We start from the raw sequence: 144179 nt of genomic DNA, 5'->3' as shown, positions 1-144179 counted from the left end.
TGAATCATACAGAAGATAGCTCCATACCAAGTTAGCAGTAAAATGTTCATAAGAGTCCACCAACCAGGAAAAGTGAGGAAACTAAATGTGAGGGAAATGTGAGACTGCATCCTAGGCATCTGTTACACAGAAATGAAACTGAAGAAACTGAGAGAAGGGTATCAGAATAAAGCAAGAATGCCAGGATTCTCCCATCAAAGAAATAGGAGTGCCAGTAGAATCATACAGTTGGAAGAGACCACAAGGGCCATCCAGTCCAACCCCCTGGCATGCAAGAACTGTCAATCAAAGCATCCCTGACGGATGGCCATCCAGCCTCTGTTTAAAGACCGCTAATGAAGGAGACTCCACCACTCTCCAAGGAAGTGTGTTCCATTTTCGAACATCCCTTACTGTCAGGAAGTTCCTCCTAATGTTAAGGTGGAATCTCTTTTCCTGTATCCTTGCATCCATTGTTCCTGGTCCTGTTCTCTGGAGCAGCCGAAAACAATCTTGCTCCCTCCTCAATATGACATCCCTTCAAATATTTAAACAGGGCTATCATATCACCTCTTAACTTTCTCTTCTCCTATCAAGTATCAAAGTCTCACAATGAAGATAAAAACATAAAAGGAAGAAAAGAAGAAGAAATGTGTATTACAGTGGTCGCTTTCCTTATGTGGGGGATCCATTCCGGGGACACACACACACACACAGCATAAGGGAAATTCCGTGTACACTCGAGCCCCATTATAGCCAATGGGGTTCATGCCCACGGTGGTGCACACACCATTACTCTTTGTGGCGCGCAGTGCCACTTCTTCCGGCACGCATATGACACAGGTGCACTGTACTGCATGGTTTGGTGCTGCTTTGAGATTAACTGGCTTGGTTTCAAAACTCTAGGCTTTATGATTTATTGTTAGCACTGTGTTTTTGGTAGTTTGCTTTATTATTTGATGGTTATGGTATGCTGTGGTTAACTTCTTGATTTGTTACACTGGAAACTGCCTTGAGAAGGATTCACCCAGAAATGAAACAAAAATCAAAAAGACCTGCTCAGGAACACTTCTGACAGTGCTACAGATGTACAGGGGTAGGTGCGTGGGCACGGGTGTCTTCCATGGAAATTTGCCCTTTATTTCATCTTATAGCAAATCCCCTGAAAAGTTTCTGAGGGCCTGTTACAGACTGCCAAAATAAAGCTGTTTCGGATCTCTTTGGAGGTATGCTGCTTAAATGATGCATGCATCCTAAGAATCCAGAAGCTGCACCAAAGCTGCACTCCAGTGCTTAGGAATGGAGTGTGGCTTTAGCGCGACCTCTGGACTCGTGGGACCCATGCATCATTTAAATAGCATACCTCCAAAGTGACCCGAAGCAGCTTTATTTTGGCAGTCTGTAACAGGCCTGAGGCTTCTCAGAGTCCCTGTGATATAGTTTTAAAAACACCACCACACCAGGGACGTAGCCAAGGGGGGGGGGGTTCTTGGGGTCCGGACCCCCCCCTTCCATTAGAAAAATGAATGGTGTGTGCTACTGTGCCGCTGCACTCAAGCCCCATTATAATGGTGGCACTTAGTCTGGACCCCCCCTTCCCAAAATCCTAGCTACGTCCCTGACCACACAGAGATGTCTAAATCCTATTATTAGAGTACACTCTTTAAATCAGTGGGATTTACCTGTATGTTGACTTACCATCCAATATCAAATGGATCTACTCTAGGGAGTAACCAACAGGATACCAGCCATAGAATGCTACACAATGATAAAACCACATGACCCACTGATTAAAGGCAGCTACATCATTGACAGTTTCAATAGGGTTATTCTGTTTTACGACCACGTAAGAAATGTATAGCACACACTGAAGACCACACAGAGAAAAGAAGTTATAAAGCCAACATAGCCTCCTGCTTAAGTATGAACAATGAATGCCCTTACAGAATGGTTTTCTATTAGTAAAATCTAGCAGTTCGCCCAAGAATTAGTGAGCTACCAGCCTGTGGACAAAGGGAATTCTGGGAAGGATTTCAGGATTTAAAATTCCCTAGTAATACAGACTGTGCTGTTATTGTGTGCCTAAAGTCATTTTCTAGGGCTTTCTTGGCAGATTTCTTTAAAGAGCATTCACCATGGCCATCTTCTCAGGCTGAGAGTGTGACTTGCCTAGTGGATTTTCATGCTTGAGTAGGAACTCAAACCCTGATCTCCAGAGTGGCAGTGCAAAACTCAAAGCACTATAGCACACTGTCTCTCTCTGACTAGTGGACATATATCAAAGCAAGTATCTCCATAAAAGGCTTTTACACACTTTAAAAAGAAAAGAAAAATACTTCTTTGTCCCCAGGACAGAACGCTCTGTTTCTACTTACATCTTGGAAAAGACTTCCAAATGAAGTGGACAGGACCATAATGATGGAAGAGGAGAAGACTTTGTCTAACAACAGCATGCTGGTAGGAAATGGGATTGGATAGCAAAACGGTACAAAGGACCTTTTTTTTACAGACATGCTCTTAAGAGGACAGCTTCCAGCGCTGCTGGACAAGCAGAGAGGAAGGGCAACAGGCACTTGTCTACTTGCTATCCTCCTAACTCCTCTTCTGTTTTTCCTTTGGGAAATATGGCACTTATAATCTGTACCTGCTATGCCACGGAGAAGAACTAGTACAGTAAGTGAAGGCAGAATCCTTTCCCTGCAAACTCTTCTTTTGGATGACAAAGAGGCAAAAGAAGGAGCTCACAAACTGAGGCCTGTTACAGACTGCCAAAATAAAGCTGCTTCGGGTCTCTTTGGAGGTATGCTATTTAAATGATGCATGCATCCTAAGAATCCGGAAGCTGCACCAAAAGCTGCACTCCGGTGCTTAGGAGTGGAGTGTGGCTTTGGTGCGACCTCTGGACTCTTAGGACCCATGCATCATTTAAATAGCATACCTCCAAAGAGACCCGATGCAGCTTTATTTTGGCAGTCTGTAACAGGCCTGAGAGAACAACCAGCAGAAAGAGTAGCAAAGAGCAGCTGATGTTTTCACTCTCATCTCCTGGGCCAGATGTGCTTGCCAAGAAAGAAGCCACAGCCGCTGTTCTTTACAACCACTTGAACTATTTGTTCGTCTGGTGGGCAACACCAAGGAGCAGTACCTGTGGCTGCTTACTCACCCTCTCCTTCAGACACATGGAAGGTAGAATTAGGTCCAATTCCTTTCATTTCACACCAGCCAGAAAGGAAACAAGAACTTCATCCACACTGCAGAAATAATTGAGCTTGACACCACTTTAACTGCCATGGCCCAATACTATGCGATTCTGGGAACTGTAGTTTGTTGTTGTGCCAGAGTTCTCTAACAGAGGCAGCTAGGTGTGTCACAAAACTACAATTCCCAGAATTCCATAGCAGTGAGCCATGGCAGTTAAGCTGGTGTCATACTCAATTATTTCTGCAGTGCGGATACAGTAAAAAACGAGGCAAGTGAGTAGAAGCACTTCCTTTTCCTTATACACTTGCTTTGGCTCTACAGATGACCAAGCAACAAAGACCACCACCACCACCACCACCAGCGCCTCCATTCTCCCTTCTTCTGGGAGGTGCGGCAGTAGCATCAGGACCAAGAAGTGTATGAACTACCTGTGTTGATCAGGTGTTTTATATATCTGCATGAAGTTCTTCTTGTCCCATTGTGTTTCTCCAGAAATCCCATTCTTAGCTGCAATCTTTTATTCCCTCTGCAAGATGTATGGAGTTTTTCTCCCTTAGGCATTTCTGATACAGGCCAGGATCCATGTCACATTTCTATGCCCACAGTCTAGGTCCCTGCTGATATATTTTTGGGCTGTCCCATCTTCACCAGAAAGGTATCCCAAAGACCTGCATTACATTTCCAGTTACCAGATGTTCCAGGTGTGAAATCCCAAAGCTGAACCCTCTGGCCTTTACCAGAGCCAGTGGAGGGGCCCTGGAAAGGAAGAAGGAAGAGAAGAAGGAAGGGAAGGAAGGAGGAAGAGAAGAAGGGGAGGAAGAGAAAGGAAAGGAAGAAGGTAGAGAAGAAGGAAAGGAAAGGAAGAAGGTAGAGAAGAAGGAAAGGAAAGGAAGAAGAAAGAGAAGAAGGAAAGGAAGGGAAAGGAAAGGAAGAGAAGAAGGGAAGGAAGGGAAAGGAAAGGAAGAAGGAAGGAAGGAAGGAAGGAAGGAAGAGAAGAAGGGAAAGGGAAAGGGAAGGAAGAGAAGAAGGGAAGCGAAAGGAAAGGAAGGAAGAGAAGAAGGAAGAGAAGAAGGGAAGGAAGGGAAAGGAAAGGAAGAAAGAAGAGAAGAATGGAAGGAAAGGGAAGGAAAGGAGGAAGGAAGAGAAGAATGGAAGGAAGGGGAAAGAAAGGAGGAAGGAAGGAAGAGAAGAAGGGCAGGAAGGGAAAGGAAAGGAAGAAAGAAAAGAATGGAAGGAAGGGAAAGGAAAGGAAGAAAGAAAGAAAAGAATGGAAGGAAGGGGAAGGAAAGGAGGAAGGGAAGGAAGGAGGAAAGGAAGAGAAGAAGGAAGAGAAGGAAAGGAAAGGAAGAAGGAAGAGAAGAAGGGAAGGGAAAGGAAAAGAAGAAGGAAGAGAAGAATGGAAGGAAGGGGGCTCCGTGTGAGCAGAAGGTAGAGATCCCACTGCCCCCCCCCTCTCTCTGAGGCAGCAGCGGCCCTTCTTGGCCAGCGGCCTCCTCTCGCTGCCTCTGTCCTTGAGGAGGAAGGCGGGTGCCTGGCGCCGGGGTCCGCCGGGCCCTTCCAAGACAGAGGCCTTTGGCTGCTGCCCTGGGCCGGGAAGGAGGGGCGTTTGGGGAAGGGACTTTGCCGGAGGAGGAGGCCGGGCGGTTCCCGGGGAGCGCCCGAAAGAGCTGAGGCGCCGCTCACCTCGAACATGAGCGAGAGGAGGACGCAGAGCACCAGGCAGAAGCCGATGTCGGCGTGGTTGTGGATGAGGAACTCCTGGCTGAAGAGCGGGTGGCTCTTGGTCCGCCGCCGGAACGCCATGGCCGCCAGGGACACACAGCCGCCCCGCCCCGCCCAGCGCCGCCAACTTCTCCGCGGCCCGGGCCGAGTCCGCCAGCAGCAGCGCCTCGATCACGGCCCCTCTGCGCAGGCGCGGCCCCGCCCAGCCCCGCTTAACCCTGACTGCGCCTGCGCGGGAGGAGGCCGAGGCCCGGCCGCAGGGCCAGTGGGGCGCCGCGTGGCACTCCGGCTGCAGCCCCAAGCCCCGCCCAGAAGCTGTGGCGCCGCGCCTGCGCAGTGGGCAGGGTCCAGCCCCTCCCTCCTCCTCCTTCTCCAGAGCCCCTCCTTGTCCCTCAGGCCTTATGTGTTTCCCTTTAGATACATGGAGGGTGTCCCCCAAGTGACTTAAAGAGCCTTAATATGAGTGTATGGTTACATTCACAGTTGAGGGTCCAACTAAGAGTTGGCTTCAGTGACATTAATAACTGATCCTTCTGATTTGACATTACTTTTTCCAAAGTATGGCACTCAAAGCATTCTCACACCTGAGATTTCCTGTGGTTCCACACACTGAAGCGCAACAATTGTGTATCTGGCGCTGCCACCATATGAAAAACATAAATGCCATGCGCACAGCCTCAGGAACTCATAGAATTCTTTTGCGCAAGATTGCCTTGTATCACACACAAGTCACATCTCCCATGTCTACTTAGGGGACAAACCACGAAAATGGATGCGCAGGATCTCTGGCGGGATACAGGCCGCCCAAAAAGGGCGGTCTGCTGCCGCCTCCATTTTCGCCGGCGGGAAGCCACAGCTGCCATATGGTGAGGCTTCCCAGTGATGGAAAAAGAACCTGCAAGTGGCGCATTTGTGACATCGCCAGCACAACGGGACGTGCAGACGCTACACATCCATCGTGTCAAATGGTGGCACCCGTGTGTACAGGGCTCCGCCATTTTGACGCCCCCATCACATGCTAGGGGTGAGGCCGGTATAGACGCTGCCTCCTCAGCCAACCCCTAGCACATGACGGGGGCGGTGCAAAGGCCCATCTAAATCGGGCCTCTGTTACCCAAAATAGTGGGGAGACACAGGGTCCCCACCAACAGAGACATCATTCCCTTCATATTTCAGGGAATCATTAGCTCAGTAGGAGGCCTGCAAGAGGCTGGTTAACTTAAGGGAATCTTTCCAGCTCTGTATACCAATATTGTTGGGGATTCGAGTTTCCTAAGGCAAAATCTGCATTTGATAACAGACTTGACATCCCAAATATGCTCTAAAAAAATCAAGTTTTTGTCATGAAAACTAAAGCAGGATTGCTCTCTGAAACTGACACAGTTGCCTCTTGATGTTGTGGTTTGCACACTGTAAAAGGAGGCTTCTAAATCTGCCACATTATAGGCATCAGGGATTTGTAAGGTCCTTATCCTGTCAGGACCAAGTTTTGTTTGCAAAATAACAGCCCCTTTTCCCTGAGCAAAAACCTCTTGACCATTGGCAAGATAAACAGGAAAAGCTACATTTGTATCAAAATCCACAAACCATTCTTTGTTTTTAAAGTAATGCACAGTTGCTGCATGTTTATATTTACCTCCAGCAATTTGAATACTTGTTCATAAATCAAACCAATATCAACGTGATCGAAAGACTGACTTTCTTAAAATTGACTTTCTTCACATGTGGTTTTTTTCCCTGCTCTGCTCTTGTGTCTATTTGTTCTGGGAGAAGAAGAGGCTTTGATATGCAGATCCTCATTAACAAGTTGGTCTAATTCTCTGTCTGTGGCTTTTGCATCATAGTTGCCTTCCATCAAATTCTGCCTATTTTGAAATTCAATAACTTGAGCAATACCATCTTGCAAAGGAACATCTCCTTTAATTTGCAGAGCATTAATTATTGGAGAGTCATGTTTTGGAAGGCTAGCCAAAAATAGTCCAGGTTTTGCATGTTCTGGGAAAGATTCCCCAGGTGATGTTACTCCAGACAAAGCTGTCATAAAGCCATTGATATGGTGATTCAAAAATTGAGGATTGATATGGTGATTCAAAAATTGAGCAGCAGAAAACAAGCTTGCTCCCTCCTCAATATGAAATTATGGTGCCCAGAACTGGACACAGTATTCCAGGTGGGGTCTGACCAGAGCAGAATAGAGTGGCACTATTACTTCCCTTGATCTAGACACGATACTACTACTGATACAGCCTATAATCGCATTGGTCTTGTTAGCTGCCGCATCACACTGTTCACTCATGTTCAACTTGTAGTCTACTTGAACTCCCAGATCCCTTTCACGTGTAGTTTCATTCAGCCAGGTGTCGCCCATCCTATATCTGTTCATTTCTTTTTTCTGCCCTAAATGCAGTACCTTACATTTCTCCGTGTTGAAATTCATTTTGTTAGCTTTGGCCCAGATTTCTAATCTATTAAGGTCATTTTGAATTTTGATCCTGTCCTCTGGGGTATTAGCTACTCCTCCTAGTTTGGTGTCATCTGCAAATTTAATAAGTGTCCCTCCAATTCTGTCCTTCAAGTCATTGATGAAGATGTTGAATAACACTGGCCCCAAGACAGAGCCCTACTGGACACCCCACTGGTCACTTCTTTCCAGGATGAAGAGGAGCCATTGTTGAGCACCCATTGGGTTCAGCCAGTCAACCAATTACAAATTCATGTAACAGTTGCCTTGTCTAGCCCACATTTCACTAGCTTGTTTACAAGAATCTTTTATGTAATTAAATAACATTTCTGATTTTTCCCAATTAATCTGTAACCCTGTCATGTCATAAAATACATTTAAATTTTATTTTTACCAATTTATCAATTAAATCTTTGATAGTTAACAATGTGTCACCAGCAAATAGGGTAATTTTATGTTTTGTTTTCAATCCTAATCCTTCTAAACTATTATCTTTTCTTATAACGTTCGCTAATATCTCTATCACCATTGCAAATAATATTGGTGATAATGGGCATCCTTGTCTAGTACCTCTTGTCACCTTTATTTCATTTGTCACCCCATAATTTACCATCACTGTTGCTGAATTGTTAGAATATAGTTGACCTATTAATCCCCTTTATCCTCCATCCCAGGTGATGAAGCAAGTGAGACGGACACTAGAGTGACACTGGCAGAAGACTCAAAGCGAATCTGACAAAACATGGGCTAGGGCCAATTTGAAGGCCTACTCCGTGGCAGACGGAGAAATTATTTTTTGCTGCCAGTTGTGCATCCACAGGGAGCTGTAGAGGACAGCTGTTCCAAGTAGTCAGGGGTCTCTTGAACACACACTCTCAAGTAGAAAATGAAGACCACCCAGCAGTGTGCTGCAAAGAATTTGCATGGCATTTTGCAGATAGTGATTCAGCATTCAGGAGTGTAATTGATACAATGCAAGTCAATGTAACCTTGGCTCTTGTCTATCCAGTATTGATGGATACTTTTCGGTTTGTGTAGCCTGATGATGTAGACAGAATTCTTGGAGAAGTGAAAGCCACCACTTTCACAGCCCTGCACCTTGTCATTTTAAGGGATGTCTCACCGACAGCCATACCTTACAAACAATCTTTTATATTCCCATTCTTTTTTCCTCTTTGTCTTTCCAATCTTCTCTCCCTTTCTCTCTTCAAGGTTGCCAAAGCCCACACTCTATTACATTCAATCTGTGATTGTGTCCTGGTTGTTCAAATGCTTGACTCAATAGTGAATATTGCTGTTTTAACTTGTTTCATGTGATGTTTTTAATTTGTTGTTTTAATTTTTAGATTGTACGCCATAGGCAGGCTTTTATATTCTTGATTTTACTTGGTTTTGGACAGCGCCGTGTAGATTTACGGCACTTTATAAAGTTAATAATAATAATAATAATTCAGTTTTCTCTACCACCAACAGCAGGAATAGTCTATGTCCCTTCCACAGAAGCCATTTATATTATTTATCCCAGCTACACACATGTTCAGAGTTAGTTCCTAATCTTTTCCCAAACACACTTCTGTCTCCAGTCAAATTCTTATAGCACACTGAACTAGCCTCTTTCTTCCCCTTCCTCCATCTACGACTTCCATTAAACCTCCATTAAATCTGATTCTTGTAGCACACCAAGCAAACTTTTCCACCCATGCCTCTGTTTCTGCCTCATTTCTCTGATTCATCTTCAAATTAGGCTCTCACCATGTTCAAAACCATCTCCAGTGTCTTTAATGAACTGGATGGGGGCAAACAAATTGAAACTTAATCCAGAGACAGAGGTGTTCCTGGTCAGTCAGAAGGCAAGGAATAGGGATTCAGTCTGTGTTCGAAATGGTCATACTCCCCCTGAAGATGCAGGTTCACATTTTGAGGTACTCCTGGACTCTGCTTTTAACCTGGAAATGCTTTTGCACATTTAAAGCTTGTGTACCAACTGTGCCCATTCCTTGATATGCTGGATATGGCCACGATGCTGCATGTCTTCGGTCCAAAGCACACTGCAGAAATAATCCAGTTTGAGACCACTTTAACTGTCCTGATTCAATGCTAGAGAATCCTCAGAATTGTAGTTTATTGTGGTGCTGTAACAGGGAGACACTTACTGCCCTAGGAAATACACAGGTTGTGAGCTTGATGGGTGGAATAAGAGGTAACTGGGGAAGACAAGACAAGACAACAGTTACATATAGGCTCAAAAGGCATGGTGAAGAGGGATGGGGCAGGGGACTAGCTCTTTAAAAGGGAAGATGCTGCACAGAGGGGGAGAGAGGAAGAAAAGAGACAGGAAGTCTTCTGGAATGCTGGTTGGGGAATGTGGAAGAGGAGAAGCTGTTGGACTTAACACAGCCTCTGGATTTATCCTTTTCTGGGACAAACATTCAGCCACCACTCAGCATGAAGGAACATTGAAAATTACTGTGAGTCATACAACTGTTTAGAAAAAGGTAACCAGGCAAGAAGATATAAGGCATGGTCTTGGTTTAGACACTAGCACCATCTAACGGTCTCTTTGTTTTACAGCAGCCCAAAGGTGAAGGTTTAGTTGTATTTTTGAAGAAAAGTGAGATCACTGGACTTGTGTTTCATTTAGAGGTCAGACAGGCTGTGTTCTTCAAAACTTCAACGGACTGTTCTGGGAAGAGGTTTATTTCCAGTTGTTTCCATTAATAAATCAAGTTTGCATCAATACTGAAGTTCTGTGCAGTTCTGTAAGCCATGCAAGTTGGAGCTTTCAATGTCCCTCTCCCTATGGAAGAGGGCCAAGCTGCTACAGGCACCAGAGCTCTCTGACAGAGAAGGCTAAATGTCTCATAAAACTACAGTTCCCAGAATCCCCTAGCACTGAGCCAGGGCAGTTAAACTGGTCTCAAATTTGGATTATTTCTACAGTGTGTTTTGGACCTTAGCATGCACTTACCTGTCAAAAAGGCTCTTGGGTCTAGAATGCAATTGACTGGTTTGGGAAAATCAAGCCAAAGCCATTAAACAGGCTCTTGAGGCATGACAGCATCTATTAAGAGGGAGCTACTTATCCATATGAGTTATGAACTGACCACTGGATATTAGAAGCATTGTAAATTCCCAGAAGGTTGAGCCCAAAAGATATTGATGCGCAGAATTGTTCTGATTACCCCAGCATGAGAGCCAGCAAGAGGAGGCAGACAGGGCTGCTGTGGTAATTCTCAGTCAGGCCAAACAGAATGGACCACCACCAAAGATGAAGGAATCCATCCAGCAAAGTTTAAAAGAAGTCATAGGGCAGGGTGGATCAGATCATGAAGAAATACTGGATTTTAAAAATGGTGTGTGGCATAAAGGAGACAAAATCTATGCACCAGAGGGACCAAGACTTTACGTTTTTTTTTTGTTTTAATTTAATTTTTATTTTTATAACAAATCCTAAAACAATTGATTCTGCATAAAATAAAGGATTATTATATTCCATCTTCATATTACATTTTGCAATTCATAATCCTTATATGATTTCTACTTAAATTACTTCCTAAAATTGTTCCAATAATTAATCTTATAAATTTACAATTATTTGTTTTATTTTCCATCCAACAAAAAGAGTCTATATCATATACAAATAATGCATTCTACCATATCTGAGGTCAGCAATTTCTTCCATAATAGTCCCTTGGTGCCCACCAGCTATTAAAATAATTATCTTGTCTCTGCTTTCTAATACTTATTTCCACTTCAAAGTACAAAATTTGTACTTCCTCCTTTGGATTGTTCAATGTCTTTATTATTCAAAAAGAGTTGTTAATTTGTCATCTCAAGTACCTTCATTAACCAGTCATCTAATTTCAGTAGTTCATTGTTCATTTTGAGCTAAAATTAATCTTGCAGCAGTTATCCTATACATCAATACTCGCCAATGCTTTCTTTCAATTTGTATTGGGATTTTGTTTAACATATTCAGCAAATAAATTTCTGGGTTCAGTTAAAATTTTACTTGTAACAAATTTTCAATACTCATATATGAGAAGAGCACCAAGGAGATTGAGATGCAATGAAAAAAGCTGCAAAAGATGCAGGATCTCATCATCATTCTGAAGAGCAAAATGGCCCTTCACGCATGGGAAAATGAGGAGCAAAATCTGCATGTCCATGATAAGAAGGAGTTGGTGCTGAAACAGCTACAGAAGCTCAAGTGCCAGATGAACCGGGCCAGAGCCAAAGCTTGCAGCAATTTGGCAAAGCTGACCCAGGAAAGCATTAGGACTCTCAAAATGCTAGAACCCATGGTAGAGAAGGCAGAGCTGATTTTATGCCTGGCTGAAATGGGTCGCAGGTTGGAGTCTGAGGAGGAGAAGGTGCTGCCATTTTATGCAAGCTCTCTTAGCTGGAATGAACAGAGGGCTGCAGATAAGATTGCCTGGAGAAACTTGTTGAGCCACTAGCTGAGATGATGCTGGACTATGTAGGGCTGGAGCACTTCCGGCAAAGATACAACAAGGTGAGGTTGGAACAGCTATCGCTAGAGTGAACCAAAGAAGCGCTGCTTCAGGACAACCTTAAGATGAGACAGCTGCTCAAGCAGCACTTGGATGGCATCTCAGTTAATGATGAAGTTCTAAGCCAGATCAATCCACTGATAATTGTTAACCAGCCAACTATTATGCCATATCCAAACCACTCTGCACCTGTTGGAGAAGAGCAGGTCAGGCAACCTATTTATAATGTTGTAGAGGCAGCACATGAAGTCAAGTGTATCCTCTGAGCCAGGACATAGTAATTCAAGTTTCTCTCTACCCCTTATGACCATAGGGCATAAAAAGGACTAAGCCCTTCCAATTAGAGGTCTATACTAGGGCCTCTGTGTTAGAAGGCCGTTCCCACAGCAAGCTGCCATTAAAGAATTAAACAGAAAAAATCATCTGAACAACATCCACCCTAACACCCAATTCACTATGGAAAAAAGAAAATGAAGGAACAATGCCATTCTTGGATGTCCTAGTTATCCACAAACTAAACCAACATTTGGGTCACACAGTATACAGAAAACCTACACATACAGACAGATACCTCCACAAGAACTCAAACCATCACCCACAATAGCACAATAAAACACTGGTAGACTGAGCAAAACACATTGGTGAACCCCATTTCTTGGAAGATGAACTGAAGCACCTAGACTGGGCTCTACAGGCAAATGGTTATTCCAGCTCAGACATCAGAAGGGCTGCCAGACCCAGAAAAACCCAGAGGAGTAAACCACCCAAAGGGAAGGTATTTCTACTATACATCAAAGGAGTCACAGACAGAATAGGCAAAGTGGTGAAGAAGAACAACCTCCAAATGGTTTACAAACAGACCAAGAAAATCCAGCAAATGCTACACTCAGCGAAAGACAAGAGAGACCCTCTCAAAGCCTCAGGAGTTTACCGCATACCATGCAGCTGTGGACAAGTCTACATAGGGACCACCAAATACAGTGTCCAAACACAAATCAAGGAACATTTAGGAGGAGGTTCAGCATTGCAATCCACTCTCACTGAAATACAGATTCTTCCCACCTCTTTTCATGGACCAGAAAGTACCCCAGCAAAGTGAATAGGCTTCATAGTTCCCCCCACGCCCTTTCTTTCTCTTCCCATATGCACCCAACACATCCCAAAGAGAAATAATATTTTCCCCCTTATAATCAAGGTACCCTCTATTTCTGTTTTACATCCTTCACTTGGAACCCCACTACCACCCAACAGGAAAGGAAACTCTCACAGAAAGTTGTGGGAGAGGGGAGAAGGAAATAATCCACTCACTACCTTAGTGGCTACAGTGAGATAAAGTCCTTATTAGGTGCTGAGACCTGTCCTCATGCCTGGGAGAAAGTATCTGTGAGAGATGCCATTTTAGGATGCCAGCTGACAGTCACTACGGCAACCAGGAATGGATGGTCACAAGGAGAAGTTACTGGCACCCCACCCACTCTTCAAAGGAGACAGACAGCTTTTTAGTGCCTGAGAGAGAAGCTTCGTTGCGAGCAATGAGCAGAAGGGTGTCTCTGCCCTCCTTGCTAGCAGTGTGCTAACACCCCACCCCTACACACACACAACTTGCAGCCAAGCTCAGCAGGTGGAACCTCCTTACTGGCTGTCCTGATTGTGAGGGAGAAAGGTTTCTCTCTGTACCTGAGCCTCCCCCCCCCCCATATATAGAAACAAACACACCTGTACCTTCAAGCCAGGCTCAGGGGGCAGAGAGAGCCCTCCTCGTGGGCTGCCCTGACTACGAGAGAGGAAGGTGTCTCTCTGTCCCTGAGCTGCATCCTCATACTCTTACCCCAGAACCAGTCCTCTGATTGCCCCTCATGTTTAATATTAAATTAATATTAACAGGGAAGCCGTTGTGACCTGCTCACATGTGGAAAAACAGGTTAGGGCTAGCCATGGTCTAGAAGGCACTCATTGTGATGGGATTCCCTGGGGCCCCAGCATAATCCCTTTTGTTTACATAGGGCAGTGAGAGGATCATGACCAAAGGTGGTGATTGTTTGTGGTTACCTAGGAGAGGGAAGCACTGGCAAATCCCTTTGTGTAGCACGTTCACACCAATCATCTGACTATCTGCTTCTAGTCCAAACTATCTCCCCCTCGGAAAACCATTTAGCAAAGCTTTTAATCCTTTCAAGCCTTGGTTTCTGTCCCCAAGACACAATTCTGGATATAGATATAGGTGGTAAAACAGCCATTTTTCGGTCTAGTTTGCAAGCAGGCAATGACAAGCTAGGCTCTCTTTGCTTTAATGTTATTACTTAATGTAAGCCGCTAATTAACCTCATCCCATGTAGGAAGAAAATAACTTGACATCTCTTTATAATTTTGCGTTGTTGGATAATGTGTTTTTTAAATGGCTTCCATTACCCTTTACTTTGGAAGGCGCCCACAGAATTTTTGTTCATGAGTAACCATATATAATGAAGTAAAGGAGTTGTTGTTCCAGTCTCATTGAAGGAGTGTGTGTGTCACTTATGGGCTTTCTTTAAGCTATGTAATGAACTCACTTCTGTTGGATAGGGTACTACAAATTCCAGAGTTCCACAGCACTGAATCATGGTAGTTAAAACAGTGCCAGACTGCATTATTTCTGCAGTGCAGATGTAGCCCGTTACTCCAGTGCTCAAATGTTAATGCACTTCTAACACAGCAGAGGTTGGAAAAAAGTGAATAAAAAAATTATGCAAGAAAAGCTTTTGAGAGATCATGAGATTTTTTTCCACAAAAAAACTGAAGCCTCTGTAGCTCTTTTTTTCCAGAGAGAGCAACACAATCCCCATTTCAATAATATACACAGTCAGAAACACACAGCTCTCTCAAAATATACAAACAAAGAATCTTCATATTTCATATTTCAATTTCATAAAGATGGTTTATTTCATCATAAAGCCAATGAGAAAGAACTACGCTTCCCTGTCTCTTGCCAGGGTACTTTTACTTTTCTTTTGGTGTTAAAGGGTGGGGGGAGTTTCCTGTTTAAGAAAAGCTGAAGTAGAGAAGGCACAGCAAATTTAAATTTAGCCTCATCAGCTAAAACAGACCTTAATTGAGCACATGAGATGAACTGTCTTATTTTAAAGGACATGTTAGCTGCCTTCTCTTCTGCCGTACTGCCATCACCATTTCCAGCCAGCACTGTGGGACTGAAGAAAAGTGAGTGCCTCACAAGGTCACCACTTCAACTGACTTAGGACCTTATCACACGAGGCACTTACCATGCGGATATTGTTGCCCAAATGCTCCAGAAGCACAGAGGTGGGATCACCGGTCACGCTTCTGAAGCATCACTGAAGCGTGTCCTGCTCTTCTCCTGTCGACTAATTGTTAGCGGAGAAGCCATTTCTGTAGTAACGAGATCTTCCGTTATTACAAAAATGGCTTCGTTGTGAATGATTGTCGATGGGAGAACAGCAAAATGCCTCAATGTCACTTCAAAAGGATGATCCCACCTCCACACTTCTGGAGCGTTTGGGTAATGACATGCGCACGGTAAGTGCCTTGTGTGATAAGGACCTAAGGCTTTGATCTTTGTAGTGATGATTTCCTCAACCTCAAAAGAAGGAGGCACACAGGGGTTTCCTGAGAGTGTTCTAGCTTACAATTTTGAATAATGTAGAATAATGAAGCTATCATTTGTACAAGTCCTTTGTGGTTTAAATGAGAACCAGCAAAATGAGTGTTGAGAATGACTGGAGAGAGACTTGAGGAAAAGGCTTGCTAGAATGTCATAAATGATGATGTCATAGGGATACTGTGGTGAAAGTTCTGTTCTGTATCCATCTGTGGCCAGGCTGACACTGGTGATAGACGCTGGAGGCAACACGTGGGGGAAGAAATATTGCCAACCAGGCAGCATCAGTGTTCACAAAGACTCCAGTTTCTTACAGATTCATCACACAGGCTTAAAGGAAAGGGGGAAAGGTAATGAAACACACGATCCAACAACTAAAACACAAAATGTTGTAATTAATGTTTACCCTGTACTTCTTGGAGACTTTCGGGTATTTTTAAAGCTGCAAGTTTTATATCAATGTATCTGGGAGAGGATCCCATTGAGTTCAATGTATTTACTCCTGAGATGGTATGGATAAGATTGTACTATAAATTGGCTAAATATGGGACACAAGGACAAACCATCAGAATAATTTTGTCAGTGAAATCAGTTGCTTTTTGAGAAATATGATGCAGATCATCACTACACAAGTCTTCCCATGGGGGAACTTAGTAGCTTACTTCACAGAACCAGAGCTAGAAAGAACCACAAGAGGAATGTAGTCCAGCCCCCTGCCATGCAGGAATACACAACTAAAGCACACTTACTTGGTAGATGCCCTTCCAAACTCTGTTTAAAGACCCAAGAAATGGAGAGTCTACCATCCTCTAAGACAATCTATTCTACTGTTGAACAACTCTTACAGGAAAAAAAAGTTCTTCCTAATGTTTAGATAGAATCTCTTTTCTTATAATTTGGATCCATTGGTTTGTTTTCTAGTCTCTGCAGCAGCAGAAAACAAGCTTGTGTCATCTTCTACATAACATCCCTTTAGAAAAATTGCTATCATGTCCCCTGTCAGTCTTCTTTTCTCCCAACTAAGCATGCCCAGCTCCCTAAATTATTCCTCATTAGGCTTGATTTCCAGATCTGCAATCATCTTTGTTGCCCTTCTCTGGATATTCCAGTTTGTTGATATCCTTCTTGAACTGTGGTACCCAGAAATTGACACAAGATTCTAGGTGAGGTCTGACCAAAGCAGAATAGAGTGTACTACCTCTCTCAGATTTGACCTTATACTGCTGTTGATACAGCTCAGAATTGCACTAGTTTTTTTTGCTTTTGCATCAGACTGTTGAATCTTGCTTAACATGTGGTCTGTTCAGCTCACTAGATCCTTTTCACATGTACTGTTTTCAAACTAAGTGCTGCCCATCTAATATTTGTGCATTTTATTTTTTTTCCTGCCCAGATGTAGTATCTGTTGAAATTTAATGTATTAGTTTTTGCCCAGATCTTAAACCTGTCAAGGTCATTTTGTTCCTATCCTCTGAAGTATTATCCATTAGGTAACATCTGCAAATTTCATGAGCATACCTTCTATTCCACAAACTAAGTGATTTATAAAGATATTCAACAACACCAGGGCTAATTTAGAACCTTGGTTGAATCCTTATTCCCAGATCCATCTTTCAAATAATCAAGAGCATCTCTTTCTTTTCTGGATTAAGCTTCCGAACCCTGAAGCACCCCACTCCTCACTTCTCTTTAGAATAGAGTGGTTGTATGTTGTCCTTCTTTCAAGCAAGCAACGAAACCATTTTATGTAACATAAACACACTTGGAATTCAAGATATGTTAAGTTCTCTAGTCTTGTGCTTCTCATAGCTGGTTTATCTATCACATCTTAAAATAATAAACACCATCAGCTTTTACACATTGAGGTGTTTATACACAGTAGCTCAGCCACATAGCTTGCCCTACCATAAGGCTTTCTTTGTTTTGCTTTCTTGTTTTTGCCATAGTCATTACATATTTCAGAATTTTGTTCATCCAGGAAACAAGTGGCTCCAATCTGAGGAAACAGGCACTAGAAGGCATGTTATAAAATTGGCTTCATGTTAATAGCTATTTTAATTAAAGCTAAAGTTATCATTTTAAAGCTATTAAAATGAGAATGGGCCATCAGAGGCAAAAAAATAAAAATAAAAATCCTGCTCTGGGCAAAGCAAAACATGCGACAGAGGGAATGCCCTTATTTCTCCTTAAAAAGCTAATAGCAACACAAAAGGCAGAGACAGTCTTTCTGCATGATTCATTAACCAGAAACACAAGTCTTTAGTCGCGGCAAACACAGTAGCCTGCCGCTCTGTTGAAATACATTGCCAATTGCAAGCACTTCTTTCATAAGGAATAGTTCATTCTTGAATTTACCCTCAAGAACACAGACAACAAGCTATTTGTCTAATGACAAGACAGCCAGATCTGTTTAGCCATTCATAGAAGAAGATGGGCAAAAAGTTATTACCCTCAAACCTAAGAAAGACCTGAGAAACAGAGATGGGGGGGGGGGGGAGAGGGAAATATTTGTTGATGATATTTGTGAGGCTGGGAGAAATTCCTTTTCATTTCATGGGTTTTTATTTCTTTTTAGGTTGAGGTGCCTGTAAAGTTCTTCCTTTTTCCTTGACCATCTTTAAAAAGCCTTGCCGCTTCCTCTGTAGACTCCTGAGTTCCTTTTCCTGTGACAAATCAGTAAGACAATCAAGATTTCATCACAGAACTCTATAATGTCTTTTTTTTGGGGGGGGGGGTGTAAGCTAAGGAGATTATCCCATTCATTTTAAAGCAACTTATCCCTGATGGGATAAAGTCGAGTTTAGTTTTAATAGCAGGTATTATCACATTCAAATGCTGCTGGATAATTGCAAGCTCCCGTTTTTGAAAAGCAGCCAGATATTAAAACTAAACTTGACTTTATCCCATCAGGGATAAGTTGTTTTAAAATCAATGGGCTAATTTCTTAAGGGTGTTCTTCCTTGGATGGGAATTACAGTAAGGTGGTAGGCATTAATAGTGAAAAGACATGTAGCAAGGGTCTGATTGAATGATATCAGTAACACTTCAAGGAAAACCTATCAATATAACCTTAATGCAAGTTTATGCTCCAAATACAGAGGCAAAAGAGGAAGAAATTTAAATACTCTGTGCTGGAGTCCAGAAAGAAATTGATTACATACCCAAACAAGACACACTGATAATCATAGGCAATTGGTAGGAAAGTAGGAAACAGAGCAAACCATTCATTGTTGGAGAATTTGGCCTACAATCAAGAAAAAAAGAAAAGAAAATGGCTTACCAAATTCTGAGGTGAGCAGTTTGTTCATTTAAAATACAAACTTCTGGCAACCAAAGAGACAATTTTATGATACAGAAATCAAAAAGCCTACATAACTGGAAGTAGATATCGGAGAAGTTTCATTCTCTGTGTGTGTGTGTGTGTGTGTGTGTGTGTCTATATATATATATATATATATATTAGGAGCAGATTGTGAAACAAACCATGAGATTACTAATATTAAAAAAATAGAGTAAAGTTTTAAAAGTGCACTAAATAAATAATTGTGCCAAAAAAAACCCCTGAAGAACATCCTGTAACATTTAAAGAACATTTAAGGATCATGCAAATAATAAATTTGCACTATTAAGCCCAGTAGACCAGGATCTAAATGAATTCTGGACCAAATCCAAAAAAGTTCTCAGGGAAGAATGCACAAAGATATTAACCGCAGCCCAAAATATAGAAAACCTAATTGAATGACAGATGAAACTCTTAATACAATTAAGAAGTGAAAAGCAAAAGTAAAGGGTGACAGATCAGAATCCTCAACACAACTGTTCAGTGAGGTGAATGTCACCCACTGGTGTAGTATACCCCGGGTGAAGCAGGCGGCTCCCTTCCTGGTCCCCTGTGGCAATGCCGCATGGGATGTGGAAGGCAGGGGAAAGGTGGCTGCCTTCTGGTCTTGCGCAGCCATGGCCATACAGGACTCAGAAGGCGGGTGGGGCTGCTCAGAAGGTCAAACAAGCCACTTGCTATGCTCTTCTTGCCAATAAAGAAAAGTAAATTAAAGACATCGCACAAACTACTCCCCTCCTAAAATGTACCCTGCCCAACATAGATGAATTGGTCTTTATTTGAATAACAGAAAGTGTTCATAAATATAACATATACACAGATTTATGAATTACTGTCTCATTATATTTTTCTGCCTTTCCTCCTAAGGCCTTCGACTGGCATGAGGTTCCTTTATATTTTCCTACTTGTCTTTTTACTGTTCCACCAGGTCTACCTGGACAAATCAGGTAAGAAGTGAAAAAGAGTAGGGAACAGTTAATGTTTCCTAAGAGGAAGTAATTGTTTTTCTCTTCTGTATTACTTCTACAGACATAATGACGACATGTTTGTGTGCGTGTCCCTTCAAGTCACATGTTGATTTATACCCTGTTGTAAAATCATAGAACCATAGAGTTGGAAGGAACCCCATAGGCCACTGAGTTTTCCCTCTTGGTCTCCTCCCTTAGAATGTCTTGAATGAAACATTTAGATTAACCAAATTTTATCTACTGAAATACAGTATCATGCAAAATCTAAAAATACAGATACCTTTATTGGACTAACCAAAATGCACATTATACATGTTACATACATGTTACAAGCTTTTGAAGCTCCAATGGAATCTTCATCTGGAAAAGATGTTAAAAATCATACAGAAGAAAGAAAAGAATTGACAATAGATTTACACAATCATAGAATAATAGAGCTGGAAGAGACCACAAGGGCCATCGAGTCCAACTCCCTGCCATGCAGGAATATACAATCAAAGCTGACAGATGGCTATCCATCCTCTGTTTAAAAACTTCCAAAGAGACTCCACTACACACTGAGGAAGTGTGTTCCACTGTCAAATAGCTATCACTGTCAGAAGGCTCCTCCTAATGGTTAGGTGGAATCTCTTGTCCTGTAGCTACAGATCCTGTTCTCTGGAGCTGCAGAAAAAAAGCTTGTTCCATCCTCAGTATGACACCTCTTCAAATATTTAAATAGGGCTATCATATTAACTTTCCCTTCTCCAAGCTAAACATACTGAGTTCCCTAGGTTGTTCTCAATAGGACATGGTTTCCAGACCCTTCACTATCTTGGTTGCCCTCCTCTGGACATGTGCCCAGAACTGGACACAGTATTCCAGGTGAGGCCTGACCAACACAGAATAGAGTGGTACTATTACTTCCCTTGATCTAGACACAATACTTCTATTGATGCAGCCTAGAATCACATTGGCTTTTTTAACTGCAGCATCACACTGTTGACTCATGTACAACTTTTGGTCTAGTAATACCCCTAGATCCCTTTCACATGTAGTATTGTTAAGCCAGGTGTCCCCAATCCTATATCTATGCATTTCATTTTTTCTCCCTAAGGGCAGTACCTTAGATTTCTCCCTGTTGTAATTCATTTTCTTAGTTTTGGACTACCTTTCTAATTTATTAAGGTCTTTTCGAATTTTGGTCCTCTCCTCTGGAGTATTAGCTACTTCACCTAATTTAGTGTCATCTGCAAATTCGATAAGCATGTCCTCAATTATTCCATCCAAGTCATTGATAAAGATGTTGAACAGCACTGGGTCCTGTGGACCCGATTGGTCACTTCTCTCCAAGATGAAGAAGAGCCGTTGCTGAGCAACATTTGTGTTCGGCTGGTCAACCAATTACTAATCCACCTAACAGTTGCAAGATTGTAACTTTATCCAAAAAATTGATCAGATTAGTCTGGCATGACTTGTTTCTCAGAAACCCATGCTGACTTTTTGTGATTATGGTGTTGCCTTCTAAATGTTCACAGACCCTCTGTTTAATTATCTTCTCTAGACTCTTTCCTGGTATTGATGTCAGACTAACTGGACAATAATTGTTGGGATACTCTTTTTTTCCTTTTTGAAGATGGGGACAACCTTTGCCCTCCTCCAGTCTGCTCTCTTGTTTCCAGGAATTCTTAAAGTTTATTGCCAGTGGCTCTGAGATTACTTTTGCCTGTTCTTTTAATACCCCTGGATGTAGTTCATCTGGTCCTGGAGACTTAAATTCATTTAGATTAACCAAGTAACTCTTGGATCTACACAAATTCAACTTAGACAGTGAGGAAATCAAAATAGTAAAAGTGTTCCCATACCTAGGATCAAACATTGATCAGAATGGGGACTGCAGTCAAGATATCAGAAGAAGATCAGGGAGGGTAGCAATGGAAGAATTAGAAAATACCCTAAAGTGTAAAGATATACAGCTGAGCATGAAAGTTAGATTCATCCAAGCCACTGCATTCCCTTTTTCCATGTGAGAAAATACTAACAGTGGCCAAAAAGAAAGATAAGAAACAATTGATGGCAGATGAAACACTTCATGCAATAAAAGAAAGAAGAAAAGCAAAAGCAAAGGGAGGTATGACCAAATCCAGAAATATAAACACAACTGTCCAATGTCTTACGCTCAGGGATAATGAGAAATATTCCAAAGAGAAGAAAACAACAAAAATGGAAGAACAAGGGACCTCTATTTTTTTAAAAAATAAAATCTGAGAAATTAAAGCCCAGTTCAAACCGAGGCCAGGAATGCTCTATGGAGAAAGAAAGAACATAATACAATAACAAGAAGAAATAAAAAAATGCTGGAGGCAATACACAGAATTGTATTGGATTAATAATATTTGGAATGAGGAGCCATATGAAGACAAACCCCAAATTATAAGAAGTGAAGTGGAATCTGCAATAAACGAAATGGGAAAAAATAAATCACTAGGCATAGATGATATCACAATTGAACTGCTACAGTGCCTACAGACAGATGCAACTTTAGTGCTAACTCAAATATGCCAACAAATATGGAAAACAAAGCCGTGGCCAACAGACTGAAAACTCTTGATATACAGTGGACTCCTGTTATATGCTGGGGTTTGGTACCAAGATCCCCCGTGTATAACAAAATCCGTGTATGATCAAGTCCCATTAAATATAATGACAAAATGGTGTCCCTTATAAAAGATGGAAAATCAAGGTTTGATATTTGAAATTTATACTTTTTTGGAACATTTTCAAACCGAGGATGCTTGAACCCGTGTATAAAAAATCCATGTATAAGAAGGGCTGACTGTATATACCAATACATACTAATCCACAAGAAAGGTGATACAAAAGACTGCAGAAACTATGGCCGGTTACAAACCGGCATTTGGGACGTCCGGAGGACGTCCCATTTTAAAAAAAGGGGCGTCTCTTCTAGACGCCCCTGGGCCTAATACGGACTCCGTCCATACAAGATGGCACCGGCCCTTCTACATGGCCGGCGCCATCTTTGCGTATCGGACGCTGAGCGTCCGTACGCGTCGCGTCCTTTGTGATGTAGCGAGTGCGCCCCTGGCGCCTCGCTACGTCGCAAACGCGACTCTAAAAGAAGCTCCATTTTGGAGCTTCTTTTTCAGTCTGCATGGGAGCCGCGCCGTGTGGAGGCTCCGGCTCCCCCGCGGACTAACCGGCGGCAGCAGCAGACCGCCGCAAAGCAGCGGTTTGTATCCCGCCTATAGGACAATAGCACTAATCTCACAAGCAAGCAAAATAATGCTCAAGGTTCTGCAGCATAGACTCCAAGCATACATGGAGAGAGACATTCCAGAGATGCAAGCAGGATTCAGAAAAGGAAGGGGCACTAGGAACTACATTACAAACATGTGGTGGCTAATGGAGCGCACCAAAGAATTCCAAAAAAGAAACAGCATGTTTTTCATCAACTACAGCAACACATTTGATTGTATAGATCACAAAAAACTATGGAACACACTCAAAGACATGGGCGTTCTACTACATCTGATAGTCCTGATGAGGAATCTTTACCAAGGACAAGAGGCCACCGTCCGAACAAAATTTGGGAAAACAGAGTGGTTCCTAATAGGAAAAGGAGTCAGGCAAGGATGCATCCTGTCACCTTACTTGTTTAACTTATATGCTGAAAACATTATAAGAAAAGCAGAATTAGAATCAGAAAAAGGAATGAAAATAAGATATGCGGACAACACCATAATATTAGCAAAAGACATTCAAACAGTTAATAAGGAAGGTCAAAGATAAAAGTACAAAGGCAGGTCTGATGCTGAACATAAAGAAAATAAAAATAATGACCACAGGAGAAATACACAAATTCAATCTAGACAATGAGGAAATTGAAATAGTTAAAGAATTCCCATATCTAGGATCAAACATTGACCAGAATGGAGACTGCAGTGAGGAAATAAGAAAACTGGGAATGGGAAGGGCAGCTATGAAAGAACTGGAAAATATATTGAAGACCAAAGACATACAACTGAACACTAAAGTCAGAATCATTCAGGCCATTGTATTCCCTATTACCATGTACAGATGTGAGAGCTGGACAGTGCAGGAAGCAGACAGAAAGAAAATCAACTCGTTTGAAATGTGGTGCTGGAGAAGAGTACCGTGGACAGCCAAGAATACAAACAAATGGGCTCTTGAACAGATCAGACCAGGGCTCTCCTTGTAAGCAAAGATGATCAAATTGAGACTATCGTATTTTGGCCACATAATGAGAAGGGATGAATCACTAGAAAAAACCGTAATGCTAGGAAAGGTAGAAGGTAAAAGAAAGAGAGGAAGACCACAAACCAGATGGATATACTCAATCAGGCAGGTTATGGGCAGAGGCTTGCAGGATCTGGACAAGGCAGTGGAAGATAGGGATTTTTGGAGATGTCTTATCCACAGGGTCACCATAAGTCGGAACTGACTCGAGGGCAGCTAACAACAATAATATGAGAGCTGAACAGTGAGAAAAGCGGATAAGAGGAAAATCAATTCTTTTAAAGTGATGCTGAAGAAGAGGTCTGAGGATACTATGGACAGCTAACAAGACAAACAAATGGATCCTAAAACAGATCAAGTCTGAAATCTCCCTAGAAGTGAACATCACAAAAGGCTATATCATGAGTAGGCATGACTCACTGAGCATGACTCACTGTAAAAGACAAATAATGCTAGGAAAGGTGGATGGATGTAGAAAGAGAGGAAGGTTGCATGCTAGATGGATGGAGGTTACGGTTATGAAATTTGGACCTCAGCAGAACAGTGGAGAATAGGGAGTCTTGCAGATGTGTCATCGACATGGTCATCATGAGTCAAGATTGATTTGAAGGTGGTTAACAACAACAACATATCTAACTTTGCAGCCACAACCAACACGTATGCTTATGTAGCTACACTGGCCAATATCTATGTATGCATACACACACACTTTTGAGGACTAAATTTTCCCCAAATTCTTTTTTATTTTGAAAATCAGTATATTTAATATTTTAACATTACAGTAATAGTTTGATTTAATATTTTAACAGGAATACAAGGGCAAGTCATTGTATACAGAACAACTAAAGTGCATGTAGATCAGGTTTGGGAATTGTGTACCCTTACAGATAGTGTGGAACAGCAGCACTCAACATTCCACAAAACTGGATATGCTGCTTAGGGCTACTGGTAGTTATAGTCAAATAAAATCTGGATCACAACTCCCGCTTTAGTGTAGATTGTCACATGGAAAATTGTCTGCCAATTTTACAGTGTTACATATCTATGGAGAAAATATTGTCACTCACCACACATTTGAGAGATATATATGCTGTGCTTATATTTTCTCCTGTGCAGAAGTACTTTCCATGTTGGAAATGTGTTCATTATAAATTGTCAGGCAAAGCAACGATGATTTATCTGTAAGGCTTCACCTGGATATGCAGATCATCACTTGCTGCTATAGTCAAGAAGTGATGAGCATGCATGTTCAAGCCATTTTTTGTATGTGTGCAATGTCTGTCCTGAGGGCCTGAATAGAGTAAAGGTATCAGATCTCCTCCAATCTTGGAAGTTAAGCAGAGTCAGCCCTTGTTAGTACTTGGATGGGAGACTGTAAACCAATACCAGATTCTCTAGGTTGTATTTCAGAGGAAGAAACTGACAAAACCACCTCTGAGTTTTCTTTACCTATGAAAACCCTATGCAATTTATGAAGTCACCATAAGTCAACAGATTACTTGAAGGCACATACACACATGCACCATATCCATCCAAAATAAATGCTGAGCCCCAGGATTTGGACAAGACTGTTTACCATATAGACAACTGAATAAAAATCACAGATCTTGTGTAATAATATTAAACTATAGGGATATGCCAATGATTGATATAAGCATGCTGATTAAGTGAGTATAATAGGGTGGCAGGGATATTGTCAGTGTACATGCATGAATTGATTTCCTCAAGTTTCATGAAAAGTCTTCTATAAAGAGGGAACAGAAATACAAATAAGGATCACAAACTCTCATATTGTCTTTTAAGGCACGGGACGATGTAGGCGATTAAAGGGAGTTTGTCGACACACACTTTGTCATCCCGTGGAAGTCTATGTTGGTCGATGCAACAATGGAATGGGAAATTGCTGTGTTGATGATGCTGAAGACATTCGGAAACACAGACAGTAGAAATCCTTAATGGCACTTAAGAAGTCCAAAAGAATGCTTCTGAACTTTAGTGATCAGGAAAGAGAACAAATACTGCATTGAATGTTGTCATAATAAACTCTATACATTGTTATGAACCTGTACTGCTATATATTTGTCCAGTACTTTTTTTCAAATCAATGGTTTTGTTTTTTTAATCAAAAGTAGCCTGTCAAAACCCAGAAATCGTATGTAATACTGTCTGGAGGAAAGTTACTAAGAAATGAGGTGTGTAGTAATTTTTTAGAGCTGAACAAAGAATGATAGAATAATAGAATCTTGGGGTTCAAGGGGGCTACAAGGGCCATCTAGTCCAACCCCTGTCATGCAGGGATACATAACTAAAGTACTCCTCTGAGAGATTATCAACCAACCTCTGTTGAAAGACCTTCAAAGATAGAGAGTCCACCACCCGCTGAAGCAATCTATTCCACTGTTGAGCATCTCTTACACTTTAAAAGTTCTTCTTAATATTTAGGTGGAATCTATTTTCTTATTATTTGAATCCTTTGGTTTGTGGTATAGTCTCTGGAGCAGGAGAAAAAAAGTTTGCAGCTTCTACATGACACCTCCTAAGGTATTTAAACATGGCTATCATATAACCTGCCAATCTTCTCTCCTCCAAGCTAAACATATCCAGATCTGTAAATCATTTTTCACAGGACTAGATTATTGACCTTTTGTAATCCTTGTCACTCTTCTCTGGACATGTTCCACTTTGTCAGTATCATGCTTGGACTGGCCATCAATATGACCATCAAAAGTAAGGTATACATTTTGTGTAATATGTGACTGATGAAAACAGTGACAGTTGTAAAACTACCAGTATAGAACATATCCATAGACTACCTCCTTTTAAATTATGAATTGTTTAATTGTTATTTTAGAGGGGGGTAGGATTTGGGGATATGGGATTTTACTGTTTTAACTTGTAAGCCGCTCTGGTTGTCTCAGAAAGAGAGTCGGAATATAAAGAAAAAAATATTTATTATTTTTAAGTGTATACAAGTGCTTATAAGAAATGGATGGTGTATCCAAGGGCTTGTCTGGGTCTGTTTCTTCTAGGCTGTTATAGAGGAACATAGAAGAGAAAAAATGCATTAGCATTTTGTGCTTATGCACTGGAGTAAAAATGGCTTATTGCCTTAGTTAGGGAATTGAACAGGAGAGAGAAAGTTTGATATTTATTTGCTTGAAATTTTAAAATTAATATTTGAGCTTTGTTTAACCCCACAAAGGATACATTTTTCTTTTCCCTTCCTGAATTTTGTTTCATGAACACACTTAAGTATGACAAAATAAATAATAAATAAATAAAACTTTTATTTACATCCTGCTTTTTTGCTACAGGAGCAATCAAAGCGGCTTACATGATTAAAAGACAGTCAATATACACTACATACAGTCTGTACAATACTATATCTAACCCCCCCCTTAAAAAAACACCTGAAACACATTACAATTTAAAATCAATTGTTAAAATACTGATAATAACAACAATCAACTGGAAAGTAGTAGAATGACACTTAAGGTGGGGAGAAATCATTAGCCAATTGTTCTGTTCAGGGAAGGCCTGCCGGAAGAGATCCATCTTGCTGTCTAGACTGGAAATTTGACAGATCTCCTCTGGCAAGGTGTTCCACAATCTGGGAGCGGCAGCAGAGAATGTCCTCTGGGAGGTTGCAGCTAGTCTGGTTTTTATAGGTTACAATAAATTCCTCCCAGAGGACCTGAGGGTGTGGGGTGGATTATATGGAAGTAGTCAATCCTTTAGATAGGTTGGACCCAGATCATGTAGAGCTTTAAAGGTAATAACCAACACCTTGAACTGTGCCTGGAAACTAATAGGCAGCTAGTGAAGTGACTTTAAAATAGGTGTTTTCTGGTCACTCCTGGATTTTCCAGTGACCAACCTGGCTGCCATGTTTTGTACTAACTGGAGTTTCCAGACTCCAAGGTAGCCTCACGTAGAGTGCATTGTAAAATGCTGTAAACAGAATGGATCTAAATGAGCTGTAAGTTTCAGGATGTTGTTGCTGTTCAACTGCATTTGGAAAAACTAGGCACATAAAGCATGTAGAATCATAGAATCAGAATCATAGAGTTGGAAGAGACCACAAGGGCCATCCAGTCCAACCCCCTGCCATGCAGGAAATCCAAATCAAAGCATCCCCAACAGATGACCATCCAGCTTCTACTTAAAGACCTCCAAGGAAGGAGACTCCACTACACTCCAAGGGAGTGTGTTCCACTGTCGAACAGCCCTTACTGTAAGAAACTGTAATGAAAAACCCATTTCAGAAACAGAAGATTTTATGAACATATTTAACAGCAGTGGCATCATTGAGGGGGTGCGGGGACTACACAAGGTGACATCCCAGAAGAAATAAGGCCGCCCCCCTGTGCCGTTCTGTGCCATGCCATGCCGTCCTGTCCCATCTGTGTCTGGCACTGTGAGAGGCTGCCTGAAGTCCCTCCCTTCTCCTCCCCCTATGCCATCTTGTCCTTTTCCTCATGAGGACAAGGACAGAGCAGCACCAAGGGAGATTGTGCATGCCACTTTCAGCAGCCCTGCCCCACACTAGGTGACAGCAGAGACAAGGCTGCCACTGTTTTAAATCAAATTGTTAAAGTTCCAGTGCAGCTTTCACTTCTCTTACATTGTGCATTTTCATGACACATCCACCACTACTTTCTAGATGGCCCACATATGTGATGTCCACTATTATTTGCATAAGACTTGCTTTCCCTCTTAAAAAGTCAACCACATTTTCAGTAAGTTGAGCAGTTTCTGGTTCAAGATCAATTCACATTTCACCCCTTCTCATGTCTCATCTGTCCTGAATTCTCTTCTCTTTTACTATTCCTGATCATGGGATCACCAGTATTTCCCAAAGTTTATTGAAATCAGCTTTCCTAAAGTCTCGAATGTGTGTCTCATCCCTTTGTTGCCTCTTCCACCTTTTGGACCTGGTGGTGCAGTGGTTAAATACTGCAGCCACTCACTCACAAACCATAAGATTGCGAGTTCAGAACTAGCCAAGGGCTCAGGCTTGATTCAGGCTTGCATCCTTCTGAGGTCACTAAAATGAGTACCCAGGTTGTTGGGGGCAATTAGCTTACAGTTGTAAACCTCGTAGAGACTGCTTAGGTGGTATGAAGCAGTATATACAGTAAATGAAGCTGCTATTGCTATTGCTATTGGACAATGAAATTGTCTTCCAGGAAAGTGAGGAATTTGGTAGACCTTAAAGTTTTTATTGACTTTGGTTTCCCTCCTTATACTTGTCGCATTCCTCCAACTGTCCATTTGGTGTGTATGTGAAGTGACCTCCTCCCCAGAAACTTCGTGTGTGTGGTCCTAATCCAGGACTATCTGTTCTGTTCTGTCCAGGAAAACCTCTTGCTTCCTAATATGCTGAACTGCAAATATCTGGGCCTCCAGCTCCTTTACTTTCTCTTCCAACAGGGCTACCAACTTGCACTTGGTGCAAGTGAAGTTTCCCACATCCATAGGCAAGAATACAAACATCCCACAAATGTTTGGTGACTGCATTTGCTCTCTCATTGCCCATACTGAGAAGTCTTAAATAGGCACTTAAACAGGACTCTGAGCTTCCCCTTCAAAAACTCTCCCATTAAACTCCCATGTAAAACACCCCTATGAGATATGCCTGTTCACAGTGCTCTGTCACCGAGCTCAAGAAACTGGAGCTATAGCCATATAGAGAGCTACTGGCACCAGCTCCTTCCCCAGGTAAGTATCTGACTCACTTCATCTGAGCAAAGCCCCCCCCCCCCCCCAAATCTTTAATGGAAAAAACAGTGTAAAGGTAAAGGGATTGGAGTTTCAGCAGTAGCATTCATCTGTATCCAGGTGTGTCAAGCCATAGAGGCGATGTTTCTCAGGAAGACTGTGCAACTTGGAAATCATCTCCAGGTATGTAAAACAAGTTTTGATGGTGATTGATTAATATCTCATATCCAAGCTTCATTATTTCTTGTTTCCCAATATAGTATTACATAAATGATTTGTGCACAGTAGAAGTGACTGGGTGTAGTAGTATTTTATTTCACTGTTATTTTTATTTTTAATTTAGGTGTTGCTGCTGTTATTTTTAATGTTATTATATTTATTACTCTGTGGGTACTAGTATGTCAATGCAAAATATCATAATTACTGCTGCTGTTATATTTCATTTGCTACTAAAAATGCAATGGATTATATAGTATGTAGTATGTCCATACATATTTGCATAAATATAAATATATTAACATATATATTTGTGATGGCTGGGTCTCCAGTCATCTGGGAACTTCTCCTGAACTACAAAGGGTTAATCTGGGAGGAGGTACATGCTAATGAGAGATGACATCACATGCTAATGAGCTGTGGCATCATAGCTGATGTAAGGTCCAACTGACCAATCAGAAAATAGGACCGCGAGATTCAAGAACTTTCTATGGAAAATCTTTAAAAAGGCTTGTGCAGCCATGCGGTCCTTTGTCTCTCCCTTGATCCTCTCCTGAGGGGGAAACCAGATGCTGTCTCTTTGAGTCTGGGAGACACAGACTCAAGGGAATGCAGGTCGAGAGGCCAGGGGGCCCTCCCTGCATCCAGGAACTCAAAAGGACTACAAATCCCATCTGCTGTGAGTAGTTAGGAATGTGTTAGCTAGTGCGTTTAGGCTTTTTGTTATTTTCAACAATGGCTTGTCTGGAATGAATTCTGTAACTATGTTCTTTGACCTGCAAGGCAAAGGGGCTTTGCAAGAGTGTTATAAATTCTTTCTATCCTATTCTATCCCTTTTTAAAATAAACTTCTTTCTTAAAAAGCATCTGCTATCTCTATACTCCTATACAGGTGCCTAGACTCGGCTATTGAAACTAGATCTCTCTCTCTCTATTCCTCACAAGTCCCAGTGTGTGTGGGGAAGGGGTAGCTGTGAGCTACTATAAATATAATTAATAATTTATAGTTCATTCACTGGGTGGTGGCAGCGTGACTATAGGACCTCCAGGGGTCTCATTTTGCTCAACAGGGAGCAAGAATGGAGATCTAGGAGATCCTAGAGGGAAAAGTGTGACAAGAGGGGACTCCCTGGGAGTAAAGGGCCACACACAGGGCGCCAAGGGCTCCAGGGAGTTTAAATAATTTTAATATTTTTCATAATAAATATATTAAAATAAATATATGTACACTATAAAGCAGTTAATGCATTTAAATGGAAATCAGGCTACTGATTAAAGAAAATTAAATTTTAACAGTGCGCTGAGTAGAGCTAGGAATATAGCAGAGAGACATTTTGCACATTTTGAATATTTTGCAATGGTTGTGTCAGCATGTGTGATCTTACATAATATATGCGAGACCAAAGACTTATGATATTGAACAAGAAGATGAGCTTATCATTCCAAATACCCAAAAGTAATACTTGGAGCAGTCCAGGCAATATTGTGAGACTTGCGATTGCTTCCTTGCTGGCAGAGCAATAATCACAATAATAATAATAATAATTATATGTCATATTTTGGGAGAATATAATGATTACTATTATGTTTCCTTCCAGTTTATCTATTAATTCCTTGTTATTGCTATGCAAGACAACAACACTGGTCATATGGCCCTCTATTTTCCACTGTTTGGAATTCATGATTCTAAATGTGTGATTAAATGGATGATTTAACTAAACAATCAATTCATATAAATATTCCTAAGTAATAATTTTATAATCATCTGCTATTTGTATTCTTCATTTGCCTATAATACAAAATGACACTGTTTGCAAATAATCATGCCTAAGATTTTTTTTATTAGATCAATGATTGTCATCACATTTCAATAAATAAGTTTATTATCATGAAATAAATTTTTATTATTTCTTAGCAACAGTTACAAACTATGTACAGATAGATTATTGCATCTAAATACATAGTCATGTTTAACAGAAACAAACGGGAATCCATTGGGATGTCTATTTGTAAAGTATTTCTCATTAATATTCATATATTTCCCCCAAATTCCATGACTTTGGTACATTTCCAGCAGAGATGGAGATAATTGCCACCATATTTGTCGCATTTCCAGCATTTTTTGCTCACTGTTTTGTATATCTCATTCAGTTTAACAGGGGTCACATGCCATTGGTACATCATCTTAATATGATTCTCCCTGTAATTTTGACATAGGGTAAACTTTTTTTGTATCTGTCCATGATCTCTCCCATGAGTCCAAATCTATGTTTTTTCCTAGAGCTTGCGATAATTTTACCATACAGTGTTTAACTGTTGCATCCTCTAAGTCTCTTCCTTTCAGGATCTTATAATATCTTGAGAGGTGTCTTTTCTCTTAACTCTCAATAATCTTATCCAGTTCATTTAATTCCTTAGTGATGCCTGAATTATTATGGTCTGATCTAAATCTCTCCACCATCTGAAAATAACAATACCAGTCTATTCTAATATTCTCCATTTCCAACTGTTCCCTTGTTTTTAATGAAACCATTTTATTATTTTTCCACAAGGCTAAGTACGAGTATCTAAGCCAGGTCTTATTTCTATCCCTGGATCTTCTATCGAAAGCTTCTTGTGGCATCTACCTATAAAAAAGAAGCTTAACTTTGTTCTAGGTCAGCAACAAGGACCTTCTGATAAAACGATATTCAAAGTCTCTATTTTCTCATACTTTGTTGTACCAAAGAAAGGCATGTATACCAAATATTAAATCATTGCATTCTAAGGATAGTAACCTTTCATCATCCAATTTGAACCATTTTTCCAACCAGCATAGACATGCCACAAAATCATACAGTTTGAGGTTGGGAAGAGCATAGCCTCCTCTAGTCCACTCATCTGTTAAAATCTTCCACTTCACTCTGGAGTGTTTTCCTTCCCATAGAAACTTAGAAAGTTCCTTTTGCCAGATGGTAAATATTTTCGTATCTGATATTATTGGAATGTTCTGAAACAAGTATAAAAGGCATGGGAGAATGCTCATTTTGATAGTCACAATCCCCCCAGAAAAAGAAAGGTGCACTTTCGACCAGGAGGCTAAATCCCTTTTCATCTCAGTCCAAAGCTTGTTATAATTATTTTGAAATAAATTATTTTATGTCATGACAATTCCTATTTAGCCTTGTTATTAATTTTAAATGCAGAAATCTGGAACTGTCAGTTCTCTTCAACTGTAACAGTGGGACCTCACCATTTGCAGACTTACCATCAGTGGATTTGAGCATTTGCAGATGGTGGTGTGATGTGTGTGCAGTTGCTACTGTGGCTGCTTGCACACACTGCCATTGGGGACAATTGAGCTTGCCATGATGAACCTATGAATGAAAAATCCCAGGTCTACAAACACAGGGCCATGGCTTCTTTGACTGAATCAATCTATCTGTAATGATAGCTGTCAAATACCTCTTCATTTTAATGCTCTTAAAATATCCTTCACACCAAATCATTTGCTGGTTTTCTTAATATTTCTTATGTGAAGCTAATGTGAATGATGACATACTCTAAAGCTATCTATTAGCAGATATAGCACATCATTTCTCTACCACATCAAGTTAATGGTGTAAGACTTTTACAAATTTATTACATTCTGTTTCCCCTAGAAATCGCTGCTTGGTGAATACAATGCATGCTTTATTGAACTTTGAGCTTTATAGGCTAAGATGTTTGTTTGTTTGTTTTAGAAATGCTTGTTCTGGATGGAAAAGATACATCCCTCCTCTTTCTTTATCTTCCTCCATCTCCATTTGCAAATCAGAAAGTGTTCCTAATAATTTTCTTTTACAGAGCATAAAGAGTTCCAGTATATATACCTCCTTATGCAATTGAGGTCCATCAGACTGTAGTCCTTCAGAAGAAACAGAAAAGAGTTTCTTAGAAAGGTAACGTAGATAAGTATCCATTAATTACTGCATTTTGGTTACATTTCAAGTAGATAACTTTAAGCAGTTTTCAAAATATATTGCATCCTCTCTAATATAATATACATAAAACCTCTTATGAATTATGTTAGAAATTAATCCACTGTATGTTGCCTTGTTCATACGACTAGCCTTCAGAAATTAGGCAGATGGCTGCCAGAGAAATTACATTTTCAGTGGTCCTCTGAACATTTTAATCTGGCTTCTTTTTAGGTACTTTTTGGTTCCTCATGAAGTTCCCCCTACTGTCTCAGGCTTCTAATGGCATTTGATTACTTTCAGTGAAGTGTCTCCCTCTTTACTTGGCTAATTTCTCGTTAATAGTCCCAGCTTACCATTGTTATTTTTACCATTTTACCTTTGTTGTTTTTATGTATTGTTGTATTTACTCTTTACTTCTTTATTTAATAACTGCTTTACTGTTTTTTATTATAGTTTTTTGTGGGGTTTTGGGCTATGTAGCCATGTTCTAGAAGAGTTTCTTCCTGATATTTCACCAGTATCTGTGGTTGGCATCTTCAGAGAATGCTTGCCTGGAAAAGAGTTGGGTATATCTATACTCTTTTCCAGGCAAGCATTCTCTGAAGATGCCAGCCACAGATGCTGGCAAAACGTTAGGAAGAAACTCTTCTAGAACATGGCCACATAGCTCAAAAAACCCACAAAAAACTATGGATGCCAGCCATGAAACCCTTCGACTTCACATGTTTTTATTATAGTGTATGATTTTCATCATCCATAAGATAGACGATAACTCTCTAAAATAGGTAACACCTGGCTTGAAGACAATACAGGTAAAAGGAAGCTAGGAGTCTTAGTGCACCACATGAACATAAGTCATGCAGCAGCTAGGAAACCCTTTGCAATTCTAGGCTGAATCAACAGAATCATGAAATCATAGAGCTGGAAGAGACCACAAAGGCCATCAAGTCCAATCCCCTGCCATACAGTAACTCACAATCAAAGCATCCCCAACAAATGGCCATCCAGCCTCTGTTTAAATACCTTCAAAGAAAGAGACTACACCACACCCCGAACAGCTCTTACTCTCAGGAGGTTCTTCGTAATGTTTAGGTCAAATCTCTTTTCCTGTAGCATGCATCAATTGTTTCTGGGTTCTAGTCTCTGGAGCAGCAGAAAACAATCTTGTTCCATCCTCCACATGACATCCCTTCACATTTTAGCTATTTGAGATCTGATCCTAACCAATTTTAGATCTGATCCTATTTTAGATCTGATCCTAACCAACAGGGATGATTTGGTTAATGTGACCATGTTCTCTTAGAATTTGTTATACAGTGGGAAGAAGAAGCCAGACATAGTCAGACACACATTCTAGATGTTAGGAGAGCTGATTTTAGTAAACATAGAGAAATACTGGGGGTGATCCCGTGGTCAGGAATACTAAAAGAGAAGGGAGTTCAAAACAGATGGGAGATTCTCAAAAGGGAGATACTGAGAGCACAATTTCAAACTGTTCCAATGAGGAAGAAAAATGGGTGGTGTCTCAAGAAACCAGGATGAATGAATACTAAAATTTCAACTGAGCTAAGTTTTAAATGGAATAAGAAAGGAGAAAATGTATAAGAAATGGAAAAATGGGGAAATCACCAAAGAGGATTTTTTTTTCATTTTTTAAATTCTAAATTGATACAAGAATACAAAAATCTAAACATCAGAATATAACAATGATATAACAATGACCACGGGATCACCCCCAGTATTTTGTCTATCAAAACAAAACGAAATAGCTTTTTCTTCAGAATTTACCCCCAGAGATCAGCTATTTCCCCCCAATTTTCTTATGTTATTGAATTGAGTCTCACTTCTCCATCATTGATAGTGTATCCATCTTTGCAAATTCTTGAACATTAATAACTTTAACCTTCCTTACATTTCCAGTGACGTGCGTATACCGTTTGTGCCACAGTTATCAAATAAATTAATATGTTAATTTTTTCTGCACTCAATTTTAAGCTTAAACCTTCCATTATATTGAGTAACCATAATTCTGTAGTAAATGGTAATTTATAATCCAGGCTCTTTTCTATCACTCTAACAATTTTTCTCCAATTTTTTTTTTTGCACATTTGCACTTTTGCATTTCCACCATATGTGGTACATTGTTCCTATCTTTTACTTACATTTCCAACATTTGTTCTCACCAAAGAGGAATTTAAACAAATAGTAAGCATGTGTAGGGGTGAAGTCAGAAAAGCTAAAGTGCAAAATAAACTTAGGCTTGCCAGAGAGGTTAAGAACAATAAAAAGGTTTTTTGGGGGTATGTTTGCAGCATTAGGAAGAAGAAGGAAATGGTAGGTCCACTGTTTGGAGAAGATGGCAAAATGCTAACAGGGGCCCTGTGGGACCCCACTGGTCACCTCTCTCCAGGATGAAAAGGAGCCATTGTTCAGCACTCTTTGGGTTCAGCTGGTGAACCAGATTATGAATCTGGAGAAACAAACTTCTGCAATTAGAACATATTGTGCAAGTACATTGTAAATTGCAGCCTCTGGAACCCATTTCAAGATTATTTGGCAGCAAGCCTAGATCTATAACTCAATGTCCATTCAACAGGAAGCACTAGCCAGTTAGAGGCTGTACATTATTAGTGTAACACTGTGATACCATGTCCTTGCAAACGTATGTATTTTACATTCATATATGAAATATCTTGGGTATAATGTAGTGCTTTTAAATCCCTTTTATTTGAGGTGGAGATATTTAAAAATATGTTTAACCAGTTTTAGATTGCAATCTTGTACACATTTCCTTGGAAGTAAGCCCCAGTACTGTGAAATGATTAAGTTTTCTTCACAAAAAAATATTCACAATTGTAAAACTCTGTATCTGGAGAAAAGAGAACTGTGGAGTTACATGGTTGTTGTTGTGTGCCTTCAAGTCATTTATGACTTATGGCAACTCTACGGTGAACCCATTATGGAATTTTATTGGTCTGAGAAAGTGTGATTTGCTCAAGTTCACCCAGTGGGTTTCAGTGGCCAATCAGGGAATCGAATCCTGAACACCAGGGTCATAGTCTTATGCTTAGACCATTAAACCATGCTGGCTCAGTTATATGGTAGTCACACAATTATTATTATTATTATTATTATTATTATTATTATTATTATTATTATTATTCATTATTTATATAGCACTGTAGATTTACACAACAACAACTAGTGCTGTTTGACAGTTTACTCTGGAGGTCCTGGCGTTCCAATAGAAGGTTGGGATTAAATGACTATCTGGGAGGCATACTTTAGCTGCAGATGGTTTGCACCAGCCAGTGGCTGGAGAAGAAAAAGAGTGCCTTCAAACCATATAACCTCTGCTTAAACACCACATTAAAACAGACTTCCTTTGTTATGCCAGTTTAAGTTGGCACATAACCTGAATAAAGTGAACCACAGAGAAGATGAAGCTCACTTCAATGTGAAATCAATAAAGCCACTTCACAGCAGTAAAACATTGTATGAATTCACTCTGAGGATGCATCTGCACTGCAGAGTTAATGCAGTTTGACACCACTTTAGCTGCCTTGGCTCAATGCTATGGATTTCTGGGATTTGTAGTTTTGTGAGATATTTAGCCTTCTCTGTCAGAGAGCTCTGGTTTTCCACCAAACTATGTATCCCAGCATTCCCTAGCATTAAGGCATGGCAGTTAAAATGGTGTCAAACTGCATTACTTAGTACATATTCAGCCTAAGTGTGCTTATAATGGACTTACAATAAAATTATAATGAGTCAAACTGAATATCCACAAATAACTGAAGCAAAGATTCTGACTGTATTTGTTGATGGTTTTTGTTTCTCCAGAAATGCTTATACCAATTATACTTCTGCACTTGGCTGCTGTGGTGCAGCAATCTCTAGAACAGGTATGGAACATCAGCCAAACATGATTTAGTCAAGACCTATATTTACTTGGAGTAAATATCCTTCTATTATATTAATTTCAAAAGAGTGTTTATCTTAACCAATTTCCATGTATAGTGAGAAAATTTCTGGTGGCACTTCTTCCTGCAATGCACTTGCTGACCTCATATCTACATTGTAGGTCTCCTTTTGCCACATTGCAGCCATTACTGGCTCTACAAGCTAAACTGTGGTATTGGCAGATAGCTCAAAATTGCTATCACGAAAAGGCTATGTGAATGAGACAGGAAGCAGCCAATTGGTGCAGCCATTTTGTTTCCTTTAGTTCTGTTTTATTGATTGCTATTACACTGGTACATTTTCTCTTTCAGACCAATTGGTGTTAATTTAGAACACAAGTGGGCAATTGTAAAGGGTGTGAGAGCCATTTCTGCCTGCCTGCCTGCCTGCCTTTCTTTCTTTCTTTCTTTCTTTCTTTCTTTCTTTCTTTCTTTCTTTCTCATTGTCCCAAGTGGATTGGACCCACTTGCCATGGGGCCAAAGTGAAATCAGAAGTAATTTAATTTAATTTATTTGTTTCATTTATGGTTAATTTTTACACCTGTGGGGTCCTGCAAGTGTCTAGGAGTGTTTTTTTTTTTAATTTAGAGGCATTGTGTAAGAGTTCAAAAGCCATTGCGGTTTCATTAGAAAGAGTTAAGAAGCAACAAATAATTGGCCCTCATGCAGTCCACAGTTTTCCAATCCCTATTTTAGAAGAACATGTGGTGTTTAACCTCCCTTACTTTCCTGCTACTCTTTGGAGAAGGGAGAGTGAATGAAACCCCTTTCATTGGCTTCCTTTTTCTATTTCTGTTTTATTTCACTATGATTCCCTTTGATGGACTGCTGGAAAAGACAGATGAGGTGGAAATAAGGAAATTACAAAAGTGAATTCTGAAGCCACTGCTAGAAATAAAAGCCATGTTCAGTTTTGAAAAACAATAGTGGGGAATCACTTGTGACAGTCATAGATGCTATGGAATTGTGGCCTAAAGAAGATAGGAGAGAGTTCTATTTGTATCAGAAATGTTCTCTGATATTGAGTAAACTGGATGAGGATGTGGAGGGACTGGTCTTGTGAATTTGATTTCCAGATGACTGCAGACAATAGCAAAGATTAAGAAGTTGGCATCCTGTAGTAACCTGGTGGAAAATTTGTGTGGTTCCTCAGCCCCATAATAAAGTAGGACACAATAGAGTGGAATTTTCCAAATCAAAGAAATATCTCTCATAATTTTATAATAAAAAACCTTTAGGGTACATTGAGTAAGATTACTGCAGAGAAGCAGAAGGAAATTCTTGACAAACACAATGCCATCAGGAGAGCGGTTCAGCCAACTGCCAGCAATATGATGAAAATGGTAAGATAACAATTTAAGGTTATTGCTGTATATTGTTGAAATGCTTCATTGTGGCACTGCATGCAAACATACTCTTTCCAAGATAGACTTCTTGTATAATTTTGAGCCCAAATTTAAGTCTCCCAAACCAGTGTTTCTGAAATGTTTCTTTTAAGACCTCCAAGTCAAGATTTGTTTGGGATAAGCAGTATGGAAAATGAAATGCACATCATCTAAGTCTAATGCTCAGACTGATTTGGAGGTTGCCTGATTTGACTGTCATCTTGAATATGAAGCAACATTTGTAGGCACAATTTCAAACTGTTCCAGTGAGAAAGAAGAATGGGAGGTGTCTCAAGAAGCCAGGATGACTAAGGAACTTTCAACTGAGTTAAGTTTGAACCAGAACATGTATAAGAAATGGAAAAAGGGGGAAATCACAAAAAAGGAATTCAAAGAAATACCAAGCATGTGTAGGGATAAAGTCAGAAAAGCTAAAGCAAACAAGTTAGGGGGATTTGTTTACACAGTCTTATTTTTAATCTTTCCCAGACTTTTAGTATCGCTTTCCTAATTATATGGTTTTTACAATCCCTGTGTACTTTTTCTTTACTATAAAACAAATATCCATGTAACCCAAATCTTAAGTTATCTCCCTCTAAGTTTAACAATTTTTTGTCCTCTAGGGTTATCCAGTCTATTAACCAAACTAATGTTGCTGCGAAATAATAAATTTTTAAATTGGGAAGTCTCATTCTTTCGCAACTTTTAGCGTCACAAACAATCTTCATAGTAATTCTAGCTCTTTTCTTATTCCATATAAATTTAAGAATGTCTTTTTGCCATAGATCTAGTGGCTTAAAAACATACAGAATTGGCAGTGTCTGGAAAAGTATACAGAAGATCTTCGAAGGATGAAGCAGGCCGTACAATGACTAGAGCACTGCTGGCGGAAACATCAGCGCTTATCCGACAAGACACTCCTTGAGAACCTATTGAAGTCTTATGGAGTGGCGATAGGTGCAGCAAAGAAGTCCTCCTATGCTGTACGTATCGCGTCTGCAGAGTCCCGCCCAGCATAGCTGTTCAGGGTGGTTAGAGAGCTGACGCAACCACCTCCCAACTATAGCCTGCTGTGATGCTGTCAATGGCTTTTTTGCAGATAAAATCTCTCGGATAAGGGCTGATCTTGATGCCAGCTTTCTTACAGAATCAGTAAGAGAGGTGTCCAGAGACTCTGTGGGCCATGTTAGACTGGATCACCTTGAGTTTGTGAGTACCAATGAAGTGGACAAGCTCCTTGGAAGTGTAAGGAAGACGACTTGCGCTCTCAATCCTTGCCCATCGTGGCTGACTGCCCAGAGAGGGGATGCTATGATTACATTATTACAAACAATAATCAATGCATCCTTTAGGGAGGGCAAATTTCCATCACAGCTAAAATTGGCAGTGGTTAAACCACTTTTTAAAAAGCCCTCCCTAGCTCCCCTAGAGAAACAATTACAGAGCGGTCTCCCTATTACCTTTTTTGGGCAAGGTGATCGAGAGAGCAGTTGCCTTCCAACTCCAGGCTGTCTTGGATGAAACCAATTATCTGGACCCATTTCAAACTTGCACATCGCAGCGGCTTTCGATACCATCGAAGTTGCTCTTCTAGAAAAGAGCTGACATCTGGCGTCCCTCAAGGTGCCATTCTGTCCTCCATGCTATTTAACATTTACATGAAACCGCTGGGAGAGATGTCTCCGGATGATCTCTTTTCTAGAAGAGCAACTGTCCCCCAGCCTCACCATCTGGAACCTGCCCGAGAGGTAGGATCAGAGCCACTGAAGTGCAGTGCCCCCAATACCCAACTCCCTCAGGCGCTCCACAAGGATACCATGGTTGATGGTATCGAAAGCCGCTGAGATGTGCAAGAGCACGAACAGGGTCACACTTCCCCTGTCTGTGCCCAGACGGAGGTCATCGATTAAGGTGACCATGGCCATCTCCACTCCATATCCTGCCCTAAAGCCAGTTTGAAATGGGTCCAGATAATTGGTTTCATCCAAGACAGCCTGGAGTTAGAAGGCAATGCGCTCTACATGGGGCTACCCTTGTATCAAGTTCAGAAGCTTCAACTAGTGCAAAATGTGGCAGCCGGGTTGGTCACTAGCTCTTCGAGACTTGACCATATAACACCCATTTTGAAAGATCTACACTGGCTCCCAATTAGCTTCCAGGCACAATACAAGGTGTTGGTCATTACCATTAAAGCCCTACATGGCTTGGGTCCAAGTTACTTATGGGAACGCATGCAATCCGCCCCGCACTCTTAGAAAAAGTGGGAAGAATTTGTTGGAGATACCATCATCCAAACATGTTTCTACTTCCCTAAAGGCATTTAGCATAGCTGCCCTCAGGCTTTGGAATGGACTCCCAGAGGAGACCTGCCTTGCTACACCTTTAGAAATCTTTAAGAAGGCGGTAAAGACAGAGCTCTTCCACCGTGCTTATCTTCCTGACCTCCTATGAAAATCACTAGTATGGAACGAGACCAGCTGCCCCTGTGATTGATTGATGTTACTGTTTTTAGATTCTTATGTTTTTATTTTTTACTGTGGTTTTAATGGTGCTGTAATTTTAACCTTGTAATTTTAACCTTGTTGTGATCCTGCTTCGATCCATTGGGAGAGGCAGGAAGATAGAAATAAAAATTATTATTATTATTATTATTATTATTATTATTATTATTATTATCTTTTCTGTTCCTTCTAATTTCAAATCTATTTTCATTCTTTCAACAAACTGTCTGTGGAAGAACCATTGTATTGTTATTCCCTGCTGTTCTAATTCCTCTCTAGATTTTACTTTTTATGCTGCTGGATCCTCTTTTTAAAATATTTGTTTATATGTTAGCTATTATCCTTTATCTCCATTATATCTCCTAAATAATGCTTCTTGCAGTGAGGACCATAACAGTAGCTTATTATAATATTTGTTCTTAATCCTCTGCCATACTTTTAATAATTCTCTTCTTACATAGTGATTATCAAAATCTTTATTCTGTTTCATTTTTCCATACCAAATAAAAGCATGTAGTCCAAATCTCAGATTGTGACCTGAAGTTTAATCCATTCTGTTAACCATATCAATCTGCAAGCTATATATCATGTTCTTAGATATGGCATACCCTGACCTTTCCTTCTATTATCAGTTTCTTACTACTTTTTTGTATTATTAAATCCTTAATTCTTATTCTAACTAAATGCACTACAGTACTATATCTTGTGGTAGTTTCCATACTCTGGGTGCAACTGAATTTATTCTGAATATTCTGTCTATTTCCACCTCTAGTCTATCCTCCTCCATTTCTAGATACTGTGCCAGTGGTGGAATTACCAAATCATATATATCTTAATTTGCTTTCTCTGTCACTCCTCCTCATTTTGTGCATTTCTCTCTCTATTTCAGATGCAGAAGTGTAATTAGTTGTCTCTCTTGATATTGCATCTCTATCACCCCTTTATATTTCTTTTCTAATTCATGTGTTCTACTTTTTAATTCTTTTACTTATTCTTTTTTTAATGGAGAGACCAGAAGAATAGACATCACAGACAGGATAATTATTGGAAGAATTAAAAAAAATTAAACTGGAAATAAGACAAGAACTGAAAGGTACTATAAGCGTGGATGTGAAGAAAGAAATAGACAAATTAGGAGATAAAATGGAAAGAATGTCAACTGAAGTAATATAGGTTTTAAAAAAAGAAGAAACCTGCAAGTTTCAAAATTATGTGTATCAATTTTTGTTGAACAGAAGTCCTCAGTTTTCATGTCCAGGCAAAGAGCAGTGATTCATTTCTTCTCCTTGCCCAAGAATTGCTGGTCACTTCTTGGGAAAATAGCATATCTCACCAAGAAATCAAAAGAGGATAGTAACATAAAGCACATCCAGACTGATTGAAAAGTCCCATAATTTGTTCCTGTTCCTTCTAATTTTATACTGAGATAAAACAAACTGACCTAGGTAGATGGTATTAAAAAGTTTTTTTAAAATGTTTTTTTAATTTGTGTTTTATGAATGTATTTTTTAAAAATTTCAACCCTGCTTTAATATAGAAAGATTTATTTTCACACTCAATAATGAAATGTGTTAATTCTGTAAATACATACATATGTATTTCCCAATCTCTACAAGAACTCTGAAAAAATTATAAGAGGAATGCAGAATGAACATATATGTGTGTCTGTTTTATGCATATACTGCCTGCTTCCTGGTCTTCTCTCTTCCTCTCTTGAGACCAGCTACTGCTGTATAGGTCACTCATCCTTCCAGCCCAGCAACTGCAGGAGAGAGTTATCTGAGACAGGGTAGACAGTGTCAAAGGAAGTGGCTATGACAATAAGAAATATCAGAAGCAAACAGAAAGGCCCTTAGCAGAGGCCTCATAATCCAACATAATCAAATACCAGAGTGGTTTGAAACATTTGGCTGGGTTGTTCTCATGTTCTGTTTTACTGCCCTTTAGTATCTAGGATCTGACTGAGCTTGCTAGGTAGGAGCAGAACAGCTCTGCCAATAATAGCCAGAGGTGACCTTTTGAGAGCCATGAAGTCAAGGTCATCACCCCACATGTCCTCATCACCAACACCATTAGGAGATTATTGCATTGAATTTAAAGGGACTTATCCCTGACGGAATAAAGTTGAGTTTAATTTGAAAAGCATGCAGTTGCAGCCAGGCGAGTGCATGCAGTTGCAGCCAGATGAGTGCAACGTGTATGCAGCATGGAGCCCATCTGCGCTTATAATGACGAACTCTCATTTTTGAAAAGCCACAGGATAAACATGGCTGGAATTCAGGCTGCATGTGGGTTGTACTCGCCCAGCTGCGACTACATGCAATAACACTCACTTTTCAAATTAACTGCGACCTGATCTCATCAGGGATAAGTCACTTTAAATTCAATGTGATAATCTCCTATAACTGTTATTCTGGCTTTCAGTGAGAATGTGCCCAGCAAAGAAACTGCAAGGAACCAAGCGTATAACAGAATCCTACATACACTGAACTTTATCTCACAGGGGCTCCTGGGAACGGAAAGAGAACGGAACAGAAGGGGCCAGGAACGAGCGTGGAATGAATGGAGGATGCATTTTACTGCATGCAAAGTCCCTCACTCGTTCCGTCCCATTCCCCATCCATTCCCCATCTGTTCCAGAGGGGACAATTTTTGAGAACTGTTCAGAACAGTTCTCAAAAATCGCCCCCTCTGGGGACAGATTGGGAGCGGAAGAGAGGAGAACAAAACGAGTGAAGGACTTCCTTGTTTGCATGCCCCACTCGTTCTGTTCCCTGCCAGGCTCCCTTTGTCCTGTTCTTGTCCCTGTTTGGAGCCCTGTGCGATAAAGTTCACTGTCTGGCAGTGATTCTTCAGAGTTCTTGCCATACCAAGAGATGACAAGGATTGAACACAGTACCTTTTGCATTCATGTGTGTGACCCACCAGCTCAGCTGTTGCTATAACTGACCTCAACCTTATAGTTGCAAAGTAGCAATAGTCTTGAGCCACCAAATTACATCATAACTATTATTCATGGAATCAAGCTTTATAATCTATTATTTGAAGCTGTCTTATTTCAAACAAACTGAAGGGAGGATGAACCACTGTTGCTGGGTCTGAAAAAAATGACAATAAGTTGTTTTTTTAAAAAAAAATTAAGTAAATACATCAGATCACTCTCTTTTGTCTGCACTCGAAGAGAAGACATTAAAGGGAGAATTTATTCCCATCATGATAAACCATACTTCATGATGGTGTAGAATATATAATATAATAAACAATGTTTAAACCATCACCAGTGGTCTGGATGTCATTTGGTGCAGGGGACAGGTCTCCTGGGGGGGTGGGTGGGCTCAGAGGCAACACCTCTCCCCCAGTCCCTCAGTGCTTCTGCATCTTCCTATTCATGTGTTGGGCAATGTGGTGGTTACAGCAACAATTTTGAATTTTTACTGTATTCTGTATATATTTTTATTTTTATTGCTGTAACCTGCCTGGATTCCTTGTGACTGGGTGGGCTATAGATAAATAATTTGTTGTTGTTGTTGTTGTTAAGGTAGAGGGAGGCCCAGCCCTCTCCCTCAGCACCTTCACGACATCCTATTTGTGAGTAGGGTGATGTGGTGGTGGCAGTGAGATGAAGGGGGAGCTGACCCTCTCCCTCAGTGCCTCAATGAGGGGGTGCAGAGCAGGCCCAACCAGGTGTCGTACTTCTTCTGGAGTGTCACTCAATGTGGACTGCACCCCCCACACCCCTCTAGTGATAGCACTGACCATCATGATAAACCATATTTTATGATGATATATAATAAATACTTGTTTGTTTTGCTAAGACATGGAGTGAGAAAGCCACTGAGAGTGCCAAAAAAAGGGCTGAAAAATGTACACCAAATGTCAGACTTAAAGAGGAGCGAACTGTGGATGGTAAGTGACATGAAGCAATACAGCAGAAATGGTTTTGTGGCCAAGAAGAAATGCAGCTAGCCTTGGGGTAGGAGGATCAAAATGGCTCCAGAGCAATAAGTGGCTCAGCTCCAGTATGCCCTTTCCATTACTTTATTTTCCATTGAAACAAATGATCTCTTAAAGCTTTGCATGCATTTCCCATGAATCATCTACTAACCAGCCTCCGTTGATTCTACACAGTTGTTGTCCACTTCTATCAGCACAATTGAGAAAGTTTTGGTACTTCACACTGCCCACTCCCTCCAATTCTGATCAGTTACACATTTTGGCAGTATTTCATCAAATATAACAGAATTCTTTAAACAGGTTAAGCTGTTTTTTATTTAATGTTTGCTTATAGACCAAACACCCATTCTGGTGGAAGTTATAGGGTGAGTTAAATAGTTAATCTTTATGAACCTTCACTCCCTTGTTTGGAATAAGCAGTCTCAGATACAACTACATCTCTTATTATTGCAGGTATTGTCTGTGGTGAGAATGCATTGCAATCATCATCTTCCTACCCTTGGTCAAAAATAATCCAAATGTGGCAGAAAAAATCATCCAACTTCCAGTATGGTGTTGGGGCAATTGGCCCTAAAAAAGATATATATAGCTATACTCAGGTATGACCACAAGCCCAGATACAATATTTGGGGAAGGAAACAAAGTTATAGAAATAATACAAAGGGATAACTTGCTCTTTTGGTGCCATTTATGCAAACCTTCTGTTCTCATATTTGTATTCAGCTTTCAAATACATGTAAAATTAGAGCTAAAGATGATTTGAGAGATAAATGAGACATAGAATCATAGGAGATTATCAGACAGGGAAAAAGGACGTCCTTGTCCCATTATTTTCCCCTCCTTATGGCTCAACCACGAAAAGATTTTCATATGACATCACTCTTATCCTGTTATTGTCCTATCATTGAACTGGAATTATCCTGTCACTTTGTATTAACGGGAATTTGCATTAATACAATTCCACTTCAATGACAGGATAATGACAGGATAAGCACAATGTCTATAAAATGCTTTCATGCAATTGGGATAAGGATGGGATAAGGATGGGAGAGTGACCCCATCTATGTCCTGTCCCCATCTGATAATCTCCATAGATTCACAGAGTTGGAAGAAACCACAAGGGCCATTCAGTCTAACCCCATTCCACCATGCAGGATGACACAATCAAAGTACCCTCTACAGATGACCATTCAGTCTCTCTTTAAAAGCCTCCAGAGAAGGAGACTCCACCACTCTCTGATGGAGTATGTTCGACTGTCGAACAGCTCTTACTGCCAAGACGTTTTTCCTAATGTTGAGGTGGAATCTCTTGTCCCATAGTTTGAATCCATTGCTACAAGAAAAGAGCCCGGGGCTCTTTGGATGTGCCTCCATCCAGGACGTCGTTGGAGGAGAGGCACACCAGATGGGGGCATGTCCAAGGAGCTCTGGCCGGCAGAGTTCTCTGCAGGAAGGATGGAGACAAGCGGCAGAGAAGGAACCTGCCCCCATCCTCCAATGTCCTCCAGGCCTGCTGCCTCTCTCCTTCTGCCCCGGCCTCCTCCTTACCAGGGCTGAGAAGGAGAGGGAGGCTGTGCAGCAAGATGGAGGGGGAGGAGGAGGAGGAGGAGGAGGAGGAGGAGGAGGAGAGGGCCAACGGCGAGCCCTGACAACTCTCACCACCACCACCATCACCAGGGCCCCCAGGCAGAAGGTAAGGAGGGAGGGAGGGAGGAGGAAGGCATGGCCTGGGTGGAGAGGAGCTGTCAGGGTGGAATCGAATCAGCCCTGGGTTCCCACTGGGCTGAATTGATTTATTGTCAAATAAATCGATTCAGCCCAAAAAGGAGCGGGAAAAGTATGCTCCCCCGCAGGAATCGATTCCAAATCAATTCCCAAGTGGGAACCATTGTGGTTTAAACCGGATCATGATTCAACACGATCCGATTTAAATAACAGTGGGAATGGGCCCTAAGAGTTGTTAGACAGTGGAACACAGTCCCTTTGAGTGTGGTGGAGTCTCCTTCTTTTTATATTACTGTATATGTGTTAGAAAAAACGTAGGCTTTCTCTTTCCTCTCATTATATAGATAGGGTTTCCTATTTATGTCCCCTTTCTCTTTAAGACTAACTGTCTTTATCTCAAGATTCTAAATTGTCAGTCTTACAATTGGTATGTGTTTCTAAACTGACTGCTAGTCTTTTTTATTTCTTTCAATCTTCCTACTGTCTTTGCTCCTTAAGCTAATGATTAATCTCTAACCACTCCATTCCCTATAAATTTGGGGATTGTCAGCTCAGTACACCAGGAAGTTGCCATGCCTCTTTGTTCTTGCACACAGCCCAGTTCTTTGATATACTTTAAACCTTTTACAGATCTCTTAAAACAAAGTTATCTGGGTCTGTATCTTGTTATCTGTAACAAAGAATGTAGATTGAAACTAATTGTGAGACACCAACCTTGACTGAGCTAAATGAGCTCTTTTCTGAATTGTTTGAACAAGTTTCAGATCAAATCAGTACAAACCCCAGTAATTAAATGATTTCAGAACAGTAGGAGAGTCAAGTAACATGATGCATATATAGTTCAGTTGACATTAAGAGGTAGGATTATTGGCAACCCATATAATACAAAATGTATTGATTTCATAAATCACATGTTTCATGCATCACATTTGCCCAGCTTCCTGGTAAATGTGTTTGTATAGTATATGTGTGTTTCTTATATGTATACTTTATATTTGGGGTGGGCAACAATTAGAGGCTATGGGGTCTAACATTTTTTTCTTCATAAAATTGCACAAAACACCCCAAGCCTTGCCCAATATTTTTTAAACTTAAAAGAGCTTTCACTTGGCCATTGGGAGATAAATCTGTCAAATCACTAGCCTCAAACTCATTTTAGGTTGGAGGGGAAGGCTTTTACCCCCCCCCCCAAAAATGGAAATAACTGGTTTTGAAAAAGGGGCAGGGTGAAAATTGTGAATGTGCCCACCATGAACCCCAGAGGACACAAAGGGCCTTTTAAAATGAAATTAAAAATAGTTTTTACATTGAAATTGTTGAGGGGTTAGGGAAGAAGCATCATTTTTAAAAGAAAATGTGTGCTTCTCACTTGTGGGAGGCAATAGATATGAAAGTTATATACAGTATACAGTTTTTTAAAAAATGAAACATACAAGATATCAGGAAAATTAGGGAAAGTTAGGGAAGAAATCAAATTTTCAGAATTTGGTGTGTGATTTACTTCCCCAAGTCCCTTCCATGGTTGGTTTTGGTTTACAGTTTGTATTAAAATCACATATGTCAAAGAGATGTCACTATATGGACCAAGAAATCAATGATGAATGAAAAACATTTTAGCAATTTTTGTTTTCTTACTCAGCTGGCATCAAAGTCACAGGAAAAAACAATGGAATAGGTTAGTAAAGGTCAGGCAGAAGAATATCCAGCATTTTCCAAGCAAGCACCTGATGCTAGACTTTTCTAGGTCCCTCAGATTGCATGGAAGCAGTGTTTACATATTGCTCTTGCTGTTTTCTTGGTGCAAAACAGCAAGAGCAACATGTAAACACATGCTGGGTTGGTGTCACTCACTGCAGGGGGGCAGCAGGGAGAAGACAGCACAGCCTCCAGAGAGCTGTTTGAGAACTATGCCAGAGCCCAAATGAAAGGCACTGTCTTCCCAGCAGTAGCTGCCACTTGACGAAGCAATGCTACGGCCTCTGGCAGGTTGTTTGAAGCCCAGCATGCCTGCTAGGCAAGTGAGAAAGGGATAAAATACCTTTCTCACTTGCCTGCCAGCCACACCAGTCCTACTGGGTTTACAGCAGTACTGGATGTACACCTCCACCTTTGGAGTGTCACCTGGTGTGGTCTGCACCCATTGCACCTCCCCTAGTAACATCACTGTGTTCCCCCAAATATATATTGTTATGGGATTTTCAGAAGTGTCCGGATTCAGATTCTGTCCACTTCAGAGAAATCTCACTTGAATTCAGAATCTCCTAAAATTGTTCAGCTCAGTCCAATGGCATACCAGAGGTTAGTATCACCTGGTACGGGCCAGCAGCAGAGAGCAGACTGCTCAACCTTTGGAGGTCCATTTGGGCTCTAGCGCAGCTGCAACCATGCCACAGCCCAAACTGAAGGGACTGCCCCCCAGCACCCGCCACCACTGGAGGGGGCAGTCCCAGTCCCTTGGAAGTCCATTTGGCCTCTGGTATGGCTACAGCTGCACTGAAGTCCAAATGGGAGGGACTGCTATGGCTGCTGTGCAAGCCATAAAGGGATGTGATGCCCCTTCTTGCTCGCCCAGCAGCCACACCTCTGGGGTGTCACCAGGTGCAGACTATATCCCCCGGACTCCCCTAGTGATGTCACTGGCTCAGCCTGATTCCATTCTAGATTCAGGGAATTATCTAAATTCAAAGCACATCTAATTGAAACTTGAGTTATTTTTTTCTAAATATTCTTATGTTAATAGATCATTTGGCATAATTCACACCAGATTGGATGTGGACTTGCCTACTGTGAATCAGGAAACTCCCCCATGTACCTCTACGTCTGCCACTACTGCCCTAGGTAAGTAGCTTCTTCACAAAATGGTCTTAATTAAACATGTCAAAGGCCTTCTGTATCATCAAAAAGTAATGTAAGCTCAAACTCACTGAGTCAAATTCAAGTCAGACTCAAATCACTGCAATAATTATATTTTTAGTGACTGACTTGCTAGCCTTGGTTCAGGAACATAATACATTTATCCTTCCTTCATGCCCATTTCCACTTTACCTTGCTTTGCCTCAGCTACCAACACCTCTTCACATGTATGCAGGACACCACAGCTTCCCCCCTACATAATTGTAGGGCCTGAGTAACAATCATGCTCCCATCACACCTCACAGTCTCTCACAGTCTCTCTTCATTGCCTTTCCTCCCCCTCTCAGCATATACACACACACACATGCCCACACAACTGCATCTATTCACCCACCCTATTCCATCATCTGCATCATCACCCAGCCAGGCCGAAGACAGTGAGGAAGATGAAGCAAAGGAGGAACAAGGAGCACACATGAGCTGAGGCTGTGGATCTGGTGAGAGAGAAGAAGGGGGCAATTGTGGGAGGCTATGGTGTTCCAATTGTGGAGAGGGGGGCAACAGTGTTCCACTGGGAAGGCTTGTTGTTGTTGTTGTTGTTGTTGTTGTTGTTGTTGTTGAGAGGGACCTGTTGCTGGAAGCATGGAAAAAAAACAGTGATATATTCAAGTATTTTATTTCAAGTCTCAAGCCAAGTCTAAAGTCTCTATCTTCAAGTCTCAAGTCTGGGAGCTAAATTTTTAAAAATGAGGAGCATTTTTCTTGGAGGGGAATAGCAAATATGTGGGCATTGAAGTGGGCATTGAGGTATGCTGGGCAGGCTATCCCCAGTGCACGTTGGAGGTGCTTTATAAAGCTTTTCAAAAAAATTAGAAGAATCCTTCAACCTCAGTCCCATTGCCTAATGAATTTGCGATTCTCCTCTGAGAAACATGCCCTGTATTTGGGGGGGTGGGTCTTGGCTGCTGCTCAAAGTGATAGTGCCACATGTCGGTCACAAAAAATATAGAAGACACAAGTCAAGTCATGGTTCATGCAGGTGCCTCTGAAATTGTCTTTTTCTTCTTATTATTATATATTTATTTATAAAGTGCTGTAAATTTGCACTGCGCTGTACACAGAATGGATAAAATCGATAAGAATAATAAAACCTGCCAGTGGCATACAATCTAAAGGCTGTCTGATTTGGAACTCCATCCCTGTTGTCCTTCTGATGGCAGATAAAGACATTTTTGTGCTGGGAGGCCTTTGCAAATTGATAAGAGCTGGGAATGTTGTGCAATGTAAATTTTAAGGTTTGTATTTTTAATATATTCTATTGTAACTCATAAATGATTTAACTTTTAAAATGGTCTACTTGTTTTTTAACTTTTATATTTATACATTTTAATGTTGTATTGCTTTTAAATTGCATTATTTTAAATCTGCTGTTTGCTGCCTTGAGTTTCTATATTGGGAGAAAGGTGGGATATAAGAAATAATAATAATAAACAGCCAGTGATGTAGACTTGAGTTGACTGAGTTGGACCCAAGTCACTTCAATGACTGCATGTATCACCACCACTTCCTTTTTTTCTGTTCAAGTTGGCTCCCAAGCCAACTTGACATGAAAGTATCTTGCAAGGACTTGAGACTCAGTTTGAAACTTGGAGTTTGGCTACATAACTGGTATCAGAGTCCAGACAGATTAGCAGATCAATTGAGTTAATCGCTATATCACTCAGAATATCCAGTCCACTACTCAAGCCAGTCCAGAACATCCAAATTCAACCCACTAAGCAAGGGATCACTTGTCTCCATGATTGAATATACGCCAGAATATCTGGATTTGGATATAGATAAGATCTTCCAAATAAATTCAACAGTGGCATGCAATAGAAATCTTCCAAGGGATATAGTGGATATCACAAGGGATATCACAAGGGATATCACAAAGGAAAGAATGAAAGATAAAAGCATACAGGCAAATTATGATAAAAATTAATAATTGATGGAAAAGCGATCAAATTTTTAAAGAATGCGCCTGCAGAAATTCTATGGAAAAGAAGAGACAAAAGCAATATAAAATTGATTCAGTGAAGAAGGCCAGAACATTTTATAATAGATGGTTTTGAGAGGAAGAAAGAAGAAACCAAGGAAGACAGAATGAAGAAGAAAGACAACAACTGTATGAAAAAGCAAAGGGGAAAGATGAGAAACAAGAAAAGAAGAATAAAGATGAGGAGAACGCAACACAGGAAACAGAAAAAGGAGAAATAGAAGGAGCTGTAGGAGGAGAGATGATTAGTATACAGAGAGAACTGGACAGTGTGGAAACAATTGCTGGAGAAGATTTAATGAGAGACTTTGAAGAGAACTGACAAAAATTTAAATACCATTTGGTGTGGATTAGGATCTAAACTGTTTTTAAAATAACTAACAATATGAAATTTCTGTCCTGGAACGTAAAAGCAGTAAATTCGACATATAAAAGAAAACAAATTTTTCAAATTTTGGAAAAGGAAAAAGCAGAAATAATCAGTATACAAGAAACTAGAATTAGGAGAAAAGAGATAAAATACCTTAAAAACCCTAAATCAGGGCAAACATACATAGGTGCAGGTGAAAAGAAAAAAGTGGTGTGTCAATATTTGTAAAGAGTCCAATAAATCAAAAGAAATAATAAATGATAAAGAAGGTAGATATATTGGTATTGAAATAGTATTGAATGGGAAAGAAACTTTGGTAACAAGTGTATACAGCCCCAATGAAAGAAAAGAGAAATTTTATAAAAAGTTATTGATACAAATTAAAAATCTAAACTATGAACAATATAGACCCAAAGATAGATAGATGCTCCAGGAAAAGAATAAAAGAAAAACAAGGGAAACTACCATCTAGCTTTTTTGAATTCCAAGAATATCTTTCATTAGAGAATCCATGGAGGCAAAGGAACAAAGATCTAAAAGATTACACATTCTATTCAACACCACATAATTCTGCATCAAGGATAGATACGTTTTTTTATATCAAAGGAACTGTTTAAAGAAATCAAAGATGTAAAGATAAAAATAAATAAAATCTCAGGTCATAATCAAATCACTGGAAATAAAACAAATGAAACAAGAATTTTTTTTGGAAATTAAATGAGAATCTACTTAAAGATGAAAACATAAAAAACCAACTCAAAGATGAATTAAAATGGTGCTTTAAAGAGAGTATCAGTGATGAACTTGAAATGAGAACTATATGGGATGCATCAAAGGCATATATAAGGGGATTCCTGATTTAAAAAAAGAGCTCAGAGAAGAATAAAATAGAGAAAAAAGAAATAGAGGAAATCTCTGAGAAAATAGATAGACAAGAAGAAAGACGGAGGGAAAATCCAAATAGTAAAAAAATTAAAAATGGATTAAATCTTTTGAAAAAACAATTGAACAACAAAATAACAGAAGAAATAAGTAAAAAATTAAAATATACCAAACAAAAACAATGTGCAAAGTTATACAACTGAATACTAAAGTGATGTTTGTTTATGCCATTGTGTTTTCCATCACCATGTATGGGTGCTAGAGCTGGATGGTGAAGAAAGCAAATAGAAAACCCAACTCATTTTGAATTGTGGTGCTGGAGAACACTACTGTAGCTATCATGGATGCACAAAAACAAACAAACAAACAAACAAAAAACAAATGCATCCTGGAAAAAAATCTCTCTAGAAGCCAGAATGACTAAACTGAGGCTGTCATTTTTGACATGTTACAAGAAGGTGTGATTTACTAGAAAACATAACAAGGCTGCGGTCCAGACCGGCGTTTTGCACCGGCCTGACCACATACTAGGGTTGCGCGAGGGCGCAGCAACTGCACACCCCACAACCCTAGTACGTGGTGGCGCCGTGATAATGGCAACACCCTGTATACATGGTGCCGCCATTGTTACAAAGGCTCCGTGCGGCATCCGCACGTTGCCGTGCAGCACCTACATAACGAATGTCCCAGTGATGCACTTGTTACGCCGCCCCTGCGGCTTTAAAAGAACCTGCTTTTCACGGGTTCTTTTTCCACCGGAGGGAAGCTGCATGGTTTGGCGACTGCTGCTTCCCTCCAGAGGATAAACAGGCACCAGCAGGCCTCTGTTTTTCAGCGGTCTCTACTGTGCCAATGCTTGGAAAGATAAAAGGCAGTAGGAAGAGAGGAAGACCACACATCAGATGGGTAAACTCAATCAAAGAGGACACAATCCTAAATCTGCAGGAACTGAGCAGGACCATTGAGGATAGGGTGTCTTGGATATGCCTCATACACATTATCAACAGAGGTCAAAGTCAACTTGAAGGCAGTTAGCTAGCAAAATTCTCAGGATTCAATGGGAAGAGAATATCTTTGGATTAATAATGATATAAAATATTCATGTCTCAGTCCTTAGATATTCCTTCACAACAACTGCCTCATAAAATACTCTTTGCATGTAGTAACCTAAAACATCAAAGTGCTCACTTTCCTGTCTTATAATTTCTCACTTTCCTGTCTTATAATTTCATGTGCTAATTTTCTACTAGCAGCTCTTCACTGGAAATGTGAAATGTCCATGGTCCTACCACCTTGATTAACAGATTAACTCCATCAACATGCTATCCTGCTGTCCTGCATGTTATCTTACTTTCTTTTGATGATGTTTTGTGCTTTCAGGGGGAATTTGATACAACAAATTGCAACACCATACACAGAAGGTCTACCCTGTGGAGACTGTCCTAACAACTGTGAGGATAAACTTTGCAGTAAGTTGTGATGATCCAGCCTAAAGGCACCAGATCCTGTTCTTGGAAGCTAAGCAGGGTCAGCCTGGATTAGTACTTGGATGAGAGACTGCCAATGAGTACCAGGTGCTGTAGACTACTTTTCAGAGGAAGGATCTGGCAAAACCACCTCTGATTGCTCCTTGCTAAGAAAACCCTATGAAATTCATAGCGTTGTCATAGGTTGCTAAACAACTTGAAAACACATATATACGATGGTATGAATGAATTCCTCAAGATTAATATTCTTTTATACAATCTGTGATGGCAAGTACAGTCAGCCCTCCTTATCCACAGATTCTTTATCCATGGATTCAACCATCCATGGCTTCAATATATATGTATATATATATATATATAGAGAGAGAGAGAGAGAGAGAGACTATATACAGTGTGTGTGTGTGTGTGTGTGTGTGTGTATATATGGTGTCATTTATATAAAATGGCAAAATCAAATTTGTTTTTTGATATATGCAAACCTTGATTTTGCCAATTTATATAACTGATACCATTTTACTAAGCCATTGTATTTAATGAGACATGAGCATCCACGGGTTTTGGTGTCCACAGAGTGGACCAGAGTGGAACCAAACCCCAGTGGATACCAAGGGCCCACTGCAAGCCTTTCAAGAACATCTTGCAAAAGAATTTAACATTAAAGTATCATCTATACTATAGCTATATATGGCTGATTGGGGCCTCAAGCAGAAAAGTGAATTGGAGCAGCCTGGCCACTCTAACCACAACTGTGCCATGAGCGGTACGGGGCCATGGGGACCAGATGGCACAGTCCCAAGGCCGCCCACCACAACACAAGGAGTGCTTCTTTTGCTCTCCTTTTGCAGCCACATTTGGGCTGCCTTAGGCAACCACGGCACAGCTTCCTCCCAATCTGAGTGTGTGCATCATCTGAACACCATGCCGCCAGATGAGTCTGAAGACACGTTTTTGGCCCATCTGTTTTGGTCCTATGTGATCAGCTATCACAATTTTGCCCTTGAATTTCCATTTAAAGCATGGCCTCTTGTAATTGTTAGGGAAATTGTCCTAAGTGAAAGCATTCTCAAGTTGTTAAAATGTAACAGCACTAATACAAATGAGAGGAGAGAGTATTAGTTTTAAAAACACTTGTTTCACTCCCATTACTAACTTTGTTTTGGTTTGATTTCTTCCAGCTAATCCATGCACATATGTGGACTTGAAGACAGACTGTGAAGCTATTATAGATTTGTTCTCATGTGATATACCGGAATTTGAACAACAGTGCCAAGCCACCTGTAAATGCAAGACAGAAATGGATATAGATTAACATAAAATCAATGTTGAGACATTTGTTTTTATTAGAAAGGATGAAAGCAATACTCCTACTTTTCCTTGTTCGATATTTGGGAATACAGTTAAAAAAACACACAACCCAAACAAAACAAATGTCTTTTTTTCAAAGAAACTAACTGCAATGAATTAGTCCTTGTGTCTGTGTCATTTTTTTTTTAAAATCTTGCATTATAGAATCATTGTGTTGGAAGAGATCCCCAAGGGTCATCTATTCTAATCGATTGCAGTGGAGAGATCCGCCAATAAATCATCACTGAGAGGTAGTCTCTTATCTCTGTTTCAATCTCTTCAATAAAGGAGAGGTTTTTTATTGAGAGAGAGAGAGAGAGAGAGAGAGAGGAACAATAGAATCTTAAGGGCTCAAAGATGTAACCCTAGACATTGAAGAATCCCAACTCCATTTCAACATGGTTGTGGGACCTGACCACACTAGATGTCTTTCAGGTAACAAATAAGACTTATTTTGCGCTGCAGTTGACTTGTCCCACAAGTTCTTCTGCTAAAAATTGCCAAAACTCAGACAGCTAGAAAAATACTATTTCTTTTTTGCTTTCATATATGCAGGCTATGACACAGGGTTTTCCCCCCATCATGAGAAGGTGGGATGAGTGTGATGAATTGTGATTTTGAATTGGTTTATCCTGGAAGCATTCTTACTCGTGTACATAAGGGGAAAGAGATCAAGATCAAGCACTTGCTTCCCACTTGACTATTCTTGTGTCTTCAATGTGTACGGGGAGGTAGCATGTTCTGAAGCAGTGTACCTGTTTTATGTGATTTTATAAGGTAGCTATGTCAGTTTTCTAAATCTTATGGACAACCTATACTCAGAGAATGTTTTCTTTTCAATGTAAAGAAAGTCTTCTGGAATCTCAGAAGGACAAAGGCCCTTTACAGACTGGCAAAAAGCGCCAGCCAGTAAGCAGAGTCAGGGCACAGTGTCCACACACTCGACACCCTGACTCTTCCCCCATGGCACCATGATGACATGTGCCCCTCCAGATGGCCCCATCACCTGCCAGGAGTAGCAGGCTCCAGGGCCAGAGCCGAGGCCACCCATAGCATTTATTTATTTATTTATTTATGGTATTTATACCCCACCCTTCAGCCCTAAAGGCTCTCAGAGCAGCTTACAATTATTATTTTAATTAGATGGCTCCCTGCCCTAAAAAGACACAACACAAAAGGAGAAGGGAATGATAGTGCGGAAGGGGCCCAATGCCCGATGGCATCCCAGGGTCCCTCAAATTGGCTGGTCTTGGTAAGTTTGGCTGCCTCACTTACAACCTGCCAGGGCTCATGAAGGAACTTCAGCAACATGTTCCCAAATAATAGGAGGGGAGAACCAGGTAGCAATGAATATGTGTATCAATGCCTGGTATAAGTTCATATATACCTGCATATGAAATGCCACCTCAACATAGAAAATTTCCCACTGAATGGTTTTATACAGATATGGTTGCTTTTACAACCAAATATAATAGCATCAACTCTTAGACATGTCCTATGCATAGTCAGAAATAAGTCATTTCGATCAATAGGACATTTTCCCAAGTAAATGGGTATAAGACTGGAACCCAAAACTTTAATTGTTTAACCTATTATAGACTCTAAAACTGCTTCAGTCCACTACAGCTGGAATTTTTTTATAAGCACATCTGCTTTCCTTCAAGAGCTTTGTTCAAATACCAAATTTCTTGGAATCTCATGTGCCTGACAAATCTGTATAATCATTTGTTTCTGTACCTCTGACTTTCTCCATTGCTCGGTGGAGCAAATAAAGTGTTTTTGACAGCATTTAACTGCTTTTTCCTCGGGTAACCTTATTGCCCTTGATTTTCCCTTGCCAGGTACCAGTACCCTGCAAGCAAAGGGAAAGAGAGAAGAATCACCAGAAAACACTGTTTACCCAGTATGGCTATGTTTTATAAACAATGCCTAATAATGTTTATATTTGCATATATTAATTCAAATCAGTATATTTAAATTTTGTGTGTATATTACACACAAAATTTCATTGATACCCAACCATGAAATAAAGAGACGAGACATGTAAATTGGATGAATAAAGGGCTATTTATTTGACCTATAATCTATTTAAAGCTACGCACTTGAACTTCAACCTTAACTTCAAACTCTGAGCAAATTGATTAAAGTGAAAAGCCTGGTGCAGTCCAGCTGAAGCCAGGTGTCAATCCTAGACCTCCTCTTTAGCCTTCCCTTTGGGCACAAACACTGAACCCTGAGGTAAATTTGATGATTCGGATTGCATCCTCAGCCAGTCCTAGGAAGGTAAACATAAGGCACTCTCCCTCAAATTTGTAAGGTTGAGTAAAAACCCCATGTCTACCCCAAAGGCAGGTTCTCTCACAACTATACGTCCCTTGATGTGTATAAGTTGATCAAGAGCCTAACCTTTCACCACAAAGAGGCGCCAATGGTGCGTACCAAACAGTTCTTTAACCCCATATGGGCCACAGACAAGGGACAAGCATCAGCTTAGTCCCTTTCCCCCACCAGGCAATTCAAAATGTCTTTTAACCCATTTTGAAAATCCCTGAAAATATCAAATTGCCCTCATCTGAAAAGTGAACCACCCTGACTGGTACAACTCTGGGTGTTTAAATAAAATTGATGGGTGGTTAATTACAAAGCCAGACGTCCTTAATAGAGAATTTCTAATTTCTCTATTAACCCATTTTCCGGCAACATCCAATTTACGTGGATTACTTTAACCTCTCCACAACTTTTAGGGCAAAATTTCAGACCAGATTAAATTTATGCCAGGCCACATATGACATATGATATCGAAATCATGTCTCGCTTGACAAATTAGAGTTGTGCATTTGATCAAACCAAGGTCGTTGCTACCAAGGTTTAACAGCAGCACATTTCCAGCATAAGCCTCGTCTGCCCAACCATTCAATCGTGGTGATTTCGCTGAGACCAAGGTGAGAGCCCATCTGACCAGCACAAGCCTGTCTCACGGCCCAATAGATCATACTGTGCCCACAGATGAGGATGTGAATTCTAATAGAACTAACTCTGAAAATTAAAAGAAGAGTCAAAATAAGAGTCAACCAATTTACTGTGTTGTAGGAATCATCCACACATACTTCCTGAAAGCTGAAGATTGTCATCTACCAATGTGTTTGATATCTGTGCTCTCAAATCCTATGGTTGCTGCCATGGAGGCTACTCTGATTTGGAAAGAATAAGTACCGAATTTAACCCCCCTTAGTTCAAGATTATCCAAAGCCTTAGCGGCCATAGTCCAAAACTGAAAGTTAGTCAGGGGTGAGTGGTCTATATGTAGAAACGAGAGGCCCAGAGTTTGGCCGCAAAGTGCCACATATTCTGTCAATGCCTGTACTGGGCAAAGATTGGTCATAATACAAGAATTTAACATAATAGATGTCCCTCTACCTTATTTAATCAGTCTTAGACCTTCTAATCTGCAGTATAGCAGTCAGGCTAGTTAGGACCAAATCAGTGAGTACAAGGGCTCTGTTTGAGGGTTCATTTTTTGATGCAACGACCACTAAATCGAAAGCCCCAAAGAAAGCCGTTAACGCCGCTGCATGAAACAAACTGGCCTCGTAAGGGGAGGAATATAAGAGAGCCCACTGTCCCTTAAGACCCTTGTGAATTTGTGGAGTGATGGACCTCCTATCATCATAACTAATGACCCGAATCCTAGCCCACCCTTTTAAGGTCTTGGATAATTGCGAGTCGACTTATCTACGGGTCAATGTAAGTACTGTATTTTAACTTATATATAGATAGATATATTGGAAGAATTCAAAGATATACAGTTGGCCCTCCTTATACGCGGATTTGCCATGTGCGGATTTGAGCATATGCACATGGCAAACCCAGACGTTGTCCCCAATGGTGGCACGCATGCACGCGTGCTGCCATTGGGAACAAAAGTCCCTCTCCTCCCCTCTTCTTTCCCCCTCTCCTTCCTACCTTCCCTTCCTCTCTCCTACCTACCTTCCCTCCCTCTTTCTCTCCCTGCTTACGTGCTGGGTCACCGCACCGCCACCTCCTTGTCTTCGCTGTCGCTTCGGGAAAAGCCAGGTGGTGGTGTTGGAGATCAAGAGGCCTCCAGGCTGCACCTGGCCCTTCTACAGTGGTGGGGGTTGCGGCGAGGAGGACAAGGCCAAGCTTCGTCCTCCTCACCGCTGCTGCCACCGCAAAAGGGCCGGGTGCAACCTCTTGGCCTCCAAAAGCACCACCCGGCTGTTTCGTGGCAGCGGCAAGGAGGAAGAGGCTTGGCCTCCCGACCTCCTCTCAGCCTCTGCCGCTGCGAAAAGGCCGGGTGGTGCAGAGGCTGCACCCAGTTTTTTCACGGCGGCGGTGAGGAGAATGAAGCTTGGCCTTTTCCTCCTCGCCGCCGCCGCTGCAGCTGAAGGGCCACATGGTGGCCTGGAGGCCTCCAAGACCACCACCTGTCCTTTCCTGTGGCAGCGGCAGCGGTGGCAAGGAGGCCGGGAGGCCAAGCCTCATCCCTCTTGCTGCCACCAGCGCCGCTGCCACGATGGGTGGTGGTCTTGGAGGCCAAGAGGCATCCAGGCTGCTACCTGGCCCTTTCTTGGTGGAGGTGGCGGTGGCGAGGAGAACGAAGCTCAAATCTTGAATGGGTCCCAAATAGGTATTTTCATAAAGAAGGTATTGCAGGAAATAGTTCAGACAAAATCCCTGCAGTCTATTCTGTGTACACCAAATGTCCAGTTAAGGCTTGAGACAGAAATGCCATTAATTGAAGTGAGGGCCTGGAAGCTGATGATAAACTACTGGTTAAAAATTCAGTTCTCTCCAGTGGGTTTAACTCCATTAGTCCTGATAGATAATTTTGTTTCACCATGGAAAAAAGCCGTAGAACTTAAACTGGCTTTGGAGAAGTAGAAATAGAATCTATTTCTCATGTACTATTATGCTGAGGATAGCAGGTCAATTTATATTGCACCCTTAATAGAAAAATGGCCGAGGCATCCAGATAATTTCTATGTGAAATATCGACTTCAGGATTCAAACCCTTATATTACATGTAGAGTAGTTAAAGTTTGTGTTGCTGCAATGAAATTAAGACAAGCTCAGATAAAAAATATCTCCCTATCTTAAATATATTTTTATTTTATTATATTATAATCATTTTAATTTTGAAAGTTTTAATGGAAAATTGTCAGAGGGAATACAAACTTTGTACTCCATTTTAAATTATTTTATTTTATAGCATTCTATTGTGAGAATGGGGCACTAAATCGGGGTGCTGACAAAATCACTGTGTCATTTTGAAGCCCATTGCTGTACTTATGTGCTGTGCCTGGTAACCTTTTTAAACTTTGCTGGTCATCAAAATATGTCTGTCTACACCATGCTGCCCTTTAGTCAGCATATTGCCTCAAGACATTACTGTAAAAGTACAAGGGATGCAAAGATGCGGAGATGACACTTTAGAATGGACATAGTAAAGCTGGCACCCCTAAAATACTGGTGTCGCTTCACTGCTAATTGTACAAAGGATGTTAGCATATTTTATTTTCATGTAATCATGAAATTTACAAAATCACAGGAGAGTGTTTTATATATTTTTTATCCTATTCTATTTTATTGTGTGTCACTTGAAATTTATTGTTGTACTTATGTATTATGCTTTGTACTTTAAATCTTGCTGGTCATTAACCGAATAAAATATATGTATGTATGTGTGTATATTATCCTTCTTTGCTTTCCTTTTTTATAGTGCTTCAGGATTCAACAGGAAGCTTTTTTTCCCTTTCTTTTTTTTGAGAACATCAAAAATATCATTTTGAGTGGAAATGGCAGAGAGACTCTTGCCAGTACTTTCCTTAAATGAAAACAATAACACCCTTTACCACTGTTTCTTCATTAGCATTAGCATACTACAACAATCAGCCTGACAACATTTCAACATCTGCGTAATGGTGTGCCTGGAAGAATGATACAGCTTAATTCTTGAAGCATTACTGGGGAATGTATTTTTAATATTTAGTGAGTTAGGCAATGAATACCAGATTGAGCATTTAGTTCCCATTGCTGGTGGATTCTTTGGAAATATTACACACATCAAAACTCAATAGAATACTTCCTAATAAATTGTAACATTGTATAATTTATTTTAGGACACTATCAACTCTACATATTTAGGACATCTGGATTTGTTATGCAGAGAAGACAGATAAACTGGGTACACAGTAAATGTACCATGATGTAACGTTAGTAGTACATTAAGCAGAACAAAAAGAATGTTTTGTTCATTCTAAGATCTTTCACTCGTTCTCGTTAATGGTTAAAATGTTAGCCATAAAATGTTAAGAAATGGACTTCCTTCTTTATTTAGACATAAGGGTTTTTATTGTCCTCCATGCTTTTGAATCCTGATCATTTCTTCCAATACTGAGTTGAGGATGCTGAGTACCTATCTGCTACTCTCAGGCAGCAAAACTCCACAAGAAGCAGGAGATGCTGTTTCTGGGGTAAATTCTGGCTGGGGATTTCTATGCATTGCAATCCAAACTTCTCTAACCTTTAAAATAAGATAATCCATGGGAAAAAAACCCAAGATCTCAGATCTTATACTTTGCTTGTTCTCATGTCTTCAGCATTGGTAATATTTATAGAATGCTAGATAACAGGTCAGAATTTTGGCTTCATTAATAAAGACTAACTAAACTTGTAGTCCCCTGGTTATAGGATTTTAAAACACACACACACACACACACACACACACACAATGTATTGGCACTGCCATTTACAGAATGCGTTTCTATCAGTTTCAAATTCCAAAATGTTGAGGAACATTTTGAAGAAGGAGTAATAAAAGGAATAGAGGAAGGAATGATAAAAGGAAAAGAAGAGTGGAGAAAGGGTGGAGAAAGGGTGTAAGGGGAAGAGGAATCTGTCCTGCTGCAGAGACGAGTGAGTACTCTGAGAATGAAGGTAGGGTGGGTCAAGGAAGTGCCAGAAGCAAGCTGTAGTAAAACAGGCCTAGGATGAATGGGAGTATATGGAACTGTGGGGCAAGAAAAAGAGAGTGATGTGGGGGACAAGAAAAGCTGTTGCAAGTTCAGGGTGTCTCATTACATCACTGAAAGAATCAGAACAACAATCCATCACTGTATGGAAATGTCATTAGAGACACCTATTGAATGGCCATGTCTCTCTGGATAGCTCCATCATTTGGGCTTGGAAAATAATTTTAGCAGAACAAATCAGAAGAGAGCTCTTCAAGACAACCAATTATTTTCTAGTTTGGATCAAACCCTTTCTTCCTCACTCTGTCCCTTAGTCACCACCATTTCTGAAACCTATTTCCTGCCAACCTTCAACCTTCCCCCTTAAATTCTTAAGATTCCAATACAAATCAGCCACATGTGGGGGAGGGGCAGGCTGCAATTCCACAGATGTGTTGAGCTCAAACAGTCTTTTGCTGCCTCTTTATTTACAAACCAATGAAGACATGGATACAACTACCTGTACCCCTGGAAAGCATGGGAGACAACTTTTCTCCTTCTATTTCTGTTATCCCAAAATTTTTTACTCCCATGATTTGTTGAAGTCTACTTTGGATAGTAGAGAAAAAGAAAATATTGGGTCACTAAATATACTGGTAGAAGCAAACACTCACCACTTAGGATGATAGTCTCCTTTGTAAGAGATGGATTTCTGCCTTCCATGCATTATTTTGGTGACTGAAGGTTCTTCCTTCCCCCATAGGAAACAATGGAAACATTAGTTCACTGGTTTCCAGGACAAAGCTTGGACATCCAAAAGCAATCCATGGGGAGAAATTCCAGTCATTTTGTGAAACCTTGCAGTTAAGAGCTGGGGCTAAACCTTAATCTCCCACTAGAAGAATTGATTACTGGAATGAAAATAGTCAGTACTGAAAATAAAATAGTCAGAAGTGACCCTGTAATGCTTGAATTTGCAATTGTGGGACAGGGTAGTAAAGAATATAGTAAAACATGGACCTGGGATTTTAGGAAAGCTGATTTTAACAAGTTCAGGGAATCACTGGGTAGAATCCCATGGCTAGATATGCTAAAGCAAATACACCCAGCAATGGTGGGAGATCTTGAAGGAATAGTTACAAAAAGCATAATTGCAAGCAATCCCATGGAAGAAGAAAAATGGGAAACACATGGAAAAGCCAGTGTGGCTCCACAGGAAACTCAAGGAAAAAAGTGGAAAGAAAACACTCCAGAAAACAGGACCCGGAACAATGGATGCAAGCTACAGGAAAAGAGATTCAACCTTAACATTAGGAGGAACTTCCTGACAGTAAGGGCTGTTTGACAGTGGAACACACTTCCTCGGAGAATGTTGGAGTCTTTAAACAGAGGCTAGATGGCCATCTGTCGGGGATGCTTTGATTGTGATTTCCTGCATGGCAAGGTGTTGGACTGGATGGCCCTTGGGATCTCTTCCAACTCTATGATTCTATGGTTCTATGAGAGAGAGAATGGCAGCCACAGAAAAACACACAGTAAATTGATAGGTAAATTAGGTAAATAGGTAATTAATAGTAAATTAATTACTTGTGCCACACCACAGAAACACGGAAGAGCTGCCACTGTTTTTCTGCCCCCAGGAGCTACATTTTGCCGCTCCTTTTGGGGGAAGAAAAACACCTGATCGGGGCCACAGCATGTGGTTGCCATGGCCCCAAACCGGCACTCAAAGATGTGGTATAGAGCCAGACTTTTGGGGTGGTCTGTTTCCACCCTTAGAGATCCCTCTCCTGCTTCCCCACTTTTTTCCTGCTTCAGAATTTTATTTTTTTCCTGCATCAGGAATTTCATTTTAATATTAGTGTTTTGGATATTTTAGCAATTTTTAAATCTTACTCCTGTGGGAAAAACCGAGATAAATAAAATGAAGAATTATCATCTTCATAGTTGAATTGGCCAGATTACATCTACATATTATCTAAGAGAGCAAAAGATATCTTGCTTCTGAATCTCCACAGATCCAGCATGCATCTGAAGAAAATATATTGAGGTATGCTCATTTACAAAGCAGGAACTGTTCCTGATATATAAAAACATCTCCCCAATGCAATTTAGATCTAAGTTCAGCAGCCCTTCAAAGACCTACAATCAGCCACACTGTGAAAGGTAATGTGAAAAATCCTTTTACTTCCCAGATCTCTTTTCCACCGTCTCTGATAGTTGCTTTGAAAGCACCATCTCTGAGAGTTGCTTTGAAAACTGACGTGGATTTGCTTTCCCTAAAGACAAAAACATAGCAGTTATGGGAAAAGACAACCTGTTGTTCTCGTATTTTGATACATGCAAGACTCTACATGTTTTCTCTCTCTCTCTCCTTTTTAAGTGGAATTTGTTTTCTTTTAATTTGATTTTTTTAAACTATAATTTGAAAAGAATAAAAGCATGAAACTACATAGAAAGGAGCTAACATTACAAAAGAAAGACAATACATCATGTTCAAACTTAAACTAATCTAACTTAACCAATTTAAATAAATAAAAATACACAACTAACGTAATACTACAGACTTACAGAAACACTAAGGTCACATTGGGGCCACAGCATGAGGTTTCCATGGCCCCAATCCAGCCAGTAAAGGGGCGACTGCCCTTAGGGACAGTCTGAAGAGCCCCTCAGTCCATTTCAATCTGTTTTCAGGCCTGTTTATGGAACAGAGCCAGTTTTTGCATAATCTATGCCAGGAATTGAACAAGAGGAGTTGGTTCTTCTGGATATCTCAGTAACCAATTTTGCTAGACCACCTTTCACTTAGAGAGACTGTTTTGCAGTGGCTCTATTACTTCCAGAAGTGTGAAGTCAGAATCTGGTGCTGGGGAAATTCCTGATCAATCCCTTGACGGTTAGTCTGTGGCAGTCTCCAGCATTCTGTTTTTTACACCTATACTATTTAACATATACGCCCAACTACTTTCCACCTCAATCCAAGGAACCTATTTCAATCCAGAGGAGAGCAAGCAAAATGGTGAAAGGTGTGAAAGCGTGCCCTATGAGGAGCAGCTTGGGGAGCTGGGTATGTTCATCCTGGTGAAGGGAAGGTTAAGAGGTGACATGACAGCCATGTTTAAATGTTTGAAAGAAAGTTGTATCGAAGAAGATAGTTTTTTTGTTGTTCCAGAGATTAGAACATGGAGCAGTGGATTCCACCTTGAACACCTAAACATTAGAATCATAGAGTTGGAGGATACCACAAGAGCCATCCAGTGCAACCCCCTGTCATGCAGAAAGTCTCAATCAAACCATACCTGACAGATGGCCATCCAACCTCTGCTTCAAGATTCCCAAAGAAGGAGATTCCACCACTCTCTGAGGAAGTGTGTTCTATTGTCAAACAGCTCTTACTGTTAAGAAGTTCCTCCTAATGTTTTGGTAGGATCTCTTTTTCTGAAGCCTGCATCCATTGTTCCATGTCCTTTTCTCTAGAGCTTCAGAAAACAAGCTTGGTCCATTCTCAATATGACACCTCTTCAAATACTTCATTAGGGCTATCATGTCATCACTTAATTGTCTCTTTTCCAGGCTAAACATACCCACATCACTAAGTATCTTCTCATAAGGCATAGTTTTCAGACCCTTCACCATTTTGGTTGCCCTCCTCTGGACACATTCCAGCTTGTTGTCACCATCTTTTTTGAACTGTGGTGCCTAGAACAGGACACAGTATTTCAGGACAGTCCTGACCACAGCAGACTAGAGTGGCACTATTACTTCCCTTGATCTAGATACAATACTTCGATTGATGTGGCCTAACACCAAATTAGGAGGAGTAGCTAATACCCAAGAAGACAGGATCAAAATTTAAAATGACCTGAATAAACTAGGAAGCTGGGCCAAAGCTAACAAAATGAAATTCAACATGGAGAAATGTAAGGTACTGCACTTAGGCAGAAAATGAAATGCATAGATATAGGATGGGGGATACCTAGATTAACAAGACTATGTGTGAAAGGGATCTAGGAGTCCAAGTAGACCAGAAATTGAACATGAGTCAACAGTGCAATACGGCAGCTAAAAAGCCAATGCAATTTTAGGCTGCATCTATAGAATGCTGCCCCCAGTGACTAGATAAAGGGAAGTAATAGTGCCACTCTATTCTGCTTTGATCAGGCCTCACCTGAAATACTGTGTTGAGTTCTGGGCACCACAATTCAAAAAAGATGTTGAGAAACTGGAGAGTGTCCAATGGAGGGCGACTAAAATGGTGAAAAGTCTGGAAACCATGCCTTATGAGGAAAGACTAAGGGAGCTGGGCATGGTTAGCCTGGGAAAGATAAGGTTAAGAGGAGATATGATCGCCCAGTTTAATTATTTGAAGGGATGTCATGTTGAGGAGGGAGTAAGCTTGTTTTCTGCTGCTCCAGAGAACAGGACTTGGAACAATGGATGCAAACTCCAGTAAAAGAGATTCCACCTCAACATTAGGAGGGACTTCCTTACAGTAAGGGCTGTTCGACAATGGAATGCACTCCCTCAGAGGGTGATAGAATCTCCTTCCTTGGAGGTCTTTAAACAGAGGCTGGATGGCCATCTGTCGGGAATGCTTTGATTGTGATTTCCTGCATGGCAGGGGGTTGGACTGGAGGGCCCTAGTGGTCTCTTCCAACTCTACAATTCTATGATTCTATGGCCACATAACCTGAAAACGGCACAAAAAACTATGGATGCCAGCCATGAAAGCCTTCGACTTTACAATATTTAAGGTATTTGAAATTATCCTTATTGGGTGGTATAGCCTTAGTTAAGACGTTTCTCACTCCCTGATTGTTTTTAAAAAAATAAATAAATTTCATATCATATTTATTAGTCCTAATCCATCTAAATTTAGATCATGACAAAAGTTAATTAATGACTATATTTTTAGTAAGAAATATAGTTTCATATAATCGACTCAGTATAATGGTTGTACAGAGGGAGGTCTAGCAATACCCAACCTTAAGCTTTGCTTTCAGGCCTTTCAACTAGTTCAATTCACTCACCTTATTCAAGAATCAGATACTACCAGATGGGTCAAACCTGAAATGTATGATATTGGGCTGGAACAGATGGTCCTGAAGGGGCAGCATGTGTGGCAAACATATGCTGTGGCCCCAATCTGCCTTGAATTGGGCCCAAAAGGAATGGATATGATCCGCTCCTTTTTTTGCTGGGGAAAAGCTAGCTTTGCCAGTCGAGCCATAGCACTATGGCAACTTCATGACTTTCTGGCAGTATGTGGCATGTAAACGCTGCACTGTCAGAGCATCATGAAGCTGCTCATGTCTGAGCAGCTGGGCAGCTTCAAGCCAGCTTCCCAGGATCATCAGGACATACAGTGTCTAAATGTTATGTGCTGAAGATGCCCAGAAGTGGGCTTTTTTTGGGCCATCTGTTTCAGCCCATTATCTCACCAGAATTTCAATTTATTTTCTCTAATTCTATAAAGTACTGGTCAAGAGAAGTGTCAAACTCATTTGTTTATAACGCTCTACAAATCTGGAAACACTGGGTACATGTACTGTATTTGTCCTTTCCTCTTCCTCCATCAAATCTTTTCTTATATGCTCCACGTTTTGAGCTAAAGAAAAAATTGCAAAATACAGTGAACGGCAATCCGATGAGTTATATGCAATTTTGAGAACGGCAGACCAAAAAGAAGGACACAATAATGAGACATTTAGGACGTATTAAATTGTACTGGATCCAGTCTTTTCAAATGTTTTATTTTTTATCCAAGAGATAGAAGAAATCCCCTAGACCTTTAACCTTTTACAAAATAATCTGTAAGGAAGAGGGAAAATGGGATATAGGGGTTGCAACTACTATCTAGACTATCCTGTTAGAAAACACTTATGGAAAAGAGCAGTCTGCTAGAATATTTTGGCAAACTGAACTGAATCTAGAAATTTCAGAGGCAAATTAGTCTCAAATTTGGTCATCTCCCCCCTAGAAGTCACATGCTGAGCCAATGAGGGAAGGTATGATGTGAAGTCAAAGGATTTCACGGCTGGTATACCAAGTTTTTTGTGGGTTTTTCAGACTTTGAGGCCATGTTCTAGAACAGTGGTTCCTAACCTTCCTAATGCCGTAGCCCTTTAATACAGTTCGTCATGTTGTGGTGACCCCCAACCATAACATTATTTTTGTTGCTACTTCATAACTGTAATTTTGCTACTGTTATGAATCGTCATGTAAATATCTGATATGCACAATGTATACACTTTCTAAATGTGAGCGTGCGTTTTATGACCTGTAGGGAAACTACTTTTTTTAAAAAAATAAGAAGAATTTGGCCCACAGGTTGCCACTTCTCTATGGGCTGCTGAGGTAAAATGGCTTAAGACTAGTTTGCTAATTCCTTCTTTATCCCTACAAGCAGCCTAGTTCTGCACAGAGAGGAGCAGAAATAAGTTCACTTGGCAGTGAATGAGCTTTGTTGTTGGTGGTGTTGAGTGCCTTGAAATCCTTTCCTGACATATGGCAACCCTGAGGCGAATCCATCATGGGGTTTTCTTGGCAATTAGATTAGTTGAGGAAGTTTGCCATGGATTTCCCCTGAGGCTGATAGAGTGTGATTTGCCCAGGGTCACCTAGTGGGTTTCCATGGCCAAGCAGAGATTTGAACCCTAGTGTCAAATGCTCAATGCTTTTGAGAAGGCATTAAATGTGTCGTTGTTGTTGTTTGTCTGGCTTCAAGTTCTTTCTGAGTTATGGTGACCTTAAGGTGGCATTTTCTTGGCAAGATTTGTTCCGAGGGGATTTGCAATTGCCTTCCCCTGAGGCTGAGAGAGTGTGGTCTCTGGTGAATTCAGCTGTCTGGCTACCCGCAAGGCATAGTTCCCTGGGAGTGGAAGCATCTGGAGTCCTTGAGGTCTGAGGAAACACAAAGCCCCACAAATGGGTGGGTTGGCAGTTGGGAAAGAAAAAGGTAAGGGACAAAAAGCAAAGGAAAGCAACAGAAGATGCCCCCCCAAAGGAAGGGATGGTGGTTCAAAAGGGAAGGGGGAGAGAAGCAGGATGGCCAAGCATCCTTTTCCAGGACACGCCCTACACTCCAGTCTCTTGTCCAGAAAGAATTCCAAACTGCCCTCCATTACGAGCAGGACTAAGGTGTATCACATGGCGCGTGCTGCTCCACAGGATCATGGAGTTCCTCTAGTGTTAAAGCACCAAAGCACCAAAGCTTTTTGCAGCTCCTTTTTGCACTCTTGAAAGGCTAAATTTGTCAGGCTCCCAATTGCAGCCCCTCCTGTAAAACAAAAGGCAGTACAGTACTTTGAAAAAGAAGTAGCGGTATTGGTATTTAAGTAAGAAATAATGAAGACTCGGCAATCTTTAAGATCTATAAACATTGGATGTAACATTAAAATTAGAAGGGAAATAGGATCCACTTAGAAAAAACATAAAAGAGAGAAATGGAAAGTCAAATAAAATGGAGAAGGAAGATGGTAGGAGGAAGTCAATATATGTGTGTGTATATGTGAGGAGAGAGTGAGGATCTCTAGCAGAATGATTGAGGTAGAAAGGCATAGAGGAACAAGGAAGATAGTTTAAAAAGTCTTAGGAAGTTTAAGGAAGTATGTGTAAGTGAGAGGGTTTGAGTAGGTAGGAAAGTAGAATAGATAGATGAAAGTGGGATTAGGTAGAAAGTAGTAAAGAAGATAAGGGAATATAAGAATGTAGGGAGATTAGAAAGATTAAGAAAGGGAAGAATTGCTCTGTGAGAAAGAACTAGGAAAAGTTATTGAGAGAAGAAGGTGAAGACAAGACAGTGGTTAAAGAAAAAGAAGTAGGAGAAGAAGTAGTTGAAGAGGACATAGTGTTAAAACTAAATATTGAGCAATATATTTTTTATGTCCACTTTTACACTATTTGGTTTGATGGAATGTAAATTTAGACGTGCGGTTAGGTTGTGTATGTAGTTTATATGTAGCTTGTACGGAATAATGTGGGAATATAAATGTAGGTGTTTGTATTGTTATTTGTCTTGTTATATGATATTTGTATTATTGTACACATATTTTAATAATAAAATTTAAAATTTAAAAAAAAAAAAAAAAGAAAAAGGAACAACTTTTATTGAAGAAGATACATGCAATAGAAATGACTTTTTTGTCAGGAATGAGGAAAAGCATAAATACATTGTTTTCAACCAAGAAAGCAAATTAATTGGACATCTCATTTGCAAGCAGGAATGTTTTCCCACCTTTTACTGTACCACCTCCTCCCTTCCGGGATTCTGGCAAGTTCTCTAAAACAATTATGTTCTCAGGCACCTTATCTTTTTCAATGCACATGTGGCCTTGAATCACCAATCTTAAAGTCACAACTGAATAAATAAATATTAAAACTTAACAGCATCTAGGTTTACCTATAATATCAAACCCCATTATCCCCAACACAAAAATAACATCATATAACAATATAATGAAAAATAACATCATAACACGACATAGCTATGTTCCCCCTCCCATCACAGAAGCCAGTCTCTAGCCCTTTGAAGACCAAGCCTCTGCTGGAAGGGTAACTCCCCCACATTTCAACTTTAACAAGCAAGTACATTCTTTAACAACCACTCTAACTCTTTCTGGCACTTTTTAATAGCCCATATAAAATCCAACATTTAAACCAACTAAAAGCTTAATCTATGGCGGTTTACAGACGGCCAGTTTGGGGCGGCCTGTTCCCGCCCCTTTCCCCGCCAGACTGGGGCCTCAGCTGTCACAGCAGCAGCCTCTGAAGCCTTAATCCACCGTGTTACAGGCTGCAGGGAAGCGGCAAAACGCCATTTCCCCGCAGCCTGGAAAGGGGTGTCCTTGGGGCTTCATGTCCCAAGGGCACCTGACAGCAGCGGGGACAAAGAGAAAGGGGCCACTCAGCCCCTTCCTGTTTTGCGTCGCTGGCGCAGCCTTCTAAAGGCTTCACCCAGTGACATAAAGCTGGAAGGAGCTCCATTGCGGAGCTCCTTCTGGCACCGCAGAAAGCCAGCACGTCACTTCCTCGCCACTCCATTTGGAAGCGGCACGGTTGTGACGTGCTAATGGCGACACCTATGTGTATAGGGTGTCACCATTTTGTATGTACTAGGTATGTAACTAGGGTTAGGGTGTCTGGAAGGGACGCCCTTTCCTAACCCTAGTACGTACCTAGTACGTACTTTATGCACGTCTGTAACACGCCTATGTTAACCCTAATATAACCTTAAACCTATAAGCCTTATGGCATGAATCCCTAAATGAATAAATGAATAAATGCATGAATAAAAGGGATTCATGACAAAATTGGAGTCATTGCATGAGGTTGCCGTGGCCCCAATCCGTCGTGAAAAGGGGCAGCTGCAGGCCATCCCTTCAGGGAGGTCTGTAGACCCCCTTAATAAACCACAAACTAAACATGGGTCAACAGTGTGATGCAGCAGCTTAAAAAGCCAGTATGATCTTAGGCTGCATCAATAGGAGTGTTGTATCTAGACTGAAGAAATTCATAGCGCCACTCTGTCCTGCTTTGGTCAGAACTCATCTGGACTACTATATCCAGTTCTGAGCACTATAACTGAAGAGAGATATTGACAAGCTTCAATGTGTCCAAAGGAGGGTAACCAAAATGGGGAAATATCTGGAAACCTTGCCCTTTGAGGAATGGCTTAGTGGGCTGCACATGTTTAGCCTGGAGAAGAAAAAGTTATGTGGTGGCATGAAATCTGTGTTTAATTATTTGAAGGGGTGACATATTGACTAGGACATTAAGCAGTGAATTCAAATACACGAAAAGAGATTCCACCTAAATATTAGGAAAAACATCCTGGAGGTAAGAGCTGTTTGACAATGGAATACACTCCCTCAGGGTGTGATAGAGTCTTCTTCTTTGGAGTTTTTAAAACAGAGGCTAGATGGCCATCTGTCAGTAGTGCTTTGATTGTGCGATCCTGTATAGTAGGGTTTTGAACTGGGTGGTCATTGTGGTCTCTTCCAATTCTATTATTTTAAAGAGCTACAGACTGATTGTTAACTGGGGTGCACAATTATCTTTTTACAACAACTCTAGTGACTTCTGGTCCAATTCCTGGCAAAATCCTCAGGAGAGGCCCTTTTGTCACTTCCATAAACACAGTGGGAATGCTAGAGGGGGCTGTCTCAGTGGCTGCCCTAGACTCTGGAACTCCTTTCCCAGCTTAGCCAGAATGACTTCCTCCTTGTTGTCCTTCTGCTGGAAGCCTAACCACATTTCTGCACTACACTCTTATAGTGCTGCTATTCTATTCCACTTTAACCACTCTGGCTGTCTCCTGTTGCATTCTGAGGCTTGTAGTTCAGTGAGGCCTTACAGCAGAGAATTCTAAATTCCCCTCTCTTAACTGCAAATCCCAGAATGCAACTGGAGGCAGCCATAGCACTAATAGTGGTATAGCAGCACTATAAGAATGTAGTGCAGAAGTGTGATATGACCTTTATGCTTAGACAGGCTTTTAAAACAGAAAGTTTTTAAGGAACATCCTGGGGGTATTGGACTGTTTTGAAGTGTATGTTTTTTAAGTGCTTTTATGTTTTTAATTGTTTCTGTTTTAAAACAAATGATCTGTTTTAATATTGAAATAGTTTTATTCTATCATAATTATCATTTTTATAAGTTTTTAATTGTACTGTGCTGTAAGCCTCGAGTTCTAATTTGGATGGAAAGCAGGATACAAATATAACAATAATAATAATAATAATAATATAAATAATGCTAATAATAGCAATAATAATAACAATAGCAACAACTTGACTTGCAATATTTGAATATGGTAAAACATTTTTTTCTTTTTCTATATTTTTCAAATGAAAATGTTGTCATTGCTAGTTGGTGAAGATCTTCTCCAATGGGTCAAGTGTCATAAATATAAAACTGACATTTGTCTCTGGTTTCTTCAGTGTTCTCCCAAATTTAAGTTGGCACATTAATTAAACATAGGGAAACTGTGGACAAGATCAAGATCATTACATAGTAGTGACCAAAGCTGTCTTCAGTAGGAGACAAACTGTTCTAAGAATCTACAATAATGGCCTGTTGCAGACTGCCAAAATAAAGCTGCTTCGGGTCTCTTTGGAGGTATGCTGTTTAAATGATGCATGCATCCTAAGAATCCGGAAGCTGCACCAAAGCTGCACTCCAGTGCTTAGGAATGGAGTGTGGCTTTGGCGCGACCTCCGGACTCTTAAGACTCATGCATCATTTAAATAGCATACCTCCAAAGAGACCCAAAGCAGCTTTATTTTGGCAGTCTGTAACAGGCCAATGTTTCAATTCTATGTATCCCTAATAGGGAATAAGTACCATTGAACACAGCAGGTATGAAGCACTAGTAATAATAATAATAATAATAATAATAATAATAATAATAATAATGTTTTATTTATATTTCCCGCTTCTCCCAGAGGATCTAAGTGGGATTACTGCAGAATATAAAACAACAAGACAATACAGTATACAATTACAGTTAAAAATACAATTAACCATGATATCTACAATAATTATTAAAAACAATTTATAAAAATAATATATATCTACAAAACATACAATGTGCCAGTCCTAATTGGGGTCTTGCTTAATTTCTATAGAAGGATAGACTTTATAAAAAGTTGGGAGGATGTGCTAATTGGAAGAGATAAGTTTTTAACGCCTTCTTGAAGGTTTCCAATGTAGGGATGCAGCATATCTCTTCTGGGAGGTTGTTCCAATGTGTGGGGGCCATGGATGAAAATGTTCTATGGTGGGTAGAAATTAATCTCACCCTCACATGTTTCCACTTGCTTTATGGTTCAACAAGCAACCTTAAGCCAGAGTAAATTCTAATCACATTTGTTGGTTGTTTCTGTTTCTCCAGAAATGCTTCTTTCAACAGTACTTCTTCCCTTGGCTGTAGTTCTGCAACAAGCTCTTGGACAGGTATTGGCTCATAAAAAATTAAAATAGAGCACTATCAGCAGGGCATTCATTGATCAGTCAGATGTGAGTTAATATATAGTTACAGTATTGCATATTGTGAGAATTGTGTATTCTAACCAAACAGCAACAACAACTATTGTAAAACAAAAATTTATTGTGGAGAAAGTTGAAATACACTGGATCACGTTTTTGCTGAATCTGAAGAGCTACAAAGAGAAACCGCATTTTAAAACCCCTAGACCCCCACCCTTTTTCCTGTTCCGCCCAAAGAGTTATTCCCAATCCCCCTCTTTACCACAGAGGGGGGGAATTCTACATCAAAGCTGTCCTAGCGACAGCGCCATTTGGTTCCTAGTCTCTTCTGCCTTAAGAGATCTATAGATACTGGAATAGAGGGTATCAGTTAACCATCACTCCATCATAAAACTGCCTGACTGGTGCGAATTGCTTGCTGCTCTCAGCTGACAGTTCCAGATACGTGATCATCCTGAGCATAGCCCATGGTGGCAGCAACTCCTTCCCAGAATGCCTTTCCCTGAGAGAATTAGATACAGGTGTGGTTGACTTAAGATCCATCATGTCTATCTATCTATATCTCTATCTATCTAAATAGCTATATATGTATCTATCTATCGATATATCTATCTACCTATATAACTATATATGTGTGAGAGCTTACCCGCTGGCCTTATCTTCTGCAACCTCCCTCGTGTCTAGAAACTATCCCTAATTATCTCCCTAACGTATACAATCCTCATGGCAGAATACACCCTGAATCACTGCATGAAGGTAGATTCTGACAGGCTCATGGTTTTCTGATAATTTACTACAAAGTTAATAGCAATTTTCTGAAATGAATCATTTGACAATTATAGATCACACGACCCCAGCCTTGTGTGACTAATCCTTTTGATTGTATAGTTCCTAGCAATTTTTCAAAATTAGGTTTTGAACAGCCAAAAAAACTGTTGTATGAGAGAAGGTGAAAGGCATTAGTCAAAGGGAAGATGCATACATTATATTCACTAAGTAAGGATTTCCCTGTAAGAACAAAGCTGGACTCTTAAACCAGAGGATATCAAGTTTTCTGTCTTCAGGGAAGACAGACCCTGGACACCCAACATTATAATGGGCTTCAATGCTCAACTGAGAGTATTCCTCTTAATACTTCTACAGTACCCTACCATTATCTGCTGCAAACATTGATCTCTTCAAGAATGAGCACAGCATGCTGTATGCTCTGTTTTGAAAAAGGAAGAATTGAATTAAAAATAAATGGATATATAGGTTACATAGAGATTTATCACGGTAGCAAGATCCCACAGGCAAATGGGATTTAATAGCGATATAACGCAAAGGAAACACAGAAATGCCTGGAGTTTTTTCACATGACGTCACAGTTAACATGAAATAATGCGAAATTAATCTGCAGTTAAAGTGGAGGAAATCAGAAGCTTTTCTAATTTGGTTGAGTTCCAAATTTGAAAAGCTGCTGGTTTCCTCCACTTTAACTGCAGATTAACTTCACATTATTGCACTTTGAATTATTTCGCTGTGAAAAACTAACCGAATTTACAAGTCCACTTTAAATTCGAATGTAGGTTAAATCCCGTTTAACTCCTGTTTGCCTGCAGAAAACATGCTAGTGTGATAAAGTCCATAAACAGGTCTTGTATGCCATACATATGTGGATGTTTTTTATATTTCAAATACTATATATTTATATTTTAAAGATGTAACTTGGCATTTTTCATGAGTGCAAGGGAAGAGGTTTAAAAAAAAAAAGAAATAAGACTACCAGTTGGAGCTGAGCTTGTAAATGTTACTTTTAAAAGATTACTAGCTCAGAGATGGAGCCAGACCTGATGCCACTGCACCTGTACAGTGCAATAAACAAGTAGGTTCATCAAGGGGCAGGTATCTCTTCAAATGACAACTGAATAATGGAAGGAAAATGTTTTCGAAGTGAAAAAATCTCTGGATAACCTTTTTTTTTTTAAACAACCTTTAGCATATACCGGGTAAAATGGCTCCAAAACATCAGAAGGAAATTCTTGACAGATTTAATGCTATCAGGAGAGAGGTGCAGCCTACTGCCAGGAATATGATGAAAATGGTAAGATCTAATTCTTGCTAAATATTTTTAAATGATCTCTACTTAAGACTTGGATGGGAGACCACTAACAAATACCAGGTGCTCTAGGAAGGAACTGGTAAAACCATACCTGAGTATTCATTGCCTAAGAAAACCGTATGAAATTCATGAGGTCACCATAAGTTCACACACACACACACACACCTGCCTTCCTGATGCTTTTACACTTACCTGCCCTACAGGAGCTATTGGGAAGGATAGAGGAGATGCCTCCACTAAGAGTATCACAATCTTTTAATGCCTGCTTAGTACATGGATGGAAGACTTCCAAAGAATGCTAAAGGGCTAGACTATATTTCAGAGGAAGGCCATGGCAAACAACCTCTGAGTATTCCTTACGATCATGGCCGGAGTGGCCTTTGGTCGTTCCTTTTGGGCTGTCTGCTTTGCCTCACATTGCACAGAATGGGTTGGGAAATCAGGAAAAATTGAGGATTCTTAGGTCATGAGAATCATGGAATTAGCCCAAATCAGTGACCTATAAAAGTAACAGGCTTGGGACTAGGAAAGAAAAGAAAACTCTGTTAAATTCCTGGGGTTGCCTTAGGTTGACAGGTGATCTGAAGACACATACACCCATGGCCAGTATTTGGTTGCTGTGCCCTAGTATGAATTATTAATGGGTTGTTTCATCTTTGTGCAGCTTTATTAAGATTTACAATTATTTTTAAATGTTATTATCTTGTTGCCATGGAAAATAGCATACATTATTCACCCGATGATTATGATGTTACAGCAAAATCTTCCTTCTTTCCTCCCTCCCTTCCTTTCTTTGTTAAGGTATGGAGTGACAAAGCTAGTGAGAGTGCTCGAAGATGGGTCAGTCAATGTCAATTCAGAATCAGTCCCATAAAAGACCGAACAGTGGATGGTAAGTTAAGTTTATGCATTACAAGTCATGAAAGTGAATTTAACACTTATTGGAATAATTATATTATAAGAAATTACAATAAGATACCTACTGGAGAATGCTGAGCAGAAAATCTCCTGAAGCACAGGACTGAGCAATCCTGTGTACTCTATTCCAGACCTTTCCCCCCCCCCCTTTTTTTAAATTTTGTTTAATTTAATTTGATACAGTTTGAGTTTCATTTGCCTGAAACAGATGGGCCAAAAGCCCACTTCCAGGCAGCTTGGGGCTGTGACGATCATATGATGCATACACCCCAAGCCACCCAGAAGCTGCTGTCTAGTTGCCCCAACCTGGAAAAGTCACCCTGAAAAGGATCATTACAAATCCACTCCTTTTCAGAAGCCACTTTGAAACAACACTGATGGATCGGATTGACTGGGGCCATGTGCATGTGGTTGCCACTATTCCGGGGCGAGGGACTCCAGTGTGGGCCTAATCCATCCTTTTGGGGTGGTCTGTTTCACTTTAAGTCTAAACTAACCAACGAAAGCATGATTCCTTTCTTTCTTTTCTGTCAGGAACAGCGAACTTTTTCTCAGGGATGACAACATGCAGGATTAAATAGCACTGCATTAAATATTCCAGTTTCTCAGGCTTGAGGCAGTAGAATGAGGGTCAGTTGGGGAAGAGAGGGGGGATTTTTTTTTTAAATGCCCAAAGGAGTGGATTTAACATTATTGATGAGAAGGGCAGAATTTTTATTTTCCCTCCATTAAAAAAGAAAGAACTTTGTTGTTGCAAAATTATTCTTCCTTAATTCTGAACATGATTCATATAGAAATGATCCTACCAAGCAGTTCTGTCACTGTTTGAAACTACAACAACAGGGCATATTTAAGTTGGAAGGAGGGGTAACAGAAACTATCTGGTCTCTAGTGGTCAGATTGCACCTGGAATACTGTGTCCCATTCTAATCACCATAGTTTCCCCCCCAAGAAGTGGAACATGTCCAGAGAAGGATGATCAAGATGATCAAAGGTCTGAAAACTAAGCCTTATGAGGAATGACTTAGGGGACTGCAAATGCTTAGCTTGGAGACTGACAGATGATGATAGTGTGGGATCTTGTAGCACTTTTCAAAATAACTGTGTGAAATAAACTGTAGCATACATTTTCATTACATGATAGTCAGCTTTAACTATCTGAAGGGTTGTCATGTAGAACATGGGGTGAGCTTCTTTTTTGCTGCTCCAGAGACTAAAGCATGAACTGAATTCAATTAACAAGAAAAAATTCCACCTAAACTTTAAGAGCTATGTTGCATAAAAAAATAAAGTGGAAACAAAGCCAGAGTAAGGACTTTCTCTATGCCTTGCCATATGACATCAAAGTGCTTAAGTGCTCATGCCACAGGTGGGAAGAGTGTATTTTGTCAAACATATTTTTCCAACTAGAAAAAAAGATGTTTACAACTAGGGACATAGCCGGGGGGGGGGGGGGTCTTGCGGTCCGGATTCCCCCCTTCCATTAGAAAAAAGGAATGGTGGGTGCTGCTGCACCCCCGCGCCCAAGCCCCATTAAAATGGGGGCACTTAGTCTGGACCCCCCCCCTCCTAAAATCCTGGCTACGTCCCTGTTACAACTGTCTCCATGGGAAGAGAGCTTAAGCACTACAACTTCATATGGTAAGGCACAGAGAAAGGCACTACTCTCTCAATTTCTTTGTTTTCTCATGCGATCAGGGTCTTGGAACCTAAAAGTAAAATAGATTGTCTCAGAGGGTGGTGGGCTCTTTTTCTTTAGAGGTCTTTAAACATCAGTTCAGTGGACGTCTATCAGGAGTGCTGTAGCTGCACATAGCAGAGGGTTGGACTAGATGCCTCTACCCACTCTAAAATTCTATTATTCCTCAATTATTTTAATAAATTAAGTTTTATGTTTTTTCCTCTGACATCAATTCTGTCTTCCTCACACTGACCTCTGCCTGCTATCAGGCCCCTTGATTCTATTGTTGTAACCTATAGGTCTCCTAACATCCTAACAACATAGTAAAGGAATGGATGCTTCAAGAGTGAAAGAAAGGCAGCCCTAGATATATCTGTAAGCCCCTGTATCTGCTATAATTTTAAATACAAATATACACAGACATGATTCCTAAATGGGCTGGCCAGAACATTTTACTATCTATAATGGCATCTTCCCATTTCATGTACAGATGATAAGACTGAGAAGCTAGCACAGCTACTGGGATTTCCTTTTCTTTGCAGTTGAGGACAATAGGATAATTCATGTCATGCAGGTCTGTCCTCCAGTATATTATCATTCCTTCCCAGAGAACAGTAAATACCAAGAGCAACAAATAATGATTTTTGTTATCTTACATTTTAATACTATTTAAAACATAAGTGGCTGCCTTATACTGAGGAGATTGTCACACCCTTAAATCCCCCTGGGAGAGATGCAGGATCTAAAAGCTGAAAATGTGTATTATCATACTTACCATGCCCAGGCTGTAGGCAGTCTGTATCTTCCCAGACAACTCGTCTGCAACCCAGACTTCTGCCGCAGCTTTTTCAAGAATGAGATTTTTCCTATTCTTAAAAAAGCCACAAGAGAAGTCCAGGTTGCAGACAGCCTGCCTGGGAGGATATGAGCTGTGTACAACTAAGGAAGTGCACTGGGAGAGCAGCAAGCTCTGAAAGCCGGCTCCCAATGCCCCCAGAACATCTGGGCTGCAGCGGTGCATCAGCATCTAATGAGGTGGGCCAGGAAAGCAGCAAGCTCTAAAAGCTGGCTTCCAATGCCCCCCCGGAACACCTGGACAGGAAATGGAAAAGAGAAATGTAACAAAGACTTCAATAACCACCATATTAGAAAGCCACAGTTGAGAACATGGAAAAAAAATACAAATCTAGAATAATAAACAAAACACCATTATGGCTATCCCCACAGGAAGCCCTTCAAAGAAGAGAGATGATACATAACGAGAATTGGCTAACATATAAATCACTACTAAAATGACAAACAGGACCAACAAGAAAAATTGAGAGAGGAAGGATATAATATAAATTGGTTCCCAAATCAGAGAAAGATATAAAATCGACAACAAAACAGCAGGATTTGAGACTGAGGATTCTAAAATAAGTAAAATTTTCATTGGAGACTCTAAAAAATTAATTAAAAATCTCTACAATTCCCTCCTGAAAACAGAAATGGAAGGAGAGGTGGTCAAAGAAGGGATGATTTAATGGGTAAAGAACATAGGACACTCATTAGAATTAGACAAATGGGAAAATGCATGGGGCAAAACATTAAAATACACATTGTCACAATAGTTATAAGAGAATTGCTACAAAATGTACTTTCGATGGTACCTGACCCCTGCAAAAATTTCAAAAGTATATAAAAACACTAGTAATTTATGCTGGAAGTGTAAGGAGGAAATAGGAATTTTTTATCATTGCTGGTGGTCGTGCAGTAAGGTAAAAAAATATCGGACAATGGTAAACGATACAATTAATGATATCTTAAATGCAAATGAAACCCGAAACCTATTTGTTGAACATGATGGACAAAGAATTAGAAACTAAATTTGGGAAATTGCTTTTCTACATGATTACTATGGCGCAAGTAGCCCTAGTGCAGAAATGGAAATCTGAACATGTCTCCGATAAAGATGAATGGCTATTAAAATTATTTGATGCAATCGAAATGGATAAACTAACTCAAATCCTAAATGAGAAGCAAGCAAACAATATAAATAATGATTGACAACTAATATATAATTATTTAAATAAGATATGGAAAATATTTAAGAAGGCGGGAGAAAGATAAAAATTCTTTCTTGATTTCAGGAAAAATGCAGTGAAGGGAGTATATTAGTTGGAGAAAAAAGGGGAAAAACAGAAATATAATTTCAAAACAAGGAAGAAGGAAGAAGGGATCATAAGAAATAAATATATATATATATATATATATATATATATATATATATATATATATAATGATTTCTTATGTATCCCTATTTTTTGCTTGCTACTCTTCTTCCTTCTTCGTTGTTTTGAAATTGTATATGTGTATCTATTAAATAAGCAACTGTTATATTATTGGTAGATTAATCAATGGAGATACTTCCTAAAATAAATAATAGAAGGATGCATGGAATCTAGATTAGCAAGTTAAGAAATAGTTTTAAAAAGAACACCTGGGCTGCAGCGGTGCAGCAGCAGCTAAGGAGGTGAGCCGGGAAAGCAGCAAGCTCTAAAAGCTGGCTCCCAATGCCCCCCTGGAACACCTGGACTGCAGCAGCGCTGCAGCAGCTAAGGAAGCAGGGCACATTGTACTAGTGGTGCAACAGTAGCGTGAGGGGGTGTGGAGAGAAGTGGTAGGTCATAATAGCCACTCCTCCACCCCCACCCCAGGAACAGCAGGCTCACCAGCAGCTAGGACGCCGAGCCAAGAGGTGACCCCCTTCTTTATACCATCAAGGTGAATAGCTACGGTGGCATGGCAACAACACCAGGGGATGTGGAGAAAGAGAACAGTTGGAAGGGAGGTCTCCCTAACAAGGGACAACTATGTCTATCTGGGAATTATCTGGGAGCAGCAGTCAAGGTTGTGCAGGTAAATGAAAGTATGGCAGAAACAGAATGAAAGTTTGTCTCATAGATGAGAACACTGGCCTGCCTTGCTTCAGAGAGACCTGGCTGGGAGACAATAGCACCATCACCTGGGTGCATGCTCTTCCAGCCGGGTATTCTGTTAGCGAGCAGGTAATGGGAAGTGGGCAAGGGGGTGGAGTGGCCTTAGTCCATAGAAATAATCTTACTTTGGCCACGATATTTGTCTGGAAAACAGATTCTGTTAGTTTACCATCCACCCTGTTGTCTAACAGACTCCCTAACCAAGCTGACACAACCAGTCTCAGAGTTGCAGTTGGAGTTGCCCAGACTGTTAGCCCTAGGCGACGTCAACATTTCACTCGAGACCAGTTTGTCAAAACTAACAGATGCGGCTTGGGAGTTTATGGAGTCCATGAAAAACATGGGCCTATCCCAATTGGTCATTGTGCCCACACATTGTGCAGGTCATACCCTCGATATAGTCTTTAGTATGGAACGGGAACATCTGTGGACAGAGATAATCAATACTACCGCATTGTCATGGACGGATCATTTCCTGGTCAAGGTCGAACTGAGAGCCACTGTTCACCCCATCAGGGGTGGAGGACTAATTAGAATGGTCTGCCATTGAAAGCTAATGGAACCAGATGGATTCCAGAAAGCCCTAGAGGGTTTAATGGTTGGGAAGCCTTGGTTAATACCTGGAATAATGATATTACCGAAGCTATTGACACAATCGCTCCCAGGTGCCCTTTCCAACCCACTTCTAACTGTAAGCCATGATACACTAAAGAGTTTGGAAATATGAAGCGGGCTGGACAACTAGAGCACCGTGGGTAGAAAACTCAACTCTTATTTGACAGGACATGCCATAGGCAATTTCTTCATTCCTATGGAGTGACAATGTATGCAGCAAATAATTCTTTCTCCTCTGCACATATTTCATCTGCAAATTCCTGTCCAACAGAACTGTTTAGGGTGGTAAGGGAGCTGACCCAGATACCACCTCCTCAGAATCCATTGCTTAAGCCGACAACAGCCTACTGTGATGCATCTAACAACTACAGTATTTCGCAGATAAAATCTCTCACATAACAGCCAATTTGGATGCCGGCATTATAGCAGAACTGACTGGTGAGGTATCCAGCAACGCCATGAAGAGATTATACTGGATCAGTTTCAGTCTATGAGTATCGAGGATATGGGCAAGCTCCTTGACAGTGTGAATCAGATGACAACATGCCCTCTTGATAGGGTTACCATAATTCCCTTCCACAAAACCAGGACAAAGTGCAGGAAAAATGTAGGATATAATGTAGCACAAAATGGAGGACGTTCAAAAAATGGAGGACAAAAACATTAATAAAAAGCAATATAAATTCACGCTTCTCACTTATGCTCAAAATGGAGGACATTTTGTCATTCTTCCTGGATAGAAGGTTGGGAATGAAGCTTTGTGTTGTTTGTGTGTTGGACTAGGATTCTGGAGACCAGGGTTTGCTTCCCTGCCTATTGGGTGACCTCAAGCAAGTCACACTCTCTCAGCCTCCTCAGCAGAAAGCCATGGCAAACCTCCTCTGAACAAATTTTGCCAAGCAAACCCCATGATAAGTTTGCTTTACGATCTCCATAAAGTGGAAAACAACTTGTAGGTACACAACAGCAGTGGAGGGTCCAGCATGATGTAGTGGTCTGAGTATTGGACTAGGACAATGGGAGACCAGGGTTCAAATCCCAGCTCGGCCATGGAAACCCACTGGGTGACCTTGGGCAAGTCACACTCCCTCAGCCTCTCAGGGGAAGGTAAAATTTGCCAAGGAAACTCTGCAGGCTCGTCATAAGTCAGAAAGGAGTTGAAGGCACAAAACAACAACAGCAACAACAGCAGCAGCAGCAGCAGCAGCAGAGGAACAGGGGGAGGAGAAAAAAGAAGAAGAAATAGAAAGAAGAAAAGGAGGAGGAGGAGGAGGCGGAGGAGGAGGAAGAAGAAGAAGAAAGAAGATAAAAAGAATAGGAGGAGGAAGAAGAGGGGAAGAAGAAAAGGAAGAGGGGAAGAAAAAGAAGAAGAGGGGAAGACAAAGAAGAAAAGGAGGAGGAGGAGGAGGAAAAGGGGAAGAAGAAGAGGGGAGAAAGAAGAGAAAGAGTGGACAAAAAAGAAGAGGAAGAGAAATAAGAAGGGTCCAGCTGGCCGGCAGAGGCTCTGCGTGGCTCCTCCGCCTCTGCAGAAGGCCTTTCCACTGCAGCTTCTCTCATTGGAGCTGGCCAGTAATGCCTTCTCCAAGGCAGAGAAGCCGTCTGGTGCGTCCTCCGCCTCTGGAGAAGGCCTTGCTGCCACGGCTTCACTCCTTGGAGTTCGGCCAGCTGACAAAACCTTCTCCGAGGAAGAGTAGCCGTGCTGTATGTCCTCCACCTATGGAGAAGGCCTTGCCCCGCGGCCTCTCTTTTTAGAGCCCAGCCGGCTGGCAAGGCCTTCTCCGAGGAGGTGTGTAGTGCCTCCGCCGGCCGGCCGGATCCCAAGTAAAGAGGCCGCTGCAGTAAGGCTTTCTCCAGAGGCAGAGGAGTCACGAGGGGCCTCAGGCAGCCAGCTGGGTCCCAAGGAGGGAGGCCCCCACAACAAGGCTTTTCCTCCACCACTGCCTGCCATGTGGCATGGAGCCTCAGGCAGATGGTTGGCCCCTGCGCGGCTCCGCCACCACTGGAGGAGAGGCCTTGCCAGGGAGGCCTTGTTCCTTGGGGCCCAGTCAGCTAGTTGAGGCCATGCCCCGCATAGCAGGAGGCAATGGAGGCCCTGCCCTGAGCCCCATCCAAGCCCAGGGAGACCTAGTGAGGCAGCTAGGCCTCGCATGCCACCGCCACTTATTTGAGGCAGTGGCAAACAAGGTGGGAGCCAGGACTGGTCATAAACCCAGGCTGGGACATTCAAACTGGCCAAAAACCTTGAATGTCCCGGCAGAATCCAAAATATGGTAACCCTACCTCTTGATCCATGCCCTTCATGGCTGGCTGTCCAGGGTGGAGATGCCTTGATGATGTTCCTGAGAGATATTGTCAATGCATCCTTTAGGGAAGGTCAATTTCCATCTTGTTTGAAGGAAGCAGTTGTTAGGCCACTTCTGAAAAACATCTTCCTCAGACCCCCTGGATATGGACATCTATAAGCCAGTATCCCATCTGCCATTTCTATGCAAAGTGATTGAGAAGGCTGTTGCCCTTCAGCTCCAGGTTGTCTTGGATGAAACCAGTTATCTAGATCCATTTCAAACCGGCTTTAGGACAGGATATGGAGTTGAGATGGCCATGGTTGCCTTAGCTGATGACCTTTGTCTTGGCATCTACATGGGAAGCACACTGTTGGTGCTTTTAGACCTGACAACTGCCTTTGATACAATTGATCATGACATCCTTCTGGAACGCCTGAGAGAGTTAGGAATTGGAGGCATTACACGCAATTGTTCCTCTCCTTCCTCTCAGGCAGATTTGAAAAGGTGATGCTCGGGGACAGTTGCTCTTCAAAAAAGGAGCTTAATTTTGGTGTTCCTCAAGGTGCCATCCTGTCACTGATGCTATTCAATATATATATATATATATATATATATATATATATATATATATATATAGCCGCTGGGAGAAATCATCCGGAGACATGGGGCAGGGTGATATCAGTACGCTGATGACACCCAGGTATATTTTTCCATGTCTTGGTCTACAGCTTTGACTACTACAGATAGCATCTCTCCTCTCAATGAATGTTTTAAGGCGGTAATGGACTGGATGATAAAAAAAACAGACAAAAACTGAATCTAAACAAAACAGAGGTTATCACAGTAGGGGCCTCTAATCCAGGTAATGAGATATATCAACTGCTCCTAGATGGGATCACACTCCCCTTAGAGGACTATGTTCGCAATCTGGAGGTGCTCCTAGACTCATCACTCCAAATGACAAATCAGGTAAATGCGATGGTCAAGACTGATTGTTATCAGCTTTGGCTGATATGCTAGCTGCATCTTTTCCTAGAACCAGGGGACCTGGAAAGTGTGGTTCATGCACTGGTAGCCTCACGACTCGACTTCTGCAATGTGCTCTACATGGAGCTACCCTTGTGCTTAGTCCGGATACTTCAGTTAGTTCAGAACATGGCAGACAGGCTGGTCAATGGAAAAACCAGAAATGACCATATAACACATATTCTAAAGTTACTCCACTGCCTGCCCATTGGTTTCCAAGTGCAGTACAAGGTGTTGGTTATGATCTTTAAAGCCCTAAATGGCTTTGGTCCAACCTATTTACAGGACCATCTCCTTCCATACAATCCACTCCATGCACTCAGGTCCTCTAGGAGGAACCTATTGCAGCGTATAAAGACCAGGTTGACTGCAACCACCTAGAGGACCTTTCCTTCAACCTCTCACAGATTATGGAATGGCCTGCCAGAGGGGATCCATCATATTACCAGCTTAGACAGCTTTAAAAAGGCTGTCAAGACAGATAGTTTCCAGCAGGCCTTTCCTGAAGAACAAACTTGGCCACCATCTGAATCTACCACCTCACTGAATACACTGTAGCCCCATTCACTTGTCTTTGTCTATTTCAGTGGATGATTTTAATAATTAATTTGTTTAATTAATGTCTTATCAGAAGTAGGAAATTACGGGGATATGGGTTTTGTGCGATCCAAAGGTGGCAGTGGCCCCGAGGGACACCATGCCTTCCTCCTCCTCCTCCCCTCCCTCCACTGGTCTACCTGGCTGGGTCCTGGTGGTCCGGCAGCAGTGGGCATCTCCTCCGGACCTTTCTCCGCTGCCCAGCCTCCTTTTTTTGGGAGTTATCTGCCCCGGTAGGACAGAAAGAGACAGGCAGGCAGGGAGGACACAGGATCAGAGGATGCAGGAAGAAGGCATGCGCACTGTGGAGGCACAGATGCATGTCCTCTGTCCTCCGGTTCTGCATCCTCCCTGTCTACCTGCCTGCCTGCCTGTCTCTTTCCATCCAGGCCTCCTTCTAAGGAGGCCTACTGGGGCAGAGGACTCCCGGAGAAGGAGGCTGGGAAGAGAAGAACGGAGGAGGAGGAGGAGAAGGGCTGTAGGAGAGGGCCGGCCCCAAGCCTTGAGACCTGCCGCCGCCACCACCTGGACCCATCCACCAGCAGCACCCATGTAGGCAGGCAGGCCAGCAGAGAGTGGAAGGGATGGAGAGAGGGAGGGAGGGAGGGAGGGAGGGAGGGAGGGAAAGGGGGAAGGAAGAGGAGGAAAGAAAGAAAGAAAGAGGGAAAGAGAGAAGGTTTTTTCACTTTTCTTTCCTCCTCCTCCATCCATTTTCTCTGTGCCGTTTTTCATCTTTTCTCCCCTTAATGTGAATGACAAAGGGGAGTAAATGGCCCTGGAGAGAATTCGTTTTCAAAATAATCCAGTTTCGAACTGGATTATTTTGAAAGTGGGAATGAGCCCCTAGTTAAGTATTTACTGAGACAACACACCAGCCTATAATGTTTTTGGCTGTGGTTTAACTACTATATTCATCCAAAGTCTTGGAGCAATTTAGTGCTTAATCTTCATTAAGCCACACTGTAGAAATTGGAATATGCAACCACATTTATTTTTATTATAGGTTTTCCCTGTGGGGAGACACTGTCACAAACAAAGACTGCCAGCTCCTGGAAAGATGTAATTGAATCATGGGCCAGTACAAAGCCTCATTTCAAGTATGGCATTGGACCAACTGACCCCAAAAAAAACATCTATAGCTATACTCAGGTATGAGCAGAAACACCATATTTCTTACATGAGTTTTGGGGCAGGATAAAACTAATATTTGAGATTATGTAAATACTTGGTCTTCTGAGACTACTTTGTTAACTTTTCTACTATTATACATGTTTAATAATTTATGGGGATGAAAAATTATACATTTAATTATCCAGTTCTAGAAATATAAACTATAAGCTCTAGATAACAGAGCTAAACAGGTCAAGAACCGAATCATTCATGATATACTGTAACTAAATTAATGAACAAGTCACAATTACACTGAGAATGTATAGTTTTTTGAGACCAGGATGAATTCTAAGACATTAAAGAGAGAACCCACAGCAGGTGAGCTATGTTTTGGGAGTCATCCTTGACTCCCTATCTGTATTTTCGGAAGTCTTGTTTGGGGGCTTTTCTTGTTTTGGCTGTGTCCTTTCATTGGAATTTATCACATGAGGAAAATTGGAAGTTTAAAAGGGTCAGACGCAAATGGTTTTCAGACAACATTGCATAGAAACCACTTAGAATCCAACAAGAAAGTGGTATGAACTAGGAAATCAGCATTTGTGGGGAAAATATCAGAAAATCATTTCCATTTCATTCATGAATACGCTTTTTTTGTGCAATTGTGAAAGCTACTTCCGGTTTAGTCATGGGATTCTCCCTCTTTTTGTGTTTGTTGCCAGATTTCCCATGGTTCTTTGGGGCGAATTTACTTCCAGTGCAACTGAATAAGTAAAATAAGTACGCACCCTTCTTTGTAGCCAGAGCTCTTAAAACAAACAACTGATGTAAGGGCAGAGGGGAGGGGTGAAGAGTGAAGTCTGAGTTCCCCCCTCTCTCTCTGCGTCCCCTGTCTGCTTCAGCTGCAGTGATCCCCAAATTGTCCCCTTTAAGGGGTTTTGGACTTCAGCTCCCAGAATCCTAGGCTATTAGCCAACATGGCTGAGGCTTCTGGGAGATGAAATCCAAAATCCCATAAAGGGGACAGTTTGGGGATCACTTCAGCCTTCCCTCTAAGCTAGAGCTGTTAAAGAAACAGTTACTGAGGCAAAGGGACAGAGAGAGATAGAGAAAAGGCTGAGTTCCCCCTCGCTCTTTCCTGTGTCTGTCTGTCTCCCGCTTCAGCCTTCTCCACTAGCTTGAGCTCTTAAAGAAACAGCTGCTGAGGGAAGGGAGGGAAACACACATACACAAGGATTTGTCTACATGTGAAAATCATTTGCACATTTGATCGCTTTTTCAGGATGCACATGCTTTTATCATTATCAGGATGGAGGCACATTTGGTCCCATCATGTGAAAACCATTTGCACATTTGCGCATAAGTACAGATTGATCTCATATTCTGCACAGGATAACAGCACTTTGTGTGTGAAAACAATTTGTGCAATTGTGCAAAAACTTCCAATTTTTCCCCGTGTGATGAATTCCATTGACTTGCTTGGGGATTGGAACGAGCAGCCACTAGCACTATATAACTCTGCGTCTGTCTTTAAAGTTCAGTCTCTGAGGAGAGAGCACAAGGTGAGCGGTGTTTTGGGGGGTCATTCTTGACTGTGTTGTTTTAGTTTTTTTGCTAAAAAAAATTATTATCAGTTTTCCAAAAATAAAAGACAAACTCATGTAATACCCAATTTCCAAAAACGTTCTGCTCCCATTAATTTTCCAGACATCCATTTCTTTAGACAGTTAACACACAAAAACAATTCAAACACAATTAAATTATACCCTAACTATGACACTCCATTCATCCATAACTCATTCACTACTTCCTCATCTACAGTCTTTTAGTGGATTTCAAAGAACAATGCTTATTTAATGTACTATTTCATACTTAATATACGTAATATCTGAGTGGACTGTTTGTCTTTTTAAAAAAACATGTGGGAGGGATTTTTGTTTGTTTGCTTGTTTTGCCTGTGTGCTGTCCTTGAGCACATGGTCTAAGGCAGGGGTAGGCAACTTGTGGCCTGCGGGCCGGATACGGCCCGGCAAGGCCTTGGGACCAGCCCCAGCCTGGTCCTGCCGCCGATTGCCGCCGGAGCCTTCGGCCTCTTGCGTGAGGGCCTGGGGCCTTTGGCCTATCAGGAGGAGGTGGGCAAGTGGGGCAATTGTCTATAGAAGCCTCAGAAACATGCATTTATATTAACATTTTTTTAAAAATCAGCAATTTTTTCCGCGTGTCCTCCATTTTTTAAAAATGTGGCCTCCATTTGAAAATTTTGTCCTACATTTGTCCTGGTTTATTTATTTATTTAATTTTTTTTATTTAAAAAAATAATTATTTATTTTTTGGCTTTGGACCCCCAGTTGTCTGAGGGACAACAACCCGGCCCCCGGCTCAAAAAGGTTGCCTACCCCTGGTGGAAGGGGACAGGGCTTCTGGTGAGTCACTAATAACCACTAGCTCTATATACGTGCTGCTTCGATCTTTGGAACGTCGTCTCTTATGACCAATGTCAGTCACATCAGAGCTCTTACAGTCTGAAAAGTGTTGGGTGGGGGAAATAACTGCAGATATGGAGGAAGAAAGATCTGTAGTGCGCGCAATGTTTGCCTTCTTGCCACAAATCCTCACTGATTATACTTGCAGCAAGGGCAAGGGCAAGCGCAAGTGCAAACTGGTGGCTCTCTTGGAAGAGAAAATCAACATACAGAGTGACCAGACACCTTCCCTTTCCAGGATATGCCCTACATTTCAGCCTTCTGTCAAGGAGGAAACAAGTCACCAGGAACAGATGATATTCCAGTTCAGCTGCTGCAATCCACATCGACAGGGTCAACTATAGTGCTAAATAACATATGCCAACAGATATGGAAAACAAAATGATGGCCAACAGACTAGAAACTATCAATATACATCCCCATCCACAAAAGGAGACACAAAAGATTACAGCAACTATAGAACCATAGCACCAATATCCCATGCAAGCAAAATTATGCTCAAAATTTTATGACATAGACTCCAAACATACATGAAAAGAGAAATATCAGAAATCCAAGCATGCTTCAGGCAAGGAAGAGGCACAATGGAGTGCACTAGGGAATTTCAAAAGAAAAACAGCATGTGCTTTATAGACTACAGCAAAGCCTTTGACTGCATAGATCATGAAAGGCTATAAAAAGCCCTTAAAGACATGGGAGTGCCAATATGTCTGATAGTCTTAATAAGGAATCTGTATTCAGGATAACAGGCTATTGTCAGAACAGAACATGGAGAAACAAAATGGTTCCCAATCAGCAAAGGAGTCAGACAAGACTGCCTCTTACCACCCTACTTGTTCAACTTATATGCAGAGCATATTGTAAAAAAAGCAGGCTTGCACACAGAAGAAGGAGGAGTGAAAATATGAAGAAGGAATATCAACAATCTGAGATATGCATATGACACCATAATACAATGGTGCTGGAGAAGAGTGAGACAGCCAAAAAGACAAATAAATGGGTTCTGGAGCAGATCAAGCCAAAAATCTCCCTGGAAGCCAAGATGACAAAACTCAGGTTGTTTCCTTTTGGACACATCATGAGAAGGCATGTATCATTGGAGAAAAAGAGTAATGCTAGGAAAGGTAGATGGAGGAGTCTATTAAAGACATCACAAGTATGAGTTTGCAGGAGCTCAGCAGAGCAGTGGAGGACAGAGTGTCTTGGAAATGTCTCAACAGCAGGGTCACCATGAGTCGAGATCGACTCGAGGGCAGTTAACAACAAATAAAAGAAGCGTGAATTTATATTAATAGTAGTGTTTTTAGCTTTTATTTTGTAATGTCCTACATTTTTCTTGAATGCCCTACATTTTGCGGTGCCTTGCCCTCATTTATGCTTAGGACATCTGGTCACCCTGAATGCACTGCTGCTGCTGTGTTGAGATTCTTCAAAGCTTCAGAGAACACAAAGACTTCTTGTATAAAATGATGGGGGAATTGATCCTACATAACCAACAAGAAGAAATTGCCAATAAAACAAAGGGGACTTTAACACTGAGGGAGCACCTTGAAGGACAATCTCCATCAAAAGTGGACCATACACAAGGGATTGGGAACACTCCACCTAAGCAATCGCTCACCACATCTTCCTGAAAGTGGTGTTGAAGAGGCACAAACAGAAGACCAGCAGCAAGAGACATTGCAAGCCAGGAAAGGAGTCAGCTTCCAACAACTGCAACACGAAGAAAAGAAAGGTGCTAGGGGATTCATTGTTCGGGAGTAGAGAAGGAACTCTGTGCCATCCAGACAAGATGAATCAGTAAGTGTGCTGGTGTCTTCCTGGTGTGTGTATATCCAAGATTTCACTGACAAGCTACCAAAGCTCATGAAGAACACAGAACAGTTCTTCTTTCTTCTTTTTCATGTGATCTTCAACGACACTACAAAGAGCACCTTTGAGCATATTTGGACTATGAAGCCCTAGGCAGGAATGTGAAGAAGCATAGGTGGTATTCTGAACAATTATAGCAGGGAAATATAGGATGACCACATGGGGACATAAATACTGCATGTTAGCAACTGGCTATACAAATAGTGTTGACAGGAGAGGTTTGACTTCTGAGACCATCGTCTTCATTTCCCAGGGGAAATGGTTATAAATGGACTAAGAATAATGTTTCTGGCAAAAGCCAAAATCTTATAGAGAGAACTTTAAACTAATTTCTAGAGGGCTGGAGATGATAGCTTATACAGCAGTCCCACAACAAGGATGTGAATTCTAGATGAGAACTTGAGGGACAGAATGGGAGTCACAGTAAAATTCATATTAGAATAAAAGATGAGAACAGAGTTTACAAAACAAAGAAGACAAGCTTCATGTTCTAGTGCAGAAAGGTAAATACAAATGCTAGCTGATCACTATTGTCCTTGGTCTGCAATAAAGTATTTTGTCCTTTTACCAAGACTATTGTCTGAATCCTTGGAACAGAGCTGATTGGTGCTGACACATACAAAATAAATAAATAAATAAATGACAGACTAGCACCTTTGGGGCCAAGGTAGGTATGTGATGTGAACTAAGGCTGCCATGTCTGGACAGTTCCAAGTCTTGAGATAACCCATGGGGTGGTGGTTGTGAAGTTAGAATTACAAGGAGTAGCCCCTGGTGACTGATAAAGCAGCAATCACAGTTGCATAGAATTTGCCATTCACATAAAAAACCACACACATAAAGTCTAATAAATGAAGAAAAAAACACGTATACACACTTTCCAAGACAGCATTCAGCCTGAGCACTAGGGCCCAGGGTCCAGAGAATCTTGATACATTCACAAACTTCCATCATAGATGTGGGTCAGGCTCAAGGGCAATCAGCTCTAACTAGTACTTCAATTCAATAACAATCCAAATCAGATGGGATATAAAATCAGTTTGAAGTGGAGGGGGGGCACCCTGCTAATTTTTAACTGTAGTTATTTTCCCTCAGGTTATTATTGTGAGCACACACCACTACTGAAGCATCTTTACACATCTAATTTGCTCTTACCCCTAAGCAGAATATTATTTTTAAAATACGCACAGAAAAAATCATTCCTGGAACTGTATTTCAGGAAAGAAAATCACACGCATGTTAGACCAAACAACAAAATACCAGTCATAAAAAATAAAATAAAATAAATACTAACTTCAAAAGTTGTGATCCACTGTAATTTGTCTGCACTTTGTTTTCCCTACCAATGCTCTTCATTAATCTGTACTCCTTACCCTGCCCTCTTGTCGCTATATAGACTGGAGCTACCTAACCCTGCCTGTTTGCAATATAACATTTTGACTTGTTCCTGGTAACTTCAATGTAACCATTTAATTTCTGCCTGGTAGCTGTATTACAACCTTTTGTTTTGTGTCTCGTTACTGTAATAATGCTCCTCCCAACTGTTCTTTGAAAACAGCGCCAAAATTCAAACTTGACTAATACATATAACACAACACAACACAACACCTCCCTCCAAAAAACCAATACATACTTTATATATACATTTCCCAAATTCATCCATAATGACAGAACCAAAACCCTCTTCGGTTCTGACATCATGCAGCCTTTCTCCCAGAAGGGACCAAGTAGGAAAGATAGAGGAGTTTATCACACCGAGGCTGATTTTGGCATTAAAAAGAGATTAAAGCAGATTTAAAGCATCCTGCAAAGGAAGTGAAAATGACAAGTAATTGCACGAATGATTATCACATGCAATTTCACAAATAAAGTGATATCAGAAATGCATTGTCTCTGAAATCCTGACATTAATGTTTCTTTGTGACCACTTTAACGGTGGATTTTGTGCGACGTTGTGTGAAATCGTTATGCGTAATTATGCAGTTTTTCCAGGATATTCTCAAGATAAACTCCCAATCTCTTTCTTGTGATAAACTCCTTAGAAACCTTGCCTTACATGGTTAAGATTCTAGATACTGACTGAACTAGACATATTTCATTTTTGTTTATCTATACAATTCTTTGTTGTTGTTGTTGTTGTTCTGTGCCTTCAAGCTATTACTGACCTATGACAGAAGGATTTTCTAGGCAAAAATTACTCAGAAGAGATTTGCATTCTTCTAAGGCTGAGAAAGTGTGACTTACCTAAGGTCACCCAGTGGATTTCTGTGGCTGAGATGGGGATCTGAATCCAGGTCCCCCAAAATGTTAGTCCAGCACTGAATCCTACATCACACTGGGTCCCATACAATTCTAGGGTTGGATAAGTAAGATTTACTGATTACAGCTAATGAATGACTAAATTAATGCATATATTTTTCCATTATGCTTATAGCTCATTTGGCATAATACGTATATGGTTGGATGTGCAGTTGGTTATTGCAAAGAGAATACTTTCCCTTTCTTATACTTGTGCCATTATTGTCCTGGGTAAGTTTTGGATGTAACTTTCTTAGATCACCCTGTTCAAAAACTCCCCATGTCACCACACCTATAGAGTTCTTATGATACATCAATTTCAAAATATGTATCAGAAAGATGTATCTGTGGGTGCAAAGAGGTGCAAATGAATGGGTTATCTCTTGTGCTGGAGGGAGGAGTGGCATATTGAATCTCTAGCAACTATTTGAAACTGATTTTTAACAAACAGTCTGACATGTGGCTTCAATATACTATGTTGTCTGAAATGCAACCCAAATTGTGCACCCTCCACTGTAGGGCCATAACTTTTTAAAGTGTCATGCTCTATAAAGTATCATAGCCAAACTAGTGAGTCATTGTGAGAAACGAGGCACTCATAAACATAGAACGTTTCTTATGTATTATCACACTATTTATGAGATGACATCCCATATTTTTACTGGAGGTAATAAAAAATCTGCAGGCAAATAAAAACATTTAATTATCATATAAATAAAAACAACATGGCTTAAGACTAGCCTTACTAATAAGGATAATAAAGGCAAGAACTCTTCCCATACCAGTCTACTAGCACCACAGCACAGTTTGAGCAAGTCTTTGCTATAGCTGTTCCTGGATTATGGAACTCTTGAAATTTAGGAGTGTATTCCCCAACCACAACACACAGAGGATGATTTATTACCTAAATCTGTGCTGATATTCTATACTGGCTACTCAGTTATATATGCATAACTAATATCTCTTAGCCCAGCCTCCAAGTTCATTTTAACATCCAACAGATTGGTAGTCAGCTACCAACTGTGGCACAAGGAGGGGGATATTTCCCATCCCCCCCCACTAGACGGCAAGGTTGCAATGAGAAATTGCAACATTGGGCCTGATTCTGATTGTTGCATCCCCAGTTACTGGCGAGAGGGGATGGGAAAATGCCATCCTCCCCATACCCCAAATGCCAGCCTTGCCCAATCCAGCTGCAGGCTGATAAGTTGGACTGGGGTGGCATTTATGTAGTTTTATAGTAAGACCATGTAGTCTTACTGAATACAGAGCACTTATGGATCCATAGCTCTAGGTTACAAATCTGTAACTACAACAACAAATGCTAATCCTGATTTTCAGGCTTACCCAGCTGTGGAATATCAGTGTGTGTGTGTGTATCAAAAATCCATCAGTGATGCCTTTATTGGCTAACTGAAATGCACAATATACTTGTTGCAAGCTTTCGAAGCTCCATAGGCTTCTTCATCAGGCAGGATGTTACAAACCAAACAGGAGAGAGAGAAAAAAAAACTATTGGAGATGTTAGTCAGATGTCTGCATGTTGTTTCAGTCCCTAGTAAGGATGGTATCCTGGGGAGGATATATTTTGTGCAGGTAGGCTCCTCCTCCTTCTGGCCATGCAGCAATAGAATAATTTTCAAAGTCCAGGAAATGTAAAGTCCATTTGCATCTCAATAGGGACCCCTCTTTTGCAATCCAGTATGTCTACATCCCAGTGAGGTCACAGGCCTCTTTGTAGGCAGAGAAGAATGGATTTCTCATGAAGTCTCCATGTTTTTGCATCAGGAACATTTTGGTGGTGTAGAGATAAAACATGTGAATGCAGTCCAAATTTAAGAAGGAGAAAAATGTTTTACCTTGGTTGAAGGTAGCTGAGTGGTTCCACAAGCCACTCTTCATGTTTCCCCCCTGTTGCAGCTACAGTGTGGTATCTCACAATACAGAAAACATGCAGGGGTAGCTGTGTTGGCTATTTAAGAAATATAAACAAAAATCCATCAGCGATACCATTATTGCCCAACTGAAATGCACAATATACTTGTTGCAAGCTTTCAAAACTCCATGGGCTTCTTCATCAGGCAATATGTTACAAACCAAACAGGAGGGGAAAAAACTATTGGAGATGTTAGTCAAGTGCCTGCATGTTTTTTCAATCCTTAGTAAGGATGGTATACTGGGGAGGTTATATTTTGTTCAGGCAGGCTCCTCCTTTTTCTTCTTGAGGAAACCATTGTTCTCTGCCTACAAAGAGGCCTGTAACCTCACTGGAATGGAGACATACTGGAATGCAAAAGAGGGGTCCCTGTTGAGATTCAAATGGACTTTAAATTTCTTGTTCTTTGGAAATCTCCCTATTGTCCCATGTGCCTGCCTGCACAAAATATATCTTCTCCAGTATGCCATCTTTACTAAGGACTGAAACAATATGGAGGCATCTGACTAACATCTCCAATAGTTTTTTTTCTTCTTCTCCTATTTGGTTGGTAACACCTTGTCTAATGTAGAAGCCCATGGCTCTTCGAAAGCTTAAACAAGTATATTGTGCATTTTGGTTGGCCAATAAAGGTATCACCAATGGATTTTTGTTTGCATTTGTTAATTGGCCAACACAGCTACCTCAGTATATATATCAGCTGTTGTTGTTATTATTATTATTATTATTATTATTATTATTATTATTACTCTTTATCTGTGATGATGACATGAACCACAACTGCTATTCTTCCCTAGCACCAGGAAGCCACTACGTAGTCTGGATGTCTATCACAAGTCCTATCTCACAAAGCTACTATAACATGGTTTTTAACAAAGTTATTGTGTATCTTTTGTTTACAAACTATATTTTAATTATAACAATAAAGCTTTGATCTGTGATTTCAGTGGGAACAGTCAAGACAAAGTAAAAAGACCCTACGATGAAGGCCCTCCCTGTGCAGACTGTCCTAATGAATGTGATGATAAACTCTGTAGTAAGTTACTAATAACGTATCAATGGGGTTAGATAAATGACTACAGATTATTCTTGTTCCTTTTTGGGAATCATCTGTGTCAGCCTTCTTCAACCTAATTCCTCTCAGATACCACCCTGCATCTTATGGGCTGGAAGATAATGGAGTTTGTAATCCATGAGATCCAGAAGGTGATTTGTACTATTTCTTGTAGTAGTCTACAAGAAATAGTATAGATCACCTTCTGGAAGTTATATACTACAAACTCTATTATCTCCCAGCTCTGAATTTCCTTTTCATACTGACTAGAATGTTAACAGCTACTACATTTCCAAAAGTAGACTGTGCCCAGGCCATTGAGATTTGTCTATATAATAAGACTTGCTCCTTTTATTGACTCTTTTGGCAGGTACCCAAAAGTGCAGTAAGATAATATATAGATAGCTCCATCTAATTTCATGATATTACTGATAGCCAAGAATGGAGCAATATGCCAACAGAGAATCATGCAACAGCATGATGCATCAGCTGTAGTTTTCAAATGATTTCAAGAACAGCTTTACAAAAACAAATTAAGAATATGTGGTAATAATGTCAAAGTTTTTGTCCTTCAACGAAGAATTTCACAATGACACAAATTAATATTTTGGACCATTAAAGGTAAATCTGTTGCAAGACTAAACTAATGCTTGTGCAAGCTGAGGAGACAGAAAGGGGTGGCGAGATGCTGCCCCTTTCTGCCTCAGAAGGAGGCCACAACTACCAAATGCTGTGGCCTCTAGGAGGCCTAAAAAGAACCCGCTCCTGGTGGATTCTTTTTTAGTCTGCATGCAAGGCGCCATTGGCTGTCAAGCCCAGTTGTTAGCATTTTCTCACAAATATCTAACTTTAATTTGTCTGTTTTTTTTCCAGTGAAAGCATGCCCATATAAAAATGTTTACAGTGAATGTGGAACAATGAAAAACCTCTTTACATGCCAGTCAGATATTATGTCTGACGCCTGTCCAGCCACCTGCAAATGCTCAACTTAAATTATATAAGTACAAAGGTCATCTTAAAACAATGGTTCTTGACTGAGAAGGATGGAAATTCAAGATTTAATTTTTTTTCCTCTTAAAATGGCAAAACTGGCAAAAAGCAAATGAAGATTGCTTTTTTAAATGTGTTTTACTGGTTATAAGGTTACAATTAAGAAAGAGATCTTTCAAATCAAACACAAGTAAACATGTGTTGCAGTAAAGTAGTTATACATATCAGTTTTTGTTGAAGGTGCATACTGTAACAGAAACTTTCGAACCCTTTTTTTTAAATGTATTTGCATAATCCTGAGTGATCTTAATAATAATTTGTTTTATCTTGTCATACTATACATTAAAAGATCTCCCCAGAATTTTTGTTATGCCAATGTGAGATTCATTAGGCCTTCATTTTAGTTCCCTAAAGTCACATCAATGTTTTCACTACTCTAGTGTATTTAACTTATGGTTTTTATATATACAAAGGAAGTTTAGAACTCTTTTCCGCAAGGCATATAAATTCAGGCTCCAGCATATTTCCAGTTTTTGCTGTAATCATGTGCAATGTAAAATAGTTAAATAGTTCCAAGTTCATACATTAGATTACTCTCATGTACATTAATCTAATGTACATTATGCAGCACAGCTAAATTTTACACACTTCACATGTTATGCTGCAGTATAAATTTAAGTGTTAGAAAATTCATATTTGACAATGCTTTAGAAACAAGATTGACCGAGGAAAAAGCCACCCATTCCATCACTTTAGAAAGATCCTTGAATGTTCATGATTGACTGTTCATGATTACACTGCTTTAGAAATAATGTCCAGTGCAAGAAATATTACACTTGGCATTGCTGTAGAAAGAAAATTGAATTGAAAACAATTCACAGTTTATGCATTACCACACAAGACTTTAGAAATCAAATTATTATTATTATTATTACTTTATTTGTGTTTCCCCGCCTCTCCCAAAGGATCGAAGTGGGGTTACAGACTACTAAAATCAATACATACAATGCAATATAATACACTATAAATACACAAAATGGTACATCTATACAAACATCAGTAAAATACAACAATCCAACAGTATCCAACATCCAGGGGTAAGACAGAATATCATAGTCGGCAGGCATATTGATCATGTAGACATCACTCCTCAGGGGGGAACACTTGGCAAAAGCAGAACGACATCCGTTTCCATCCTTTTTCACACAACATCAGCACTCTTCCATAGCTGACTAGTCCCCCTAGTGTGACTATTGCACAGAGTTGTATTAATAGGAAAAATCCATCAATGACTGCCGATACTGCTACATTCCTGCAATTCCATAAGTACAAATGGTCATTGGTAGTGCAGTTCTGAGATGATGATGATGATGATGATGATGATGATGATGATGATGATGATGATAGGATTTATTTATATCTCACCCAATCACTGGCAATCCAGGCGGCTTACAACAGTAGGGAAATACAAAGCAATAGCAATAAACAATAACAATAAACATAAAATAATAAACAAATGTAACATAGCAATACATAGCAAAAACATAATAATAATAATAATAATAATAATAATAACAACAACAACAATAATAACAGTAATATCGTAACAATTCAATCATGACAAAAGCCTAACACTGGTGATTACATTCAAATCAATAATTATCAAAAAGAAATCCTAATTTCCCACGCCTCATTGCAAAAAAAAAGAACAAGCAGATGCCAAGAAACAATGAAATAATAAAGGAAATACAGCACAAGTTTCAACATTACCAATAATAATAATAATAATAATAATAACAACAACAATAATAACAGTAATATCGTAACAATTCAATCATGACAAAAGCCTAACACTGGTGATTACATTCAAATCAATAATTATCAAAAAGAAATCCTAATTTCCCACGCCTCATTGCAAAAAAAGAACAAGCAGATGCCAATAAACAATGAAATAATAAAGGAAATACAGCACAAGTTTCAACATTACCATTAAGGAATTACAATAAAAGATCACGATCTTTGTAATAGTGGAATTCATATGGTGCAAATGGACATGTCTCTAACCGTGCCCCCTGTTTCTGTTAGGTCACAAAATTTCTAGCGCAGAGGTAAAGAAGGATGCTTTTCTAAAAACTGATTAGATTTTACTATTCTTATTCAAGTGATTTCTTTTCTTCATAAATGATTAATTTTGAGGTCACACAAAATTCCTATGGTAGTGTGCATTCACACACATTTTTTCTTGTTCTCTTAAAATCAGAAAGTCTCTGCCACCATTATAGAAAACCAAACATGTTGCCACATTGTATACCCTTTTCATTATGTCTTCAGGAGGCAATCAACCATCATGCTGACATGGACACAGTCTAAAAATAAGTAAAGACAGAACGCATTATAATGATAATTGCATGGTTTCAAGCCCTTAGTTCAAACTGGTTTTCCATTATTGCAAGTTATCAATTTACTGTATAGTAAAACTGAGTTTTTAATCTATATTTATATTAATCTAACCACAAAAGGCACATTAGGGTGTTCCACCTCATGGCATAAGTAGAAATGAAATTTCCATGGCCAATGTTTTGGAGAAGTGCACATTTCCTATTGTCTTGGACTGCTGATATAATAGTATAGCACCTAGTGGAAATAAGTCTTGTGAGTGTTGTTGTTGTTGTTGTTGAGGTCGCACAAAATTATCCCTATGATAGTTTGCATTTGCATGTATACTTTTTCTTGTTTTCTTAAAATCAGAAAGCCTCTGATTTAGAAAAGGTATAGAATGTTATTTTAATTGAATTCCAGTCTTCTTTTACTTGATTTATGGACTGATTCCTTATCATAGCTGCTAATATGCCAAGATCCTTTATTTCTTTTAATTTGAGTAGCCATTCTACTATTGAAGGTATCTCCTCATGTTTCCAAAATTTTGTGTAAAGCATTCTGGCTGCTGTTAACATGTAGAGTATTATCTTTCTATATTTCTTCTTGGTGGTGCTGTTGTACATCTGTCCTTTTATTTTGATTCCTTCGATGCCTTGCTCTTCTCTTAATTTGTTAATATTTCCAGTACAACAATAAATAACAGCGCGTTAACAAGTATCCCTGCATTGTACCTTTTTCAATATTCATTTGTTCTGTTTTTTCCTGATTAATTATTATCCATGCTTTTTGTTCTATATAAATTGCTTTTCTCCTTTTCTTGAAATTTACACCTGTATTCATTCTTGTCATGGTTTCCTGCATAAAACACCAACTAACTTTATTGAAGGCTTTTTCAGCATCCTTGAAAACCATTGCTGTTTTTTTTTCATTGTGACTCTCAAAATTTTCTAATATGTCAAGGGTTTTATATATAGAGATTTGTTATTACAATCAACTGATCAAACATCACAAACATCAATCAACATCAGTCAATCAACAAACCACAATAAATCATCAAATTGTAAAAGTAAATAATAGTTAAAAATTCACTTATAAAATTATATTAAAATTTAAAAGTATAAAATCATTATAAATATAGGAAATCATTATAAAATTTTGGCAGACTAAAAAATATTATGAACTTTTAAGAAACCATCTTATGCCAACAGACCATTGCTGTTGCACAAAAAGTGGCCAACCTTGTTGTTATTACTGGACATTGGTCTGCCAGGAAATAAGATACATAAAATTTATCAGATCTTCCAAGAAAATGACTAAGAATTGGATGAATACATGACCTATAATAATAATAATAATAATAATAATAATAATAATAATAAGAAGAAGAAGAAGAAGAAGAAGAAGAAGAAGAAGAAGAAGATTTATTTATATGCCGCCCAATCTCTGGGAGTCTGGGCGGCTTACAACAGAGGAATAATACAAAGTAAGCAGTAATAATAAACATGAAATAAAAAGAGATATAACATAGCAGCATATTGAACAATAACAATAAATTAAGATCACAACCAACAATAGCAGTACATAACAAAAACAAAGTATATAGCAAATCGACAGCAGCAAATTAAATAACAAAATACATAGCAGTTAATAAAGCAAAACAAGTGAAAGGAAAACCTAACAATAAACATTCTTTGCAATTAAATAATTAAAACAACTCTAAGGGACAGTGAGTTCCTTCAGCATCCTCCAGCTGACTCTTGTTGGAGTTTAGGCAGGAGACAGGAGGAGAGTGTTGGGTCCCCCTTCCTTCTCATGGCTGGAGGAGAGGAGTCTCCACTGTACCAGTTCCACAGGAGCATATGTGTAGATCATAGGGAATGTTATTGTATCTCCCTTCCAATAAGGCTAAACATTAAATATTGCTAAAGTGAATGCTATCCTATGTTTTGGAAGGGTTAGAAGATTTAAATGGTTAACGAACAAAAAAGCATTGCCATTGTCTCTAAAACAGGGCATACAGTGACTGTTTTTATGTGTTGTTGCAACTCATTATCTATAATTCATTGATGTATTTCCCGTTTTGCTTCCTCATAGTCCATTGCCAAAATGGTGGCGTGTGAAAAACCCAGTTTAACAAGTTTCTCATTCAGAGTCTTATTCCATCTGAAGAGAAACCCATCAGACAATATCAAAGGGGCTAATCCTACTGGGGTGAACAACATTCTGAGCCAAAAGTTAAATTTAAGTACCCATGACCGTGATTCAACTGTCATTTGACCTGTCTCCAAATATAGGATTGCATTAAGCACACACCTTGGAAGTACAAGAATGGATCTGAAAAACTTTGTCTGCATAGTTTCCATTGAGTCAAAGTTTATTCTAATGTTGTTTTTGCATGTACAGTACCTTTTTGGTATAAACCCATTTTGATCTTCATGTATAATGTCTATTATATTTTTTTAGTCTTTCTGCAATGATTGAAGTGAATATCTTATAGGCAGTGCTCAATAGTGAAATGAGTGTATAATTTTGTACCTCTCTAGTATCTCTTCTTTTCTTTGAGATTACAGAAATGAAAGTGTTTTCCCAAGATTGTTGGAAATCTCCTTTATGTATATCATTTAATATGTTCCGTAATAGTATAACATTCTCCATTTTTTAAAATAATAAATTGCTGGCAGTCCATCTGGTCCTGGGGCCTTTCATGTTTTCATTTTGTCAACAGCTTCTGATATTTCATTTATTGTAAAAAAAAAATGATTTAAAAATGTTTTTTGTTCTTCTGTTAATTTTGGTATTTTCTGTATTTTTTGATATTTTTTCATTATCGTCTGTGACTTTGCATAGATTTTCAAAATAATTAGTGAAAATGTTTTTAATGCTCTTCTGATCAGGTACTTTTTCTACTTTATCTCTCAGTTCTAAGATTAATCTCTCTTTTTTTTCACTGGTCACTTCTCTCCAGGATGAAAAGGAGCCATTGTTGAGTTCCCTTTGGGTTTGTGCAGTCAACCAATTACAAATCTATGTAACCGTTATCTTGTCTAGCCCACATTTTAGAAGCTTGTTTACAAGAATCTCATGGGGAACCTTGTCAAAGACCTTACTGAAAACAAAATATAATATACCCACAGCATTCCCTTCATCTACCAAGCTGGTTATTTTATCAAAAAATGAGATTAGATTTGTCTGGCATGACTTGTTTCTCTGAAACCCATGTTGACTTTTTGTGATCATGGAATTGCCTCCTAGATGTTCACAGACTCTCTGTTTAATGATCTGCTCTAGAATCTTTCCTGGGATTGATGGGCAATAATTATTGGGATCTCCTTTTCCCCCACTTTTTGAAGATGGGGACAATGCTTGCCCTCCTCCAGTCTGCTGGGACTTCTCGTGTTCTCCAGGAGTTCTCAGAGATTATTGCCAATGGCTCCGATATTAATTTTGCCAGTTCTTTTAATACCCTTGGATGTTGTCCATCTGGTCCTGGAGATTTATATTCCTTTAGGTTAACCAGGTATTTCTGTACTATGTCTTTACTTATTCTGTGCTGAAATTCCCCTATTCTGTTCTCTGCTCCATTATCCTTTGCCTTTTCTGAGAAGACTGGGGCAAAGAAGGTATTGAGTAATTCTGCCTTTTCTCTGTCCCCTGTTAGTATTTTGCCATCTTTTCCACACAATGGCCCTACCATTTCGTTCTTTTTCCTTTTGCTGTGGACATACCCAAAAAAGCCCTTTTTATTGTTCTTAACCTCACTGGCAAGCTTGAGTTCATTCTGCGCTTTAGCTTTTATGACTTTACCCCTACACGTGCTTGCCATTTGTTTGAATTCCTCTTTGGTGATTTCCCTGTTTTTTCATTTCTTATACATGTTACATTTAAAACTTAGCTCATTTGAAAGTTCTTTAGTCATGCATCTAGGCTTCTTCCCCCCCCCCCCTCATTTGAGCTGTTTTAAATTATGCCTTCAGTATCTCCCTTTTGAGCAGCTCCCATTTGTCTTGAGCTCCCTTCTCCTTTAGTATTTCACTGTATATCAAACATATCTTCAGATTATTTGACAAATCATCATCATCATCATCATCATCATCATCATCATCATCATCATTTCTTACCCACATCTCACCATGGATCAAGGTGGGGAACAACAACAATTAAGAGACACACTACATCAATTAAAACATATCAGTTGAAATACACATCAATTCAAAATGACATACAGTGTAAATGGACAATATATATATATATATATATATATACACACACACACACACACACACACATATTAAAACAATCCACATTTAAAACTCATCATTTAAAATTAACAATTTAAAAATCATGCAGTTTTGAATTCAGGCAGCATATTCAGTTTCAAATATTTTCTGGTAACTCATTCCACAGTCTAAGGGTGGTTGAAGAAAAAGTTCTCTGGTTCACAGTTGCCAACGTAGTCCGGGCTGACTGCAGTAAATATCCACCAGAGGACCTGAGTTTATGGGCAGATTATATGGGAGGAGGCTATCCTGTAGATATAAGTATACCTGTGACAGAGGAGCTAGGCAGACTTCAAGGCAGTCAACCACAGCTCATACAGGCTGTGAAAAGGCAAGAGATCAGAAAGTATAAAAAGGAACACGTAAGGAAGCCAACCTGTCCTCTCGATCCCTATCCTTCTTGGCTGGTTGTCCAAGGAGGATATTCAAGTACAATATATTAATGCATCTCTCAGGGTGGGAAGCTGTCCATTCTGCTTAAAAACAGCTAGAAGAAGTACACCAAAATGTTCCTGATGCAAAAACATGGAGACTTCTTGAGGAATCCTTTGTTCTCTGCCTACAAAGAGGCCTGTGACCTCACTGGAATAGAGACATATTGGATTGCAAAAGAGGGGTCCCTGTTGAGATGCAAATGGACTTAGTATTATTATTATTATTATTAAGCTTTATTTATATAGCGCTGTAAATTTACACAGCGCTGTGCATACAATCTTTTTAATTAGACGATTCCTTGCTCTCACGCCTACAATCTAAAAAGACACGACACAAAAGGAGAAAGGAATGGTGGTGGGAATGGGGATCAGGTCCAGCATTTCTTCTCACCATCTGAGGCCTGGACCAAAGTGGATGGACTGAAGGGAGAGCTCTTCTTCTTAATCAAGGCCAGGCCCGATGGAGCTTGCCCTGCCTTTTCACTCCCACCCAGGCTGGATTATGACAGTTGGCAGGAGGGAGGGCTATTCATCTTCAGGCTAGCCCTGATAGAGTTGAGCTTGCCTTTTCACTCCCTCCAGGCTGGATGGTGTCAGATGCCATGGAGGGAGGGCTCTTCTACTTCAAGCTAGCCCTGATGGAGTTGGGCTGGCCTTTTCACTCCCTCACAGGCCAGATGATGACAGTTAGCAAGGAGGGAGGGCTCTTCTACTTCAGGCTAGCCCTGATGGAGTTGGGTCTGCCTTTTCACCTGTGAAAGCTGGATGATGACAGTTGGCATGGAGGGGCAGTTGGCATGGAGGACTCTTCTTCTTGAGGCTAGCCCTGATGGAATTGGGCATGCCTTTTACTTTAAATTTCCTGGACTTTGAAAATCTCCCTATGGCCGCATGGCCACAAGGAGAAGGCCTGGTGGCGCAGTGGTTAAATGCCTGCACATCATAAGGTTGCGAGTTCAATACCAGTGAAAGGACTCAAGCTTGACTCAGGTTTTCATCCTTCCAAGGTTGCTAAAATGAATACCCAGATTGTTGGGGGCAATTAGCTTACAGTTGTAAGCCACTTCAATACTTTTAGTTCAGTACGAAAATATAAATGAAGCTGTTTTGAGCCTGCCTGCAAAAGATATCCTCCCCAGCATAACATCTTTACTAAGGACTGAAACAACATGCAGGCATCTGACTAACATCTCCAATGTTTTTTCCTCTCTCCTGTTTGGTTTGTAACATCTTGCCTGATGAGGAAGCTCATGGAGCTTCGAAAGTTTGTAGCAAGTATATTGTGTATTTGGGTTGTCATTCTTCGAAAGTGATGGTGGTGGGATGGATAAAAGGGCTTCTTCAGAGGATCTCAGAGCCTGGGCCAGTTCATACATTACAAGCACCACCAACCCACCACCACCACAAGCCAACCCACCACCACCACAAGCATCACAAGGTGGAAATGTGAAACAGGGCCTTCTTGGTGGCAGCCCCTAGAACAGTGATAGCAAACATTTTAGAGACTAAGGCCCAAGACAGCCAGGCAAGAAGCAGTATGCAGGCGCTGATTTGGCATGCTCCCAAACCCTAGCACATAACAGCAGCGCCATGATGGTGGCCTTCTGTCCACACAGGGACCACCATGACATAAGCATATAAACGTTGCTGCATGTGCACCATAGTGCACCAGTGATGTCCACCACACGGACTTAAAGGTACCCGGTTTTTCCAGGTTATTTTTGGTGGGGAGGGACAGCGCACAGTTTGACTGCTGTGGTGTCCCTTGGGAACAAAAATGGGCAGCTCCAGCCCACCCTTTCGGGGCCCTCTGCCCAGCCTTTGAATTCCCAAATTCAGTGGTGTTCCTGCACCGGGTGTCACCAGGTGCCAGGAGCAGGGCTGCCAGGAGGTGGGTTTTCCCAAGATTGGACTTCTGGGGAGAAAACACCCAATGAAAAAATGGAGCATCTGACCAAATCATAGAATCATAGAATCATAGAAGAGTTGGAAGAGACCACTAGGGCCATCCAGTCCAACCCCCTGCCATGCAGGAAATCCAAATCAAAGCATCCCTGACAGATGGCCATCCAGCCTCTGTTTAAAGACCTCCAAGGAAGGAGACTCTATCACCCTCCGAGGGAGTGCATTCCATTGTCGAACAGCCCTTAATGTCAGGAAGTTCCTCCTAATGTTCAGGTGGAATCTCTTTTCCTGTAGCTTGCATCCATTGTTCCGGGTCCTGTTCTCTGGAGCAGCAGAAAACAAGCTTGCTCCCTCTTCAATATGACATCCCTTCAAATATTTAAACAGGGCGATCATATCACCTCTTAACCTTCTTTTCTCCAGGCTAAACATCCCCAGCTCCCTAAGTCGTTCCTCATAGGGCATGGTTTCCAGACCCTTCACCACTTTTGTCGCCCTCCTTTGGACACGCTCCAGTTTCTCAATGTCCTTTCTGAATTGTGGCGCCCAGAACTGGACACAATATTCTAGGTGGGGCCTGACCAAAGCAGAATACAGTGGCACTATTACTTCTCTTGATCTAGACACTATACTTCTATTGATGCAGCCTAAAATAGCATTGGCCTTTTTAGCTGCCGCATCACACTGTTCACTCATGTTCAACTTGTGGTCTACTTGGACTCCTAGATCCCTTTCACACGTAGTTTCATTCAGCCAGGTGTCACCCATCCTATATCTGTGCATTTTATTTTTCCGCCCTAAGTGCAATACCTTACATTTCTCCGTGTTGAATTTCATTTTGTTAGCTTTGGCCCAGCTTTCTAGTCTATTCAGGTCATTTTGAATCTTGATCCTGTCCTCTGGGGTATTAGCTATTCCCCCTAATTTGGTATCATCTGCAAATTTGATAAGTATGCTTCCAATTCTGTCATCCAGCTCATTGATAAAGATGTTGAATAGCACTGGGCCCAGGACAGAGCCCTGTGGGACCCCACTGGTCACTTTTCTCCAGGATGAAAAGGAGCCATTGTTGAGCACCCTTTGGGTTCGGCCGGTCAACCAATTACAGATCCATTTAACAGTTCCTTTGTCTAGCCCACATTTTACAAGCTTGTTTGCAAGAATGTCATGGGGAACTTTGTCAAAGGCCTTACTGAAATCAAGATATACTATATCCACAGCATTCCCTTCATCTACCAAGCTGGTAATTTTATCAAAGAAAGAGATTAGGTTTGTCTGGCATGACTTGTTTCTCTGAAACCCATGTTGACTTTTTGTGATTATGGCATTGCCTTCTAGATGTTCACAGACTCTCTGTTTAATGATCTGCTCCAGAATCTTTCCTAGTAATGATGTCAGACTAACTGGACGATAATTGTTGGGATCCTCTTTTTCCCCCTTTTTGAAGATGGGGACAACATTTGCCCTTCGCCAGTCTGCTGGGATCTCTCCTGTTTTCCAGGAGTTTTCAAAGATTATTGCCAATGGCTCCGATATTACATTTGCCAGTTCTTTTAATACCCTTGGATGGAGTTCATCTGGTCCCGGAGACTTAAATTCATTTAGATTAATAAGATATTCCTCTACTATCTCTTTACTTATTCTGAGCTGAAATTCCTCTATCCTGTCCTCTGCTCCATTATCCTCAGGTTGAGCACCCTTTGCCTTTTCTGAGAAGACTGTGGCAAAGAAGGTGTTTAGTAATTCTGCCTTTTCTCTCTCTTCTGTTAGCATTTTGGCATCTTCTGCACGCAGTGACCCTACCATTTCCTTCTTCTTCCTTTTGCTGCGGACATATCCAAAAAAGCCCTTTTTATTGTTCTTAACCTCTCTAGCAAGCCTGAGTTCATTCTGCGCTTTAGCTTTTCTGACTTTACCCCTACACATGCCTGCTATTTCTTTGAATTCCTTTTTTGTGATTTCCCGCTTTTTCCATTTCTTATACATGTTCCGTTTCAAACTTAGCTCGGTTGAAAGTTCCTTATTCATGCATCCTGGTTTCTTGAGACACCTCCCGTTTTTCTTTCTCACTGGAACTGTTTGAAATTGAGCCTTCAATATCTCCCTTTTGAGAAAGTCCCATCCGTCCTGAACTCCTTTATCTTTTAGTATTTCTGACCATGGAATTGCCCTCAATACTTCTCTAAGTTTACTGAAATCCGCTCTCCTAAAGTCTAGGATGCGTGTCTGACTATGCCTGGCTTTTCCTTTCCACTGTATTACAAACTCCAGGAGAACATGGTCACTTCCACCTAATGATCCCACCACTTGCACCCCATTAACCAAGTCATCCTTGTTGGTTAGGATCAGATCTAAAATAGCTGACCCCCTTGTTGCCTCTTCTACCTTTTGGACCATGAAATTGTCTTCCAGGCAAGTGAGGAATTTGCTAGGCCTTGAGGATTTTGCTGAGTTTGACTTCCAACAAATATCAGGATAGTTGAAGTCGCCCATCACTACTACATTTCTCTTTTCTGACTGTGTGGTCATCTGTTCTAGAAAGATATCATCCAATTCCTCAGTCTGACTTGGGGGTCTGTAGTAGACTCCCACCGTAACATCCTTGTTGTTTCCCTCCCCTTTAATTTTTACCCAGATGCTCTCCACCTGGCTTCCATGATTGATGTCCTGGATCTCTTCACTGGTGTAAATATCTCTGACATATAGTGCTATTCCTCCTCCTTTCTTGTTTGGCCTATTTCTCTTTAAAAGGTTATACCCCTCCATTTCCACATTCCAATCATGAGACTCATCCCACCAGGTTTCAGTGATGCCTATTATATCATATTTACTTTGTTGTACTAGGAGTTCGAGTTCATCTTGCTTATTTCCCATGCTCTGTGCATTAGTGTAGAGACATCGCAGACCATGGTTCCCTTTTACTTGCTGCCTGTGCAAGTTTTTTTGCCTCCCACTGTTGGGTCCTTGCACTTTTTTTCTTGTTTCCTCTATGTCAGTTTGACTATTTTCGCCATTCCTTTCGCCTTCCTTAATATTGTCTCCCTTCCCCTCGGAACTCAGTTTAAAGCCCTCCTGATCAAGTTCTTGAGACTGTTGGCAAAAACATTTCTTCCAACTGGCGTGAGATGCAACCCGTCTGTTGCAAGAAGTCCCTCCTCATGGAACCGCAGCCCATGATCGAAGAATCCAAATCCTTCTCGGCGGCACCATCTGCGAAGCCAGTTGTTCACATCTGCTATTTTCCTCTCCCTTCCTGGACCATGCCCTTCAACTGGCAGAAGAGACGAGAGGCTTAGCAGCGACTGTTCCCTCAGGTGGGACTCTCAGGCTCCCCTGCTCTGTCCCTGAAGTTTGTTCATGCTGCTCTTCTTCATCCTCCTTGATAAGGGAAAGAGCTTCGAATTGATTCTCTAGCTGCAAGCTCCCAGAACAATCCCTTCTTGGCTTACTTCTCTTTGTGACATTCCTCCAGCTGTCTGCCTCCTGTGTATGGCAAGTGACCTCTTCCACCCTAGCATCTTCCTCTGCATGGTACTCATCCAAGATCGTTAGTTCTATTGTGTCCAGGAAATCTTCTTGTTCCCTAATATGATGAAGTTCCCTAATAAAATAAAAGATCAAAACAAAAATAAAACAAAAAAGCCACTCATGTAAATATTAATTCCATGCTTCTCAGTCCTGCTCACAATTTAGAACCCTTTGGAATCCCTCCTGGACAGGAGGTTGAAATGGATTACATATTATGAAAAAGAGGAGGACAATGCCTGGTTACCTTGAAATAAAAACACCCATGCTCAAAATAGGGAACCTTTTGGAATCCCTCCTGGACAGTTCCTTTTTCCATTGGAGCAGCAGCAGCAGAGCTGCAGCAGCAGATATGCCTCACGCCCTTTGCTCAGGGTGTGTTTGTTACTGAGAGTGGAGAACGACAGCAACTGAGTTAGGCTGTGGGCTGCTTGTGGACACAATGCAAATATTGAATGGATTCCCCCCCCTTAATTTCAGCACATTGGACAAATGAAAGGAACAATTTAAATGTAGTCTCAGGGGCTGAACAGACCAGCTTTTATTGCCAGTCTCGGGGTAGAGTGGGGCTGTGGTGTCTGCACACTTCATGCTGCCCTGATGTGAGTGTCACGCTGTGTGTCTAACCACACTGTGGGGAACATCACTACACTCCTTTGGCGCAGTGTTTAAATGTACTGTGCCAGAGGAGAAGAGCACTGAAAAGCTACCACCATGCCACCAAGGACACCTTTTTGCCAGCACTAAAAGGAGCAACATTTTGCCATTGTTTTTAGTGCCACCAAACTGCCAGATTGGAGCCACGGCATATAATTGCCATGGCCCATATCCAGCGAGGAAAGGGGCTGCAGTAGGCTACTCCAAAGGGGCAGTCTGTTTAGCCCCTCAGTCAAGGATTTGTGGCTAATAAAGTACAATTTTAAGTCTGTGTCTTGCTCAGTTCTGTAAGCATATTGCAAGCCAACAAGTCATTTTAACATTCATCAGAAAAATACAGCTGAGTACAAAATAAAATAAGAACCAGCATAGTTTAATGGTTTGAGTGTTGGACTATGACTTTGGAAGCCTGGGTTCAATTCCCAGCTGAGCCACAAAACCCACTTGGACAAGTCACACTCTCAGCCTTAGGGGAAGGCAATGGCAAAAATCCCCTCTGAACAAATCTTGCTAAGAAAAACCCAGGATAGTTTTGCTTAAGGTTGGCCAGGAACAACTTGAAGACACCACATCTCCCTGACACACTCTCTGAGGTCATGAAATCCACTTGGGCAAGTCACACTCTCTCAGCCTTTGAACAAACCTTGTGAATGAAACCCCAGGATAGGACCGCCCTAAGTCAGAAAGGGCTTGAAGACACATAACAGCCACAACCCTGGGTGACCCTGGGCAGGTCACACACTCTCAGCCTCAGCAGAAGAAGGCAATGGCAAAAGCTCCTTTGAAGAAATCTTGCCAAGAAAACCCCATGATAGGTTTGTCTTAAGGTCACCATAAATTGGAAATGACTTGGAGGCACACAGCAACAACAACAACAACAACAACTAGCATAATAACAGAAGGCACAGCACAATAGCAAGAATAAAGAGAGCCAGAGGTTTGAGGGTGTGACTCTGGAGACCAGGATTCAAATCCCAACTCAGCCCTGAAAGCTACTGGGAGATCTTGGGTACACTCTCTCAACTTCAGAGAAAGGCAATAGCAAATCTCCTCTGACGAATTCCTGCCAAGAAAGCCCTATGGATGGCCCTGAAAAATGTGAGACATATCAAAATAGAAACTAAAAACAGTCATATAAATCTATATTCATTATTTTAGTCATGCTTAAAAGGTAGGACCTTTTGAAATTCCTCCTTGATAGAAGGTTGAAATGCAGGACATGTTCAGAAAAAAAAGGAGAATATTTGGGGACCCTGGCTCAAAATGGAGGGCATTATGGAATTCCTCCTGGACAAAGGCAGATGGAAAGGGAGGCCTGTCCTGGAAAACGAGGATGTCTGGCCATCCTGGCTCAAAATGAATGATATTAGGGAATTCTTCCTGGACAGAAGCAAGTAAAAAGGGAGGCCTGTCCTGAAAAAGGAGGATGTCTGAGTGTTATAGAAAACCGGGTTCTTAATAGCTTGGATCACTCTCCCTTAGTCCATAGCTTGACAGAACAGTAGGCAAGAGGACCCAGATAATCGCTGAGAATTCATAGAATCATAGAGTTGGAAGAGACTGCAAGGGCCATCCAGTCCAACCCCCTGCCATGCACGAAATCTAAATCAAAGCATCCCCGACAGATGTCCATCCAGCCTCTGTTTAAAGACCTCTAAGGAAGGTGACTCCATTACACTCCGAGGGAGTTTATTAAGTCAGCAGACGCCAGTGGAATTCCTATTCCAAAAGTCAAACTGGGGCCTAGAACAGAAGAAAATGGCTACTTTTATAGTAGTTCAGACAAAGAGGTCCCTAACATACATTCTATTGGCTGGTTCAAAATTTAAACATATAGAACTTTCTTACAATCAGAGCAAACGTACATGAATGCATTAAAATATTGTTAAGGTACATTTGGCTTTCTTCTCACCTTTGTGTTATCCTGGGCTCCCTGCCTCTGACAGTAGGGATGCCATATCCTGGCTGCACACGGGACTGTACCGGTTTTGGCAGTACTGGGCTGGTCCCGTCCTGGTTCCCGCCAAATCCTGGGTTTGGTCCCGGCCTCTGAGCTGGGCCCGCTCATGTGGCCATTGCAGCGGCCGCTGATGCACACAACGTGTGTCACCTGAGACCTTAGAGAAGCCCTTAAGAGTCAGGATTTGTGCCTAGTGTGCCAGGATTGCAATTCACATAGAAAAGAGGTGCATTAAGAAGGAATTAAATTATTACAATATTAAAATAGATAGCTATTAAATGAATAAAATACATTTGAAATCATATCCCAAACCGGTCCTTTACAAGCATTACATTTTAAAGGCCTACCTGAACAGGTTGGTCTTAGCCTGCAAGGCCAACAAGGAAGCAAACCCATATCTGGTCTCCCTGGGAAGGGAGTTCCAGAGTCTATGGCTGTGTTGGCGAACCCATGGCATGCGTACTATTTCTTGGCCCAGTCCATGTGGGCAATGGCATTCACCAGTGGAAAGGAAGGGGGCAGGGCATATGTGCACCTCGCTCTTTGTCTCAGCCAGTTTGCCACAGGACAACCGAGCTGCCGCTCCTTGTGGATGGGATTCTAGGAACTGTAGTTGTTTGTTGCTATGTGCCTTCAAATCATTTCCACTTATGGCGAACGTAAGGCAAAATTGAGATGGACGGATTTTAATAATCAATATAGCCATAGTAATATTGTAAAAAAAATGGATGCAAATTGAATACATAGAAGAAGATTTTTGAGTTGAGGCCTTGTGAAGAAAGAGAATGCTGAAAAGTATTTGCAGTAGGAATGTTAGAGACAAAATGACCCTCATCAAGGCCCCATATAGTGCCTGGCACTGCTCTGAAAGCCATAATAAATCAAAGATAAGAGAGCAGCTTCCCTGGCAGATAGGGTTGCCATAAATGTCAACCTCCAAACTGGGACAAAGTAAAAAATGTAGGACAAATGTAGGACAAAATTTACCACCACCCCAATGTAGGACATATTTTTAAATGGAAGACGCACGAAAAAATTTAATAATTTTAAAAAGTGTTAATATAAACGCATGTTTCTTAGGTATGCTCAAAATGGAGGACATTTTGGCATTATTCCTAGACAGATGGCAGAAATGTACTTCCCTTTCTGGCCAACCCCCCCCCCTTCCAAAACACACACAACAGCACATTTGGGCATTTGACATGGCTTTATTTAACATGGACTCTTGCATATTTCAGAGGCTTTCTGCATAACCAAAGCCCTTGGGTTTTACACTTAACGTGGTTTAACATGGCTATGCATATTTAACACGTCAAAGTGGTTTAACAAGAAGTGGATTTGCCCTTGGTTTCAACTGTACTTCTCAGAAGTGTGTACTTGGTCAAGGGACTTTGATTTTACTTCACTGCTCATGAGTTTGTAAAAATCAGAGCAACTTACATTGGCCATGCCACCATCATCATCATCATTGTCAAGGCAGACTTGTTAGCATTAAAAGCACCAAAAATACACCAAAAATGCACTTTGGAAGGTGACACTGTCTCGGCTTCAGAAACAGTGCGCCCATGCCTGAGAAGCTGACTGATATCAATATCACCATCGTCATCATCATCACACTATCATTATCAAAACAAGGCAGACTTGTTAGCATTAAAAACACCAAAAATGAAATTAAAAAATACTTGTTGCCAGAGGCCTCTGGCCACTCACCACCACCACCACCACCACTCTCTGTTTAATGATCTGCTCTAGAATCTTTCCTGGTATTGATGTCAGACTAACTGGACGATAATTGTTGGGATTAATGGGACTTGTTTGCCATTCACAGTCTTTAAGAGATCTTAATTAGTCAGTCATCTATCTTTTGATATTTCATCATTGTTGTGGAATGCCTCATTAAGTGATTTCCTTGCTAGTAACATACTATGTATTCTGTTCTTAAACTTCCCCTGGTGTCTCGTTAAGATGGACTCTGGAGGGCTCCGAGGAGATGTCTCTAAGGTGTGGGAGATCTGGTCTCTGAATTACCTTCCGAGGTCACAAAATCCCCCCTAGGCATAGGGGAGCCACAGGGGGCTCAGCAGAGGACCTAACTAGTACCCAGGACTGTGAACTCAGAAGTACTCTCGACCTGGTGATGATTGAGAAGAAACACTGGGACTGGGGGTTTGGAGAGCATTCCACGCCCGCACCAAGAGCAGTGAGGATTTCTTCACACAGAAGCGCCACCAGCAATTTTAATCTGTAAATGGAAGGATTATAAAAGAAGAAGGGCTATGGACTTTCCTAATTTAACAACTACATAATAACCCTTAAGATCAGGAAGTAAAGTCGGGCAAGCTTGTGTTAACTCAGAGAGAGATTGGTGAAAATATAGAATGATCTAACCTTAACAAAGGATCGCAAAATGATATATTTCTTTCTCCCGGATTGATTCAGGTTAAGATCTGTACATCCCTGCCAGACTTACAATTGGAAAAGTGATAGCGGCTGGGATTTGCTCCTCCGAGCCTCTGGCTGTGCTGGTGGCTTGTCCGCGACCAGTCTCCCCCCTCTGCAATCTCTCCTTCTCATTCACCTCTTTCTGCCTGAGAGGAAGAGAAAGCCCGATCCTTGTGGACCCATCTGTTCCCCATTTACCAGCGGGGTAGTTCTTTTTGTCAGCCTTTGGGGAAGAAAAAACTTTTTACTTCCATTGCTGTAACAGAGCTGCAGAAGTGCGGGAGAACTGCAGACAATGGGATTAAATGTGACTCATGAAGAGAGGACAATACTGGTGGCAGCCTCAGTCATGCAGTTCTGAAGATGTGCAATATTGGGCAAATGGTATGTTTCTATATTCTTCCCTATGCAATTGCTGTGAGAACAGGGTTCATACAGGTGGCCACAGGGATGGGAAAGAGAGGAGGAGAGACAGACCCCAGTGTAATGCATGAAGATATGAGGGACGGAGGGACGGAGTCAGCCTGGGTACCCCATGTGGAGTGAGAGACCTAAGAAGGCAAGAGCCTGTACAACAAAGGTCCAGCCAAAAATGGCTGACCGAGGAACGTTTAGGATTAAGATGCTGGAAATTCCAAGAAGTCTCATGAGCTTTTGAAATCTCAGGATGTGTGTGACTTGTAGCCAAGTCTCTTGGTGACGTTTCATAATGTCATGAGACTGTGTCCCTAGCTTAAGCCTAGCAGTAACCTACTTAGGCCTGGAAGCTGTACTGCCAGGCTCAAGCTTCTTGCAACATGACCATAAAAGCATTGGCAGTAAGCCTTCTGAAAATAATTGGGTCCAATAGAAATCACCAAATGAGCACATTTGTAACAATTTACTGCAACAAATTATGATGTGTTTCTTGAAATACTTAATTTTCTACTTAAATGTTATTTGCTTACCAATATGCTTCATTGTACCTTTCTACTTTGTACCCAATTTATACTCTTCTTTAATTTCTGCTCTGTAAACATGGCTGTCCTAAATGGCAAAAAATTTATTAGATCAGTAGTTTGCCATAGTATAAGGCAGTTACCTAGGTTCTTTTAGTACCAATTCCGAAACCATAAAAAGCACACAACATTGTCAGGAAGTCATAGAAAGCAATTTATTGTTTTGTCTGTATGGTGTGTCCAGTACTGGGAGACAGGACATCCATCACTTGCTAATTCATTTTGAAACCTGGGCCTTACCTGGGCTTTCAAAGTTAACTATGCTGAAAGGAAAAATTGGAAAATATGTTGACACAAGCTGAAATATCAAATTGATCTGCCTCCTGATTGTCAGTGGTTCTTTCTAACTTAGATGATTTTCACAATTTTTTGTTTTTTTGTTTTTGTTTATATACCGCTATTCCAAAGATCATAGCGGTGAACAGCAAGTAAGCTAATTAGCAAGTAAGCTAATTTGCCCCCCAACAGTCTGGGTACTCATTTTAGCTCCCTCCTCGGAAGGATGCAAGCCTGAGTCGAGCTTGGGCCCTTTTGCTGGTCTTGAACTCGCAACCTTGTGGTTTTGAGTGAATGGCTGCAGTACAGGCATTTAACCACTGCACCACCAGGGCTCCTGTATTGCTGATAAAACATCCTCCAAATGTAGCTAAAAGGGAAAGGAAGCGGCTGTGTCTGAACACCAGGAGCGCTTCCTGAATTGCCATGGAAACATGGCTCTCGCTAGCATCCTTGAATCATTGCAAGGGAAGCAGATTTCCTATGAATGCAAACTTTGCAGCGATGCAGGCAAGTGTGAAAATCTTCTTAGAAATAAATTAGTTTCAATAATTGATTGCAACTCATTACTGTAATCAAAATTGGTTTTCCAACTTCAAATACTTTAATTGCTCATGGTGCAGTTATATATATGTCTGCTGAGAAGTAAGGCTCATTGAATTCAACTGGGTACTTTAGCCCAGTTATGAAACTGACGAAAGCTTAAAAGGATCATTTATTTGCTAGTGGCTGAGGTGTATTCAATGCTGTCAGAATCTCTATCTAAGATGAAGGTGAATCAAAGGTATTTCTTACTTCCCCCTCTTCCATTAAGTATAGGAATCATGCTTAGTACCTCAGAAAGCCCTGCCCCATTTTCTACCTTCTCTTTCTCTATCTCTCTCTCAGCTACAATGCTTCAGAGAGACCTCTCCTTTATACAGTTTTTGCTGTTAGGAAGCTCCTCCTTTGGAATTTTGACTTTAAATTGGCCTGATGGTTATTGGTTTCTATTTTGTTTTCTGTTTCAATTACTCTTCTCCTTAGAATTTAGAATTCTAGAACTGAATTGAAAACTCAGAAAATAGCATTATATATTGTGTCTACCCATTCATACATTGTATTCATGTTTTTGCTAAGTGTATACCTGTCCATGTCCCGATCAGCAGCTATGACAACAGATGGCATTTCTCCCCTCAATCAGTGTCTTGAAGTGGTAATGGGCTGGATGAGGAAAAACAAACTCAAGCTAAATCCAGACAAAACAGACGTACTTACAGTAGGGGCCCTTAAACCAGGTATAAGGTTGCAATCTCCAGTCTTAGATGGGGTCACGCTCTCCACAAAGGATTGTGTTCGAAGTCTGGGGGTGCTCCTAGATCTGTCGCTTCACATGATGAACCAAGTGAATGAGACGATCAGAAGCGCCTGTTATCAGCTCCGGCTGATAACGCCAGCTGCACCCTTTCCCAGAAGTAAAGGACCTAGAAACTGTTGTACATTCAGTGGTAACTTCACAACTTGATTTCTGTAATGCGCTCTACATGGGGCTACCCTTGTGCCTAGTCCGGAAACTTCAACTAGTGCAAAATATGGCAGCCAGGCTGGTCTCCGGAAAAACTAGGAGTGACCAAATAAAACCTGTCCTAAAATCTCTTCACTGGCTGCCTATTATTTTCCGGGCACAGTACAAAGTGTTGGTTATAACCTTTAAAGTCCTACATGGCTTGGGTCAAAGCAATTTGAGGGATCGCCTGTTCCCATATAATCCACCCCACACACTCAGGTCCTCTGCGAGGAATCTATTGCAGCTTTTAAAAATCAGACCAACTGCTACCTCCCAGAGGGCCTTCTCTGCAATTGCTCCCACACTATGGAACGGCTTGCTGGATGAGATCTGTCAAATTGCCAGCTTAGAGAGCTTTTAAAAAGCTGTCAAAATGGAGCTCTTCCGGCAGGCCTTTCCTGAATAAAAGTGCCCAGCCACCCCTTTCTCCTGATCTGTACTGGGCCCAAATATCTGTATATGAGCCCACCACTCATCATGTATTAGCTCTGCCCTTGTTAAAAAATTTTTGTGTGTTTTTAATAGATATTTTAATCGTAACGTTTAATTCTGTTTTAAAGGGGGTATTGGGGACATAATGTTGTGAATGTGGATATTTTAATGGGTTGTGAGCCGCTTTGATTGTCTTGTCACTGAAAAGCAGGATAAAAATAAGTATTATTATTATTATTATTATTATTATTATTATTATTATTTATGGGCTTTCTGATCTTCCTAGGCAGGGAGTTCCAGAGTCTAGGGGCAGTAATGGAGAAGGCCCTCTCTCATGTCCCCACCAACTGTGCTTGTGATGGTGGTGAGGGGAAGGGCCTCTCCTGAGGATTGCAGAGCCCAGGGCGGCTCATACAGGGAGATATGGGCCCAGTACAGATCAGGAGAAAGGGGTGTCCAGAGGCCGTCCCTTTCTCCTCTGGATCATTGCCACGGCAACTGCATGACCACACAACGATCCACTGGAAAAGGGAGCTCCGAAATGGAGCTCCTTCGCGCAACGCTGCCAAGGCACCATTTGCGTCCTGGGGTATCACGGTGACGTGTCTTGTGCATAAAGATGGTGCCCCCCATATGTATTAGGGTTTGGGAGCATGCAGTTGCTGTGTGCTCCCAATCCCTAGTGTTGGTGCTGCCATGCAGCTTTTGGCCCATCCAGGCCTCCCAAATAGCCTGGACCAATGATGTACCAATGATTGAAGGCTTCACAGACACACAGGCATTCTTTTTCATTATTATACATCCCTGTTTTTCTTGTGATATTTAATTTCAGCCTTTGAATCACCACTGTGATATAGGATGCATTGGGACATGATGTTAATTGATAGATCCTTATCCAGAAGCAAGCAGTAAATTATGATCCTGAGCTGCTGGGGAGCTGGATTTTTATATCACAATTGAAAAACCAATTGATTGGTCTATAGTTTGTTTAGCTGGCCTGGCTTGCATAGTAGGTAGAGTGCACCCACATTCTGATGCATGTCCAATAAGCAAACATGTTCACTTTTTGTTGTATATGAATGCAGTTATTATTAATCATACTTATTAAAAACAACTTTCAAAAATCAACTCGCACTATATACAAAAAACATAAATACAAACTTAAATCACATAGGCGCTTTACAGACCACCCAAAAAGGGCGGTCTGCCAGTACCTCTGTTTCTGCTGCCGGGAAGCCTCAGCCTCCATACGGGAAAGGTTCCCGGCGGCGGAAAAAGAAGCCGCAAAAAGTGGCTTCTTTTTGCGTCATGGTTGTGATGCACGAGTGTGCAAATGGCGCACTCGTGATGTCGCAGGCGCAGGGGGACATGCAGATGCTAAGCATCCGGCACGTCAAGATGGCGGCACCCATGTGTATAGGGCGCCACCATTTTGTATGTGCTCGACATGTAATAGGGTTAGGGTGTCCAGAAGGGACGCCCTTTCGTAACCCTAGTACATGCTGAGCACGTACTTTTTGTCTGTGCAGAACAGGCCATACTTAACTATTAAAAGTGAATGCACTTAGCTTGATAGTTTGCTTTTGCTTTTGAAAATGGCACTTCTGTAATGAAAAATAAGCAACGAAAGCCTAAGATTCTATATAGTTAATTAACCTTGCTTATTTCATTTCATGTGAACTTCATTTATATTCAGTTTCTCTGGATTTTTATCTCTGGTTAGTTGTTATTAGCTTTTTGTAAAATGGAAATCAAGTAATTCTGCTGGTACTGGTACTGATTTGTCCTTTTGTTTTAGATCTTGATATTAAAGCTAATTGTTATATTTTTACTATTTTAATTTTCTGTCTTTTATACTTTTATAAAAGCACCAGATAAATATAAAAATCACAATTTGCTATGTGCTTGTCAAGTCCACTTCAAACATCTGTTCACAGATATCCACTTCAATTTATGCAAACATCTATTCACATGAGTTTTGTCACTGCCTTACTCCAAGGCTGAGAGAGAGGAGATAAAAAGTTTTTTGGAAGCAGTCATTTATGAAGCAGGAACTATTTGTCCTATATATACACTGTTCTACTGCAATTGTAAGTACATGTAATTGTAAGCACATTACTAAATTAACTACAGCAGCCCTTCAGAAGACAAGTTCAAGAAAAGGTAATGTAAATGCTTAAATGTGGGGGGAATCTGCTTTTCTAAAGCAGTAGCTCACATTCAAATAAATGGTTTTCAGAACTGTCACATGATTATTAACTAAAGTCAATGGGTCCTAAATTTAACAGATATTTGGCACATATGAAGTCCATACATTTGTCAGAAGGGTCTAAGCAAACTTAGGCTGCATCCACAATTCAGAAATAATCCAGTTTGAGGCCACTTTAATTTCCATAGCTCAATCCTATGGAATTCTGGGAATTGTTATTGTGGCACCAGAGCTCTCTAACAGAGAAGACCAGATGTCTCACAAAACTGTACTTCCTGGAATTCCATAACATAAGTCATGGCAGTTAAAGTCAAACTGGATTATTTTTAAAAAATATCATTGATGAACTATCTGAAAACATGCATTTAGATTATGCAAATACTACTCTTACACAAAATTATGTTGCTACCTTCTTAGGACTGCACCAGGACTTTCCAGATTGGTTATACAGGGCCTTCCTTAGGTCTGCTATGAAGGAAAAAATTAAGATATTTAAGATTTATGCAGATTTATTTGCCTCTAGCTATGAGGTGCTCAAATATGGTGTGATTTACTGGGGTCAGATCAGGAGCACTGTTGATCAAGCAGCATTCTAATAGAGCTGTTGTCTGTTTCAGGTCTTTGAGATGAGCTCTGAAAATTGTCTTGTTTCCTCTAGCTTTTTTTCTGCTGCATTTTATGTATGTTACTATACTGAGATTTCATTTAGCTACTTTGGATTAAATCATGGTGGACAACTGTTCCAGTTTCACCCATGGAATCCATGATATCCCACACTACCATTTTCAATTGGGGAGGAATTGTCCTATTTGCCTGAAAGGACCAGCCCTCATTTCTTTTTCAGTCTTGCTGAATTGGTGGGACAGAGAAGGACCATTGCATCTCTGTTGTTTTGCTTGCACCTATCAATTATTTTTAAGACTCTTAGGCATGTCACATGGAGCAGAGAAGAGTTGGGGACATTGTTGAAACAAGCTTCTATTCCTTGTTGGTAGAAAAATCCCAGGATATGGTATTGGAGGACAATAGTTCAGTTCCTGCAGGGCTCTGTGCTCCATCCTGTCCTCCTCCTTACTCCTGTTTAACACCTATATGGAGCTAAATTGAAATATATGTCCTACCATAAAAGTGGGGGACAGAAAAAGAGTCATTCCAGAGCTTTAATTGTAAGCACATGCCCTTGAAAGTGACCCTTGTTGATACCCAAAATGCTAGAGTCCCAGGAGGGCACCCACAAGTGTATTCAATACGGTAACAATTTAAAAGCCATGGTCTAGCCTATGTATAAATGGTTCCAAACCCAAAGACCTCCAGACTGGAGATTCCAAATAAGTTTAGTTTTATTTATAACAGCAAAGAGAAATAAACTTTCACTCAAAGACACTCACTCACATACACATATAAGAACTAAGGATGTAAAGGTAATAGCTTATAATTAAAAAAATATATCTTTATTTACATTTCCCGCCTTTCCCTATGGATTGAGGCGGGAGTACATCAGATAAAATCACCATTACAGCAAGCACAAAGTTATCCAAAATTACATCAATTAGATAACATAGCAAATTCAATAATACAAATCCACACCTATATATGATTAATGGAAGATGGAATGTTACCCAGGTTCAGTTATGGTGGATCAAATGGATAAGCCTGCCGGAAGAGATCCGTCTTAAGTGCTTTCTTGAAAGCATCTGTTGATACGACGGATCTCTTCTGGCAGGCTGTTCCAAAGTGATTTCAGAGGGTTTAGCAGAGGATAAATCCTCTGAATTCAGGCATGGAGCTCTGATCAGCTGACAAGATGATTGAGTCTGGTTCAGCACACATCCTGGGACCTGGGCAGGACTGCATGTTCCAAGGCCTACCCAGGTCCCAGGCTGTGTGCAAGGAGTCAAGAGAGGAATGGTCAGTGTGGTTGTTTGAACTCAACAGGGCATATTTATAGGAGGAAACGTGTCCTGGGATGGTTCCCCAGAGTTTGAGTAGATGTTTCCAGGAGGAAGAATGGCCAGAGGTGTGTGGAAATGGCAGGACAATTAATCCAGATGTCTCCAAAGGAAAGTGTCCTTTGATTTCCATCCACTGCCCACCATCACAGTCCTATGTGATGAGATTATGCATATTCCAGACTCAGTGGACCTATCCTGTCTATGTGCACTAGTGTTTCCAAGCAAAACCTACCAGATTTCTATATTTGAGCAGGATATTGCCCTTACATTGGGACATCCTCAGTGGCTATGTGACCAAACATAATTTTATGTTTTTAATATTAAATAGATATCAAAGTTCAACTAGGAGCGAAGGACGGCTATTTCGTGGAGTAACACTATAAGACACAGTAGGACTTCCTTCTGAATAAATATATCCCCAAATAGTCAGTGATGATCCTAGAATCATAGAATTAGAAGAGACCACAAGTCCAACCCTCTGCCATGCAGAAACTCTCAGTCAAAGCATCCCTGACAGATGGCCATCCAGCCATTGTCTAAAGACCTCCAAGGAGGAAATGTGTTGCACTGTCGGGAAGTTCCTCCTAATGTTGAGGTGGAATCTCTTTTCCTGCAGTATGCATCCATTGTTCCATGTCCTGTTCTCTGGAGCAGCAGAAAACAAGCTTGCTCCCTCCTCAATATAACATCCCTTCAAGTCCTTAAACAGGGCTATCATATCACCTCTTAACCTTCTCTTCTCTAGACTAAACAGATACTTAATTATATTTCCTGATTGCTTTTGTTTCCCCAGAAATGCTTCTTCCAATTGTCTTCCTGCCCTTGGCTGCTGTGCTACAAGTATCCCTAGCACAGGTATGAAATAATAATAATAATAATAATAATAATAATAATAATAATAATAATAATAATAATAACAACAACCATAATAATAATGTGACAAGATTATCCTATGATCCACTGTAAAATGGTCATGCAAAGCTGAAGCTTATAGCAGGATAACCAACTGGTATTTTATGCTCAATTAGCAGCAGTTCTGAGATTACAGTAGGAAACAATAGAAAAGGAATTAAAGACCTTCCTGTTCCAGTTAGCATTCCCGGACACAAGTTCCAGTTAGTCTCCCCCCCTCTGACAGCAGTGGCAAGCTGGCCAGAATGGGTTTTTAACGTGGGTTTTAATTGTATTTTTATTGTATTTGTAATGTAATTGCTTGATATGTTGTGCACCGCCCTGATTGCAAGAAGGGCGGTATAAAAATAAAACTTTTATTATTTATTATTATTTATTATTAAAATGCCACTTAGGAGCTTAGCACACACCAAAATAAAGCAATTTACCACTCCCAAATTCAGGTCAAATTTGGGTTGCCCCCTGGAGCTATCACATGGCTTTTGCCTCCAAAACTGCCATCCGGGTACAGCTCAGCTCCAATACTGGTCCCTGAACTTGCTTTGGCGGCTATTTTTCAAAGTTGGAAAGCTCCCAACTTTGAAAAATGCCCACCAAAGTGACTTCAGAGACAAGTATTGGATCTGGGCTGCTCCACATAGTGCATGGCATCATGGCGCTCCTCCAGCACTGCATCCAAATGATGCAGTGCTGAAGGAGCACCATATAGCTGCGGCGACACAACTATGGTGCCCTTTTGAGGGCACAAAAAGGAGCCACTTTTTGCTGCTCCTTTTTGCACCCTCAAAAGGTCAGATCGGGGCCACGGCATGAGGTTGCCATGGCCCCAATTTGGCTAGGAAAGCAGTGGGATGCTGCCCCTTAGGGGCGGTCTGTTGATCTCCTAAGTTTATTTGGCATAATGAATATATACAACTCTATGCATTATGAGTTTCCCTTTAGTTGTATGGGTATACTGTGAATGACTATGAAGCTAGTTGCTTTCTCTATCTTGCCCATGAAATAGGAAGAGATCTAATGCACTAGTGCATTTTAACTAATTGTTATTTTATAATGGACAAATGACTGTTAATTAATTGATTTACTGCTTCACTGTTAAAATTTTAAAATAATTAAGTAAAGCCACAGTGTGAAACACTGAGTAGTCCCTCTGAACACAGTACTATTTCTGAAGAAACACGTAAGGAATTGTGCTATAAAAATGAGTCAGATTGTTGTTATAAGGGTCATGCAGACAAGCCCAAAGGAGCAGTGCGAGGCCACTCCAGTTCCAGCCATGCTTGGACTGCAGCGACTGCATGAGCCCACTCCCGATGTGTGCCACCACCATAGTCCCAAACCAGACCACCAGCAGGAATGGATTATATTGGCTCCTTTTTGGCCTGGTTGTTTTTTGTTGATCCAGCCTCAGTACAGCTTCAGCCTGCTTTCAGGGCATGTGTTGTGTAAACAGCATGCTCCCAATGCAGCCTGAAGCCCATCTGTTTTGGGCATTTCCCCCCCTAAACTACCTTTATTTATTCATTCATTTACAGTATGCCTGTGTCATACATGGACGCACCATACACGGCTTTCAGCATATGCTGAAAGCCATGAGGGAGCCCGCGGGAGCCTGCAAGGTGCAAGGGGCACAAGGGGCGCATTAAGACTAATGGGGTGTGCACCCGTGGCATGCATGCCCCACTGCGCCAATGCGCCGCCATGCCATACATGAGCCCCATTATTTTCAGTGGGGCTCGAGCACATGCGGGTTTTTTTTAATGCGGGGGGTCCAGAACAGATCCCCCGCATAAAAAAAAAGGGCACACTGTATTTATTTTATTTCATTTTTATCCCACCTTTCTCCCAGAAGGGACCCAAGACAGCTCACAGATATTTATTAGATTTATTAGATGGAACTCAAAGCATCTTTAAACTTTTCATAGTACTGCTTTTGAATACTTACTGCAGATTTATCTGGTTGATAAGCCAACATTATTGCTGGTTTATGTTGATACACCAACATAATGGTTATTTGACAGGAAAGGAAGTAAAGGAAATAGGAAGAAAAATATAGTTAAGTTATGAACTGTGTATATTCAGGACTGGTTGTACAGGAATAAACATCTCAAGTAGTCATAATAACAAAGGATATAGTGAATACTTCTACAAAATAAAAAGATAGCATAACATAAAGGAGTCAAGTCATTGTTTCAATTTACCTGGCCAACTGTAAGCTTGATTATGACTATCAGAGTGTTGTCCCTCTACACTCTCTAGCAAACTTTTCATAAAGATCATGCAAATCTTTTCTTTCCCTCCTTATCTGGATTTGGTAAGCTGGTAAAGGAATTTATGAGGTACAACTAAGTACCTGTCTAGGCTACTGATCTTAGGCTATGTGAAAGCTTAAATTCATACAATACTCACATCAGGATAATGAAGGGCAATTGAATTTTTCATATCTGAGAAATCTGTGGAAATAATTTCTTTTAAACTCCAGGGAGAAAAATCCTTTGTGTTGGGCCTCTCCAAGCAACAACAGCAAGAGATTGTTGATGCATATAATGCTGCCAGGAGAGCAGTGCAACCAACTGCTAGTAACATGCTGAAAATGGTAAACTAGAATTCACTGATACCACCAGATAATATTTGAAGTCTTTACATTGCAAGCAAACTCCCTCCAACTTTACCTGCATGTTGATACAACACAGAACAGCTAAAACAATAGTGTACCCAGATTATTTTTACTTGATAAGATTATAAGGGGTTTAGTTCCAGCTCCAAGGACTACAGTTAAAAAGTATTTACGCATCTACAAATATCAAAGCTTTTCCTAATGCAAAATTAATGCATCCAGACAGAAAGGAGTGGGTATTGAGTATATCTATATAACACATGGAAGCATCCACTGTAGTGCCCACTTTCTGTCCAAAAAGACACAGTGGTGTCCAATATAACAGAAAAATCAATATTACTGAACCAGACATATTTTAAATCTAAAAGAGATTTTAGATAATGAGTCTAATCCCCTGTTTGCCAACTAGCAGTGGCTCAAACACTGAATTAAATTCTTAATTCACTCAAGATTCCTTGAGGCTCTTTCTCCAGCATGTCAAGCTCTGTCCTCAGTTTATCTCCTGGTCCTGCAGCTGTCTCAGTAACATATATTTCTTAAAAGCAAAATTTGTCAAACCTACTTCCATCAGTCTTCAGACTTTATCCCATGAGGTTTAAAAATGGAATTAGAGTAGGATAGTAGCACCTGTGGTGAGACTTTATCAAATGATGCTGTGTTTGTCCAGTAGCTGGTCTGCAGTCCATTTGTTGCTAGAGCATTCCTTCTCACTAACAGTGAGAACCCATCAATCACTACTTTGATCATTACTTTGCACAGTACTGACTTAAATTATTGTGTCCTCTTCAGTCCATGCTATGCATTTCCTTCAAAGTTTTAGGGGCTCTACAGACAGCCCCTAAGGGGTGGCTCCATGCAGCCCCTAGAAGCACTGGATTGGGGCCACAGCAACCACATGCTGCAGTCCCAGTCTGGCCTTTCTGTGGAACAAAAAGAAGCCACAAAAAGCAGCTCCTTTTTGCGCCATGGAAAGGACACTCTATCTGCAGTGGCAGTAGTGGCTTTTCTCCACTTCTTTGGTGCAGTGCATGTAAATGGTGTGCTAAAGATGCAGCACAATGCCACCCGCCATGTGGTTGCTTGGGTGGCATTACACCAGAATGGGGGCAGAGTCAGGGTGGTCGGCATGTGGTCACCATGCCCCCACTCTGCCCCCAAGCTGATTCTTTTGCTGGTCTGTACAACCCCTTAGTGAATAGAGTTAGTATGCAGGACTACTGGCAAAGAGATCCAACAGCAACAGCTACCCTGGGATGACAGCACCAGACCAGATTGAGCAGATTCCCAATCAACAGGGAAGACTGGAGTAAACTGGAGCTGAGTGTGATGTGAGATTGCATTGTAAAATGTTATGTCCAGTGAATTTATAAATCAATGGTATAGAACAGTTTAAAGGGAAGGAAATTATTTACATATTGTTCTTGCCTCTTTCTGTATCCAGAACTGATTTGTCTGACTGCAGTACAATTGAGAGTAATATGCCCTCTTCTGTGCATACACTCCTAACTGGCAACCATACATGAAATATTGAAGGAACGGCTACCCCCTTCAATTCAATAGCTGAAGTTGTGCCTGTAGACAGTTTTTTAGAAAGCTAAATTCTGGCTACCCTGGGAAGGAAAATTGGAGGCCCATTTCAGGATCATTCCTCTGACTTGTGTGATTTTAGCTTTTCTCTGTGTGCTCCAATGTATGATAGGATTTGTTACGTCTGATCAGAAATATATATATTTATTTATTCCCTTTGTGAAGGAATGGAGTGAGAGAGCTGCTGAGAGTGCAAAACGATGGGCTGCAGAATGTCAAGGAAGAGCCAGCCTCCTAAAGAACAGATACGTGGATGGTAAATGATATAAAGGAGACAGCAAAAAGGGTTAGATGCTAGATGTATGAACTGGGTCTTTAATGATGGCATTGTTAATATAAAATATAAAACACATGCATCATTGGTTGTTTTAAGGATAGTTATGTTAATACTGTACCTAGTTTTATTCCATAAATAGAAAGAAATTGACATTAGGTCTACAATGCTTTTGAGGTGATATATTTGTTACTAAATTTATAAAATCAATAATTTTTGTTAATATTATAATATGCATTTTATACATTTCATTTAAACACTTCAGGCAAAGTTGGTCTATTTCTGAACAGAGCTTGGGAAAAACTTTTTATAGTTTAACTCCAAGAATTCCCAGTCCAGAATTCCCAAGCCACCGTGGCCACACTGCTTGGGAGATTCTGGGAATTTTGGTTTAAAAAGTAACCTTCTTAGACAAGTAACCATTTATGCTGCTCAATAGACTAATGTTTGTACTGGGCCATCTTGGAAGGATGGGATTCAGAGATTTTTCTAGGCTTAGTTCCTTTCTGGATGAGCAAACGCAGAAGGTTGTACTGGGGAACACCTGTTCAACCCCTAGGCTATTGTGCTATGGGATATTGCTGAGCCTAGTTCTGTCCCTCATGCTGTTAAACATACATATGAAACCTCTGGGACAGGTTTCTGGCCTGGTACCATCAGTGTGGTGATGCCATCTAACTCTGTTTCTACCTGAATCCAAGGAATCCTTTCCACCTCAATCCAAGGAAGCAATTTTGGTCCTACATCTCTCTATAATTAGTAATGGGCTGGAAGAGAGCAAACAAATTGAAACTTCGGACCAAAATAGATGGTTGTAAAGCAGGGGGGCTTGATCCAGCCCTTTCGAATGCCGGGTTGGGGCTGCAGCAACTGCACACCGTGCCCCCAACCCAGTTATTTGCTGGCTCAAATAGAAGTGGCAAAAAGCAGCTCCTTTTTGAACTGGCAAAAAGCCATCTTTTCTGCCACTGGGCAGCTTTTCGGTGCTCCTGCAGCATGCAGTATCTAAACACCACACTGCGGGACCACTGCAGTGTTGCCTGCCATGTGGGTGGGTGGCTTGACACTGGTGTGGGGGCAGCATCAAGGCATATGTCATCCAAATGCCATGCTCCCCCCGCCAAGATGACTGAAACTGCCACTTTGTTTCACCCCTTAATCCAGACAAAACAAAGATGCTTCTGGTTAATAAAAAGCAGATTAAGTAATAGGGATTCAGCCTCTGCTGGATGGATTTACACTCTCTCTAAAAATGCTGCTTTGCAAATTTGATATGTTCCTTTATTCAGACTTGAAATCTCAGTTGTGACCAGGAGTGCCTTTTGAATAGTTAAAACATGTGCATCAGGCCCACATGTGTGTCAAACCCACAAACCACTGCTTCGGCACCCCTCAACCAGGAGTCCCCCCCAACACCACCACACCACACGCCTCCGTCAAGGCTTAGCAGCAACTATTTCCTGTGGTGGTACTTTCAAGGTCTCCTGCTCTGTCCCTGAAATATGTCCCTGCTGCTGTTTCTCATCATCCCTGATAATAGAGAGAGAGATTCAAATTGATTTTGTAGCTGCAAGCTCACAGAATGATCCCAGGTTTCCCTACTTCTGTATGTGACATTCCTCCAACCATCTGCTTCTGTTGTATGTGAATTGACCTCCACAGGAAGTCCCCACAAGCCCCAGCAACTTCCTCTGTGTGTTTCCCATCCAAGACCATCTGTTTCATTCTGTTCAGAAAAATCTCTTGCTCCCTAAGATGCTGAAAGCTGCTGGACTTTCTCTTCCAAGGGGGCTACCAACTTGCACTCGGTGTAGGTGAAGTTCCCCACAATCCTAGGCAAGAAGACAAACATCCCACAAGTGTTTGGTGACTGCAGCAGGTTCCTCAGTGTCCATACTGAGAAGCCTTAAGGAAGTACTGAAACAAGACTGTGGGCTTCCCCTGCTAAACAACAGTGTAAAGAATCCCTGCTGGCTGGGCCTTTGTCCCTAAGCACTGTTAGTTCAATCAACAGGGACTGTAGTTATGTAGAGAGCTCCTGCCTACTAGCACCTTTCAGGGGCAAGTCTCTGACTCACTTCCTCTGAATAAAATCCCCACAAGCCCCTTAAGGAAAAGAAGAGAAAAGAAAAAGGGAAAAATTAAAGGAGAACTCCTCCAACACTGTACCCAGGTCATCTTTTCCTCTGCACTCCAAAATCTCCTTGACTATATAACAAAAATAAAAAAATTGTGCACCTCTGCCAGCAGTTATATAGAATTGGGATTCTAGTGGCTCACAGTTTAAAAGTTTAAGATCTCACCCAAGCAAAATAGGCAAAAAGAACCAGCATTTCTTCATGCAAGGAAGGAACTAGAAATCATCTGCCAGCAGTTATATAGAATTAGGCTTCTAGCTCCACCCTGCAGTGACCCACAGAAGTGGCTCAAAGTTTAAAAGTTTAAGATGTCACCCAAGCAAAATGGACAAAGAGAACCAGCCTTTCCTCTTCTGCGTCCTAGGTACCTATAAAATGTGTTGACATATTGTAATTGTTTGCAGAACTTAGTAAATTGTTTATTGAATTCAGCAAAAACCGGAAGTTGCTGCAGACTCCTGCTGGTAGCCACTTTTATCTATAACCTTTAGTAGCATCTCTTTCAGTTCTCAGGTTTTGCTGGTATCACTCACAGACTTTCTTAAATATTTCTACAAACTATTCTTCTTTCCCCCTATTATTAGTAGTATTAGTATTAGTATAACCTACATAAAATAGCATTTAAAAATATCTTTTAGATACTATTTCACATACAATATGTAATAAATCACATTAATTATCCATTCTTAATTACCTTATCTAAATCTTATTCATATTATACCATTTAATATTAACTAAACCAGTAATTTAAAAAAACACATGACACTATTATTAATATCTTCATTCTTCTTACTGTTTTCTTTTCATCATATACTATTCATAATTCCACAAAAGTATAATACTATTAATTTATCACTAATTCATTTTTTAAATTCCCTCCCACCTCAAGTGTTCCTCATCACCAGAGCCTAAGTCTTCATATTACTCTGGTTAGACAACGTAACTGTTACATGGATTTGTAATTAGTTGACCGACCTACGTTCCTACCTCTCGGGCAAATTCCAGATGGTGATGCTGGGGGACAGCTGCTCCTCTACGAGAGAGCTGACATCTGGCGTCCCTCAGGGCAGCATTCTGTCCCCCATGCTGTTTAACATTTACATGAAACCGCTGGGTGAGATCATCCAGAGACACGGGGCGGGGTGTTATCAGAACGCTAATGACACCCAAATTTATTTCTCTATGTCTCGGGCTGCTTCAGTGACCAAGGAGAGCATTTCCCCCCTGAATGACTGCCTGAAGTCGGTAGTGGATTGGATGAGGGAAAATAGACTCAAGCTGAATCCAAATAAAATGGAGGTACTTGTGATAGGTAACCCCAATCCGGGTACGGAGATACGTTCGCCAGTTCTAGATGAGGTTACACTTCCCCTGAAAGACTGCGTCCGCAGATTGGGGGTGCTCCTGGATTCGTCGCTTCAACTGTCTTCTCAGATTTATGTGACAGCCAGGAGTGCCTGTTATCAGCTTCGGCTGATACGACAGTTGCGCCCCTACCTGGAGCAGCGGGACCTAGAAATGGTCGTACATGCTCTAGTAACCTCTCGCCTTGATTTCTGCAATGCGCTCTACATGGGGCAACCTTTGTGCCACGTCCGGAAGCTCCAATTGATTCAAAACATGGCGGCCAGACTGGTCGCCGGAAAATCCAAGTTCGACCATATTACACCTATTTTAAAATCACTACATAGGCTGCCTATTAGCTTCCGGGCACAGTACAAGGTGTTGGTTATCACCTATGAAGCCCTACATGGCCTGGGTCCAGTCTACTTGAAGGAACGCCTCCTCCCATACAAGCCTTCCCATACACTCTGATCCTCCGGGAAAAACCTTTTACAATCTAGAAAGACTAGACTGACGGTGACCTCCTGGAGGTCCTTTTCTGTCACTGCTCCAAAAACCTGGAATGACCTGGCGAAAGAGATTCACCAATTATCCTCGCTCGAGGCTTTTAAAAAGGCGACAAAAACCTTTCTCTTCTGGCAGGCCTTCTCCGATTGATAATGTCCAGAACCAATTGAATCCCCCTTTTATTATTTTTCTTACTTGTGATTTGTTTTTAACTTTGATGTATAGTTATATATATTTTTAAACATTTTTTTACTGTTTAATTTTATAGTTAATTATATAGTTTATAGTTGGGAGGGAGGGTTGGGTCGGAGTTTTGTGGGGCTTGTTGTTTTTATTGTTGTATATTGTATTTTCTTTGTTGTTACCCGCCTCGATCCTCAATCGGAAGAGGCCGGATTTATTTATTTATTTATTTATTTATTATGAACTGGCCAGGCCTCAGCTGGAATACTATGTTCAATTCTGGGTGCTTTTAAGATTTTTTAAAAGAAATTGGAGGAAGTTCAGAGACGAGCATCAAGCATGATAAGTGGTATGTAGAACAACATATATATGAGGAAAGGTTGAAAGAGTTGGACATATTCAGACTGTTGAGGAGCTGTCACAGTGAGAAGGGTGCAGGTTTGTATTCTGCTGCCCCAGAGGTCCAACATTAGAGTGGTTCAACAATGGAACCAATTTCCTAGTGAGATGACCGGGTCTCTTTTTCTGGATGACTTCAGAAAAAGATTGTACAGCTGGGGATATTCTGGATGGATTTCCTGAATCAAGCAGGGGCTCGCACTGAATGGTCTTTGGACCCCTTAATACTCTATGAATCTATTTCTATGATTCTATGATTGCATTGGCTGTTGTAAATGAGGATTGGGGGAGAAGAGTCAGGCTGGGATACTGAAATTAGCTACCTAACTATGGTGGTTATGTACCTGTAAGTGCCCAAGTTAATTCTAGCCAATAACAATAATAATTTAATATTGATGCGCTACATACTTTTCTTTCTTTTTTTTAGGGCATTCTAACATTCTATATCAAACCCTTTCTAGCAGGAATCCATTCCTGACCTTTAGTGCTGGGGGACTTCAACATCCATGCTGAGACTGCCCTTTCAAGAGTGGCCTCCATGGCCTCCATGACAACTATGAGTGTGTCCCAAGTGGTAACTGGCCCTATTCATGCTGCTGGGCACACTCTGGACCTTGTTTTCTGTGCTGGGTGAGGTGATGATGATCTTGGTGTGGAGGAACTCTCCACGGTTCAGTTGTCATGGACAGCTCGTAATCTGGTCAGTTTAGACTCACTGGGACTCAGAACCTCTACTGACGTGGGGGACTGATTAGGATGGTCTGTTCCAGGAGGCTGATGGATCCGGATGGATTCCTGAGGGCTCTTGGGGAGTTTCCTGTCACCTCGGCAGGTGATTCTATTGAAATTCTGGCCAACCTTTGCAATGAGAAATGGGCATGGCAGTGGACACAATTGCTCCTGAGTGTCACTTCTTACGGAGTAGAGCCAAACCAGTCCCTTGGTTCTCCAGAGAGTTGATGGTGATGAAGCGAGTGAGATGGAGACTAGAGCAGTGTTGGCAGACGACTAGAAGGGAATATGACCGAACATGCGCTACAGCCTATTTGAAGACCAACTCTGTGGCAGTGCAGGCAGCAAAGAAATTGTAAAGTCAAAGGCATTCATGGCCAGCATTCATAGTTTTTTGTGGGTTTTTTGGGCTATGTGGCCATGTTCTAGCAGAGTTTCTTTCGGACGTTTTGCCTTCTCTGAAGATACCAGCCACAGATGCTGGCGAAACGTCAGAAAGAAACTCTGCTAGAACATGGCCACATAGCCCGAAAAACCCACAAAAAACTATAGCAAAGAAATTATTTGCACAGCGCCGTCCAGCAGACCTGTTCTGGATGGCCAGGGGTCTTTTACACACTAATCCTCAAGTAGAAAATGCAGACCACTCAGAGAAGAATTTGCACAGCATTTTGCCGATAAAGTCATTCAGATCTGTTCCGACTTGGATGTTACAGTTAATACAGTAACAGTGTTAATAGATAATTTTCAACTTGTGCAGCCTGATGATGAGGGCAGGATCCTTGGAGAGGTAAAAACCACCACATGTATCTTGGACCCTTGTCCTTCTGATTAAACAGCCCAGAGGGGGACTGGCTGAGTGAGTAACAGAGGTAGTCAATGCCTTCTTACAACAAGGCAGAATTCCATCTTGGCTACAGGAGGCAGTTGCTAGGCCTCTCTTTAAAAGCCATCCTTGGATCCCACAATAATGAGTAATTTTTCAGCTCCTGGTCAGTCAAAAGGCAGATCAGGCAATAGGGATCCATCCTGTTGGTTCACAGTTTGGGAGTACTCCTGGATTCAGCTTTGAACCTGGATGCCCAGGTCTCTATAGTGATCAGAAATGCTTTTGCACATTTAAAACTTGTGCGCCAACTGTGCCTGTTCCTTGAGACATCAGTTCTGGCCTCAGTGGTAATGCCTTGGTTACATCACGTTTGGACTACTGTAATGCTCACTGTAATGCTGCCTTTGAAGAGTGTTCACAAACTTCAGCTGATCCAAAGAGCTGCAGTCAGGCTCTTAACTGGGGCAGGATATAGAGATTGCACAATTCCCCTGCTCAAACAGCTCAACTGGCTGCCAGTCTGTTTCCAGACAGAATTCAAAGTGCTGGTGATGACCTATAAAACCCTATATGGCTCTGGTCCAGGCTATTTGGCAGACCGTACCTCCCTATATGAGCCAGCCAGGGCTCTGTGATCCTCAGGGAAGGCCCTTCTGTCCATCCCACCACCATCACTAGCACAGAGAGGGCCTTTTCCATGGCTGCCCCAGACTCTGTTCCAGGGAGGCCAGGATAGCCCCTTTTTTGCTATTGTTCCGCCGGCAGGCTAAGACCTACTTGTTTAGACAGGCTTTTAAAACAGAAAGTTTTTAAGGCATGTGACAGGTTTTTGCTATATTGTTTTAATGTATTTTAAGCATTTTAATCTTTTTAAACTTGATTTTAGCATTTAATTTGTTTTAATTATTGTAGCAATTTAATTCTATTTTAATATAATATGTTTGTATGATTTTAACTGCATGGTGTTGTAAGATGCCCTGGGAGAAGGGTGGGATAGACTGTAATAATAATAGCAAATATTTATTCAGCTAGTACCCATCCAGCTAGAAACAGCCAGACTGTGGGTTTTTCCTTTAATTTCCTGGCTAAGAAACTAATTGCTGAATTGCTTTCTGAAGGAGTGAATGTACATATTTCTCAAAGGAAGTGGTAAGATTTGCTGGCATTGTAGGGTGGGTGGATGCCAGGTTCTGCCAAAAAGAATGTCAAATAAAGACATGTTACATACTTTTATGTCTAGATAATTCTAATTTTACTGCCAGATAATTAAAGTCTTAGCAGCCTTGTTATAAATTTGCTATTGCTGAAGCTACTGCCATCACTTCAACCCCTCTGAAATACAGTGCATCCTCCCCATACGTGGGGGATCCATTCTTGATCCCTCCGCGTAAGGTGGATTCTGCCTATGCTCGAGCTCATTGGAAACAATAGGGCTTGTGCACGGCGGCGCGGCAGCGCGCGCCCATTCAATTGAATGGGACACGCCGCCCCTTCTGCCCCGCACGCGCCCCACGGCTTGAGCGCGTACACTCAAAGCCGTGTGGAAAAAGCCGCGTATGAGGAGGATGCACTGTACTTCGAGAAATGTCAAATTCACCAGCAGATGTTTGAGGAACTGAGATGTTAAATGCAACATAAACACATAAAAATTGTGTTTTTTTAATCACAGATATCCTTTGTGGTGAGAGTATATCACAATCAAATTTTGCTAGAAGCTGGGCAGAGGTCATAGGGTTCTGGAATTCTTCACACTCAAAATTCATATATGGCAAAAGTATGACAGAAGAGTTATGGAGAAAGGTTTTGCCATATACTCAGGTATGAGCAGAGGCTACTTGTTGTTGTTGTTGTTATTGCTGTTGTTGTGTGCCTTCAAGTCATTTCAAATCTATGATGACCCACCTAAGGCAAATCTATTATTAAACAGTTTTCTCGGGTTGAGAGTATGTGACTTTCCCATAGTCACCCAGTGCATTTCCATGGCTGAGCGGGGAATCAAACCTTGATCTCCAAAGTCCTAGTCCAACCTCAAACCTACCTGTTTAAGATATTATTTGTAGATGCATGTTCACGTTTTCTGTGATAAAATCAAACTCAATTATTATGATTGAATGATGGATTTTAAATGATGTATTGTACTGTTTTTAATATGGGGGAATTTTGTTGGTGTAACTTGTATTTTTTATTATTCTGTAAACCGCCGTGAGCGAAGGAACGGAGGTATATAAATACTCATTCATTCATTCATTCATTCATTCAAAACTATTTACAAATAAAAAACACAACATAAAGGTAAAGCAATTATCACCATAAATTGCCATCAGAAATATTGTGACCAATGATATTAAAATTAAAATGTGAACTAAAACAAAATGTTAAATGCATGTTTGAAACAGGAAAAGTTACATATGTGATATATTTTGAGAACATAATATACAAAATATTTTCACTTTTGATGCTAACTTTTGTATTATCCTCCTGCATTAATTGTTTTGATACACATGCCTTGAGATGTACACATGGCTTGAGAGAGAGTGACTTTCTAAGCACGTATCAATCAGAACTGCAGCTTTTTCATCAGTATTTAATTGATAAGTGATGTGGAAATACATCCTGGTTTCTAGAATGCCAAATACTATTGCTGAAGTGCTGTATTCTATTAATTTTTTAGGTGTCTGAATGTTCAGGTTCAGTTTATTATTTCTCAGAAGCTCCTGTACAGACATAAGCAAGCAAGCATTATCTTAAGATACCAGTTTGTATATCTTCTATTTGAGAAGATATTCAAACTTGCTAATTAGCTTAATTGCTGTTCACTGCTATGATCTTTTGAATAGCGGTATATAAATAAAACAAATTATTATTATTATTATTATTATTATTATTATTATTATTATTATTATTATTATATTCTCTCCTCTCTGTCCTCTCTGTCCCCTCACAACTTACTTCAGAAAGAGAAGAAAAATGCCTAAAGGAAAAGAGTGCAATGAAGTAATGCATTTGAACTACTGGAATGTTGCTTCTCCATTACACTGATTTGTTGTTGTGTGCCTTCAAATCATTTCTGATGTATGGTGACACTAACATCATGACTCTAGGTTCTGTAATGGAGTTTTCTTGGCAAGATTTGTCCAGGGGGAATTTGCTTTTGCCTTCCTCTAAGATTGAGAGAGTGTGACTTACACAAGGTCACCGTGATCTCCCAAAATCTTCGTCCAGCACTCAAATCACAACAGCACGCTGTTTGTTGTCATGTGCCTCCAAGTCATTTTGGGGACCCTCAGGCCATAACTCTAGCTTTTATCGTGGAGTTTTCTTGGCAAAATTTGTTCAGAGGAGATTTGTCATTGCTTGCCTCTGAGACTGAATGCATGTAACTTGCCCAAGGTCACTCTGAGTTTCATGGCTGAATCAATCCCTGTTCTCCACAGTCATAATCCATGCTGACTCTCTTACATTTATTTATTTTACAGTATATCCTGATACATTTCCTAATTTACTTTTAAATTTACCCATGATCTTAAAAACATATGTTTTGGTGTTTGGTCTAAAATAGGCAACTATTTTAGAACAGATTTCTGAATACAGTAAGTCTATTTTTTTTATTCGTCTACATTTAATTTAATTTAATGTTATTTGTCTAAATTCAATTCCATGCTTCCTATTTAAATTTTTGTGTGCTTTTCTCTACATATTTTTTTTCATTTCTTCTCCAGAATTCTTTCAGTTGACAGTGTATATAGACAATGAAGACATTTTGTAATCATTAAACACATACTAGCAATCCTATTTATTTATTTCAAGGATTTATATCCAATCAACTTTCCTGGTGGAATCGGTAGCAAATTAAGTGTGGGAATTCCTGGGGTGCAGTCGGGGTTTTTGTCCATGCAATAAGCTCCCAAAACACACTGCAGAAATAATCCAGTTTGAGACCGCTTTAATGCTAGGGAATCCTGGGGATAGTTTTTTTATTATTATTTTTATTTACAACAAATAAAATATACATATATTGACATCTTGAATTCTTGCATTTGTCTGTCACATTGTCATATTTCTAAGTTTCACTTCCCTTAGTCTACTAAGTGTAAATATTCTTGCTTCCTTTGTGGAGTAATACAAGGCTATATGGAATATATCAAATTATTATTGAGCAATTATTCTCAATTTTATGTGTACAATAAATGCATATTATTGCATTAACTCTGTAATTTCCTAATTTCTATTTCTAAATATTTATTATTCTGATTTTCAATTGAGTGTTCTGCTCTTTTCCCTTCTTGCCATCTTTTTTTTACAATAATTTGTTACTGGGGACCATGTCTCTTCTGTTTTCTTATCGTCTTTATAGTTTAACCAGGTGGTAAATTTGTCCATTTCTTTACAGATCAGATAACCTTAAAAGCCTCTACTGAGAGCCACTTTTGAGCAATTAATATTCTGGTTGTAGTGACCATATATAAAATAATTTTCCAGTATTTATTCTTAATTTAGGGGTCTATCTTAATTACCATATGCCAATAAACACAACTCTGGTTTAAGCTCAACTTTCATTTCGAGTATTTCCTGGATTGTGTAATGAATTGTTTTCCATTAAGTTTTCCATTTCAGGCATTTCCACCATACATGTATCCATGAGCCAATGTTCTGATTACATTTCCAACATTTGTTGAAGTTAGTGTTATATATTTTTGATATTTCCAATGGAGTTAGATGCCATCTCTGTTCTAGCTTCCAAGAGCTTTCTTTTACATCTTGACATCTTTTACATCTTGACATAGCCCTGTTTAAATATTTGAAGGGATGTCATATTGAGGAGGGAGCCAGCTTGTTTTCCGCTGCTCCAGAGACTAGAACACGGAGCAATGGATGCAAACTGCAGGAAAAGAGATTCCATCTCAACATTAGGAGGAACTTCCTGACAGTAAGGGCTGTTCGACAGTGGAACAAACTCTCTCGGAGTGTAGTGGAGTCTCCTTCCTTGGAGGTCTTTAAACAGAGGCTGGATGGCCATCTGTTGGGGATGCTTTGATCTGGATTTCCTGCATGGCAGGGGGTTGGACTGGATGGCCCTTGCAATCTCTTCCAGCTCTATGATTCTATGATTTTGTACATTTTTCAGTTATATTTCTTGCATATTCCCAACTGTTCAGATCTATGGTTCTCCCCATATCAGTAGCCCATTTAATCATATTTTCTATAATAAAGTCAGATTCTTGGTTTCTTTCCAATAATAACTTATATAGTCTTGCCATTTTCTTTCCTCTTGTACCCAATAGAATGTAATGAAATTCTTGTGCGTCATTTACAAAATTTTCTAGTTAGAGGTCCATCTTGAATCTTTCCTTAAGTTGTGTATACAAGAACACAATGTACCTTCCAATCTGATTGTTCAATATCTTCTATGGATTTTATTTCATATTTGCCATTGTCTGTTTTCCGAAGGATGTCTTTATATCTTAACCAATTTTTAGTTTCTGTCCATCTTCCAAAGAAGGCTTCATGTGGTGATAAACCGATAGTTAGTCTTCTTTACCTCTTTCTAAGTGTGGAGTAATAATAATAATAATAATAATAATAATAATAATAATAATAATAATAATTTATTTGTATCCTGCCCAATCACGGGGAATCCAGGCGGCTAACAGCAGTGGGAAATACAATACAAAAATTACAATAAGTTACAAAATAATCCCTTCCCAATCCCCTGACCAATACTTAAGCAAACAAAATCTGTAAACAAATACAATAGCAACCAAAGAAAATAAAAACATTACAATCAAATGAAATTCATAATTAACCCCTTTCCCAATCTTTTTCACCTCACAATTTGTTATCTCTTCCAATTTTAGATCTTCTTTTTTGTTCATGTTCTTGGTTAATAACACTGTCTTCTTTCAGTTGATTTTAAAACCTGATATTTTACCAAAATCTTCGATGGTTTGGAATCAATAAGTATTTGTTTTTGGGGCTTTTCTGAAATAAGTACCAAGTCATTGGCGAAGGCTTGTAATTTAAATTCATGGATCTTAACCTTTAACCCATTAATATTCTTGTTACGCCGTATTTCATTCAATAATACAGTACTTCCAATTCACTTATAAACAAAAATGGGAGAGAGGGCACTCCTGTCTAGTTCCTGGGGATTGTAGTTTTTTGTAGCATCAGTGCTCCCTCACAGAGAAGGCTAAATGTCTCACAGAATTCCTTAGCATTGAGCTAGGGCAGTTAAAGCAGTCTCAAACTGGATTATTTCTGTAGTGTTATTTGGGGCATAACCTACAGCATCTGGTATTCATTGGTGGGATCTCATCCAATTACTAACCAGAGCTGACTCTACTTAGCTTCTATGACCAGACAAGATCTAGTGTCTTCAAGGAATTTAGGCAGCTATTAAATCTTATTCCTTAACTTTTTAGCCATTCCTTATGTGCTTCCTTATAAATTATTAGCAGATAATGTGCTATCTGCTAATATTGTAGTAACTGTGGCTTCCTTTAAATTGCATTACTACTGAAAAATTATCTGAGAAAACCCTTAGTCATTATTCGTAATGCATCAGTCTGTTGATGGTTGTTGATGGTTGTAGATGTAAGAAATCATGCAGAATCATATGGATTAAAAATATAGTTTCTTGCACTGTAAAGGAGCTTAATTTCAGCATTCTTACACTGGAAACCAAAGAAAACAACACCAATTACAAATCACTTTAATTTATATACTACATTTATATAGATATATGCATGCACTCCATTAGAACAGTTGTTATGCCATCAAGCACACTGCTAAATTGCACCAAGTTTTCTTCAGCCAAAGAACCAGTGTATGGATCCTGGACAAGAGCCTTCATCAGGAGACATGTTTTATGGTAATTTCCCCTACCCCCAAATTCAGGGGAGAAGTAGATATAATTCATTTCACTTAAATAGCCATACTATTCTGTGACTGTATAATCATGAGACTGAGAGCTGAAATATTTGTTAATCTTTTCTCTCTCACAGATGGTTTGGTATAATTCAAATGAGATTGGATGTGCATATGCCTTCTGCCCACTGCAGGAAACGTTCACTCACTTTTATGTATGTCGTTTCTGCCCTACGTGAGTATGAACTCTCTATATAATGTTCTCACTTTACTCTGTTCAAAGTTTCCACATGTTCCTTCATTTCATCTAGTAAACTCAAGGCCCTTTCACACTAAACAATTATTGTGCTATGATTCAACTTTAACTGCCATGGCTGCATCCTGTGGAATCCCGGCATTTGTGGTTTGATAAGAGGCACCAAGAGGAGTATGAGAATCCCAAATGCCGCTCTCTAAACTCCCAATCACATTATTCCATAGGATGATGCCATGGCAGTTAAAATGGAATCATGGTGGTATAGTCCTAATGTGCAAAATGGCCCCTAATTTATATTTGTTGAAAATAATGTATTCAGCAGCCTGACTGAGGAATTGTAATTTCATCTTGTTTTTCCAGTGCCCCTAAGAATAAAGGATTAGGCTCAAAAAACATTTATCTGCAATACAAATATAACAACAACAACTAGAAGAGTTAAAATGTGACAACTATGAAGATAATGACAAAATAATAAAATAAAATATTATATAATTATTTTAAGTATAAACTTACTATATCATGGGAAAGGGGAAATATGTAAGACACTGTTAAGTGGCTATCAGCTAATACACTTCTTGCTGGTAATTTCCCAGGGGACTCAACTACACAGGAGTCTTGCTTCTTGGTGCTTGAATTTCTCAGGAGGGGATGATCTTGAAATGGGGGGCTCAAGATTAGGTTTGCCATTAATCCCAGAAAACCTGGAAAATCCTGGATTGAAGGAACTAAAAAATGTTCTGGCTGGCTGGGCCATCTGAAGCAGTAAATCCTGGATTTTTCCTTTGTCACTGGCCTAAGGAGAGGTTAAAACAGCAGTTACAAGGAAGCAGGAAATCGTGCAAGAAGACTGGCAATGACAGGAGCCTCGTCCCACCTGCAGGCTCCGGTTGCTATTGTACATTGCCATGGAGAGAAGGCAAACAGAAATGGCCTTGTGTTGTGTGGTGATTGTGTTGCTAGCTTGAGCCTGGGGAGAGTAAAGAAAGTCACTTTAATCTTTGGGGGGCCCTTGGATGCCTCCCTCTCTTCAGACCAGTTAAGGGGGGAAAGATGGCGAAAAACTGTCTTAGCTTAGTACTTGTACTGAGGTTGAAGCAAAATGGTAGATTAATATGCTGAATTTTCATAATCAGACTGAAAATTAATAATATGCCTTATTATAATAATTTGTGTGTTACTTTCTTAAATCAATAATCAAAAAGAA

General features: G+C 40.6%; 4 protein-coding genes and 1 pseudogene across 5 annotated transcripts in view; 4 read left to right on the top strand and 1 right to left on the bottom strand.

Annotated features, from left to right (window-relative positions):
* TRAM2 (translocation associated membrane protein 2) overlaps positions 1–5112 on the bottom strand; it is a 56635-nt gene extending 51523 nt beyond the window's left edge. The window contains exon 1 of the mRNA XM_042477988.1: positions 4864–5112. Within this exon, the coding sequence (XP_042333922.1) occupies positions 4864–4983 (120 nt within the window). The 5' untranslated portion in view covers positions 4984–5112. The remainder of the gene's footprint in view (positions 1–4863) is intronic.
* Positions 5113–9660: 4548 nt separating this feature from the next.
* On the top strand, positions 9661–12143 carry LOC121925630 (annotated as a pseudogene).
* A 21672-nt stretch (positions 12144–33815) lies between these two features.
* LOC121925623 (cysteine-rich venom protein kaouthin-2-like) lies at positions 33816–56400 on the top strand. Its single transcript, XM_042457988.1, has 8 exons — positions 33816–33912; positions 37777–37838; positions 39135–39239; positions 45598–45688; positions 46190–46335; positions 50202–50299; positions 54985–55073; positions 56267–56400. The coding sequence occupies exons 2-8, from the start codon at positions 37779–37781 to the stop codon at positions 56398–56400; spliced, it is 723 nt and encodes a 240-aa protein (XP_042313922.1). The 5' UTR covers positions 33816–33912; positions 37777–37778.
* A 17422-nt stretch (positions 56401–73822) lies between these two features.
* LOC121937547 (serotriflin-like) lies at positions 73823–99607 on the top strand. Of its 2 annotated transcripts, none has more exons than XM_042480834.1 (8): positions 73823–73958; positions 75303–75364; positions 77376–77480; positions 78300–78390; positions 88602–88747; positions 95495–95589; positions 98242–98330; positions 99222–99607. In XM_042480834.1, exons 2-8 carry the CDS (start codon positions 75305–75307, stop codon positions 99338–99340), a joined length of 705 nt encoding a protein of 234 aa, XP_042336768.1. In that variant the 5' UTR covers positions 73823–73958; positions 75303–75304; the 3' UTR covers positions 99341–99607. The 2 variants fall into 2 exon arrangements, with proteins under 2 accessions (XP_042336768.1, XP_042336776.1); XM_042480842.1 differs by having other exon boundaries at positions 73858–73938.
* A 24778-nt stretch (positions 99608–124385) lies between these two features.
* LOC121925619 (cysteine-rich venom protein TEL1-like) overlaps positions 124386–144179 on the top strand; it is a 21895-nt gene continuing 2101 nt past the window's right edge. The window contains exons 1-6 of the mRNA XM_042457976.1: positions 124386–124395; positions 125124–125185; positions 127725–127838; positions 129612–129702; positions 137522–137670; positions 142857–142954. Coding sequence (XP_042313910.1) covers positions 124386–124395; positions 125124–125185; positions 127725–127838; positions 129612–129702; positions 137522–137670; positions 142857–142954 — 524 coding nt within the window. The remainder of the gene's footprint in view (positions 124396–125123; positions 125186–127724; positions 127839–129611; positions 129703–137521; positions 137671–142856; positions 142955–144179) is intronic.

Source organism: Sceloporus undulatus, chromosome 1 (assembly GCF_019175285.1).
Source record: "Sceloporus undulatus isolate JIND9_A2432 ecotype Alabama chromosome 1, SceUnd_v1.1, whole genome shotgun sequence".
NCBI classification, from domain to species: domain Eukaryota; kingdom Metazoa; phylum Chordata; class Lepidosauria; order Squamata; family Phrynosomatidae; genus Sceloporus; species Sceloporus undulatus.
Note: the sequence above shows the minus strand (reverse complement) of the source record. Positions and strands in the feature narration are given on the sequence as shown.

Coding starts and splice junctions, on each gene's coding strand:
- LOC121925623 (XM_042457988.1), top strand. CDS start 37,779: ATGCTTATACCAATTATACTTCTGCACTTGGCTGCTGTGGTGCAGCAA. Junction 37,839..39,134: donor TGCAGCAATCTCTAGAACAG/GTATGGAACATC, acceptor AAAAACCTTTAG/GGTACATTGAGTAAGATTAC. Junction 50,300..54,984: donor GTCTGCCACTACTGCCCTAG/GTAAGTAGCTTC, acceptor TTGTGCTTTCAG/GGGGAATTTGATACAACAAA.
- LOC121937547 (XM_042480834.1), top strand. CDS start 75,305: ATGCTTCTTTCAACAGTACTTCTTCCCTTGGCTGTAGTTCTGCAACAA. Junction 77,481..78,299: donor CCAGGAATATGATGAAAATG/GTAAGATCTAAT, acceptor TTCTTTGTTAAG/GTATGGAGTGACAAAGCTAG. Junction 95,590..98,241: donor TTGTGCCATTATTGTCCTGG/GTAAGTTTTGGA, acceptor CTGTGATTTCAG/TGGGAACAGTCAAGACAAAG.